This window comes from Urtica dioica, chromosome 4 (genome assembly GCF_054948205.1).
Source record: "Urtica dioica subsp. dioica isolate 48M chromosome 4, U.dioica_male_clone48M_v1_H2, whole genome shotgun sequence".
Lineage (NCBI taxonomy): Eukaryota > Viridiplantae > Streptophyta > Magnoliopsida > Rosales > Urticaceae > Urtica > Urtica dioica.
Window position 1 is genome coordinate 6,501,472 of NC_142759.1, and position 101,951 is coordinate 6,603,422.

At 36.3% G+C, this 101,951-nt stretch overlaps 13 protein-coding genes and 1 pseudogene across 20 annotated transcripts; 9 read left to right on the forward strand and 5 right to left on the reverse strand.

Annotated features, from left to right (window-relative positions):
- The first annotated feature begins 10,114 nt into the window (after nt 1-10,114).
- Nucleotides 10,115-16,983, forward strand: LOC149399780 (aconitase 1). The gene is made up of 20 exons (XM_089610945.1): nt 10,115-10,294; nt 10,392-10,496; nt 10,696-10,856; nt 10,940-11,032; nt 11,261-11,446; nt 11,632-11,793; nt 12,013-12,157; nt 12,279-12,421; nt 12,504-12,560; nt 12,659-12,738; nt 12,837-12,912; nt 12,983-13,168; nt 13,376-13,443; nt 13,520-13,638; nt 14,476-14,597; nt 15,069-15,167; nt 15,306-15,785; nt 15,958-16,056; nt 16,167-16,409; nt 16,502-16,983. Exons 1-20 carry the CDS (start codon nt 10,291-10,293, stop codon nt 16,574-16,576), a joined length of 2,703 nt encoding a protein of 900 aa, XP_089467071.1. The 5' UTR covers nt 10,115-10,290; the 3' UTR covers nt 16,577-16,983.
- A 1,960-nt stretch (nt 16,984-18,943) lies between these two features.
- Nucleotides 18,944-22,082, reverse strand: LOC149399781 (putative prolyl 4-hydroxylase 10). Of its 2 annotated transcripts, none has more exons than XM_089612247.1 (8): nt 21,637-22,082; nt 21,109-21,190; nt 20,637-20,734; nt 20,413-20,510; nt 20,155-20,284; nt 19,867-20,054; nt 19,610-19,692; nt 18,944-19,325 (listed from the first exon to the last, which is right to left on the reverse strand). In XM_089612247.1, exons 1-7 carry the CDS (start codon nt 21,843-21,845, stop codon nt 19,619-19,621), a joined length of 879 nt encoding a protein of 292 aa, XP_089468373.1. In that variant the 5' UTR covers nt 21,846-22,082; the 3' UTR covers nt 18,944-19,325; nt 19,610-19,618. The 2 variants fall into 2 exon arrangements, with proteins under 2 accessions (XP_089468373.1, XP_089468372.1); XM_089612246.1 differs by having other exon boundaries at nt 21,109-21,193; nt 21,637-22,075.
- Nucleotides 22,083-26,053: 3,971 nt separating this feature from the next.
- LOC149399782 (Big1) lies at nt 26,054-27,632 on the reverse strand. Its single transcript, XM_089610919.1, has 3 exons — nt 27,230-27,632; nt 26,743-26,870; nt 26,054-26,331 (listed from the first exon to the last, which is right to left on the reverse strand). The coding sequence occupies exons 1-3, from the start codon at nt 27,443-27,445 to the stop codon at nt 26,184-26,186; spliced, it is 492 nt and encodes a 163-aa protein (XP_089467045.1). The 5' UTR covers nt 27,446-27,632; the 3' UTR covers nt 26,054-26,183.
- Nucleotides 27,633-27,987: 355 nt separating this feature from the next.
- Nucleotides 27,988-28,718, reverse strand: LOC149399783 (methionine-S-oxide reductase). The gene has a single exon (XM_089610920.1). The coding sequence runs from the start codon at nt 28,592-28,594 to the stop codon at nt 28,175-28,177; it is 420 nt and encodes a 139-aa protein (XP_089467046.1). The 5' UTR covers nt 28,595-28,718; the 3' UTR covers nt 27,988-28,174.
- An 853-nt stretch (nt 28,719-29,571) lies between these two features.
- Nucleotides 29,572-37,985, forward strand: LOC149399784 (Tetratricopeptide repeat (TPR)-like superfamily protein). Its single transcript, XM_089611314.1, has 19 exons — nt 29,572-29,829; nt 29,946-30,020; nt 30,324-30,443; nt 30,515-30,555; nt 30,674-30,885; nt 30,978-32,788; nt 32,985-33,179; nt 33,288-33,881; nt 34,042-34,277; nt 34,385-34,595; nt 34,728-34,883; nt 34,957-35,114; nt 35,185-35,377; nt 35,496-35,872; nt 36,071-36,251; nt 36,343-36,554; nt 36,627-37,284; nt 37,366-37,444; nt 37,521-37,985. The coding sequence occupies exons 1-19, from the start codon at nt 29,827-29,829 to the stop codon at nt 37,691-37,693; spliced, it is 5,685 nt and encodes a 1,894-aa protein (XP_089467440.1). The 5' UTR covers nt 29,572-29,826; the 3' UTR covers nt 37,694-37,985.
- A 1,812-nt stretch (nt 37,986-39,797) lies between these two features.
- NRPB1 (RNA polymerase II large subunit) lies at nt 39,798-48,305 on the forward strand. Its single transcript, XM_089612081.1, has 14 exons — nt 39,798-40,122; nt 40,606-40,869; nt 41,077-41,376; nt 41,466-41,624; nt 41,820-41,981; nt 42,089-42,309; nt 42,687-42,828; nt 42,913-43,248; nt 43,338-43,624; nt 43,944-44,202; nt 44,293-47,312; nt 47,388-47,459; nt 47,546-47,599; nt 47,682-48,305. Exons 1-14 carry the CDS (start codon nt 40,039-40,041, stop codon nt 47,791-47,793), a joined length of 5,472 nt encoding a protein of 1,823 aa, XP_089468207.1. The 5' UTR covers nt 39,798-40,038; the 3' UTR covers nt 47,794-48,305.
- A 455-nt stretch (nt 48,306-48,760) lies between these two features.
- Nucleotides 48,761-51,790, reverse strand: EMB2001 (P-loop containing nucleoside triphosphate hydrolases superfamily protein). Of its 3 annotated transcripts, none has more exons than XM_089612083.1 (5): nt 51,230-51,790; nt 51,067-51,136; nt 50,582-50,744; nt 49,935-50,158; nt 48,761-49,304 (listed from the first exon to the last, which is right to left on the reverse strand). In XM_089612083.1, the coding sequence occupies exons 1-4, from the start codon at nt 51,687-51,689 to the stop codon at nt 49,949-49,951; spliced, it is 903 nt and encodes a 300-aa protein (XP_089468209.1). In that variant the 5' UTR covers nt 51,690-51,790; the 3' UTR covers nt 48,761-49,304; nt 49,935-49,948. The 3 variants fall into 3 exon arrangements, with proteins under 3 accessions (XP_089468209.1, XP_089468210.1, XP_089468208.1); XM_089612084.1 differs by lacking the exon at nt 48,761-49,304 and adding an exon at nt 49,465-49,631; XM_089612082.1 differs by lacking the exon at nt 48,761-49,304 and having other exon boundaries at nt 49,764-50,158.
- Nucleotides 51,791-57,508: 5,718 nt separating this feature from the next.
- PLDDELTA (phospholipase D delta) lies at nt 57,509-63,401 on the forward strand. The gene is made up of 10 exons (XM_089613784.1): nt 57,509-58,898; nt 59,501-59,617; nt 59,857-60,051; nt 60,144-60,473; nt 60,626-60,694; nt 61,061-61,208; nt 61,290-61,438; nt 62,181-62,333; nt 62,447-62,647; nt 62,901-63,401. Exons 1-10 carry the CDS (start codon nt 57,948-57,950, stop codon nt 63,195-63,197), a joined length of 2,610 nt encoding a protein of 869 aa, XP_089469910.1. The 5' UTR covers nt 57,509-57,947; the 3' UTR covers nt 63,198-63,401.
- Nucleotides 63,402-63,460: 59 nt separating this feature from the next.
- On the reverse strand, nt 63,461-64,976 carry LOC149399788 (pentatricopeptide repeat-containing protein At1g50270-like). Its single transcript, XM_089613785.1, has one exon. It carries the CDS (start codon nt 64,949-64,951, stop codon nt 63,485-63,487), a length of 1,467 nt encoding a protein of 488 aa, XP_089469911.1. The 5' UTR covers nt 64,952-64,976; the 3' UTR covers nt 63,461-63,484.
- Nucleotides 64,977-68,059: 3,083 nt separating this feature from the next.
- LOC149399789 (RNA-binding (RRM/RBD/RNP motifs) family protein) lies at nt 68,060-71,461 on the forward strand. Of its 3 annotated transcripts, none has more exons than XM_089613543.1 (8): nt 68,061-68,205; nt 68,308-68,327; nt 69,093-69,257; nt 69,400-69,423; nt 69,551-69,650; nt 69,996-70,145; nt 70,708-70,777; nt 70,860-71,461. In XM_089613543.1, the coding sequence occupies exons 1-8, from the start codon at nt 68,203-68,205 to the stop codon at nt 71,078-71,080; spliced, it is 753 nt and encodes a 250-aa protein (XP_089469669.1). In that variant the 5' UTR covers nt 68,061-68,202; the 3' UTR covers nt 71,081-71,461. The 3 variants fall into 3 exon arrangements, with proteins under 3 accessions (XP_089469671.1, XP_089469669.1, XP_089469670.1); XM_089613544.1 differs by having other exon boundaries at nt 70,863-71,461; XM_089613545.1 differs by lacking the exons at nt 70,708-70,777; nt 70,860-71,461 and adding an exon at nt 70,254-70,471 and having other exon boundaries at nt 68,060-68,205.
- Nucleotides 71,462-76,266: 4,805 nt separating this feature from the next.
- AKRP (ankyrin repeat protein) lies at nt 76,267-79,149 on the forward strand. The gene is made up of 7 exons (XM_089610754.1): nt 76,267-77,051; nt 77,359-77,435; nt 77,591-77,689; nt 77,778-77,876; nt 78,223-78,321; nt 78,408-78,506; nt 78,688-79,149. The coding sequence occupies exons 1-7, from the start codon at nt 76,328-76,330 to the stop codon at nt 78,784-78,786; spliced, it is 1,296 nt and encodes a 431-aa protein (XP_089466880.1). The 5' UTR covers nt 76,267-76,327; the 3' UTR covers nt 78,787-79,149.
- Nucleotides 79,150-79,162: 13 nt separating this feature from the next.
- LOC149399791 (uncharacterized) lies at nt 79,163-81,180 on the forward strand. Its single transcript, XM_089610348.1, has 3 exons — nt 79,163-79,221; nt 80,706-81,027; nt 81,109-81,180. Exons 1-3 carry the CDS (start codon nt 79,163-79,165, stop codon nt 81,178-81,180), a joined length of 453 nt encoding a protein of 150 aa, XP_089466474.1.
- Nucleotides 81,181-83,062: 1,882 nt separating this feature from the next.
- LOC149399792 (Wound-responsive family protein) lies at nt 83,063-86,052 on the forward strand. 3 transcript variants are annotated; one of them, XM_089613841.1, is made up of 9 exons: nt 83,067-83,607; nt 83,706-83,915; nt 84,147-84,199; nt 84,329-84,385; nt 84,827-84,892; nt 84,996-85,067; nt 85,160-85,269; nt 85,350-85,441; nt 85,531-86,051. In XM_089613841.1, exons 1-9 carry the CDS (start codon nt 83,310-83,312, stop codon nt 85,581-85,583), a joined length of 1,011 nt encoding a protein of 336 aa, XP_089469967.1. In that variant the 5' UTR covers nt 83,067-83,309; the 3' UTR covers nt 85,584-86,051. The 3 variants fall into 3 exon arrangements, with proteins under 3 accessions (XP_089469970.1, XP_089469968.1, XP_089469967.1); XM_089613842.1 differs by lacking the exon at nt 84,996-85,067 and having other exon boundaries at nt 83,065-83,607; nt 85,531-86,052; XM_089613844.1 differs by lacking the exons at nt 84,827-84,892; nt 84,996-85,067 and having other exon boundaries at nt 83,063-83,607; nt 85,531-86,052.
- A 10,521-nt stretch (nt 86,053-96,573) lies between these two features.
- On the forward strand, nt 96,574-97,642 carry LOC149399793 (uncharacterized; annotated as a pseudogene).
- Nucleotides 97,643-101,951: the final 4,309 nt, after the last annotated feature.

Genomic DNA, 101,951 nt, shown 5'->3' on the forward strand with positions numbered 1-101,951 from the left:
AACGGTGTTTAACTTGTAGTAAACAATTAGCTAGAATTAACGATAATTATAAATAAATAAAAATTTAAATATTGTTGGCGAGATAAAAATGACATTAAATATTACATGAATTGGTGTACAAATATGACATCGAAACACTTTGTTGGAAAATCAATGATCCCACGACAGTGTCCACGACCAAAATATTAACACAACATAATTGACTAGTATGTATAAACTAGATACAAAAGGGTAGATCAGATATTCCCTTCTCTATGTATCTGTGTACATGGGTTAAAAAATTATTTACGCAGGTATTTGTGGTTTTTTTTTACTTCGACTTTGTTAATTTACAAACCTTAGCTACACAGGGACGGAGTTGTGTAGGGCCCAAAGAGTCCAATATCTCCCCTCAACTTTTGAAAATTGCAATCTTTATTCTATAATTTTAGCCCAAATTTATATAATATTTTTAAATTTATCCCCTCTCCCCAATTTTTTTTTTCAAATTTGCTCTCTCTTATTGAAATTTCTAGCTCTGCCACTGGGTTAACAAAAGGGCCGGAAAAAAAATAACTATCATGTGAGCTAGTTTTTGCTATTTTTTTCAAAATAGTTTCGCCATTAAATTGAACTTATTCTAATGTTTGAAAATGTACTTAGTTGAGCTAGGCACATAAAAAACGGTCTTATCCTCTCATTTGAGAGACCATTGTTTCAATTCGTACAATCTCTCTTCCCATCTCTAGTCGCTTTTATTTCTCTCGCTATTTGGTAATAGTTTTTGGCCAGTTGTTCTAGTTCGTTGGAATTTGAATTGGTGAGTCATTATTTGTCTCATCCTCGTTACATCCTATGAGGTTATTGCTCTTCGATTCCAGCGCGACATCGAAAGCAATATATTTTTAAGAAAATTGTCAAACGAGTCATGCCATTCCCATGAACAAAGAATTATGTTGTTAATTTAGTTTTCCATTGTAATTTTCAGATTTGTTTATTATTTCTTTTATCTATTGCTTTTATATCAGTCGCCATTGGTTGATGCTTCAAACTGAAGCTCGAGTTCATTATGTATTCATAGCTAATTTTTTTGCAACATGTGTCATATTTCATACGACCTATTTTGCCATGCTGAAAATCAGAAGATTCAAGCATATATACAAGTTATAAGACTTTTCTTTATTCTTGGAATATGAATCGTTGACAATTACATTTATCCTCCAAATATCATCTTTTTACATATATTTCTTTCTTGCTCATAACAATTTTAAACATATTGTTACAATTTTAAACATATTGTTACAAACTAATTTTCTCATTAATTATTGTAACTCATAACAATTCTTTCAAATGCCGGGCACACATAAAAGTTTTATGAGTTTCATCTCGTTTAACAATCTTATTTTTCTCAAAGCATCAAAATAATCTTTAAGATCGATAGATGAATGAATATTAAAATAAGTTCTATAATTATAAAATTTCTGTGAGTATTTTTATGGGCCGCTTGCTCTTATGTGAAATGAACTGAAAAATTGTTTTTGGTAAGAGTAAAAAAAAGTCAATGAATTTTTTTGGATTTTTTTTTTTAAAAGGTCAACAATAAGACTTAAGTAGGAGAGCGGATTTTTTTTTCAAATCTACCATTAAATCCAAGAAAATGAAGAGAGAGAGAAAGTAGGAAAAAAAACCCAAAATTGGAAAAGCTCACAACTCTTGATTCCGACCTCCGTATTTTTTAAAAAATGGGTATCAATGCGAAGCCTTCGGAGAGTAGTTTTTTTTAAGATCGGTTTTGACCATGTTTTCTTTTAAGCCTAAATTTCGTGATCATGTTGTCATTTATCACGAAATGACTAATTTTCCAATTTCAGCTCAACAAATAATCGAAAGGAGCATGTTTATGATATTCTTAATGAATGTAAATGTCACGAAATCTTATGCATCGACAAAAAAAAAAGTATTTATCTATTTATATAAGCGGTTTTATAAAAAAAAAAAATGAAGTATATAACTTGACCAAGTTAAATATGGCCAGGTGCATCGTCTAGTACTCAAATGTGGACCACTAGAAGCTTCAAATAGAAAGGAATGTATATGTGTGAGAAATATTTAATTTCGGGCAAATGTGTAATATTGGTGTAAAACTCACTCTATCCAACAAGATGAACGTTGTTTAAGTTGTCAAATAGCGCTCTCTATTTATTTTATTTATCGATACTTTTGACCAATTTAAGTTTATATATTTGATTTTTGTAAAGAAATTTTAACGGAAATAGTTCCCAACTTTTTATGATAGTGACATTTTGATCTCTTAACTTTTTTTTAAGTATTTTGATCATTAACCTATTGATTTTGAAGCATTTTGACCCTTTTTTTTTAAATGATAACTTTTTTATTAAATTCAACACCAAATCAACTTAAAACATATATACAAACTAAAATAACGTGTTTATAATTTTAAAAAGTTTAAAAAGTAAAATATACAATGCTATAAAAATCTAATAATGTATAATTTTTTTTAGTGTCTTTAGGATCAAAATACGATGTAATAAATTAGTTTGTAAAATTAAAAATTTAATTTAGTATATAAACATGTTTTAAGTTTATAAAGTATATAATTTCATAAAATAAAATATATATTTAAAAAAAACCTAAATGTTACAAAATCAATAAGTTAGGGACCAAAATGCTTTTAAAAAGAGTTTACGGACTAAAATGCCACTATCATAAAAGGTTATGGACTATTTGAGCCAAAAATTCTTTTTTAAATACATATATAGTTTTGTTTTTTTCCCAAATTAAATTAAAATTTATCTGTGTAATACTGAAACAGCCAAGAGAAGTCCAAATCTATCAATCCATGCATAGTTGGTACGTACACTATTTCATTTAATTGAACTTACTAGAGAGTTCTTCAAATAATTGATTATACCATTAGAAGCCAAAAAGGCAAAAACTCTAGATATTTCTGTTCGAGACAAGGCATTGGTGATTATAGGTGATTCCACACACATTTAATTTCCTTAATCCATAAGTTCTTGTCTTCTCAGATTCAACCAAACGACTCACAGATTATAATTCAGTATCCTCCAAGATCTTACTACAGAAATTTCTCGATTATTTTCTTCGAGTTATTATTGAACATACAATCGCGTGACTATTACAATGGTTCTTTATGATGAAACGTCTGTAAGCGGGTATAAGATATATATTATTGAATGAACCTAAAGAGAAAAAGACAGAATCTAATAAGCCCAACGACCAAAGATCTCGTAATCTGTGATTAGGTTATATGATAAATGATAATTAGAGCAAGTGGTTAAGAGTACGAGTGAGGTGGTTATTCCCTATTAATTACTTACAAATTAGTCTAACAAGAAATCACGTGTGTGAAGTAGTATTTTACAGAGTGGTTTAGCTAAACTATGACCAGAAAGTTTATTTGTTGGATAAAAATTAAATATAAGCCAATTACTGATTATCGTTAATTTAACTTCCTAGTATTTAATGAAGAACTAACATATAACAAAATTTGGCCACTAACCGTAGGTATGTTTATTTGAAGATTGTATGGATGAAGGATGTGGTATAGATATATCATATATCCAAATCATATGATTCGACTGTGCTGGGAAAAATTGGCACAATTAATTTTTTGAAAGTTTGTCGATAAATAGCCATAGCTTTGAAACTAAAAGCAATGAATGAATTTGGTAGTGGTCATAATTTTATAATTATATTATTTTTTATGCTCATTTTAAAAACGGCCGACTTCTAAAACTTTTACAAATATCGGCTTTTTTAAATTAATAAAACTGTAAACACCCTTATTATAAATAAAATTGTGGTTTATAAAACGGTTGAATATCATTGGGCTGTTGGACATTCTAATATGTGACGTCATTATGGTGATCAGACTTCTGGAGCGGCTTCTCTCGGCGGAGGTCTCGGCACCGGCTTTGGTCTCATTCTCACTGATTATCTAAGCCTCACGACCAAGGGGAAGAATTTGTACTTCGCTTTTATTCTCGTGACTGGTAAATTTGAATTTGCTTCATTCACTCTCCTTTTGTTCGACCGGCGTTAATGTTCTTCAAGATTTTGATTTTTTTTTTAATATACAGAAAATTAGGAAAATAGTCAATTTAAATGTTTGACATTACTAAATAGTTAACGTTTGATAAATCTTAGATAAATAGTCATTTTTATGTATTTACAACGTAAATCTTAGATAAATAATCACCTTCATATATTAGGCCACGTCATTATTATATTAAGTAATGTCATTATTTACGGTTATTTATCTAAGATTTATCAAACGTTAGCTATTTAACAATATCAAATATTTAAGTTGGTTATTTTCCTAACGGATGTCTCCAATCCTAATCCTGGTTCTTCCGCTGAAATCTACTTTCTTCGGTCGTCTATTATTTTTCTTTTGATGATTATAACTCTTCGGTTTTTTTTTTTTGTGTAGTTTTCTATCTGAAAGTTGATTTTGTTCTATTAAAAATTGAAAATCCTTTTTGTTGTCTTTTTTTTTACATGCCTTTAAGCACAGTACGATGAAAGTTGTAAGAGCATCTTTAATGGTAACATTAGCTTAATATGCTACCTAGGTTTTTCAAACTACAACTCATTCAAGCAACAACCATCTCCAATGGTTAAGCCAATCTCTTTCTCTTTGCTCTATGTATCACACATATAAATAACATTTCATTAAATTTTTACTTAATTCTCATTGGTTCAAATGAATGTGGGGTCCATTGCTTTTGCTAGAGCTAATTTGCTAATTAGAGCTACTTTGCTCTACTAAGTCAATAGTCAAATCATGCTCCAATGGTGAAGCTATTAGCTCCAATCTTTTATAATTTACTAGCAAGTCCTTATGCTAAACCATTGGAGTTGCTCTAAGCTGTGTTCGGAACTTTTTAAAATATTTTGTGTCCACTGTCCGAAGATTTTTCAATGGTCGGGAACGAGGTTTATAATCTCACTGAATGGATGATTTTTCAATTGAAACGAATTGATGTGTGTAGATGGAGAGACAGCAGTGTTGTACTATGATTCTTCACATTCAAGATTATTTTATTGCGATCTTTTTTATTTAATTTTTTTTTTAGGGATCTTTTTTTTTCTTTTTCTGCTGAGCGGGTTTGTGATCCTTTCAATTTTTTTTTTCCTTCACTAAGGCTCCGTTTAGAACCCGAAAAATAAGAGAGAAAGTGAAAATAATAGAGAAAATGAAAATGTGAGAGAAAATAATAGAAAAAGTTAAAATTCTAATTGTGTTTGGAAGTCATGGAAAATATGAGAGAAAATTGACGGGAAAGTAACGAAGAGACTAGTTTATTTACATTTTTTGCCCATTTTAGAAAATTACATTTTTAACCTAAAAAATTTACACTTTTAACCATTTTTTTAAAAAAAATTTCATTTTTACCCTGAATTTTTTTCATTTAGACCCCCTAAATTTTTTTTATTTACATTTTTTGCCCATTTTTAAAAAGTTTTACATTTTTACCCTAAAATTTTTTCACTTTTGACCCATTTTTTTTAAAAAAAATTCATTTTTACCCCTGAATTTTTTTTAATTAGACCCCCTAATTTTTTCTTTTTTACATTTTTTGCCCATTTTAAAAAAGTTTTACATTTTTACCCTAGACAAATGTGATCCTCTCATAGACAAATGTGGAGAGATTCTCATTTTCCATTTGATTTTCGAAGGAAAATGAAATCCTCATTTTAGTTATACACTTTCCCTCGCATTTTTCATCATATTTTTTTTCTACCATATTTTCATCAATCCAAACAACCTAAGTAAAATAAGAGGGATTTTCATTTTCCTCTCCTTCCTATTTTCCGGGTTCCAAACGGAGCCTAATTGTTATGTGATGTTCATGTTTCGCTAGTGGTACGTACTGGACATAGATTTTTGCATGTCTTCTTAATTTTAATCTTATGAATGAACATCTAGATTGAACCTTCATATATTTGGTAACGATGTGTTCTTGTTATGCATTTAATTTTAGCTCTTGATAAAATCTAATTAATCGAGATGAAAATGCAACTATCAAAACAACTATAAGACTATAAATAAATAACATAGTAAATTTGCATAATATGCCACTATTTGATTTTCCACGCCAGTTGACAGTCTTCGTGTTTTTCGGATTGGATCAACACCAATTTTTTTACTTTTAATTTTGTCATTTTTGTGTTAACTGTTTATTTGATAAAAAAATAATTAATGAAAATATTTGGTTCTAATTATACATAAACTCTCTCTCTCTCTCTCTCTCTCTCTCTCTCTCTCTCTCTCTCTCTCTCTCTCTCTCTCTCTCTCTCTCTCTCTCTCTCTCTCTCTCTCTCCCTCCTGTTGGAAATTGACTTTTTTCATGTTTTTTAGGATTGTACAAACATTTGCTCAAAATGGAGCCGCCGGAATCTCTCTCTGTTGCGACCACCGACTCCTCCCTACGATATTTATGTAAATTTGTGTTAATTTTGGCATATTTGTGTTTATTTTGTGTTAATATCGGCATATTTGTGTTTACAGAAACACAACTTTGCCACAGTGAAGAATAAAAATAAGAGAGACAAACTAATCGTTTGAGAGAGAGACGGAGATCATTAATGAATGTATGGTTGTTAAATCTGACTATGGTCAACTCATTTAACAACTCATTTTTTTTTAATTCTAAAATATCATTAAGGAATGTATGATCGTTAACTCTTGCTATGGTCAACTTATGTAACAACTCATTTTTTATTTTGAATTCTAAAATATTTAATGAATAGTATTTTAGATATTTGATCATCGTGAATTTATCTTAATGACTATTTTACAAAATTAATAAAATATTAACTATTTAACAAAACTTAAGTTTGTTATTAGCTATAAATTATAGGGCAGCGTAGCAAAATAGCCAGTTTGAAACTATAGAATTTGTTTTTAGCTTATGTTTCATAACTTTTAGGGAAATAGTCAACATGCTTAGGTGTCAATAATTAATAGACTAATTTGCCCGTTTACTTAATCAAATGGAAATAATGAATATAATTATATTAAATAATGGGCAATAACGATATAAAATAACAGACAATTTCAAAATTGATACACGTAGCCTTAAACCTATAACAAATCTCAACAAAATATTTAACAAAGATATCATTAATCACGCGGCGCGCTAATCTAGAACGGCTTCACCAATTTTCAACGCCAACAAATCTCCTGGAGTGGACGCGATATTATGGGGAAGCTCATAAACGCTAAATAGCCAGAAGCTAAAAAAAACAATCTTCAACGCCATAACCAAACCCATCGAAGCTCTGAAAGCAGTCGAAAGTCCACCGAAATCAGTCAGGTAATACATGCAGAGGAAGAAGAAAACGATTAAAAGATAAAAAAAAAAGCTCATAGGAAGCTCAGGTAATACATACAGAAGCCTCCATTGCCAGGAAAATAATATTGGAAATTTTCATGTGCATCAGTTTCCGTTACAGTGTAAGAACCTGTCAACACAGATAATAAACGTAAATTACTGGAAATTATCTCATTGTCCACATTTAAGTAACCTGAATGGAAATAACTGTAAATAAATAATCTGTACGTCTACATTTTTTCAAAGATTGATGTTTGAAAATCTTCACTGTTAAAAAAATATATTAACAGTGAGAGTCGGACCACCTCTAGCCAAGTTAGCATTTAAAAAAAAAAATACCAGAATCCACCAACGACCAAGACGTAGAAGCCATATTTTTAATCGGAAACAAATTATTTCTTCCAGGCGCAGTTTTTTTTTTCTTCTGCGAAATAGTTTCAACGTTGGTGAGAGTCAAGAAGGTCTCGCTAACGATGAGGTTGGCGGTCCAGTTGGAGACGGTGGCGATTCCTCCGCCGGTGCCTCGGTACTTGAGAGTGTATATCTCCGACGAGCCTTCACCGACCTCCTCCGCCGCCTCCGGCTGATCTGCGTCATCGGCGACAACTTCTTCGGCTGGACGGCCCCCGTGGCCCGCGACCTCGGCGTCTTCCTTGTCATCTTGACACGTTGAAGGTAAAAAAAAAGAAGCTCGGATTTGGTTGTGGGGTGGCTGGAGAGAGAGAGAGAGAGAGAGAGAGAGAGAGAGAGAGAGAGAGAGAGAGAGAGAGAGAGAGCGTGATACTAAGAATTCAAAATCTGATACCTACCTACTACAAAATAGGAACTTAACACGCACAAAAAAGGAAAAAAAAATACGATAATTAAAAAACTGCCTTAGTTATTGAATGACAAAAGAGTAAAATATTAATACGTTTGACTATTTCCCTAAAAATCTTCAAATATCGGCTAGATCTCAAACCTAACGTTTTAGGTGGTCTAGTTACAAAACTCTAAATTATAAGCAATGAATTCAATGTACTAGCGATATATCATCAATATCATCGATAGTCGGTATAAATATTTTTTTTTAGGAAATCAATCGAGTTAATTAAAATTGGTATCAATATTTTAATGGGTGAGCTTGTAAAGGTTTTACTATCCTTGGGGATTAAGTAATATTGTCCAAAACATTCATGGATTGCACCGATAACATATGGCATCGAATATTTTTGTATTCGTTTCCTCGATCTAAATTTAATCTCTTAAATTTTATATTATTTTGAAAAAAAAAATGCGACATACAAGGAAAACTTTTTTTTTTTTTTTTTGAGTTGTTTCGTCAATACGTCATGTAGTTTTCTTTTTCTGAATATTCTTAAAAAAAAATTATTCGATCAACTTATCCAAATTTAATGGAATATCTCCTCCTTAGTACACGTCTATTTCACAGGTCACGTCGGTTTGTATTTTCATCAGCTAAAAAACCAGTGGCTAAAAATAGGATACTTTATCCTTTTTTTATATAAATATTTTTATGGAATATTTTATCTTGTTCGCGCATCCATTTTATGAATATCTGTCTTGATAAATAGCAAGAGATTGTATTGTTAAAAAGTCTATCCAATAATTTAGGCACGCATTTCTATATATCATGAAATACAAATACGAGAAAGTTACATATATCTATTTTCATTCATATGATCAAATTCTCTGAGTATTAATAAGAAAATATCGTTCGTACTAGATAATGGTTTAGGTGGGAATTATTGATATGCTAAAAGTGATAAAGCTATTACGAATATCCATAAAACATTAATTATTAAGGAGTGAAAATTAAATATATGATATAATTATATGATTATATAAAATTAAATTAACATTTTTTTATTTACCATTTGAATAATAGTTGTCATAGTTATAGAATATATATGCATAAACAATTAATGTCATGCTGTATTAATATATTTAATATTTGATTTTGAGTCATTCAGAATTAAAATGCATATGATATAGTCTTTTTTTTTTCTCTTAATATATTTTTTTAATTTTTATTCTTACTTTAAAGTGTTCCGACTTTCGAAAGGAAAAAAAAAAAAAAAAAGCGACAAACAATCACTGAGAAAAGCCATTTTCAACCCAACCCACTCGGATTAATATGTGCAGTATTCTGTCTTAGTTGTGTTGACGCTTGACACTAAACTAAAGTTACTAAACTAAAGTTACTAAACTACCCTCCTCCACTTTTATAAAATCATCATGAAATATTTATAATCACTCCCGTCGATGGAATGGAGAGAGACCATCAAGTATTACCAAATAAAATATTTGTAACATAATAATTATTTGAAATAATGTATGGTTCTCTCTTTTCATATAGTCTTCCACTAAACGGCAAACATTTACATGTCTGCGAATTTCATCATTGCTATATAATTATTAGGATATTGTTGATCTTTTCTACTTTCCAATTACGCCCAAGACGGTCCTATAATCTATATATAAGATTTATGATTCTTTTGATTGAAATGTGGCATTTCCGACTCGGATGTTCATGTTACACATGTATATTTAGCCTATGAAAGAATCACTTTTTAAAAAAAAAATAAAAAAATGCACGAAAATTCATTTTTTTAACAGTCAAAATTGGAAGTTTCAAAGTTCGGGGGGCTACAAGTGTAAATTAATTTTCTCATAAACCAAAATAAAATAATTAAAAAGAAAATAATAAATAACAAAAGGTAACAAAATACATGAACAAATTAAATACTACAAGAACGAGAATAGTCTCTCTCTCTAAGACGTGAACTATTTTGCCTCAAATCATTTCCAATACTCACCTTCTTCATTCCTTAATTTCCTCTCTCTCGCTCTCTCTCTCTCTCTCTCTGCAAAACATTACCAACTCTCCTTCTCGTGCTCTAGATCTCTACCTGGCTCGAACATCATGGGTAATTCGGCCTCAACTGATCTATTTTTTTCGTTCTTTGATCTCGTTTTCGGTTGTTCGTATTGATGATTTGGTTTGTGCTGCGTTTGTTTTTTCAGCGAGCGGAAATCCGTTCAACAGCATTTTGAAGACGCTCGAGAAGCCTGATGGCGGAGAATTCGGAAAATACTACAGCTTGCCAGCTCTTGGCGATCCCAGAATCGGTCTGTTGATTTCGATTTAATGCAACTTTGTTTTAATACCAAGAAAGCCTTTTTTGTTTTCACGTGTTTTGTGGGCTGGAATAGAGTATCATCTTGATATTTAGACTTTTTTTGTTTACCTGAAATTAAATTGTTTTGTCTCAGCTTAACTTTTGTGTACGGTTTGTGAGTTATGATTGACATTGGTGTTTGGTGGCAGAGAGGTTACCGTACTCGATTAGAATTCTTCTCGAGTCAGCCATTCGCAACTGCGATGAGTTTCAAGTGAAGAGCAAGGATGTTGAGAAGATCATCGACTGGGAAAACACCAGCCCCAAAATGGTCGAGATCCCATTCAAACCTGCCAGGGTTCTTCTTCAGGTGAGCTTACTTGTAGATGTCCATGGTGACTGTAAATTTGAACTTTTCTATGGATTATTGACGCGTGTGTGATTTATTTTTAGGATTTCACTGGGGTTCCTGCTGTTGTTGATCTTGCTTGCATGAGGGATGCCATGAACAAGCTGGGCGGTGATTCCAACAAGATTAACCCATTGGTGAGCTGAATTATGTGTTCACAGAGTTGGTACTGCTCTAGTTTTTTTTTGTTTTGTTTTTGTTTTGTTTTTTTTGTGACGAAGGCAATCCAAACAAAAAGTAAAATTTTCTTATAGAAATTTTATTTATGAAAACACAATCCAAAGCACGCACAATATCTTCATATATTTATTGTATCCCTTTTCACTCCAAAAGGAATAATTTTAATGCCCGACCCCATAATGCAGGTTCCGGTAGATCTTGTCATTGATCACTCCGTCCAAGTGGATGTGGCAAGGTCAGAGAATGCTGTGCAGCAAAATATGGAACTCGAGTTCAGCCGAAACAAGGAGCGATTTGGTTTCCTCAAGTGGGGGTCAAATGCATTCGATAACATGCTTGTTGTTCCTCCTGGATCTGGGATTGTCCACCAGGTAATTGCACCGCAACAAGTCTCCCTTTTTCATTAAGAGAGAAAATTATCACTCGCCTCTCTTTCTTTCTTTATTGTGTCTGTCATGTTGATCTTAGCTTTGCTATGATATATTGCGTTAGAGCTCTAAAATTTTGCAGTCTCTGTACTTCATCTCTGAGAATAGATTCTATTGTTCACCTACAGGTGAATCTCGAGTACCTCGGAAGAGTTGTGTTTAACAGAGGTGGTCTGCTTTACCCCGACAGTGTTGTTGGAACAGATTCTCATACGACTATGATTGATGGTTTGGGTGTTGCTGGATGGGGAGTTGGTGGGATAGAAGCAGAAGCTACAATGCTTGGACAGGTAAAAGTGTTTGCTTATATATCCCAAAGTTGCATTACTTGTCATGGTCATCATGCATACATATTTTTTTTATTGTTCAAATGTTTCCATGCACGAGATCCTTGCTTAATAAGCTGTTACGTGGCGTTGAATGTTGCATCGATGGAATTGTATCTCGCTACCACTATTACTACAACATTTTATCATAAATATTAATATTCTATTACTATGTGCATCCAGCCGATGAGCATGGTGTTGCCTGGTGTCGTCGGATTTAAATTATTAGGAAAGTTGAGAAGTGGAGTGACGGCTACTGACTTGGTTCTGACAGTAACTCAAATGCTAAGGAAGCACGGAGTTGTTGGCAAGTTTGTGGAGTTTTATGGTAAATCTATGACTACAATCATATATGTTTAGTGGTGTTGGCAATGTTTTTCAGTTGGTTCAGTTGTTACTACCTCTCTCAGTTATTCATCTCCATTGTAATTATTTTATACATTTTTCAGGGGACGGCATGAGTGAATTGTCTTTAGCAGATCGTGCGACCATTGCTAACATGTCTCCCGAGTATGGCGCAACTATGGGCTTCTTTCCAGTGGATCATGTTACTTTGCAATATCTGAAACTCACTGGCAGAAGTGATGAGACCGTATGTATTTTTTAAATGTGTATAATTTTTTTCTTTGGGATATTCAATTTTCTTCACTTTCTTGTAAAATTGTTCTGTGTAGGTTACAATGATAGAGTCGTTCTTGCGGGCCAATAAGATGTTTGTGGACTACAGCGAAGTAAGAAATTCTGCCGTCTTTTACTCTATAAAACCCCTCATTACTGTTCAAAATATTTAGTTATAGGTCTACGACTGAGTGTTGTTTTTTGGATCCAGCCCCAGGTTGAGAGAGTGTATTCCTCTTATCTAGAGTTAACTCTGGAAGATGTTGAACCCTGTATTTCGGGGCCCAAGCGGTAGGTATCATTTGTACTTTTTATGATGTGCACTGCACTCAAGATAAGGGATGATTTTCTCGTCTTTCACCTGACTTTGTAGTACTTTTTTTTTGCAGGCCTCATGATCGTGTTACTTTGAGAGAAATGAAAGCTGATTGGCACTCGTGCCTCAACAATAGGGTTGGATTCAAGGTGACTTAATAGGCCTTGTCATAATAACTAGTTGTATTTCTCTTTGTACTAAGCTTCCTTGCTGTTGCAGGGTTTTGCTGTACCGAAGGAGTCTCAGGGTAAGGTTGTGGACTTCACATTTCATGGGAAGACAGCACAACTTAGGCATGGAGATGTTGTCATAGCAGCTATTACAAGTTGCACTAATACCTCAAATCCCAGTGTTATGCTTGGAGCTGCTTTGGTTGCAAAGAAAGCTTGTGAGCTGGGATTGGAGGTCAGATATTTCCTTTTTACCGTTGAAATATATTATAATTGTTATTGACTCTTTTTCACTGTTGCTATAATATATTTATTTATTTATAGTAATTTCAAGTATTGAGCCTTTTTGGTATGGTCTGGAGTGTGCTTACCAGAGAGCTGGCGTCTCTTGTCATTCGATGGATTTTTTTCTAGATAACAAAACTTTCTTTATTTTGTTCAGGTTAAGCCATGGATCAAGACAAGTCTTGCTCCAGGTTCCGGTGTTGTAACCAAATACCTGCAGAAAAGGTATATTCATCTTCTACGGTGCATGCAAAAGAAACTTGGACCAATTCGTTACTGATACCTTGGTTGTATTTAACAGTGGATTGCAGAAGTATTTGAATCAGCTTGGATTTAATATTGTGGGGTATGGATGTACCACATGCATCGGGAATTCAGGAGATCTTGATGAAGCAGTCGGAGCAGCTATCACCGAAAACGGTAAAGATCTTCTTCTTTTTTTTTTTTTTTTTTTTTTTGGGAAAATAACACATTTATACCCTGTGTTTTAGTGAAATGTCGAGTTTAACCCTTGGTTTTCAAAAATGTCGAGTTCATACCCTCTGTTTAACTAAAATGACGAAATTATACCCTCTGTTTAACTAAAATGACGAAATTATACCATGAAATAGACAACAATGTCACAAATATTCTTTTTATTGACTTCTCATTGACGTTGACTATAATATTTATAATATAAACACCAATTATATTTATTCATTCGCGCCATATATGTAATTTATTTAAAAACTAAAAAATAAACAACAGTCTCTTAATCGTGAAGAACACAGAAAGAGGCAAATGGGTAAACATCGATAGTTGATAGTCATCAAAATCGCATATTCGAACAGAGAATCCAAGATTTAGAGTTACAATTCGAACACGGAATGAAGTCATTTCTTAGGCGGTATGAGTTTTATTATTTAATTTCAATTTAAGTTTATTTTTATTTCAAAATTGAGAATTTGGAAATTAGGGTACTGATTTAGATTTGATTCGGTTTTTCTTATATAAGAGTTAATATCAATGAAAGGGAGATTTGTGACGCTGTTATTCATTTCAGGGTATAATTTCGTCATTTTAGTTAAACAGAGGGTATGAACTCAACATTTTTGAAAACTCAGGGTTAAACTCGACATTTCACTAAAACACAGGGTATACATGTGTTATTTTCCCTTTTTTTTTTTTATGGTTTCTGGCTATTCCTGACATGCTTGTTGACCTTACGTGGTCGTGCTAAGGATTTTATTTTGATAATTTTTTTTTTGCCGTATGCAGATCTTGTCGCGTCTGCTGTGCTGTCCGGGAATAGGAATTTTGAGGGCCGTGTGCATCCTCTGACAAGGGCTAACTACCTTGCTTCTCCTCCCCTTGTGGTTGCCTATGCTCTTGCCGGCACGGTATGCTTTAGTTTTTTTTTTTTTTTTTTTTCACATACACACTTGCATAATCAAATACATATATCTGTTTTCAAAAGCTATGGCTCTGTTTGGCAGACTCGTTTAATCAAACAGAAATTCAAAAAGATTATTTGAATAAAATATTTAAAGGGGTCATTTAGAACAGAATATTTGAATTGGAGTTTTTAAGATTAGAGGAAATGAGATTAAATGAGCTTCAAGTGGGGAATTTTTCCTTTAATGACTTGTAAAAAAGGGCTATGATACATTTAAAAGAATTGAAGTTTTCCAATTAAGACTAATTTGATCTTTGAGAATAATGGTTCAATTTTTAAAACCAAACACTTATTAAATTACCTTATTCTCAAATGTTGTTTAATGGGTGGGAATTACTCTTTCAAACATGGCTGTAAATCCCTTCTCTTCGGTTTGCATGTCGATATAGTTTTTTCACTGTTGGCAATGCTGCAGGTAAATATTGATTTCGAAACAGAACCGCTCGGTCTGGGCAAGGATGGAAAAGAGATATTTTTCAGAGACATTTGGCCATCCACCGAAGAAGTAGCTAATGTGAGAGACTTCATATATATATATATATATATATATATGTATATATATATATATATATATATATAATAATTATAATGCATATACGCCGATATATAGATTTCAGAACTGGAAAACTCACCGTGTTACTCCCATCTCCAGGTCGTGCAATCTAATGTGCTTCCTGATATGTTCAAGGCTACATATAAATCTATAACCAAAGGGAACCCCATGTGGAATGAGCTATCAGTACCTTCGGGGACACTATACGAGTGGGACTCGAACTCAACCTATATTCACGACCCGCCCTATTTCAAAGAAATGACCATGTCTCCTCCGGGCGCTCACGGTGTGAAGAACGCCTTCTGCTTGCTCAACTTCGGGGACAGCATCACGACCGATCACATCTCGCCAGCTGGCAGCATCCACAGAGACAGCCCTGCGGCCAAGTACCTGATGGAGCGCGGGGTCGACAGAAGGGACTTCAACTCCTATGGAAGTCGCCGTGGCAACGACGAGATCATGGCTCGCGGAACTTTTGCGAATATCCGCATTGTCAACAAGTTGCTGAAAGGAGAAGTGGGTCCCAAGACGATTCACATCCCCACCGGCGATAAACTGTCTGTGTTCGACACTGCCATGGTAAATTTTCCTATTACATCTTTAGGATGGTTAGGGTGATTAATTGTCTCTCTCATACACTCAAATGACTTGTGATACATTACACACCTAGAAGAAACCAACCAAGCTGTAAAGTTTAAAAATTTGGTGGGTCTGGCAATATTTTGATATTGAAATAATTTGATTACTCCAGAGGTACAAGAGCGAAGGACACGACACTATTATTTTGGCCGGAGCAGAGTACGGAAGTGGAAGTTCTCGTGATTGGGCTGCCAAGGGTCCTATGCTGCTGGTACTATTTTTTTACTTATTTATTTTTAAATTTAACTGTGGTTTTAAAGAATGCCGGTCATGTATTTTAAACAAGATCCCACTTCTAATATATAATTCCCTTATCCTCAGGGTGTGAAAGCAGTCATAGCGAAGAGCTTTGAACGGATTCACCGGAGCAATTTGGTGGGCATGGGCGTCATTCCCTTGTGCTTCAAATCCGGCGAAGATGCCGAAACTCTTGGCCTCACCGGCCACGAGCGATTCACCATCGATCTGCCGAGCAGCGTGAGTGAAATCAGACCCGGTCAAGACGTCACTGTCGCCACCGACAACGGGAAGTCCTTCACGTGCACTTTACGGTTCGACACCGAGGTAATTATATAAACCAACCCGTCTATACATCATTCGTGACTTCTTATCAGAGTTTGGTTTTACATTTTTCTGACATCCACTGATATGTATAGGTTGAACTTGCGTACTTCGATCATGGAGGCATTTTACCATATGTCATCAGGAATTTGATCGACTCAAAGCAATGAATTCAGATTTGATTTTCACTTGGCAATGGGAAGGGACGGGTTGCCAGTTTTTACAGCTTGACTCCAACTATTTGTTTTCATAGAATAAAATTGCTTTGATGCTCTAGCAAAAAGAAATAAACAGAACGAAGGAAATCTGCATTGGATGGTTTTGACTATTTTGGCTGTATTATTGGTTCAAGGATTTTCAATGTCAAGCCTGGATTATTGATGTTTTCAAGTGGTTTGAGTTTTGGGTTTATTTTAGGTCCAAAGGAAAGGCACTTGGGTTAGAGATTATATGGTGAGTTAATATCTGACCTCCTGAAATCATCATGTTAGCATATATAAGTTTCAACAGGAAAATTTAACTGAAATAATTATCTGGAAATATGAAGGGTGTTTCTGCTCTTGTTGATTCTCATGTTTCTTCTGCCTCTCCAATTTGGATCAATTATTTGACTTTATGGCAGCGCAAAATTTCTTTTCTGAGTTTTGTTTTTTGTGAAAACCTTTTCCTTTTGACCCTCTTTTCTTATTGCCTTATTTTACGACTCAGGCAATACTTTTGTGGATAGACATCTGAACAATTGATGATTTTTATTTTTTATCGCCTCCGATTCGGTGAAGTTCTCGTACGGTAGGGTGATGAGGTATCTAAACCAATTGGTGCGGCGAGCAATATTTCTCGAAGATGGATTAGACGACGATAATATATTGACTGAAGCAGTTTGAGATAACATTAAATACTTCTCTTTGAATGTTTCATTCAATACTTTTCTTTTGAATAACGTCAATATGTCATGTGTCCTTAAAAAACAATTACACAAGAGGTTAGATAGGGAAAATTCTATCAATGCCTCGTTTGAAGATGGTAATTCCTTGACTGCTTTAAATTTTATAATATTCTATAAATGTCTCATATGTTTTTATTTTTAAATAATTTTGCCAATATTTTAATAAAACTATAAACTATTAATAAAAATTTAAATAAAAATTTAAACAAAAATTTAAACAAAGAAACAAATATAATAAAATGGATAATTATCAATATGGAAAAAATGAACTGGCCCCATTTTTTTTAGTGGTAAGCATTTATATTTCATTCTACATTTGTTTTCAAATCAATGCATTTTTTTAATGTAAAATTTTATGCAAATGTGAGACATTTTCACTAAAAAAATATGGAAGGGGAATATAAGCATACCAATCTCAAAGTAGGAGCAACAAATGTCATTTGAGGACGTTCTCGATGAAAAACGACAAAAAAAAAAAAAAAAAAAACAACTTTTTCTCGAAAATGAGCGCTGCTGTCAAGGGTGTATATCTTTTGTAAGTCTCTTTGATTGATTTGTAGGATCACAAGCAAACTCTCTTTATTTACTTTTTATTTTATAAGTATGAAGTTGACATGTATTGTTCTTCGAAGTATTATGTTTTCTGCTCAGCGTGAATGATATAAACAAAGCTTAAGCTAATTTTTTTTTTCCTTTCACATTCAAACAACACATTCGAGTGACTAGAGAATGTGAAATCTTGACCAATTTTCGAAAAGGATTTAGTCCCATTAACTATATTCTAGGGACTAAATTCTAATACCAGGAAACAAAGGATGGCCAAAAGGAAAAGAGACGAGGCTTCTTTGACAGATATGAGTGAAGATAAGCCTGTTTAGTTTTGTCCGACCTACAAACTTCTATGAGAGAGAACTTAAACAAGAAGCCGCAGCGATCGGAATAAACTTTTGACTAGGCTCTGAGGACCATGAGTGGCAGCCCTTCTCGACGAGGTTGAGGAGTTTTTCCAAGTTTGCGGACCAAGAGTTTAAACAAATTGAAACACCTAACAAACTTCAAACCACAGTTATAAACGTATATAATTTGTTTATAATTCTAAACAGCATCGTAAAAGAAAATATGACTCAACATTGTTTCAACTTTTATTTAGTTTTTATTTTTATTTTTTATGATATAATTCAATAAATTCTTTATAAAATTAAGAGATTGCTTATTTTGGCAAATGTATTTAGTTTCTTGTGTGATAGATCAAGACTATTTGCGCTAAAAAGCCTAGACTAAAATGGCTAGCTGGCTAAAAACTATGAAACGTTGACTAAAATGAAAAACTGATAATAATTAACAGCCATAATTCAGCATCCGATGGCATAAAAAAATTCCGAAATGAATAATCATGCCCAAAAAATTACTAATACCGCTACCACCCCCAAATATACGGTAAATCAAGGCAGTGATATAAATAAATAAATAAAAGCCGTTCATATACATACATCATATATGTATCTAAGAGGCGGTGATGCCGGGGTTACCGAAGCGGAGCCCCCGAATGCCAAAAAAACAGGTAACCATTCAGTGGTTTATAACGCAAAGGTGAACAAAAGAAAAGACATTAAAATTGGTCCAAAAAAAGAACAGTACAGCTTACCTTTCAAATACAAGCTCTTCTCAAGGAAAATATCCTATCATCAGGTTCGATACCTAAAGGCCTATTGGAAGCTCAGGAACTTTAAACAGAGGATGTATCTAAGGTATTCCTTATTATATTATGCGGTGGTTTCGTAACGATATGCAAGTAAATGTGAGAGTTAGCAGAGCCACAATATACACCAAATTTAGAGGCACGTATATGCTATATTGCAATCCCTATCCAGTAAAATAAATAAGAATCGATGATGTGAAGGTCAATTGGCTACCGCTCTTGCTCTTGCTTTGACTCGGACAAAACTGTAACAATTGTAACTCCTCGTAACGACCTGAAAGAGATGATCAAGCTGGGATTTAAGGATAGTTGAAAGTGTGAACATCGTCAGGATTGTAACTATATTCACACACAAGTTATTGAGTTCCACATGAAGGGAAAAAAATAACTAAAAGGAAAGACATAAAATCTCATCTAAATACTCAACTGCATATATCTCTGATAAAGAAATCGAATCAAGCATAACATAATTGCAGGTAAAATTATCATGGCCTAAAAACTCGGACACTAGTGATGCCATTTAATCCCCAATTCTGTAGATCTGTATATGCCTCTTACCCTTATCAATTATGCTTTGTATTCACCGACGCGCATCCATTTCGTACTCGACCACTTATTGCCTACGATCACAGGGCATCCCCCTGAAATTTAATTCAATGTCAGAATTAAAGTCTGCCAATCAAAACATTTTGTTCAAGAATTGCCGATAGGCTCACTTCTTCCATATTAAAAAAAACATAAAAACAAATCTTATAAAATAAAAATTAGAGGATTGAGAATCTTGAAGCATAAAATGCCAAGGAAAACTGACTAACCATGTAAACTGGAGGAGTCGAGAGACGCATCGGGCTTCATGCTCCAGAAAAGCAATGCGTCGCCCATCTTGGGTTTGACAGAAAGACCTTTTTTGCCACACTCAGATAATTCATTCCACCAGGGCACAGAGCTAAAGTTTCCTTTTGCAGCAGGGAACACTGTCTCACCTCCTTCTTCGACATCTGACCTGTACGACCAAAGAGCCAACATTAAAAAAAATGGCTTTAAATTTATCCACCAAGTTGTAACACAAAACCCAACTTGCTGAAGACTTGCGAATCACTTACAGGTACATAAGAATTGTAGCCATGCGTTGACCTCCGTTCACAGTGTTGAAGTCATCAAGAAAGTAGTCATAGTGCGGCTCGTATTTCTGTCCAACTTCGTAGTGAAGAATTTGAAGTCCTTCTCCGTGTTCTACGTAGTGATGAATAGTGATAAAATTGAAGAGTTAGGAAAAGGTTACAACCATGGCTTCATACTGTGAAGTTTAAATAATTTTTTTTATAGGGGGGAAAATTCAGAGGAGAAGCGCAATTACTAACCTACGGGAATAAAGGTGAAATCAGCAATTCTTTTCTCAATAGTCCTTATTATTTTATCACGTCCTCTGGGTAGGAATGTTCCAGAGCTTGTACGTACCCTATTTACATATGCGTATGATAATTAGAAAATGGAATAGAAACCAGAAAGATTAGGGATGCTATACTCATTTCTGTGGGTAAATCAACATCTTTAAGGACAATAGGAATAAAGCCAAGAAACCCACCTGCTATCCCTGCTCTTCCCAGTTTCACTATCAACAACAGTTGATTTTGTCATATGAGGCTTGGCAAGACTAATCAGATACTCACATTCCTCTTTGGTCTGCCAAAATTAGTCAACTATCAGCATTGAGAATTTAAACTAAACAAACCCTGAACACACAAATGACTGCCGACCGGCTTAAACACAAAACTAATAAAAACGCATCATTCAGAACAAAGTTATTTGTGATGCAATATTCTCAATCATAGCACACAACACAAAATCGGCGAAAAATTTCTGAGAGACATGTAACATAAGCATAAGGCATCAGGTCTCAAAGAAAACCAACACAATTCTCGAAGACCTAAAAACCTAAAGGGTGTTGTAAATCAATTTGAACAAAATTCATGACAGTCTTGTCATCTCGTAAAATTAAGATAAAAAATAAAATAAAATAAAATTCTATACAAGAAATTAGATCTTGAGAGGCTGACCAAGAAATTGTGATAAACAAAAGCTCTAGGCTCCCAAGAGATGACCTCGACCCACCGCTCACCATTTCCCTCGTCTCCATCACTTCTGTCAACGAAGTGAAAGAAAAATATTCTTCAATCACCAAATCAATATCCAATTCAACCAAAAACGAGGTATTTATTGTTTCTTAGGCTTGAAAGTCCAACCAAAGACCTCACACTTTTAACGTAAACAACCATCAAAACTAAATATCAATTGGAACAACGAAAGATTTCACTGTCTAATTTAAAACATGTTATAATCATCAAATCAGCATTGAATTGTACCAAAAATAAACAACCAGAACTATAAACTAAAACCAGACCTCCAAATCGATTTTCAACCATTGCTTATCATAAGGATGTATATTCCTAGAACATATAGAAACGTATTTACAATTGACCACGCAATAAACTGACTACAATCACATTAGTCAACGTAATTCTAAACGATTCGATATCAATATGGCGATCACATAATCTCCAACCGAATTTGGTCAAATCACTTACCTATCGGAGTTCTTGCGCACAATGGAGCTGAGATCGTTGGCCTTGCGAGAGTCGCCGGAGCTGCTCGGAACCGAGAGAATTCCGAGAGAAACGAGGACGAGAGCGACGACGCTGCAGAGAATGAGCATCGCGAAGATCATCGTCGACGGAGACATCGACGACGACGACGATTTTCGGCCAGGGAGACGAGACTGCCTCAGCTTCGCCATTGTTGACCAGCCGAGAGATCTCCGAATTAGCAACCCTCGTGATTTCGATCCACAATGAAGATCCGGAAGCAGGAAAAATGAAAACGCAGCGAAACAATTACGCTTTTGTTTATCCAAAATACGCGATTACAGCTTTGTTTTTTTATAAGAAAGTCTGTGTCGTGTGAGACTGCAACTCTCTCTCTCTCTCTCTCTAATAATTTTTAATTTTGTGAATAATTGAAAATCTGGGATTGTCTCTTACCTTACCTTACGGGAAGGCTTCTCAATCAATTTCCTAGTTCGGACGTTAAAAAAGGTGAAAATCTTCCATAAAAATTTAGAAAGAGATATAATTATATTTGAGATTAAAATTTCTTACAATATTGATTTTGAGATTTTATGTCATGCTACATTTGTTGTGATTTTTATTGTTTATGCTCTATCTCGCTTTGTAATGGACGTTTTTATGAGATAATGGGTGTTTTAATAAGCATGATTTTGGTGTATGAAAATATTTAAATTACCATTAATGAAAATTTTAATGTATCTATTATGTGATAACAACTAAAAACTACTTAAACGGTTTAATATTTGAATTAAATGTGTAGTATTCTTTTTTTTTTTTTTATATACTTGTACTAGGAAGTAGGAACACGTGTAGAAACAGTCTATTGCATCCGAGTTTGAGATCTCTCATCGGCGGTTGCTGGACTAACCGAGATTCAAGATCATTGAGCTAGATCAATAAGCGACAGTGAAATGTGGTAGAAATCGAAATTAATTACTTACAAGTTCTTTAATCTATTCGGCACCTTAACAATTTTGGTGTCTTGTTTTGGTCAATAATTATAAGATTTATTATTGAAATTGGTTGATGCTTCCTTACGGATTGTAAAGCGATATGTGAACTTTTTTACTCGTGTGTTAGTAAGAGTGTCAAGTTCTTATTTCATCAACATGTTTAAAAATAAGAGTTTGTTATAAGACTATGCACGATCCAAATTGGTCAAAAAATCAGATAGGATCGATCTAGCAGTTTTAAAAAAATCAAATGGGATCGGACCAAATAAGTGAAAACACTGGACTGATTGGTTAAAACGGTTTAGTCTTGTTTAGATCATTTTAGACTACACTTTTTTGGGTTGTTTTAGACCGACTTTTAAAAAAATAAAAAATTAGAAAAATAGCTAATTTAAACGTTTGATATTGCTAAATAGTCAACGTTTTGTAAATCTTAGGTAAATAGTCATTAATAATGACGTAACTTAATATATGACAGTGACTATTTACTTAAGACTTATATTTGTAAATATACGAAATTGGCTATGTATCTAATATTTACCAAACGTTGGCTATTTAGCAATATCAAACGTTTAAGTTGATTATTTTCCTAATGAACCCATATAAATAGTAATCGGTCACATATTTTTTATTTTCTATTTTTTTTAATATTGATCAGTGTAGTCCGATTTAGACGCAGTTTAAAAAATTTAGACTTTATCAAATCGTTTTAAAATACAAATTGGACAAGATTAGCAAAATTTCAAATCATTTAAAACCGGGTCTTTGGTCTAAATATTAATAATCGTTATCCGATTTATGGTTTTTCCGCCTTAATTTGTTCCTCTTAGACTTTAGATTTTCATGTTAGAAAACTTTACTTATTAATGAAGTTTCTTCTTTTGCTAAGAACAAAATTATTTAATTTGTAAAAGTTGAATAAAATGAGCTTGCACCCTTAAAAAAAGTGAAACATATCGGTAACAAATTATTCATTTAATTATTTTATCGTTAATTTGATCTTATTTTAGCAAATATATTAAGATTTTGTGATTTGTATACGGATCCATTGCTCTGATATGCAAAATTTACATTTTTCCTCTTGAATTGTCTTTCTGAAACAATCATATTTTGCCAATCTAACCGTAGATAATGACCCAAGGTCAATGCTCTTAACAAATTTTTTTTTTTTTTTATTTATTATTTATTTACGTGAGGTTAGGTAAATATGTACTAAGTACTAACCATTGATAGATTAGGGGTTGCAGTTTAGCTCCGTTTGTAGACTAAATTGAATGTATACCAATATGTATTTGACAAATTATCTTACAAGTAAAACAAAGTAATGACGCGTTGGTGAATTTTAGGTTGACTTTAAAAAATTATAAATAAGAATCTCGATTAAGAGTTTCAGTTAGACATAACCCTATTTAGATCCGTATTTATATATTTAATTATTACAAAATACAGGACACATGCGACTATGGGAAAGTTAGCTATAAGATAAGTTATACTACATATTTAATATATAAAATTTGGGTTATAATTTTAATCGAAAGTAATCATTAAACTTTGGGTGCTCTAGTTAACTAGCTTTTTTGAAGCACATAATTGTGAAATTCCAAAATTTTGGTAATATTTGGTAAATAACCAGCCCAACACATTCCCTGATGCAATAAGACAATATTGCTCTCATTTTTAATTGCCCCCTCATTCTTTGCCGAAAATAATTTAAACAATAAAAGATTACCATTTATCCCTAAATACATGGTTACGGTTACATTTAACAATTAATAGTTATTACCGATTTTTTATACATTGTTAAAAGAAAAAACCATAAACCATATACTAAGAAAATCTTTTTGCAGTTATTACCGATTATTATTATTTGTGCTCTTGTTGTTTTTAACATATGTTCATGACTAAAATTGTGGAGAGAGAGAGAGAGAGAGAGAGAGAGAGAGAGAGAGAGAGAGAGGAAACAATAGATTAAAAAAAATCATTCTAATAACTAAATAATAAGACTAAAGTTTGTATGATAAAAAGAATGAGACAATGGTCGAATCATCAAAATGGCTAGTTAGTAATGAAAAAAAATTGAAATGTGACTAGAAGCTTAGAATGAAATTTTGATGTTTCACTAGCCTTAGTTTATTTCAATTTTCTTAAACTATTTTAAACAGTTTATTCTTTTTCAAAAACGATAAATAATTTTTTTTTTGTTAATTTTTAATAATTGAAAATTTTACATAAAAAATATTTAATCCGCTAATTTTAACTAAAAAATATAGTTACAGACTAATTGAGATAAATTTATTCTACTAAAAAAATTAAGATATAATCAAAAGGTGATCATGAACAAAACCACATATTAACATGCTACTAACTAAAAAATGTATTACCACAGAAGAAATATGACTAAACGTGGGCAAAAATAGAAGAGACCAGCGTATTAAAATCAAAACTAAAACATAATAGAAGAGAACCAAAATTCTCTTCCGTTCTATTTGAAAGACTAGAACTATAGTATAAACAAAAAATTTTATGTTTCTCAGAACAGCGGATTAAAATCAATAGTATCAACTTTATTATTCCACGACATAATTTTTTAAAAAAAATCTTAATGTGCATTCTAAAAAATTATCAATTATACAAACATCCAAATATTGATAATATACTATTAACCATACGACCAATAGTGTAATACCATACCAGTGGTACCTAGGATAGTCTAGTGGTAATTCCACATCACCTTCTGTGTGAAAGTCGTGGGTTCAATCCCCACTGCAGCAAAGCTGCCTTAAAAAAAAAAAAATAGTGTAATACCATACCAACGAAGTTCGAACAACATATATACCAATATCACCGGTATAATTTTATGTAGACCGAAGTCACCCCAAAATTTGAAAGTATTCATACTTTAATAGCCAACTTAAAAAAGATGACGAATTTCAAATAATTGATTTTTTTTCTTAAAAAAAATAATAATAGCAATAATTACTTTGATAGATCATGTAATCAAAAGTTGATCATAAGGATTGCGTTAGTGTTATAACTTTTTGTTTTCATACATAATAAACTCTACTTTTTAATATTATTTTACAACTAAAGAACATTCAATACTTCAAGACAAATTGAAAGAAGTTAGTCTTTAAATTTTAATCAATTTCTTATATATATACGTAAATGAGGATTTAACCATCAACCGGTCAAACATAGTATAAATGATCAACCTGAAGAAATTGTCTCCGAAAGTAGTTAGAGATAAAGTAGATAATTTAAAAACTAAAAACACTGGTAGATAAAGAGCGAGTTTTTAATTAAACTTTGAATCTAATTAGTAGTTTACTTTTTGCTTTAAATACTTAGCCTTGCGTACCATCATCATCGTTGATCTTATCCTTACTATTATCTGCAAATAAATAATTTGTGACAATCATAAACTCAAAACAATAATATGTGACAATCACAACCTTGGTCAATTTGGAATAAAAATTGTGACACAAGCAATCAAGGAACAACCATAAACAAAGTGCGTGGACAATAAATTGATGTGTGGTTCGGGTTTATTTTCTTCTAAAAGACGCCGAGAGAGGTCGGATAGAGAGGAGCGCTCGGCTTGAAGGAGAAACGATTTGGTACGAAATTTGAAGCTCGTCGATTCGGAAGATTGTTGGACCCAATAGCTGGTTGGTTCAAGTACGCGTACTTGCTTTTTGTCCACCTTCATATTTATTTCTCCATATATTTCATTAAATACATACATTATGTATGAATTTTGTAAGAGTCCATTAGTTAAATAATTGTGCGAAAGTGTCAGAGTTGCCACAATTTGAAAAATAACTTGCAAAAAGTCCAAACTATCTAAAAAAATACCCTTACAGTTAACTGATTGAGAAATTAGAAAATAAAGGCGACACTTCTTTTGTCCTTAATATATTCACAAAACATTTTTTTTTTCTTTCAAATCAGTAATTAAGATAATACACTAAAAACAAGTAAAATGATAATCAAAACTAAACAAATGAAAAAAAAACTCCAGCTATTTTGCAAATCAATAAAGTAATATTTTCAGTATATAATATGCCATGTAAATGAAAATATATATAGATAGATATGTTTGTGTTACACTTACCAATCCTTTATTCCTACGCGGACCTCTTTGTCACGCTCGTCCTTGTCGTCGTTCTTCTTCTCATCGTCCTCCTTGGCATGTCCTTCAATGTTATCCAATGACTCTATAAAGCATTTGTAATCTTCTTCCTATATATATACACACCGTTGCTAAAATGTGAAGAAGGTCTTGTTCGTTCTTTTGTAGAGCACAAGTTGGGAATGTCTTATTCTTTAACATGTTATTCACTCCCAAATACACCATGATCGTCATAAAACCAATGTCAATCAAGTGAAAAGTGTTCCTGATGAGTTGGTCTATTCACTGACAATTTCGTAGTTTAATAACTAGTCTTATTAAATCATCAATTTAACTTTCTATTGTTAATTAACTTTAAATCTTGCTCAACCCTTTCCGAGTCAACATCATGACTATGCATTATTTTTCGATCTGAATGAATTATTTTGAATACTTGACAAAACTTGCGATTTTTATCCTCAAAACTTACCGAAAGATTCCGAGCTCTAATACGCGCAGCAGCTTTGATGGCAGCCAGAAGATGGTCCTCTTCATCGACACGCTTTTGCCTCCAAAACTCGGAAATCTCTCGCTTCGTCACACTCTCCGTCACTGTTTTCTTAGCCCAAATCCTTGGAAGCGGCGGCGGTGGCGGAGATTTCAGAGTTTCGACGCAGATTCCGATACTGTCCTGTGTCTTCTTCATGGTGTATCTCTGTCTGCTTGAGTTTTAGACTTTAGATCTCACAAGCTTTAACAGAGATATAAATAAACATCCAAGAGAGACAATCCCATGATATGAGCTAGAGCTGAGATTTGACTACCATTTACCTACCCACAAGAGCTACTAATCCAGTCCAACCTAACTTTCAAGTTAGGACTCACAATAGAAATGAAGAAAACAAAATCACTGCATTATAAAAACTTAATTTAAAGGTACATAAATACAAACGTAAAGTTGACTAGTAGTTGCTTGCAACTTGACAGCCCAAAGAAGGGATGCTAAGCAGATATGATAATTAGAGCATGGTATTGAAGATCGGCTTGCTTTTCTATTAAAAAAACATGAGAAGCAAACCCAACTCAAGAACTCCATAAGCAAGTTATCTTCATTTCAATTCAAGTCCGTATATTAACACCATGAATTATGTATCTCCAACGTGAAAATCTTTGGATTGTAATTGCTTTCTGCAGATGAATTAACGAGTTCAGGTCAAGAAAAAACAAGCAAACACATGAATTGCAGAGTCAGAGTTAGAACCGAGTAAATATTCAATAATAATATTCAGTATTCTCTAATATTGATCGACAAAGCAAACAAATCCAATACAAACCTCGTTAAACTGTATAGAAGAGAAACATTACTACTGTATGTCAGATTTCATATATTTACATAACTTTTAAACAGAAACCCTAAATCTCTGGTCAACTCAATTCACTTCAGCTGATCGGTGAGCTCCGAATCGGAAATCCTAAGAGCCTTGATCTTGAATCTATATCTTGGAGCCCGAGGGATAACCTGACTCGGACCGAAGTGAAACTGACCCGGACCTTCCATCATCGGAGGACCGTCGTCGTAGACGTGACCGACGAGGTATCCACAGTTACCGCACTTGATCTTCGTTCTATTCCTATGGATTCCCCAGTAATCCAGTGTCTCGAAGAAAGGCATGATCTTGTCCTCCTTCTCGAACCGGAGCTTGTTCTCCTCAGAGGCAGGGACGGCGGAGAAAGAGAGAGTTCCTTTGTTGCCGGCGTCGAATTGGAATCCCGCGGGAAAGAGGTTGGCGGCGCGGAGACCGAGATCCGTATCGCACTCTCGGCAGGTGTAGGTCGGAGAAATATGAGACGCCATTGATGATCTTGATTCTAAGCTTTTGAGCGATAGTTAGGGTTTTCAATCGATGCAATCGACAAATTTCATTAACTAATTGGTTTTTACTTAATGAAGTTGTCAGAATTTAATCAGATTAATATTGTTTCCCCATTTTGCCCTTAGAAAAACGCGCTAAACGCTCTACGACGCTCTAATTATATATATATATATATATTTTTTTTTTTTTTTGGTGTCGTATGAAAGGTATCAGGTATCACCTTTCTTTTCTTGTAAAAATTTCATTCGTTTGCCCCCTAGCCCCTACTTGGAAATTAGCCCCTACTCTAAATAATGTCCTTTATTTATGTAATTTTATATTATCTGTAGTGTATTATATTTATATAATAGGAAAACTAAAACAGTCTTGAAAAAAAAAAGGAAAAAAATTGGCATATAAAAATGTGAATAAATAAAATTGAATAATTAATTGAAACATAAAACGAATTTTATTTTATCCGCAAAACAAATAGAAACAAACTTGAGAAGAGAGAACTTGACGTAATTTCTGAAAACGAATCATAAAAAATAAAATAAAATTAAAAATCTGCCATTATAAAAAAAAAAACGAGTTATAAAATAGAAGATCAAATCAAATTAATAAAACTGCTTAATAAAATGAAAATAGCTAGTTATTTAAGAATAATGAAAGATTCATTATTTTTCACAACCGCTTTAAATAGTGATTTTTCTATAAACTGTAATATTTGTCATAATATACATAATTTTATGATAATTCCATAATAAAGTCTACGAAACCCATTTTTATATGAAGATTTATTGAAGAGAAATCCTAGTTTAAAAACTATCTGACGAACTTTCGTCAAAAAAAAAAAAAAAAAAAAAACTATCTGACGAACTCTATCATAAAAAAAAAAAACTATTTTTTTTAAGCAAAAAAAAAAAAAACTAATTTTTTAAACCTAATATGAATTTCATAACTGGTCACCTAGTTCACTGGTAGGTTTGTCAGGTTTCTCTTTTTTTTCCGAAAATTAAAGAATCACTGGGGAAGAAAATCAATGACATGAAACATAACGACGTCGTCTAAGTCTTCTCTGCCAAGCGTCTTCATCGGAATTCATGTCTTCTTTCTCGTTCGCGGTTCACAATCACGAACTTGGCCCTAATTTACTTCACCAATTCTTGATTCGAAAATCACTATAACACTGAAGCCCGAATCCGCAACCACGAAACCAATCAAAGCTACCGCAATGGTAATGTTTTTTTTTATCTTTTTTTTTTCGCGCTTCTTTCCTTTTCTTTTTTCGTCAATTGAAAACTTCCTTCTTCTTGGCTTTCATTGTCTCACAAACTTTGTTTGCTTTGTAAGTTTTCGATCTCGGCCATCAACGACACCGATTCCAAAGGCAACTGGGAACCCTTAGCTCCGACCAAAGAAGCTCAGGCATCTCTCTCTCTCTCTCTCTCTCTCTCTCTCTCTCAGCTTAATTTTGTTCCATTCAGAAGTGGATCTTTTTTTTTCTTCTTTTTTTTTTAACATTGTAAAAAGAGTGGTATATCAATTTTTATAGCCACTAGTACATGTGAGTTCTTAAGGTAACTTGATTTCCCAATATATAGACAATGCAGAAAATTTCACCAATATATGAGTATTTGGATTTGCCTGGTTGAATTTTGGTTAATCTTTTTAAGTTGTAAAAACTAATTTGAATTGTGAACACTGTTTTGTGTTTGGTAAAAACGCCAGGAATTTCGTCTGTCTCAAACTTATCATGAAGGACTCCTAAAGTTTCAAGATAAAGAATACGAAAAGGCCCGCGAGCTCTTAGAGTCTGTCTTAAAAGATCCTCTAATGGAAAATGCCCAGGTGATACTTCGTTTCGCACTTATTTTTTTAATATATATTTTTCTTTTATTAATATTCGCGTTGATATGCAGGTTGATGGAAGTGCCAGTGATGGGCATCTTCTGCAACTCAGGTTTGTATATATCCTATGCTTATTGTTTGCGAATTTCGAAAAAAAATTTCCGTAGGAAGAAAAGACAAAAACAGTTGTTATAATGTGCTTGCCTAATCACTGATGTTGGTCACTACAGATTTTTAGCATTGAAGAACCTTGCCTCTGTTTTTCTTCAACAAGGTTCCTCGCAGCATGAGAATGCTCTGCAGTGTTATCTCCAAGCCGTGGAGATTGATGAAAAAGATTCAGTCATATGGAACCAGCTTGGAACGTTATCGTGCTCTATGGGCGTACTGAGTATTTCGCGTTGGGCATTCGAGCAAGGGCTCATATGTAGCCCTAATAATTGTGAGCGAGATTCTTTTATCATCTAAATGTGTTACGCTTGCACATGCTTTTTATTTATCGACAAACTTGCGAAATTTTGTCTTGTTGTTTAGGGAACTGTATGGAGAAGTTATTAGAGGTCCTAATTGCCATTGGAGACGAAGTTTCTTGTCTCTCTGTTGCCGAGCTGATTTTGAGGCACTGGCCATCGCATTCTCGTGCCTTGCACGTCAAGAAAACCATTGAAGATCCAGAGCCAGTTCCGTTTGCTCCTAAAGGCATAGATAAGTTGGAGCCCAGACATGTCCGCCTCAAATTCCGCGATAAGAGAAAATCAACCGACGAGGGCATTGCGCATAAAAAGCCGAACCGGAACTTAGAGCTACACCTGAAAGAAGCTTCCTGGGTAAGTCTTGCTGAATCACTCTTGGATGTCTTACTTCAAGCATCCGGATCCGAGGATGTCAGGCTAGTTATTAGGCTACCGTCTGGTTCGGAAAACACTGCTGGAGGAAAAGGGACTAACGTAACTTCTTATGATGACTCTAATATGGAAATATCGAATGTTGGAAAAGAGAAAGACTTGAATATTTTCGAAGAACAACCGCAAGAACGGAGAAGTAGTCGTCTTGAAAGACTGAGGAACCGGAAGCCAGAAAAAGAGGATCTAGATTGTGCTAGTGAAAACAATAGTAGTAATATGAATGACAACAAAAACCAATCTAAGCTTGTGAGGAAGTACCTAGAACCCTTTGTTACTGATGAAACTGCAAAGTGCAGTGAAAATGGTTCAGGTGATTGGTCTACTTCACGTCGTGATCCGTGTGATACCGAAGTTTGTGAGTTTGTTACGAAGAATACAAATAATTTTGGGGCTTATCACATGAGTTACTTATTATTGGAAGCTGTGGCAGTTAGAGGCCTCGTGTATCGGGATGGGTTCATTAAATTCTTGGACTTGGAGAAAATGACACGGCATTGGGCGAAGGAAAGGACCCCCGAGTGTAATCTTTTTCTCTCTGAGCTCTACCATGACCTTGGGTCTTCTTCCTTGGATGCTTCTAGAGTAACCGAAATGATGTCAGAGGCGTCGTATCATGTTTGCAAAATTATAGAGTCGGTCGCTTTAAATTATCCTCATCAGTTGAGCTCTAGAGGAAGTGATGAAGGTTTAGCCAGTGACTCTAATCACCAACATTCCCTGGAAGATAGCTTGTCTTTGGTCCACAACAACTCCTTCTGGGTCAGATTCTTTTGGTTGAGAGGAAGATTGTCTTTATTGGATGGCAACAAGGAAAAAGCCCACGACCAATTTACTATTTCTTTGTCACTTTTAGCGAATAAGAAAACTGCCAATGACGACTCTCAGTGTGTAATACACCTCCCCCACATGAAGATCTTCAAAGAGATAACAATGGATAGGGTTCTCCACCAAATTAATATTTTGAAGGTAGATTTTTTAATGGAGAATAAGACTTTGTCCGAGATGATGGAGAAAGAAATGTATATGGAGTGCACGACCTTGCTTGCTCCGCTCGTATTGTTGCCCAAAGATGTCTTTCTTGAGGCATTATACTTACCCAGTGCGGATATAGAAGGCGATGGAATTACTTCTCTTGAACTATCGGCTCTTGACATGTTACTAAAAGCTTGTGAAAAATTAAGGCCAATGGACATTGAGTTGTACTTGAAGTGTCATCGAAGAAAGCTACAAGTACTTGTGGCCATGGCTGAAAATGATGAATGTAATGCTTCTTGTAAATCCCTGCATCTGAAGTCAGGACCAAAGGCAGTTTCTGTATCCGATACAGAAATAAAAGATAGTCCCGGAAAGAAATGGAATATTTTGGTGTTTGAGGAAGTAAAGTCTATATCTAAATGTGCCTCACAAATTAAGAAATACATTGATTCATCCGGAGATTCTGTAAGTGCTCTCTCTCTCTCTCTCTCTCTCTCTCTCCGCTGCTACTTCCTTTTGCTATGATCATTAAAATGCTATAGCTTATCTTGTAACATCGTGTAATGAACATTGTTTGTGATTGATCTAAGCTAAGTTGGTGCTATCACTTGCATTCTATATTTTTTGCTTGTTTTTTATTCGTACTAATTTATGGTTATAGGAGAGCATTGTTGTTCCCACAAGCAGCATAAGTGATGTTCAGTCGTTACTGTTATCGGTCATGTGCTCTGTTGCTGGCAAGAAATCTTCTGGGTTTATAATTGCGGACAAAACCGAAAGAAATTGTTTTATCGTGGCATCAGCTGCACTATGCAAGCTTCAACATCTCAACCTTATAACACCTGTTCAAACTCAAGTAAGCGAGTCTATAAATAATTTGTCTGCGGATAGCTATATATGGTAAACTATTGGATTCGTTATTAATATTGTTTTCAACTGTGATTTCCCCGATTTGGTATCTCAGGTTGACTTCATTGTTGCGACGCACGACATGCTAGCCGAGTTCGGGCTCTGCTGCGCTGGAGAAGACGGTTCAGGGGAAGAGGGGTTATTTCTCAAATTTTCTATAAAGCATCTTTTAGCATTGAGTATGAAGCTTAAATCCAACTCCAGCTCCTTAAACGAGGAAACAACTGAGAGCAGTGATGAGCCTCTAAGCTCAAAGATGCCTCTGGATGATGCAAAGTCAGAGACGCGTGTGGAAACCAGTGCCACGGAGGAGGCTTCTAAAACACTAGATAAGGACTCCGTGAAAGGTAGTGAGGCAGAGAACAGTAATACTTCCGGTGAGAAACTCAAAACGGGTGGAAAAGAATGTGAACAATCGAGTGAAGGTTCGCCTGAACTCACTGAGGACGAAAAGGAGGAACTTGAGTTGAGAATTGATACCGCCTTAGATCAGTGTTTTTTCTGCTTATATGGGCTCAACATTAGATCTGATTCATCCTATGAAGATGATCTAGCTACACACAGAAACACTTGCCGAGGAGATTATCAAACAAAGGAACAATGTGCTGATGTCTTTCAGTATATACTCCCGTGTGCAAAAGCTTCCTCGGTGAGCTCTCTATGTCTATCCATTGCATTCTTTCGCAGATCTTGCGGCTTCTATTTATGGTCTTATTTAATGTATATTATTTTCTTGTATTGAAAGGTGTCGCTTTAGGAATTGCATTCCGGCATTACTGATATTTTTGTTTTCAATTTTACTTTGCCAGAAAACTGGATTGGTAAAACTTCGCAGGGTACTAAGAGCGATACGCAAACATTTTCCAGAACCTCCTGAAGATGTTTTAGCTGGAAACCCAGTGGAGAAGTTCTTAGATGATCCCGATTTGTGCGAAGATAAACTTTCAGAGGAGGCTGGCTCTGATGGGTTTCTTGAAACAATAACAAAGGTGTTACTTCCCAAGTCGGGAAGTTTTAAACAGCACAAGATGTCGTTAGTGGGGAGGTTTTCAATTTCGCCACTTCCAATACTTTTTCAACTGTAGTAGCGACGACAGGTTATTTCATACCCAAGTCAACATTTGACGTTTTTTTTTTTTTTTTTTTTTGCAGCTCTGAGCCATACATGGAGATCTACAGAAACTTGTATTATTTTCTTGCCCTGTCTGAAGAAATGAGCGCAACTGATAAATGGCCCGGATTTGTACTCACCAAGGAAGGGGAAGAGTTTGTGCAACATAACGCAAAACTTTTTAAATATGATTTATTGTACAACCCTCGACGGTTTGAAAGTTGGCAACGTCTTGGTAATACATATGACGAGGTGAGCTTTGTTAACGCCTTGTTATCTTCGAGTTTTGTAATCGGAAAAGTCCAGTATCTTTTTTAAATTTTTGTTGATTTTGTTGCCTAATAATCCATGTAAAACTTCCTTCCTTTGTCATTGTGGAAATAGGAGGTGGACTTGTTGCTGAACGACGGAAGCAAACACATCAATGTGGCGGGATGGAGAAAGAGTGACACACTTCCGCAGAGAGTCGAGACAAGTCGAAAGAGAAGCCGACGATGTTTGCTTATGAGTCTCGCTTTGGCAAAGACATCAACTCAACAGGTGTTTTTTGTCGGACATGTGCTGTATTGTTTCTTAAGTACAGGCAATAACACGAGCAAATTTTATTTTGTAGTGTGAGATCCACGAGTTATTGGCGTTGGTTTACTATGACAGCCTACAGAACGTGGTGCCGTTTTTCGATCAACGGTCTGCTGTACCTGTGAGAGACGCTGCTTGGGTTATGTGCTGTGAGAACTCAATGAGACATTTCAAAAAAGCATCTGCCCACACGTACGCTTTTCTTTCCTTGGTCCTTCAAAATTGTGAGTTATTTTTTATTTTATTTATTTTTATGGTACAGGCAAGATTGGTCTCATGCATACTATATCGGGAAACTCTGTGAAAAGCTTGGATTTTCTATCGAGGTTTCGCTGTCGTATTACGAGAAAGCTATTGCTTTGAATCCCGCAGCAGTGGATCCTGTTTACAGAATGCATGCTTCGCGCTTGAAGAAGCTTTTTACATGCGGAAAACAGAATCTAGAGGCTTTCAAGGTTTTCTCTCACTTCTTTAGTCCCAACTAACATTTATTTCCTTTAATTTTTTTTTTTTCCAAGCTGGCTCAATTAATATATGAATATGTAATATATATATATATATATGGGTATCCAGGTGCTTTCACAATACTCATTCAGCCAATCAAAAAGGGATGCGGTGAGGGCTATTGTAGATAAGATTGACGCCGAGAATTCCCTGAAGGAGAAAACTGCAGAAGAAGACTCAGGGGAGATAAAGCATGAGGATTTACTGAAACTAGAGGTGTGGCGTATTCTTTACGGTGATTGTCTCGCAGCCTTGGAAGCCTGCGTTGAAGGAGATCTCAAACATTTTCATAAAGCTAGATATATGCTTGCTCAAGGTCTATACAAAAGGGGTGATAGTGGTGACTTGGATAGGGCTAAAGATGAACTCTCGTTTTGCTTCAAATCATCCCGATCGTCTTTTACGATAAACATGTGGGAGATTGATAGTATGGTTAAGAAGGGAAGGTAAAAAAAAAAAAAAAGACTCTTACTCTGAATTCCTGCTTCCATACTCTTGTACAGGAAATGCGAACAAAAAAATCGTATAAAGTGCTTTGGTTTGTATGAGTAGGCACACAATCTCTTGGCAGATTTGTTTGTATTGTCCTTAATCCCTTGGGTGCTTTTTCAGTTTCTATTTTGATGAGCTGTTTCTTTTTACAGACGCAAAACCCCTGGCATTACTGGGAGCAAAAAGATTCTCGAAGTCAACTTACCTGAAAGTTCCAGAAAGTTTATCACCTGTATTCGGAAGTACCTATTATTCTATTTAAAACTGCTGGAGGAGACTGGAGAAATCTCTACTCTTGAACGTGCCTATGTTTCTCTTCGAGCAGATAGAAGGGTAAACAATCCCCACTATATTTTTTTTGTAGTATTTTGATTAAAGTTAAACTCATATTTAAAACATCGTTATTTATTTATATTGTGTTCAGTTCTCATTATGCATTGAAGATCTTGTTCCAGTAGCACTTGGAAGATATGTCAAGGCCCTTGTTTCGTGTGTTCATCAACCTGAGAAGGTTAGCTCTGAGCAAATACTAGAGAAACTGTTCGCTTTGTTCATTGAACAAGGTAACATGTGGCCTGATATATGTGGCTTGCCAGAGATTAAGAGCCCAGAAACATCGGACACGACCTTATACGGGTACGTCTACTTTTTTCTGGACATGTTTCTGATTATTCATAGATGATTTGACATCGTTTCTAAAACTTGCAGATATCTCCATGAGCACATCACATCGTTGGAGAGAAACGGAAAACTGGAAGCACTCGAAGCGATAAACGAGAAGCTCCGTAAGCGTTTCAAGAATCCGAAGCTGTCGAATAGCAACTGCGCCAAAGTTTGCAGACACGCCTCGGTTGCTTGGTGTCGGGCTCTCGTGATCAGCCTCGGACAGATCACTCCGGCCCAGCCCAGCCTTGAGCCCCAACCAGACAGCGGTTCGGACACGAATCTATTGCTTTGCGTGGACCTGCAAACGGACGAGCTGTGGAGCTCCGCGTTCGAGGACCCGGCCCAGTTGAAAGCTCTCGAGACGAAGTGGAGACCGGTGCTGTCTAAACTCAAACGCTCGGTGGTTAAGAAAGCTTCAAACGAGAATTCGGAGACCGCATCGGCGTTGCTCAAATCGGCTTATAACTTTTATCGGGAGAGCTCTTGCGTTATGCCACCGTCTGGGGTGAACCTCTATCTCGTTCCGTCTTGGTTGGCCATGGAGAGCCAAGTCGAGCCGATTATGAACACAAACGCAAATGGTGTTGAGGTTCTCGATCTCAGCGTTCCGAGGAAGCTCATCTTGTGGGCATATACGCTGCTGCATGGTCGCCATGCAAACATCTCCCTGGTTGTCAAGCACTGCGAAGAAAGTTTGAAGGTTTAAAAAAAAAAAAAAAAATCAGAATAGTTTTTTATTTTATTTATTTTTTTAAAATGAAATTGATCTCGGGTTTTGCAGTCGAAGATGAGAAAAGGAGCTGGAACACCATCTACTCCGTCGTACTCGAGTGTACCCGGTTCCACAACTCCACAGACAGGTTTGAAAAACTGTCGTCTAAAAAAGACTGGTTTTTTGTCGAAATCGAGTGTTGACTTGTGGTGATGGGGTTTTAGGTGGAGCGAGAGATAGCGATGCGGAGGCTATGACGACGACGACGACACCACGGACGGGAGAGAGTCAAAAGGGTCTGTTTGTTGCTCCACAGCTTCATCACTGTAATAGTTTTGCAGAGAGGAGTAGTGCTGCTACGCCACATGAAGGGCCTGCTGATCAAGACAGAACCTGATTTTATCTTGATTTTTATCCTAATTAATTGTCAACCTTTCTCTACATAATTTGTCGTGATAGATATTGTATTATCACGCCTAAATTATGGTGAGCGGAAATCAGTTCAGGGTTCGTGTCTACCACGCTTTGTAACCACCGCCATTTGGCGTCTCTTCAATCAATTGTTTTCAACTTTAGGCTTTTTTGGAACCCAGAAAATACACTAGAGAGATTGAAAAGATGTGGGAAAAGGAAAGAAGGGGAAAAAAAAAAATCAAAATTCATTGTTTTGTAAGGAAGTCATCGAAAATGGGAGGGAAAAAAGATGAGTAATTGAGAAAATAGACAAAAAAAGTAGTTCCCGCATGTGTAAATTTGGATGTATTTCATTTTTCAATATATATTTATGAAAAATTGAATCCTCTCTTTATTTATACACTTTTTCTCCTAATTTTTCTCCTATTTTTATTTCCTTTTGTTAACATGAGGAAAATAAAAGGCATTCCATATCTTATTCGCTCATATTTTTTGGGTTCCTAACAGACCCTATTTGATACGAATTAGACAAATACAAAATTGCAATGGCAACATTTGAAGAAAAAAAAAATTAAATTAGCCAAATTATGTGATGCGGTAATGAAAATAAATTTTTAATCTTTGTCCGGTATTTATTTCAAAAAAAAAATTCTCGTAATTATCACTCTCTCCACTCAAAAAACTTTCTTTTACAACTTTTTTTTAGTTATTTTCGTAATCTCGTTTTCTAGTATTTTATTATAAGTTTTCATAATAAGATTTTTACAAAAAATACGCACATACAATAATAATAATAATAATAATAATAATAATAAATTTGTACAAAATAGCTAATTCTAAGTGTTTAATAAAATAGCCAAAGTTTCATATATTAGTTCATTCTAGCCACCTATAATATTGTAAAAATACTAATATACTCTTAATTATTTTCAAAATAATTAATCTAAGTGTTCAAAATTTTAATCAACTACACTTTTTGTATATACCAAATATTGTGCTTTCAAAAATATTTAATCCCCATCTAAACTGGCAACAATCTGTTTGAAGTAAAGTCATATGCAACGAGAAAGCAACGAAGTATAAAAAATTTTAATCATGCTTTCAAAATATTTAATCCCCATCTAAACTGGCAACAATTTGTTTGACGTATAGTCATATGCAACGAGAAAGCAACGACGTATCAAATATTTTAATCATGCTTTCAAAATATTCAATCCACTCTTCGATGAACCATAAAAGAAGAAGAAGAAGAAGAAGAAGAAGAAGACACTGATGACGGTGGTGATGCCAACCTTCGATCTCCAACGGCGATCTAGAGACCGCCAAGCCCCAACGCTAGGAATCCTTCTCTCCGACCTCAATTCCTTTTCGAACGTCGACATCGCCATCGACGGCGCCGACGAGGTCGAGCCCGCCTTGAACCTAGTCAAAGGTCGCGACGGCGATGCTCGAATCGGTTTGCCGAGATTCATTGTCATCGTCGACGATTATAAGCTGCGGAGGGTTCCTCTCTCTTATTCTTCTCTCCGCGACGATTCCGACAAAGACTGCAGTGGCAAAGAAGCGCGAGGTCGGAGCCAGAGCCGTGTCTCACGGAGGCGATGTCATGAGTTTCGGAGGAATGATCGGTCCGCCTCACTGGTTCTCTCCACTTGAATCAGCATTTTGATTCTCTAATACTCATTTTTTTTTTCTATATTTGCCTGGTCTCTCTCTTGGTTTGCTAATTCGTTTTGAGAAAAGCGATGGTGTCACAAGGATAATAATTTTGGGGTTTTTAAAATTTGGCTACTTTATCTTAATTTTGAAAAGTTTGACTATTTTGTCAAACCCAAAATTAAAAATAGCTAGATAGGCGGGTCGCCCCTAAAAAAAATCCCTTTTTGAAAGCCGAAAGGAAAAATTTAGCCTTTTACAAGCGGCTCAAGCCCAGTAAACAACTAGATCACTGACCCAAAAGCGACGAGGTCATTAGCGGTATTATAGAACCAAACTAGGGGTAGTTTCGTCCCTTAGAGAATTTACTACCCCTGGATTACTCGTCTTCGTCTATAAATATCCCCTTAGGGCTTACCAATTTCATTTGTTTGGAGACTCTTCGAAAGAGAGCTCTCAGCTTTACGCAGTCGATTCTCTCTGTGCCGACTACGAAAAAAAAGAAAAAAAAAAAATTAAAGACGAAAATCCAAAAAGAAACAAATACTTCGGAAAAAGAAAAAAACGGAAACCTATTAGCGCGCGAAGCAAATATTCAATCTTTCTGAGTTCTTTGAAACCCTAGAGTTTGGTAAAGTTTGAGCCTTCACTTGGTGTCGGAATCAGATCGCCATGGATATTCGATTCCCCTTCTCTCCGGCGGAGGTGGCGAAAGTCCGTACGGTTCAGTTCGGAATTCTCAGCCCCGACGAGATTGTAAGTCTCTGCTAAATTCTTTTTTTTTTTTTGGTTATGGTGTTTTCTGATACGTGAAAGTTCAATGGACCTGGGAATGGATGGGAGATTATTTTTTTTTCTTGCAGTTTCTTGAGTTTGAAAATTGTTTTCGGTTCAAAGTCTATACAGGCTCTATGGCTTTGATTGTACCTATTTCGAGTTCAAAGACCGTTTAGGTTTCACTGTCTTGAGTTCTGTTTTCCTGTGATGCATATTTATTGAGTGAAATTATTGAAAAAAAAATTGAGTGAAATTATTGGGTACAATTAGAAATGAGTGACCTTTTCGATTTAGGTGCTGGTTCTGGGCTTTGGTTAAGCGATGGGGGCTTCTTGATTAAAGGATGCTGTGTTCTTGGATGGTTTTGCATAAGAATTTATTTAAAATGTCAATTGTACTAGGATTTGAGTTAAGTAGTTTGTAGTTTTTTCACCCTGATGTGGGTTTTTGTTGGTTCTGCAGAGACAAATGTCAGTTGTGCAGATTGAGCATGGTGAGACGATGGTGGCTGGGAAGCCGAAGATAGGCGGTCTGAGTGACCCTCGGCTCGGTACAATTGATAGGAAGATGAAGTGTGAAACTTGCACAGCAAGTATGGCCGAGTGCCCGGGCCACTTTGGCCATCTCGAGCTTGCTAAGCCAATGTTCCACATTGGCTTTATGAAGACGGTGCTCAGTATAATGCGCTGTGTTTGTTTCAATTGCTCCAAGATTTTAGTAGATGAGGTATTACTAGCTTCTGTTACCTTGTTCAGTGAAATTGTATATTGTTTCAGCTACTCAAACTGATCATAGAATCATTATTCCTATTGAGATTGAGATTGAGATTTGTTATTGGTAAGCGGGTCATGCTTTATTTTTCTTGAGTGGAAACTAAGGGTCAAGCTGTATATAACTAATTTTGCTTTTTTACACCGGATTACCTCAACGTAGGACGATCACAAGTTTAAGCAAGCTCTTAAAATAAAGAACCCAAAAAACAGACTTCGGAAGATTTTGGATGCCTGCAAGAATAAGACCAAATGTGACGGTGGTGACGAAATCAACGTCCAAAGTCAAGACACTGAAGAACCTGTGAAAAAAAGCCGTGGTGGCTGTGGTGCTCAGCAGCCAAAGATCTCCATCGATGGAATGAAGATGGTTGCCGAGTACAAGAGTCAAAGGAAGAAAGGTGATGAGCAGGAACAACTTCCTGAGCCTGCAGAACGAAAACAGACTCTCACCGCAGAGAGGGTGGGCTATACGATTCATTTTCAACATGAATTTTTTGGAGTTCATTTATGACAAAATGCAATGCTTATACTCTATTTATAACAATATAGGTTCTTAGTGTCTTGAAGAGGATAAGCGATGAGGATTGTCAACTTTTAGGGTTGAATCCGAAGTATGCTCGTCCGGATTGGATGATTCTGCAAGTCCTCCCAATTCCTCCACCACCAGTGAGACCTTCTGTGATGATGGACACATCTTCTAGGAGTGAGGCAAGCATTTCCTGTTTTTGCTTTGCTTTGCTTTTCAAGAAGACTGTTCTCTTTGTGTATTATTAGAATAGTTATGTCCTAGAATCTATACCATAATGGAAGCTGTGGTTTTTTTTTTTTTTACAAAAGCTGACTGTTTCAATTGCTCAAAATCACAGTAATGTAACTTTCCATCACTGTTGCTGGTGATTGCAGGACGATTTAACTCATCAGCTGGCCATGATCATACGACACAATGAGAATCTCAGGAGGCAAGAAAGAAATGGTTCTCCTGCTCACATTATATCAGAGTTCGCACAACTGTTGCAGTTTCATATCGCCACGTACTTCGACAACGAGTTACCTGGTTTGCCAAGGGTATGGTTGTTCGAACCATGGAATTGATAATTTGTCTAAAGCACAGTAATGTGAATATTTGTGTTTGGAAATATGGAATCATTATTTCCAATACCTTTATTTCACAGGCTACACAAAGATCGGGGAGGCCAATAAAATCCATATGCAGTAGGCTTAAGGCTAAGGAAGGCCGGATTAGAGGGAATTTGATGGGAAAGCGTGTGGACTTTTCTGCACGAACAGTTATCACCCCAGATCCTACCATCAACATTGACGAGTTAGGAGTCCCATGGAGTATTGCATTAAACCTTACATATCCAGAGACTGTGACTCCTTACAACATCGAAAGGTTGACCTCCATGTGTATGTTTAAGTTTACGACATACTATTATCTCTTTAATTTATGGAAAAATGGTATGAAGTGGCCAATTCAAACTATGACTTTTGCAGAATAGCCATAGTTTCATTAGGTATAGCAAAATAGCCAATTGAGAGTACTATGACTTTTCCTGTCTCGATTAATTTTAATCCAGTCTTCATAAAGCTTACATTCTGTCTTTATAGTTCGTTGGGATTAAATTTAATCAAGCCTAGATTAATCTTACTTGGGCTAGTTTGCTTATAGTTGGCAAACTATGGCTATTTTGCAAAAGCGTAAGTTCTATTTGACTATATAGCCGCTTGACCCTTAATTTATTAACAGGATTTGACTTATTGAAATACTAGGTTAAAGGAGCTCGTGGAGTATGGACCCCATCCTCCACCTGGGAAGACCGGTGCCAAGTACATCATAAGAGATGATGGACAGAGGCTTGATCTTCGTTACTTGAAGAAAAGTAGCGATCATCATTTGGAGCTTGGATACAAGGCAATAATTCGTACGCTTATAGGGTTTTATTTGGACCTTTTAACTTTAGTTCCAACATGTCAGCTTCTTGTTTTATGATTACAGGTGGAGCGCCACTTAAATGATGGAGATTTTATCCTTTTCAATCGTCAACCCAGTCTCCATAAGATGTCTATCATGGGGCACAGGATCAAGATTATGCCGTACTCAACATTCCGGCTTAATTTATCTGTTACTTCACCGTACAATGCTGATTTTGATGGTGATGAAATGAACATGCATGTTCCTCAGTCATTTGAGACCAGGGCAGAAGTGTTGGAGCTTATGATGGTGCCCAAGTGCATTGTCTCTCCTCAGGCAAATAGGCCTGTAATGGGAATTGTACAGGACACGCTGTTGGGCTGTCGTAAAATTACTAAGAGAGATACCTTTATAGAGAAGGTAAGCGATGGAGTGATTGTGATCACGACTGATTCTCAACTCTCTGTCATGTGCTTGATACTGATCCCTAATTATACAATATTCTGCAGGATGTTTTCATGAACATTTTGATGTGGTGGGAGGACTTTGATGGAAAAGTTCCTGCTCCCGCCATTTTGAAACCACGGCCTCTCTGGACTGGGAAACAAGTCTTTAATCTCATTATTCCAAAACAGATAAATCTGAACAGAACTTCGGCTTGGCACTCGGAGAGCGAAAGCGGAAATATAACCCCAGGGGATACAATAGTTAGAATAGAGAAGGGAGAGTTACTATCTGGAACTCTTTGCAAGAAAACACTTGGGACATCTAACGGAAGTCTTATACATGTTATATGGTATACGATTCTTCTTTTCGAGACGCTTTTCCTCCCGTGCCAAAATAAAATTGGAATGTTGAGATCATAGTTGAATAGTACAATGGTTTGGATCCCAAGAAATGTTTAAGTGTTGGAGCTCTAGAATTTGAATTCTTGTGTTCAGAGTACCTGTTCCTAGAGAGGCAGTGAAACAAAGTTTTTTCATAATATAAACCCAATCTAATTTCGTGGGTATGCCTAATATTCAAAGGTGTAGCAGCATCCACTTAACACTGTTTTTAGCTTTGAGATTATAATGTTTTATTTCGATTGTTGTCTAAAACATTGTTTTACACAGGGAAGAAGTCGGTCCAGATTCAGCCCGCAAATTTCTTGGTCACACACAATGGCTTGTGAACTACTGGCTTCTGCAGCAGGCTTTTAGTATCGGTATTGGAGATACAATTGCTGATGCAGCAACAATGGAAAAGATTAATGAGACCATTTCAAAGGCAAAGAACGACGTGAAAGATCTTATCAGAAAAGCCCAGGCAAAGGAGCTAGAGGCTGAGCCTGGGCGGACAATGAATGAGTCGTTTGAAAATAAAGTCAATCAGGTACCGTTATTATTTTTTTGTTGTCCTGATTTTATTATGTCGTCTTGTCTGCATTTTTTTGTTGGATGCTAACATGTTTGATGTCTATAGGTCCTGAACAAGGCTCGTGACGATGCTGGAAGTAGTGCCCAAAATAGTTTAGACGAGACCAACAATCTCAAGGCTATGGTGACTGCTGGTTCAAAGGGCAGTTTCATCAACATCTCGCAGATGACTGCTTGTGTGGGGCAGCAAAACGTTGAGGGCAAGCGAATTCCTTACGGTTTTATAGGCCGAACTCTGCCTCACTTCACCATAGGCGATGACGGGCCTGAAAGTCGTGGCTTTGTCGAGAACTCGTATCTCCGAGGACTGACCCCGCAGGAGTTCTTCTTTCACGCTATGGGTGGTAGAGAAGGTCTCATAGATACTGCGGTGAAAACTTCTGAGACTGGATATATCCAGAGGAGGCTTGTGAAGGCTATGGAGGACATTATGGTCAAATATGATGGGACGGTCAGGAATTCTTTAGGGGATGTTATTCAATTTCTGTACGGTGAAGACGGAATGGATTCTGTCTGGATAGAATCTCAGAAGCTAGATTCTCTAAAAATGAAGAAGAAAGAATTCGATAGGGTTTTCAAGTACGAGTTTGATGACGACAATTGGAACCCGACGTACATGCTGCCAGAACATGTTGAAGATCTCAAAACCATCAGGGAGTTCCGCAATGTGTTTGATGCTGAAGTTCAGAAGCTTGAAACGGATAGGTTCCAACTCGGAACTGAGATTGCAACCACTGGCGACAATACTTGGCCTTTGCCTGTTAACCTGAAGAGGCTTATTCAGAATGCTCAGAAGACCTTCAAGATTGACTTCCGTAGGACTTCAGATATGCACCCGATGGAAATTGTTGAAGCCATTGACAAGCTCCAGGAGCGCCTGAAGGTTGTACCTGGTGACGACGCGTTGAGTGTTGAAGCGCAGAAGAATGCAACGCTCTTCTTCAACATCTTACTTCGAAGTAGCTTTGCAAGTAAAAGGGTGTTGGAAGAGTACAGGCTCACTCGGGAAGCATTTGAGTGGGTTATCGGAGAAATCGAGTCTCGATTCTTGCAATCACTTGTAGCGCCTGGGGAAATGATTGGCTGTGTCGCTGCACAATCCATCGGTGAGCCTGCCACACAGATGACTCTCAATACCTTTCACTATGCTGGTGTGAGTGCGAAGAATGTTACTCTCGGTGTCCCCAGGCTTAGGGAAATTATTAACGTGGCCAAGAGAATCAAAACCCCGTCTCTCTCTGTCTTCTTGAAGCCTGAAGCAAGCAAAACCAAGGAGAGGGCAAAAACCGTTCAGTGTGCTTTGGAGTACACCACACTCCGCAGTGTGACTCAAGCAACGGAAGTGTGGTATGATCCGGACCCCATGAGCACGCTTATCGATGAGGATATTGATTTTGTCAAGTCCTATTACGAAATGCCGGATGAAGAGGTGAACCCTGATAAAATCTCCCCTTGGTTGCTTCGTATCGAGTTGAATCGTGAAATGATGGTGGACAAGAAATTAAGCATGGCCGATATCGCTGAGAAAATCAACCTCGAGTTTGATGATGATCTGACATGTATATTCAACGATGATAACGCGGAGAAGTTGATACTTCGGATTCGTATCATGAATGACGAAGCTCCAAAAGGAGACATGACTGACGAATCTGCTGAGGACGATGTTTTCTTAAAAAAGATCGAGAGTAACATGTTGACAGAAATGTCGCTTCGTGGAATCCCAGATATCAACAAGGTGTTTATCAAGCACGGTAAAGTCAACAGGTTCGACGAGAGTGAAGGGTTTAAGCCCGAGAATGAGTGGATGCTCGATACTGAAGGCGTTAATCTATTGGCTGTTATCTGCCACGAAGATGTCGATGCAAAGAGAACAACAAGCAATCACTTGATTGAAGTCATCGAAGTTCTAGGCATTGAGGCGGTCAGACGGTCCCTCTTGGACGAACTGCGTGTCGTTATATCCTTCGATGGGTCTTACGTGAACTACCGGCATCTCGCTATTCTCTGCGATACGATGACCTATCGCGGTCACTTGATGGCCATCACTCGCCACGGAATCAACCGAAACGACACTGGGCCGATGATGCGGTGCTCCTTCGAGGAGACGGTGGACATTCTCCTCGACGCCGCTGTGTACGCCGAGACCGATTACCTGAGGGGCGTAACAGAGAATATAATGTTGGGTCAGCTCGCTCCGATCGGCACCGGAGGCTGTTCTCTGTACCTCAACGACGACATGTTGAAGAACGCTATCGAGCTCCAACTTCCTAGTTACATGGACGGCCTCGATTTCGGCATGACGCCGTCCCGATCTCCGGCGACCGGGACTCCGTACCACGACGGAATGATGTCACCGAGCTATATGCTGAGCCCGAATCTCCGCCTGTCTCCGATCAGCGACGCTCAGTTCTCGCCTTATGTCGGAGGCATGGCTTTCTCTCCCACTTCGTCTCCTGGGTATAGCCCGTCATCTCCGGGATATAGCCCATCATCACCGGGCTACAGCCCAACTTCGCCGGGTTACAGCCCAACATCCCCAGGGTACAGCCCAACCTCGCCGGGTTACAGCCCAACATCTCCGACATACAGTCCAAGCTCTCCGGGTTATAGTCCAACAAGCCCAGCTTACTCTCCCACAAGCCCGTCTTACTCGCCCACCTCACCGAGCTACAGTCCTACTTCACCGAGCTACAGCCCAACGTCTCCGAGCTATAGCCCGACTTCGCCGAGCTACAGCCCGACTTCACCGGCTTACAGCCCGACTTCCCCGGCTTATAGCCCGACATCACCGGCTTACAGCCCGACATCACCGTCTTACAGCCCGACTTCACCATCGTACAGCCCGACATCTCCTTCTTACAGCCCGACATCTCCTTCTTACAGCCCGACTTCACCGTCGTACAGCCCGACTTCACCGGCCTATAGTCCCACCTCTCCGGGTTATAGCCCGACTTCACCGAGTTACAATCCTCAGTCGGCAAAATACAGCCCGTCCCTCGCTTACTCGCCGAGCAGCCCGAGGCTATCTCCGTCCAGCCCGTACAGCCCTACCTCCCCGAGCTACAGGTAAAGTAGATTGCTTTTGTCCAGATTATGTCCCGAGGATCCTAGTTAAGTTGAACTTCTCATTTTTGTTCGCAGCCCAACATCTCCTTCATACTCGCCCACATCTCCGTCATATTCTCCTTCAAGTCCCACCTATAGTCCCAGCAGGTAAGAACAGTCATTCGGATTCTCGATGTTTTGGATGACTTTGTTCTTGCATATTAATCTTTCCTTTTTCTGATTTTAACAAATAGCCCATATAACGCTGGAGCTAGCCCCGACTACAGCCCTAGCTCCCCACAATACAGGTAACTAAGGAGGAGCTTCACAACAAAATATATTTGGGTTTTAAGGCTTATCATTGTCTTTACCCTGTTTCCTCTATCGCAGCCCTAGTGCAGGGTATTCCCCAAGTCAACCGGGTTACTCACCGGCTTCGACAAGCCAATACACTTCGCAAACAAGCGATAAAGATGCAGAGGAGAAGCAACGCAAACGCTAGGGCCAAGTGGTTCCGATTAAATTTGGGGTTATTACCCAAAAAAGGTCAGTTTTCGAATCAGGGAAGCAAAAAAAAGTCACTGGTCGGTGAAATATTTGTAACCCGCCAATCTGAATATTTCAACTTGCAAATGAGTGCAAATTGATTCCATTGTGGATATATACAACTTGCAGCTTAATGTGCAAGAGTCTGACCCTCGGATCGGCCTACTAACTGTTGTCGAAACGGGTCTCCACTGCGAGAATTTTAGGCGATATGCTTGAGGACAGTCTTTTCTAGATGTGTCACGAGTTCATTTATCTGTACCTTTTTTTTTCATCTGAGAGAGAAGTTTCTATTTAAATGGACTATAGGAGCGAACGTGAAAAGCCATATATTATGTTCTAGTGCAACTTTTTGTTCTTTTTGTTTTGGGTTCTCATGGAAGCCCAATAAATACTCTGAGGATGTGCGTGTACGATAATGGACTTTAAACAATTGTCCTGTTCAGGAAGTAAATTATACTATTTTTATATCTTCGGTGGCGTAGTAAAATGCATACATAATTCTACTTTCGATCATAATCTTTCAATTATTTTGGTTTCATTTTAATCGTCGAGCAGTGTATTTGAATATTAAGGGTAGAGACTTCATTGACCATTGACCATGAAGTCTCTACCCATAAATATTCAGAGCCCTGACCAGATTCAAGCATTTCTTAAAGAACCAACCTAATTCTAGTTCATATTCAAACTAAAGAGGCTTCCAAACAGGGGGAGTACTAATGGTGAAGATTAAACAGTGATGATGAAACTTGTTTTATGACAAGTCCATGAATATACATTGAGAAAATGTTAGTAAGTATATCAAGGCAACATTTCAAAAAAAAAAATAATAATAATAATAATAAGATTTAAGAATATCCTTTCTTTTTTGTTGGTGCCAAACTTTTTTTTTTTTTTTTTGAAACATGAATCTTATATTAACAGGCTGAAAACGCTAATTTACAAAAAGGGCGAGCAAAGTTGGTACCAAACTTATTATTTCTAGTATATGTCAAATCAACTGACAAGTACTGATTCGTTGAGTGAATCTCAGTCTTTTGAAGTCAACGAGTCACACTAACGAGAGAGAAACGCCCATTGGCCGGCAAACAGCGACTACAAAAGAATAGTCGTTTGGGGCAGGCAATATAACTTTATTTTATTTTTAAGCGTTTGTGTATAAATATACAAGCAGCAAATCATATCCCATTGCAAGAAATCTAAGATGGAGAGAGCGTCAAAGCTGAGAATCAAGATGTCAATGCTTCCCAAGCTACAAATTTCAATGAAGTGAACTTTGTGAGCCAATTCCGAGGCCAGAAGTAATATACTTTGACAATAGTGGAAACCACCCCAAGTTACCAACGTATTCCGAGAAGAAGAGAAGATTTGGACGAACTCCATAATTTGTCGAACAGGTTTCGATTGGAGAACCTCCAACGTCCCTGAATTTGTGCCTCGAGATAATTTCTCACGACCTTGGAATTACTGTGCACGAAAATGTGGTTAATTACTTTGTTGCAGTCTAGGCCGTGATGGTGGTGTGTGTGTGTGTATATATATATATATATATATATATATATATATATAATTAGAGAAAGCCATCGTGTTTGGGTTACATAGCTAGTTAGCTATGACCATAAGAACTCTGTTATGAGAACTGTTTTCAATACCAAAACTCAATATGAATTATCTTTTTACCCCATATTAAGTGAAATGTAGAATATGCACACAAGAGAGACACGACAAGATCAGCATATGTTTCAACTTTGGAGACTTCACTCTTTGAAAGGGTCGTGGCTGGGACTTCTGATTCTGTATTTATAATTACTATGATCAATTGTTACCTACATGCAAATGATTGCATAAAAAGTCCCAATGAACTAAGGTAATAATAGAAAAAGTAAACATGCATTCTATCAAAACTCAACTTCAAACATCTCACACTGCCCAAAAATCCCACCAATTTGCTTCATAATTTACATATAAAGATTTTACATCTCATTGACTGAGAGGTTATATGAGCAAAGTTTAAATTTAGCCAGGGAGAGTAATGGCAATTAGTTTCAAGCTACAACTAGTTTACTACAACAACAAAACAAAACAAACAAAAAATACCTCTTCATGTGTCATTACTGATCCCAGTAGTTTCTGAGCTGAGACAAGTGACGAAGAAGATCGTCTCTGCCCATTCCGGTGACACTGCTGGTCATGATCCACGGTGGATGCTTCGGATAGAACTCGGCTATCAACTCTTGAAAATTCCTGATGTTTTCGTCCGGTCTTTTACCTTTTGACGCTTTCCCTTTGTCGCACTTTGTGAAAACAAACGTCAGCGGTATCTGAAAACATAAATGGATGAATAAATATGGGCAAGGGAAAACTTCCCACTCATGGGCTCATAAGTACATGGATAAATTGTTTATTTGGCCTGTGAATTATCAGGGTTGGGTCATCACTTTGTCAATAAATTTATAAAAAAAATAAAATTCTAAATTGGTCCTGTACATTATAAATTATCAATTTGGCCTTTCTGTTAGTTCTTTATTGGCTGAGAATCATATCAATTTATGGGTTTTGACTGAAATTTTACGGTCGACTTTGAAATGTAGCCGAATGAAATCCTTTAATCTTAAGCCAAAAAAAAAAAAAAAAAATTAACAGAATAACTAAACTCATAGGATTTATAAGACATTTTGATTCAGGTGAGAAATACAGTATTTTATCACGATTAACTATCGCTACAAAGGAGAAAGAAAGGTTACGTTGTTGCGTCCGAGCCAATTGGCACAGTCGAGATCAATCTTCTGGGGCGGAACGCTCGCATCTATGAGGAGGAGAACAGAGACGAGAGTGTCTCGGTTCAGAAAATAACCTTTGGTGAACGCGGTCCAGTCTGTCCGAGCCGCTTCTGATGCCTTTGCAAACCTGAACACACACACACAACACAAGCTAAGGATTCAATCATCAACATTGTCTTTCATGAGGCATTAGGATATTCAGTTTTTTTTTTTTTTTTTAGTAGAAACAAAGACTAGGAAACATGAACAAAACCATCTTATTATCATATTCATGATTGTTGGAATCTTTCACACCATTTCAATCCCAATCCTAATTTCAAATCCATTTCTGCTAACAGAAGAATCTAAACCACCTTGTTCTTATCACGACCATGATAACTTTACTAGTAAGTTCATATCTACCAAGAAAAAAAAAACCAAAAACAATGCTCCTTTATCTTAATTCTCACCCATAACCAGGCAAATCCACAATATACCAACTTTTGTTCACCAAGAAATGATTGATCAGCTGAGTTTTACCTACACATGAAAAAAAAAACACATTTTTAAACATAAAAAACACCACAAAATAACAAAAACCCAACGAAAGCATAGTTGTTTTCGGTGACTGACCTGGCTTTTTAGAAGTGAGAGCGATTTCTTTCTTGCGAGCCAAGGCGTTGATGAGCGACGACTTTCCAACGTTGGAACGTCCGAGAATGGCGAACTCAGGCTTTCCGTCGCTGGGACAGTCCTTGGCTCTGACACTACTCTTCACATACATGACGTCCTTTATCTTCGAATCGCCGGCGTACGGACCGAGGACGATGTTGGAGCCGGGGAGGACCATGGTCTCGGAGACCTCGCCGGGATCGATTCCTGGAGGGACGAAGAGGAAGGTCTTGACCAACTTGGTGGTGTCGGAACTTGAAGAGGCATTGGGGCTCGTCGATGGAGTTCGATTGGCTGAGACAGCGAGGGTTTGGGTTTTAGGGTACGACACAGAAGAATAAGAAGAAGATAAGGATGAAAGTTTGGGTTTCAGAGAAGAAGCGAATTGAAGGCTCAACGCCCGATTTTTCAGCACTAACATTGCTCTGTCACTCTCTGTGAATCACTTCTTTCCTCTCTCAAATATCCTCCAAACCAAAGCCAAGAATTGATGGAAAGAGAGGCAGGGGAAATACTTTTTTTTTTTTTTTTTTAATAATTTTGTTTAAGCTTGCTGTACTATAAATTACAGCTTCAATATAAACATTACAAATTATGCCTCAATAATATTTTTTGTTTAGGAGTGACATTATTAATCAAAATTATATAATATATTAACAACATGCGTATGTTAACACTAAAATTACATGATTTATTAAAAAGACGTTAAACTGAACGATGATAAATTATCTACCCCTAAAAACTAGGGACATGATTTTACTACAAAGACATTAAACTTAATGAAGATAAATTATCTACTTGTAAAAATTAGGAACATGACTTAGTATGATTTAGTATAAAGACATTAATGCAATAATATATGATTATTACTTCATGTATCAATTTAATTTCAATGCAATTTTAATTCAATTTCATATTTCAATAAATTTCAATTTAATTTTTTTTTTAGGAAATTTTCAATTTAATTTTTAATTTTCAATAATTTATCATTAAATAAATATGAACTTAATTTTAATATAATGAGTATTTGCTATTTAACCGCGCATCAGCGGCAATGTAAATCTGACACGTATTAAAAAGATGTGAGGTTCATGAAAATGCATTAATGAATACAACTCAGACACGTTATCGTTGATAGCGTAATATAATAAGTTCAAATCTATATTAAATTCGTAGTTTGCTACTTGGTTTGATAATCCCCCATTTGTATTGCGGATACATTGTTAGCCGATTTGGTTCCAATTTTTTGAGTGCTAGTATTTTCCCTAAAAAACTATATTAAATTATTCCCAAAAATATAGAGGATGGTTGGAAGTCTACAACTTTTTTTTTTTTAAGTTGTAACTTGGATGTTGTAGAACCATATCAAAGACTTTTGATAGAAAAAAAAATTTGAAGATTTTCCTTAAAAAGAAAAAAAGAATAATCAAGACAAACAATTAAAGAAGAAATTTGTAACTCAATATGTCATTCCAAATATCACGTTTGACATACAACTAACGTTTGGAAACTTATTAAAAAATAACCAAACAGATGAGGTGTCACTTGAATAAGTCATTTAAATTTTTCATTTTGTCATTTCAGCCGTTTTTTTTTTTGTATGGTGATTTATCATTCTTTCTCTTTCATACAGTTTTTTTTCACCAAAACTTCAAAAATTCATCATATCTTCCTCATATGAACTCGAAGTTGAGTGATTTCAAATCCTACGGATTCGCGGCGAGGAGAGCTTAAAAAATAGACTCATGGTGTTGGATGAAAAATCCTGTCTACTACTGTAAAATTCCGCCAGAGTTCAATAATTGGTACATTAATTATCGAATTTTTTAAATTATTGACATTTTTTTGCTAATTATAAAACTTTCAATATAAAGATATTTAAGTCAAATATAATTATCATTGACTATTTTTCTAAATGTTTGCAAACATTAACTACATCACAATTTTATAATTTAGTATTGGTTACAAATTTACGATGCCCATTAAAGAATGAAGTTTTTTTTTTTTTTACAATAAATTAAGAAAATATATAAAGACAGCAAAATAACTGCAAAATCATCCTAAAGGTAAAAAATGAGATTCTTTGATGGGCCCACATAAGCATTTAGATCAGATTCTTTGATGGGCCCTCTTCATCCAGACCTAAAAGCAGAGACTTAACGCTGCTCTTAAAGGTAGGGTCATGCATTGTTAGTGTCAGCCCATATTTTCTAGGGGAAATTCTACAAATAGCTTATTTGAAGAAGATAGTGATCCCTGAATATATCACATTTTCAAATATTTAATAAGTATCTCATATTATTTTAAATAAAACTGTAAACAACTAAAAAAATTTAAATCAAATTATAAACGGTAAAAATAATTTAAATAAAAACAAGAGGGAAAAGTTGTAAGAAATAGGTATTTTCAAAATAAAATGAGATATTTTTTATAATAAAAATGAGAAATGAAATATTTTTAGAAACAACAAAATATTTGATTTTCAAACTAAATGCAAATACGTGCTAGTGGGTCTTGAATACAAGCGTCATTCAAATTTAAGAGCTATCCATGGGACATTTGAAAGTTCATAGACTAATCTAATAAATGAATAAAAAGGTCTAGGAACTTTATGATAGGTGTTAAACCATTGAATTACAATAATAATGTCCGGCAAATTTTGATTTTTTTTTTCTATTTTGTCTAATTACAGCAAAAGCGAAACATGACAAATAAAACATTTTAATTATATATGATAGAATTCATGTCTGTCTGCTTGTAGTCTTGTACTTTTGCTTATTCCATGCAACAAAAAGTAAGAAAATAAAATTAGGAAATATTTTGCACGTTCTAATCTTTCATCCTGAGAAGAAAAATGAGTCTTTTATTCCTTTTCCATGGCTTAAAGAAACAGTTGAAAAGGAAGGGGAAAAAATACCAAACCAAGCCCTGTACACAAAGAAACAGAAGTTGAAACTCAAATACAAGCAAAACACCACACCGCACCTTTAATTCAGACTTTTTGGATTGAGAAAGTCAAGAATATTAATACTCTTGACTCACTCAATCAAGCTTATTGCTATCATGAGCTTTATTTTAATTATTATAAAAAATAGTTTGGTTGGTTATTTATTTATATATATATAGTTTATAAGATACGGGTGTGACAACATGTAAAGACAAGTAAGCTATTTAAAAAATAAGTGTTAAAGTGCAAATGGTACAAGTCTTTATAGGTGTCTCGACAAAGCAGTTTAACTTCTTAATTAGATTGCATTGTGTTATTATATGATTATGACAATGCAATACTAATACCTAAACTGCTTAAACAAAGTACATATATATATATATACACATACATATATTAGATATTATATTATTAACGGATCCTTATTAGTTATTAGCGTTGCGTTTTTAAGTATACTTGTGTCCTACAGGAACAAAAGCTATTAAAAATAGAGAGATCATATTTTTCAAGTCTAAGCTGGCTATATGAGTTCCCCAAAAATCTCATTTTCCGTAATATTGATAATTTTGTACCATGTGTAAAATAAAACAATATCATATTTTAAAAAATAGTACCTGAATTTTTATCCTAGCAGGGTCTGCAAAGTGATACAAAATTTGAATCCCTGTTTACTTATGTATAGTACTATTTTAGAATTTTTTTTAATTTTTATTTATTTTTGTTCATGTTAGTTACTTTAAATTGAAGCAATTAAAATTATATATATATGACTCACGAAAGTGTAAATATGGTTCTGGTGGAAATTGATTTTAGGATTTTCCAATATCGTTTTTGACAATTTCAAGTCTTATTTCGTATCGAATATAAGACGAGATCAATCGACCCCATTTCTCGTAAAAAATACACTCAGTTTTACTTTCAAGGAGGAGTGACATTTTTTACTATGACATAAAAAATAAAAACTGCACAAATTTATAGGTCGAAATTTGTCGAAGCAATTTGCTCCAACCTGCTTTTAGTATCAACGCCGGGCATAAATAAAGATCTTAAAAAACTTGCCGTTGTTAAAGAATTCTTGCACAAAGTCCACAAACGACTCAGCGCCACATATCAATTCTCAATACACATACGAGAGACTTTATCTTACGTTTTGTCCTATTGCAATGACTACTAAGCCCAACGACAGCTCTAGCTCATCAACTATGTCCCCACACTCCACACCAACTTTTATATTAATTATTCACGTTTTTTTTTTTTAATTTTTTTTTTTTATAGCAACTTTATTGGCAGATGATTTGAAAAATAGATTCCAATAACACGTATGAAGTCAAATTCTAAAATGATTTCAAACCTGAATGCGGATACATTATTCTTTTAGTGACATATATATTGTTTGTGGATACCACTACTAAATGGTTTTTAACATAAAATAATCCATTCGGATATACAATAAAGGATCTGTTAGAAGTATTTGAGATTTCATAGTAATTAGTTATTTATTTATCTTCAAATTCAATTACTTTATATATATATATATATATATATATATATATATATTTTTCTCCAAATGGTTATTGGTCTAATTGATTCCAATCTAGATTAATTAACTAGTCTGTTTAAACAATTTTGATTCTTACCTTTAATTACCATTTTGCTTTGAATAATTTTTAAGATTTGTTTTTCCTTTACTTCGCTCAAAACATTTATCAATCTTTGGGGGATGTCACTGTAAATGAAGATAAAGAATATTGTAATTTTTTTTGTAAATTTTAATTTTGTTTATTCGGGAGGGATAAAATATGTCAATTTTGGAAAAAAAAAATTGTATGATAAATATTATTAACGGCCAAGCGAAAAGCGATAATTTTATTTTGAAATGAGAGTTGAAATTTTCTAACGCAATGAAAGTCAAAGACATATGAAAACTAGATCGTCACTTGTTAAAAGACTCAATCTGTGGCTCCATTATGGCAAGAGGCAACAAAACTATGAGCGTTGCGTCCGTGTAATTAAGAGATTTTGTTATTTGCAACAATGACAAGTAGACTCAGTTCCATATGGATCGATCGGAGCATCTTCGAGATGATGATCGAGGCAAATATGAAGGAAGACGGCGGTGAGGAATCTCTATCAAGCAAAGTGGCGTACTAGTTTTAGTTTTTGGAAACAACAATGATATAGGACGACTCTCCGATGAGAGTTTGGAGAGGAAATGACAGTGAAGAAGATGAATGTCTACTAATGGAAATTATCGAATCAACACTCGAGGAGCACGTTGCGACGTAAGAGACGAACTCAAGATGCAAAGTTCGTAAAGTGAATTCTACCAGGGTGCAAAGAGATTTTCCTTGACGTACACTCTGATGTTCACCACTAGTTTAAGTAAAAATCTGAGGTGAAAACTTAAGTTCTTATCTTAAATTTTAGAGAGTTGTGAGAATAAAAATAAAGATTTTTAGTTTGAGTGGTAATTTTAGTAGCGTTTTATCGTGGTAAAAAGTTACTTATCTCAAAACGATGTTTTTCGAGAATACTTTATTAAGCCTTAAAGTTGTAGTACGAACGTGAAGATTTATCTCAGGCGAGGATCTCAAGCTAATAGATGTTGGCTTAAGGACATCAGGGAAGGCAAAGCAATGCTCGGACATCGCTTTTTGTCGGGATTGGCGAGGTAGGCGCCTCGCTCACACAATATGGTCAAAGCTATCACCTTGTTTGGGCGACGCGGGGCTCTTTGGCCGGGATGGGTGAGGCATGCGCTTAACTCTGGCAAGGTGGGGCGATGCTCGAGCGTGACTCCTACTCGGATGAGGTGGTTGAGGTTGGTTCTTCGTTCGGGCAAGACGAGAACCATGACTATACTCTTATGTTGTTTTTGTTACGGGATTGTCGTTTTATTAGGTATGAAAACGACACTATAACCATGACTAAAATCAAATTTTACCCATAGGCCATATAAAGATATCTAAGTTGCCACTAGACATATCATTTAAGGAAGAAGGACTGATTGTGCCAATTATAATTAGGGATGACAATTTCGTGTCCGTGTCGTAATCGTATCGTGTTAATCATGTTTATTAAAATAATTGTTAGAACAAAATCCGATCGTTTATTAATTGTATTTGGAATTTAGATTTAAAACTGACCGTTTATTTTTTTTTCTACGGATCCATGATTTAAGATATCAGACAATAATCACCTAATCCCATTCAGTAAAATTCAAAGAGATAACGCCTTTGCTGTATGGTGGCCCAGTGAAGCATCACATCATATAGCAATACAAAAAGTAAAGCTTAAACTTAAATAATTTTTCCCTCACCACCACACCACCTTCCTCTTCGTCATCTTCCATACATCTCTCACAGCTTTTTTTGTATAGAGTTTCCGGAATAAAAGCAAGAAAATTTCCCAAAATAGACCGAGAAAACAGTTTATTGAAGAATAAAGAATCCTAAATTGTCGTGTTAGTTATTTAATTTAATACAAGCAAACCCGAAACCTCCAAAAAAAAATAAAAAAACGTAATTCTCTTTCTCACTCTCCGGTTACTCCAGTGATATATTCCACGGCCGTTTCGTGAATTCCATTTCCTCTCTCTCTCTCTCTCTCTTCTCTCCGGTTCGTTGTGCACTGTAACTCACCGCTGATACATTTCCATGGCATTTTCGTAAATCTCACTCCCTCTCTCATCTTCGTACAGCGACCAAGCGAGACCTAGCTCTACAAGCTCCCATGGCGGACACGGCGGCGGCGGAGACTCCGCGTCAGGTATACCTCCACGGAGACCTCGACCTCACGATCGTCGAGGCTCGCCATCTCCCAAACATGGACGTTGTCTCCAACCACCTCCGACGCTGCTTCACCGCCTGCGGAACCATCAAATGCGGCGGCAAAACCAACCACCCGGACTCCGACGCCGAGTCCGCCAACTCGGAACGGAACACTCGCCGGTCTCACCGGAAGATCATCACCAGCGACCCCTACGTCACCGTCAGCGTCCCTCAGGCCACCGTGGCCCGAACCAGAGTAATCCGAAACGCACGCGATCCGGTCTGGAAAGAGCGCTTCCAAGTCCCGCTCGCCCACCCCGTGGTTAACCTCGAGTTCAAAATCAAAGACAACGACGTCTTCGGCGCAGACATAATCGGAACCTTAAATATCCCCGCCGAAGAGATCGGCACCGGGAAACCGATATCCGGCTGGTTCCCGCTCTCCGGCTACTACACGAAGCCGGAGTCCGCGCTCCGGATCGAGATGAAGTTCACGCCCTGCGAGAAGAATCCGATCTACCGGAGCGGAATCGCCGGCGATCCAGAGGAGCGGGGGATTAGGGATGCGTACTTTCCGGTGAGGAAAGGAAGCTCGGTGAGGCTGTACCAGGACGCTCACGTCCTGGCCGACACTTTGCCGGCGATTCAGCTCGACGGAGGCAAGGTTTTCAGGCAGGACCAGTGCTGGGAGGATATTTGCCACGCCGTGACTGAGGCTCATCACATGATCTATATCACGGGGTGGTCGGTGTTCCACAAGGTGAAGCTGGTGAGAGAGCCCACTCGGCCGCTGCCACGTGGCGGAGACATGACGCTCGGCGAGCTCTTGAAGTATAAGTCGGAGGAAGGGGTTCGGGTCTTGCTCTTGGTTTGGGATGATAAGACCTCCCACGATACCTTCATCCTCAAGACGGTTTGTGCTTTTTTTTTTTTTTTTTTTTCCCTAAAGATCTCAATTGTTAGAATGTGCTGATTGTAATGTGTTTAGTTTCGATGCTCACTTGGTTTTTGAAATCTTTGTTTTGCTGAGCCTTTTTTCCTTGTTTGTCTAGTTACTTCATCGATTGGTTGGTTTTCTATTTTTTTTTTCCCCTAATCTCTGATGGTTGAATTGTGTGCCTCTTTGCTCCAGTTACGTTTGTCTTATTTATTTATTTATTTTTCACTTTCTTTTCTTTTTCAGATCCCAAGTTTTTGGAATCTGCTGGTTGTAATTGTTTAGTTTTGATCCTCATTTGCGCTGGTAGTTCTTTCTTTTAAGAATTTTGTGCCCCCTTTTTGCTTGTTTGTCTAGTTACTCATTGATTGTTTTATTTTAATATAATATTTTTCTATTTTTATGTTCATTTGGAGAGTGGTAGTTATGTGGATTGGTTCTTGATGTCTTTGTCTTGTTGATTCTGTGTCTTTTTGCTTGTTTATGAACTCTTTGTTTGGTTTGTGAATGGTGTGATTTTGGAGAATTGAACTAGTATGATTTATGGGTTTGTGTGTGGGATTTGAATTTGGTTGCAGGACGGAGTGATGGCTACACATGACGAAGAAACCAAAAAGTTCTTCAAGCATTCCTCAGTCATTTGTGTCTTGGCTCCGAGATATCCCAGCAGTAAGCTTAGTATTATAAAACAGAAGGCAAGTTCTTTTCTTTCTCCTTTTTGATGATCTCGATCATACTGGTTATGGTTTTCTAAATACGAAGATTTGCTTAAACTTCCTGGTGAAGATGTGTTCTTAGTTGGCCTTTGATTAAATATCAGCATTTGTGCTATATCGGCGCTTGTACTTCATCTGAAATATTTTCCTTTTGTTTTGTTTGAGTAATTTCCTCTGTATCATTGAGCTGATCTTCTTGCTTTTATGGGCTTCTACAGATTGTTGGGGGTATCTTCACTCACCATCAGAAATGTGTCCTTGTCGACACACAGTCATATGGAAACAATCGGAAGATTACTGCATTTATAGGTGGGCTTGATCTTTGCGATGGCCGTTACGACACGCCTGAGCATAGACTATTTCGCGATCTTGAAACTGTGTTCAAGGATGACTTTCATAATCCAACATTTCCCGTAAGCAGTTATCCAGTCTGATTGCGCGGTTTAACGGTGTTATTTTCTGTGATTATACCACATTTGTACTAATTTTTTTTCCCTGGTTTCAGACTGCCCAGAAAGCTCCAAGGCAGCCATGGCATGATCTACATTGTAAAATCGAAGGGCCCGCCGCATATGATGTTCTCATAAACTTTGAGCAGCGTTGGAAGAGAGCGACAAAATGGACAGAGAGATTGCTTTTAAAAAACGTTTCTCACTGGAGCGACGACGCTTTACTGAAAGTCGATCGTATATCATGGATACTTAGCCCTTACCTGCCAGTACCAGAAGATGCAAAGGCTGGCTCGCATTCTCGTTCAAAAGACTCTGTGACAGTTGTTCCCCAAGAAGATTCCAAGTTATGGGTTGCGACTGATGATGAAAGTTGGCATGTTCAGGTTTGATACCGCCAAGTTTTTTTTAATTTGTGGGATATGTACTGAATTTGGTTCCCTCTTTTGAAGAATAAGAAAAGGAAAAGATATGGACTTTCTTTTTGTTATGGTATTTTAAAAAGCAAGTATAAATGGGAGTCATCTTCTTTCTGCAGATTTTGCGGTCCATTGATTCAGGCTCAGTAAAAGGATTCCCAAAAAAAGTTCAACTCGCTAATTCAATGGTATGTATCATTTTTGTTATATAGGTTTATTTTTTTTTCTTGTTGCTTTTATCATTTCATTTCCAAAAAAGTATGGTCCAAATGCTAATATGGATGACGTACTGGTATATTGTATTATAAGAATATCAAAGTAAGAATTACAGTTGATAGACTTCGGACATTTTGAGATGTCCGTGCTCTCTCATACGGCGTGAGGCGTCTATTCCTTTCCAGTCACTCTTACACTAATTTCATAAAACTCTTCTCTACCAATACCTCTCATTATGAGCTAGTATTATATATCATATTCAACCCTTGCTTATATTTATAATCATGATTCCCTGATGTCTAAGGTCCTAACAATCGATTCTTTGGTCTCAACCACAGAACCTTATAACCGCAAAGGATTTGGTGGTAGATAAAAGTATTCAAAATGGATACATACACGCAATAAGATCAGCTCAACACTTTATATATATCGAGAATCAATATTTTCTTGGTTCATCCTATGCATGGCCAGGGTACAAAGACGCAGGTAAGAACTCAAATTACACTGTTCTCTCTCTCTCTCTCTCTCAACAAACTATAAAATTATCTCATTTGATGGTATGAGCAGGAGCTGATAATCTTATCCCAATGGAATTGGCCTTAAAGATTGCAAGTAAAATTAGAGCTAATGAGAGGTTTGCAGTGTATGTTGTCATACCAATGTGGCCCGAAGGTGATCCTAAAACCGCCACCGTGCAAGAAATCCTCTTCTGGCAGGTAGCTACATAATTCTTATAATGTCTTTAACTTCTTTTTTTTTTTTTTAAACAATTCATCAAATTAAGAAATGAAAACTGTACTTTTGTTGTTCATTAATTCACAATGACCGTTTGCATGGAAGCTAGTTACTCAGCATATTTTTGTGATAAAAATGGACCTAATTTCCCTGTTAATGTTTTATGAAACCTAACTAAGTAAGCATGTATCATAGTGATGCTCTTTTAAAGTCTGCTTTGTATTTAAGTTGATGATTAGAATGGATGGTATTTAGTAGTTGTCAATAACTTAGAATCAGAATGCTTACCAACAAAGGAAAATAAGGCAATGATGGATCTCAAGTCTATTTAACGTATGTCGGGCGGAATAAGGACTCGATTGTCGAGGCCAGGACGTAGTTTTTCCATAAATAGCTGAGTCAAATTTCAGTTAGCTGGGAAAAGGCTAGCCTGGCAAGTTGTGTCGGGTGAAAAACAAGCGTACTCTAACAGGGTAGGGAGTGTCTCGATTGTAATTTGCTGAATATAGACGAGCCTTCTCGAATGCTTGATATCCCACTTTTGTAACTATGTCTGCGATTTTTAAATACATTCCATTCCATCAATGCTCAGACTACCCAGGTCTGAGGAGTTCTCTGAATTTTTTTTATTACAAGTTTTATTACATTTTGTTGCTGTTTGATTGTGTTAGAGTGGAACAACATGGTTTTATTCTCTCTTACGTGTTTGGGTTGCTTTTGCAGGCTCAGACCATTGAAATGATGTATGACGTCGTTGGGCAAGAACTAAAAGCAATGAATATTACAGAGTATGAACCTCAGGATTACCTTAATTTCTATTGCCTTGGTAATCGAGAAGAGTTCGAAGAAAAGGAAAATGGGGACGCTGCTGCTGTGGTGATTTTTCTAGCCTTTCCTTTAATGTTGCCAAATCCTGTAGCTCAAATACCGTTTTTTTTTTGGACAAGAAAAAACTCATCAAATTCTGTTATGTTTTTTACTTGGTTCAGGTCACCGATTCACAAAAGTTCCGTCGATTTATGATTTATGTTCATGCGAAGGGTATGGTTGTAGACGATGAGTATGTTATAATTGGTTCCGCCAATATAAACCAAAGATCTATGGCTGGTACAAAAGATACTGAGATAGCCATGGGTTCATATCAACCTTATCACTCGTGGGCGAAGCGGAAAAAGCATCCCCGTGGACAGGTTAGTTTCTTCAAGACTCGTCGTTCCAGGATTTTTCGTTCCTTTTATTTTCTTTAAAGAAAGCTTCGATATAAAGCGACAAGAACTACAAGACAAATTGGTATTCTTGAGATATTGAACTCTTCCAGGGAATCTAATTTTCACTCAAAATCTGCTTACCTTCTCCGATTCACTGTTCTCTTATCTAACATATTAAATGAAGCTCATGTAATCATTTGTTCTGATTCGAATTCCATTCCTCCGATACCCACAGATCTATGGATACAGAATGTCACTTTGGGCTGAGCATCTTGGCGGTCTAGACTCGGTGTACGAAGAACCTGAGAATGTAGAGTGCGTGAGAACGGTGAACCAGGTTGCGAAAAATAATTGGAAGAACTACACGTCCGATGAGTTCTCATCGCTGCAGGGACACCTTCTGAAGTACCCTATCGAGGTCGATCGTGAAGGTAAGGTCGGTCCTCTGCCCGGGTTCGAGAACTTTCCAGACACTGGTGGTAAAGTACTAGGAGCTCACAGCTTGAAGCTCCCTGATATGTTAACAACCTAATTGTATCTCAAATCAACCCACGATCGTGACTGATATTGCTTTAACATTGTCTTTCTTTTCATTTTTTAATCCCCTTCATTTCTTTGTTGCCTGTAAATTAGTGTAAAAACATTGCTATCTGTTCTTTTTCCATAGCCTGTCATTTTGAAAGATTGGTCCATTGTGTAAGTAATTCTAGTGAAGATTCTTTTTTTTTTTTTTTTTTTTTTGTACATTCTATGCTATTGCTTGATTTGTTTGTCTTTCATCGTTGTGAATCATAAATCTAAGCCGCCGATTTTGGCAACTCACCCCGCTTGAATCGAACTAATACCAACGAGCTTCCGAGCCGTTGTACTCTTTCGTAGCTTGTTTCTCATCGTAGCCGCATCTTCCCACCGCCCCATCCTTTCGTACATGTTCGTCAGCGTGACAAACGGCATATGGCTACACGGGTTCACAACCGATAGCTTCCGAGCAACGTCTCTGGCGAATTCTACGTCGCCTTTTGCCTTGCAAGCTCCGAGCAAAACATCGTAAACGTCTTTACCAGGACTCACCGTCATGTTTCCGACGAACTCGATCGCCTGCTCTGTCAGGCCGGCCCGGACCAAGAGGTCCACCACGCGAGCGTAATGCTTATCCTGTTTCTCCACGCCGAAATCATCCATTCTCGCGAAGATTTCGCAGCCTTCCTTCACCATGCCCGCGTGGCTGCACGCGGACAACAGACACAGAAAGACGACGCCGTCTGGGCGTAACCCTAGATCAAGCATCTCCGAGAATGCTCTAAGCGCTTCGTCTGCCAGGCCGTTCATCCCGAAACAGCCGATCATCGCGCTCCACACTTCTAGGGTTTTGACTCCGCACCGGGCAAAGACTTCCCTTGCGTTACTCACCCGGCCCCAGTGTCCGTACATGGAGACGAGCCCGCTTCCCAATTCCCCGCCCACTTTGATGCCCGACTTCACAATGTAAGAGTGGATCCAAAACCCGGCTTGGATCGACGACGCTTGGACACTGGCGGAGAGAGCACTGGTTAGGGTTGTGTGGTTAGGGAAAAACCCGGCTCGGCCACTGACCACTGCCTTGAAAAGCAAGAGAGCCTCGGCGTTGTAGCCATTCGCGAGATTTCCCGATATTAGAGAGTTCCAACTGATAAGATCTTTCCGGGGCATTTCGTCAAAAACCCTCCTCGACGCCACAATATCACCGCACTTCGAGTAGAAGGCTATGAGAGCGTTACCGGTGAACAGATCAAAGTCTAGGCCGAACTTGACAGCGTGTCCGTGGACAACTTGACCGTTCTTTCGATCCCCGATCGCAGCCCAAGCCTTCAACACGAAAGTGTACGTGTAAAGATTCGCCGACATCCCGGTCCTTCGCATTTGGAGATAAACATCCATGGCTTTAAAGAAAGGACCCGAATTCGCGTACCCTTGAATCACCACGTTCCAAAGCATAACATCTCTGTGAGTCAAACCGTCGAACACCTTCCGGGCAGTCTCTGTGTCACTGCACCCAAAGTACTTGGCAATTAGCTTGGAAGCAACAAATGGGTTTTGCTCAAGACCAGTGAAGATTATCTGGGCGTGAAGTTTTTTAATGGATTCGGTGCATTTGCATTCCTTTAAGAGTGACACGTAAGAGGCATAGGACTCTCCGCATAGAGCTCTTGTTGCGTTAAAGTACAGTCCTGAGAATAGGATCACGCTTTCTCTTCTTGTTTTTAGAAGCAAATCTTGCAGACTAAGCAGTTTCTGTATCAACATCATTGAAGCTTCTCTGTACGAGTCTGCAATTCTCTCTCGCTCGCTCTCTCTCTCTTTCTCTCTGAAAATTGCAATGTATAACGTGGGCTTTATATTGTAGTAGTGTAGTAGTGATTTCTTCAAAAGAGTTGAGCTAGCCATGTATTCAAAAAAACATGATCAACTTATTACAAAAATAAGAAGAAAAAAAAAACAAAAAATTGGCCAGATAAGCCTTAAAAACAGTGGCAATTGTGTTTTAGCCAACGTTTGGTTAATTTTTTGTAAATGGCCATTGCGCCTACGTGGCAGGAAATTAACTTCTTTTTTGTTACTGAATTGCCCTTATTAATTGCGCATTCATTTTTAAATTGAGGCAGTTTTAATTTGAAATTTGAAATGTATTAAATGGTTTTTATTTTCGGAATAAACTTTTTTTGGAAAGCAGTTATTGCATTTTAGTTATGTTGGACGTGTGTTTTGGTCTGTGTATATCGGCATTAATGGTAATGATTCCCTGAAATTCTGGACGTGTAAATGGAAATTTTCACGTTAATTGATTTGGCAGCTTATTTACAATACAAATAACCTGTAAATAAATTTTATATTTATTGTCCATTAACATTAAATTACATCTACAGAATCAGTTTACAATTTCCCTGTCGCATCTCTTTCTCTGCAACAACAATCGCTTACGAATACACCATTTGTAACTTAGCCAAACACACCTGGGAACTATGTGAGTCACCGATTCAAAAATTATCATCGGGGATCGAATAGCGATGTAATATTATGGATAACATAGCAATGCGACAGAGAAATTCAACAAAATATAAACAGTTCTATCTCATTTTCGCCAACGGTTTTCCGACAGAAGAGGCCGATTTTTTTGAACGAAAAGTCGGGCATTGGAGAAAAGAGAACGAGATATGAAACACACAGAGTCTGAGACACACGAGATCTGAAAGACACAGAGTCTGAAACACACGAGATCTGAAACACACAGTCTGTCTCCGATGACGCGGTTGCAGCGATTCCACACGAACTCCAGATCGGGGAAACCAGCGATTCCACACGAACTCCAGATCGGGGCGACCACGGGCAAACCAGCGATTCCAACCAACCAACACGAACTCCAGATCGGGGCGATCCACGGGCATGGGGCTGGGGAAAGGCCGAGTCACGTCCCTGGACTCGCAGAAGAAGTGCTTGCCGTCGATCTCCATCTCCGTCAACTCCAACGCGTTCTTGCCCTCCGCCTTCCCCACCGCCGCGCCGCTCTGCAGCGACACCTCCCGCCGATCACGTTTGGGGATGAAACCAGAGCTCTTTTTTTTTTTTTTGGTATTTCATCGGTGACGTGGACCACCGCGGCGGCTTTGGCGTTGTGGGTCCAGACCTCGGCGTTGGCCACGTTGCAGCGAAGGTCGGCCAGCACAGCGCAGACCTCAGAGAGGAGGCCCGGCCGGTCCGTGCCTGACAGCTCCACCATCGTGTGCTCCTCCCACGGCTTCACGTCCACCGTCTCCCGAACGCCGCCCCTTAGTTTCGGTGAGGAAGAAGGTTTGGCTGTGTAGATTCAGAGATCGCTTATATTTTGGGTTTCAATTTGGGGATTTCTTATTCAGTGTATCTTTGGTATTAATTGTAAAGCGTAATGATGGCCTCGATAACCGCAGAAGTTATCATACGCAATATTGCGTTAATGAATTAATTCGCAGGATGTATGGGCGGGAACGGTTTACAGGGTATTTTGGTACTTTTTTACGTGTTAATAAATTGGGTTGGCCATTTACCCGAAATTAACAAAATGTTGGCTAAATCCAAAACTCTATATTTATAAGAGGCTATTTAGCTATATTACCCAAAAAAAAATGACATGCCGTTTTACAGAAGGGAAAATAACACATTTATACCCTGTGTTTTAGTGAAATGTCGAGTTTAACCCTCGGTTTTCAAAAATGTCGAGTTCATACCATCTGTTTTACTAAAATGACGAAATTATACCATCTGTTTAACTAAAATGACAAAATTATAACCTGAAATACACAACAGTGTCACGAATATTTTTTTTATTGACTTTTCATTGACGTTGACTATAATATTTATATATAAACACCAATTATCTTTATTCATTCGCGTCATATATGTAATTTATTTAAAAACTAAAAAATAAACAACAATTTCTTAATCGTGAAGAACACAGAAAGAGGCAAAAGGGTAAACATCGATAGTTGATAGTCATCAAAATCGCATATTCGAACAGAGAATCCATGATTTAGAGTTACAATTCAAACACGGAATGAAGTCATTTCTTAAGAGGTATGAGTTTTATTATTTAATTTCAATTTAAGGCTATTTTTATTTCAAAATTGAGAATTTGGAAGTTAGGGTACTGATTTGGTTTTTCTTATATAAGAGTTAATATCAATGAAAGAGAGATTTATGACGTGTTATTCATTTCAGGGTATAATTTCGTCATTTTAGTTAAACAGAGGGTATGAACTCGACATTTTTGAAAACCGAGGGTTAAACTCGACATTTCACTAAAATACAGGGTATAAATGTGTTATTAATGTTAATTTTGATTATAGCTTTAAATAATACAAAAATATATATTTACGGGTTAAACTTAGATTGAATAGATTAGTTGGATAATAGTCAACAAATAGATGAGATATTAATAATCTTGCGTCAAAACTTAAAACCAATTATTGAAATATCAAATTAAATTTTGGTTTCCGGCAAACCAATGATAAACTGAAACAATATTCTCATTGAAATTATGTATTTCGTTCAATATTTTCTTCGAAAATTGATCTTGTCATTGAAAAAAAAAAGTAATATTTCAAATTTCTTAATATTTTTTTTTTAAATATTCATTTTTTGTAAATTGTAAATTCGAAGCAACATTTTATACATTATGTCAACATATGTATATTTTTTTCTTCAGAATATTAAACACATATTTCTTTATTGCAATAAAACTAATATTAGAATTAAGAAGTTAGAAGATTTATTTTAAAAGATGTCTCAAGTAAACGGAGGTTAAAGAATATGTGATGCATTTGTAAAATATTCCATTTGAACGACATGACGTATTTTGGATATTCCGTCACAGACAAGACAACAGTTAAAACGAGATCCTTGCATCAACGAAAAGGAAAATTGCGTGAAGCCATTTTTTTATTTCTAAGTTCTGAAACACTCTTTTCAATCCCGAAACCCTAATTTTTCGACTCACTTCTTCTCTTCGCATTTGTGTCCGGAGAAAAATGGTAAGCTTTTCCCTCTTAGACTCGTCTCTTTCTATAAGTTTTTCCATATGTTTATATTAGGGTTTCGTTTGACCTGATTAGAAATAATTTTTTTATTTGCAGGCTGATTCTCCTCGCAAAAGGTAAGCTTTGAACCTCGTATATGAAAATTTACTTTAATTTTTGTGTGTGTGTTGAGAATTCATAGGGCTAATTAGTTTATAGTTGTTTCTCATTTGGTATATGTAGTGTATTTTGAGCTTCGTCTAGCTTTTCCGTTCCTAGATCATGATGTATCTACTGCCCTCCGATAGAGAAATGAAAAGCTAGAAAGTTTTGAGATTTTCTTTCGATGTTTTTCCTAGTGAATACTAAAATGGATTTGAGAATTTAGTGTTCTTAAAGATAAATATGAGTTTTTTTTTCTGCTTTTCTTATTGATGATTTAGACTCCGCAGGGGATTTGAGTGTGGATTTTATGATTTGGTTGAATATGAATATAGCATTGATAAGTTAGATGGAAGAGTAAGCATGTTCTTAAAGATTATTTGGTATAATCTTTCATGCCTGCTTAATATCATTCTTTACCATTTTAAAAAGATGTACCAAGCCCAAATACTCCATATTTTAAAATATCTCGTATATTTTCCCTGTGCTTATTAGTAGTTTATTTTTTGCTAGTGAGTCACTTAATGTAGAAACAGGATTTCAACTATAGGTTATGATTGGAATTTATTAGATGTTTTGTTCCTTTCACAGTATCCTCTCAATTATGAAATATTCAACATATTCTCTGCCTCTTTAATCTTTCTCAATTTTCTTTTTACTTGATTTATAAGTGTATGGAATGGTTATCTTGTTGGTTTTCACTGATTACGTGTTGCTCTGTACGTTTTTTGATAAAACAGGAGTTCACAGTCTCCTTCACCATGGAGAGCTCAGTCCAGGTCGAGGTCCCGATCCAGATCTAGGTCCAGGTCTAGGTCTGGATCTTGGTCAAGGCCTAAGTCTAGGTCAAGATCTCGATCCTGGTCAAGGCCAAGAGCTAGGTCTCAGTCCAGAAGCCGAGGCAGGTTGGTTTCAGAACTTTATGCATACTTTTTTGAATGCTTAACTGTTTGGATTGTGAAGTAAACTTGGTCAACCTTTGGATCTGATGCCCACTTTAATCCATGTCTTGATGAAAACTTTTTTTTTTTTTGCTACTGGTCGCAGATCAAGATCAAGAAGCCCAAACAGGTTAGTGCCAACATTTTGACGTACCTATCTAGGCTTCCTCAGCAATCTTAGTCAACCAATGCTTTGTGGGCGTGCATGGATTTTTGGTGATTTAGACAGCCTTACGGATTTTACTTTTGTGTTGCAGAGTTGAAGCTGTAAATGAGGGCAATACACTTTATGTAACTGGCCTATCAACGAGAGTCACCGAAAGGGATCTTGAAGACCACTTCTCAAAAGAGGGAAAGGTTAGTTTCACCATAGTCCCAAGAAAAAGGGGTCATATGAACCACCATTTTTTATCTTGGAAATTACGCGTGATAGTGCTTTTCAAGTTGTAAACAATCATTTTTCTTTTTGTTTATATATATTTTTCTAAAAATTTGGTTACTGTTGTGGGCTCTATTTACTCTTTACTGTTTCATTAATAAGGAAAATAATCTCAAAATAACTTTTTACAGTTGTTAAAAACACTATTTATGAATAGATTTAAAACAGCCACTATATTGGAAATGTTGCACTTTAAAAACACAATTCTTGTAATTTTCCCTTTTTCCCCTCATCATTTCTGAGGCTTCTTTATTCTATGCTAGGTGGCTTCATGTTTTCTTGTGGTGGAGCCTCGTACACGTGTCTCCCGTGGCTTTGCGTTCGTTACAATGGACAATCTTGAAGGTGCCGATCGCTGCATTAAGCATCTCAACCAATCAGTCTTAGAAGGCCGATACATAACTGTAGAGCGGGTAATTTGCTTTCACAGTCATTGGTACTTGGCTCAGTAACATGAATATCGAGTAGCCTTTTTTTTTTCTTGTTTCTTCTTAACTATAAGGTTTTCTGGCTATATTCAGAACACATTGCGTCAGCTATGTTTGGCAGCAATCAAAGATGATGAGTTCATCCATGACCAACTTTAGTGAAACAGCATGATCATTGGCAAAGCATAAACAGCTTTTCAAATGCGTGTGATCAACTAAACATAGCACAACTATATTGCCCAACAACTATACAACCTCAGCATTCACTTTCAACTCTCTCAACTAATCAACGGACATTATCAACAACTTTCTAATCAGCCTTTTTATGGTATCTCATCATAGATATTCATTCACTGCATAGGCATTAGTAATATTCATGTTTTAAAGCTCTTCATTGGCCTCTCACCTTTGTAAATTGCTTAAATCTGTTATAATCTAATGTTTGATTTTGCAATTGCTGACTAAATATGTTTTGTTTGGTTTGTAAGCTTCGAAGCTGGGTTGAATTAAACTTCAAGGTTTGAGTTTTGCTGTTTTCTTTTTCCAGTCTCGGAGGAAGCGAGCAAGGACTCCAACACCTGGTCACTATCTGGGCTTGAAAAACACGAGAGAATATGGCAAGTTTTGGACATACATATATGTGTATATATATTTTCTTCTGCGTTTTGACTTACAAAATCTATCATTTGCATTGGTTAGAAGGTCATCGCGGGGATCGAGATCGAGATCGGGATCAAGATCGCGGTGGTAGATACCGTGGAGGAGGCTCGAGCCGCGATGACTATGGATATCGCAGATCTCCGAGGCGGTCGTCACCGTATCGTGGGGGCCGGGAAAGGGATTATTCTCCGAGGCGTTCACGTTCTCCTTATGGTGGAAGATCAAGGAGGGATCGTTCCAGGTCGCCTTATGGACGGTAAGGAAGGTTCTAAACAGCTTTACCTGAGAACAAAGCTTATTGCTATATACACCAGGATTGAATGAATGATTTAAATGTTGTTCTCTGTTTTTTGAGTTTGAAAAAAAAAAAAATCAGATACTGTTAGTTTTGTAATCCATGATTATCTTGTAATCTGTCTTTTTTATTTTATTTATTTTATTTTTTTTCGCATGCTTGCTTGTAGTAATAGACTGGATTGTGTGTTTTTTTTTCTTCGCGTAGAAAGAGTTTAGCTTTTTTTCTGCTGGACATCACTCATGCTTATTAACGAAGTCATGTCATGACTGGTTGTGCATATCGCTGACGAAAATCATTTCTTACATATAATAAATAGGGCTCTATATCATATAGATATGCTCTTTACATCCTGTGTAGTAGATATGTTTTTTTTTTCTATATGCTCTTACATCCTGCGTTTCCTGTCTATATATCATATAGATATAAAAAAAAGTGATACAAGTATTAGGCAAATCCACGAGTAATACAATGTCTATATCAATGTCGGTGCTACAGTAATTATTTCTTCAACATAGTTGTTAAAAAAAGACATAAATATTGATTTTGAAGATCGGAATTTCAAATATACCGGCTAATGGCTGTGTTTGGCATGGCTTCGCTTTAAAAAAAAGTGATTTTAGAATAGTACGAAAAAACGGTAGTTTTAAAAAACAGATAAGTGTTTGGTAAACTATTGTAAAATAGTTGTAGCTGTTAACAAAAGCTGATTTAGTGTTTGGTAAAATATATATTAATATTTATAAGTAATAATTATTTATATAAAATATAATTAATAATAATAATAAGATATTTTTTGGTACATTAAAAAAAGAAATCAAAGTGGGTGTCTATGTACAAAATAAATTATAAATTTTGGTGATGTCAAAAAAATTATTTGATAAAAGCATATAAAGATAATTAGAAGTAAAAGTTAGTGTAAGAGAAAAAAAAGTTAAAGAGACAAACTACAAATCAAAAACTATAACGACGTATAAAAGCTACAAATTGTAGTTTTTAATTTTTTAGTTAAAATATTCAAAAACACTTTTTAGCTTTTAGAAAAATTAATTTTATCAAACACTTAAATATGATTTAACTTTTAGAAAAAAATTAAAATCAAGCTTAATAAGCTGAGTCAAACATAACCAATATATATATATTACAAAATTATCACCTTCACTCATATTTCGAATGATTTGGTTCTTTATTTGTTTTAAAAAAAATTCTCATAGATGTTTAAAATACAAAAGAAAAAAAAAACCCCAACATTAAAAATTAAAATTCTAGCCTTAATTGAAAATATAAACTAAGACAAGATACATGAGCTATATAATTTATTGTAATAATGGTACTAATTCTCTATTTTAGGAACGATACACTTTTACGACCTTTACATGTTCTTTTTCTGTAATTTTTTAAATATTTTTTAAATATTTTTTGATTTTTTTTTTTATAAAAAATCTTTTTAGATTTGTTTAATTGAAAAAACAACATTTCAAAGAATTTATGGTTTAAATTAAAACAAAAAATAAGAAAAAATGAATATTTTTGGAATATTAAAAAAGGCCATACTTTACCGGAAATAGCCACAACTAGTAGTGATTTGGAAAGTTTGGACCAAAATGTTGTGGTACATGTTTTTTGACAATTATACTACCAATCTGAGGAGAGATAAATCTTTGTTACCCTCTTTGCCCTTTAATTTTTAATTTTGTTCATTTTAATCCAAAACTTGCTCATAAAGCCAAAAAAGCTCTCACCTCTCACAGCTCTCTCTCTCCTCTGTTTTTCTCTCTCGTTCATTTTGACATACAAAAAAAGCTTACCTTTTTATGTTGGTCGTCCTCGCTCACCACCGACGAGCTCGAGCGCGTGAGCACATGAGGATGAACATTGTTGAGATTCAGCACATGGCTTTGTTTCTAAATCACGACGCTGTTCATGGCGGCGATCCGGCGATCCGGCGGTGATCCGGCGACCGATCTCGAACCAAGAGCTTCAGCGATTTCAACCAATCGGAGAATCCTTCTCGAGTTTGTGTCGTTCTGGGTTTGTTGGTGCCATTACCCGCCGTCTCTGTGTTGTTTGTTGCTGGGTTTGTTTGTGTGTTGTTCTTCATGTTTTTGGACATTTGAGTTTTTTTCGCGTTCTTGAATTGTAGATATACATGTCTACAATCTCTGAAATTGTAGACTGTCCCCGTCATACGTCGTTATTGTAATTGTAGATATACATGTCTACAATTCTTGTAATTGTAGACATATAGGTCTACACCTTCAGCTATTGTAGACTTATTAGTCTACAACTGTTGAAAGTGTAGACCTATATGTCTACAATTACAAGAATTGTAGACATGTATATCTACAATTGGTGTAATTGTAGATATACATATATACAAATAGTCTCATTGTAGATATTATAAGTCTACAGTTACTACAACTCTGGACGTCGATATCTACAATTGTTGTTAACTGTAGACTTATAAGTTTACAATTTATGACAGTTTTTATTACAATTATACATATCAATCTAAAGTTATTCTGATTTTTGAATTTTCTTATTCAGGTATGAGAGTGAACATATTTTTTGTATAAATGAGAGACAAGCCTCCGACACACAGATCACGTGCCGTCGGTAGACCGAAGAAGAGACGGATACATTATCAAGGGGAATAGCCTATTCTTAGGAAGTGTTCGCGATGTGGAGAAGTTGGTCACAATCGGACTACATGTAACAGTCCAGTTCCTTTGTCCGAGAGGAATGGATGAATTATTATAGTTGTATGTGTTTTTGGAACTAATTTAAGTTATTATAGTTTAATGACTAATTATATGTCTTTTTGAAACTTGGAGTGTATTTCAATAATGGATGAATGACTAATTATATGTTACAATTTCAGTAATTTATGTCTTTTTTACGTCTTTAATTCCTAAACATAAATGACAATAGTTGAAATCTCATACGTCCCATACAAAAATATAACTAACAGAAACCCGAGCCCGAACGAAATATCAAATCTCGATTAAAATATCAACTCCCAAATCCATTTTCCAAATCAATCATCAAATCAAACTGAGCGATTCATCAACTAAAACACAAAGAACTCCCGAGGCTCAGATTTTCTATCACAAGACACTAAACAACAACAACAACAACAACACATTTCAGAATTCCCAGCCAAAAGAACCACACGGCCAAAACGTAAAACACGGCAAAAAACAAGCAAACCAAGCTCACGGCCAACCTTAGCTCACAGCCAAAAACACACAAGCAAACCAAGTTCACGGCCAAGACTCAATCCAAAACAACACTCGTCCAAAACCAAGAACAGACCCATAACCAGAAGAATCATCACCGAAGGCAATTCAAATCTTCAACTAAAATCATCAAAACACGTTCACAATCAAAACCCCCAAATCAAAACCTAACCCTAATCAACATGTATTCCAATCTGAAGAAATCTCATCACCTCTCTATGTTCCTGAAATCCAGCCTCCTCCACAAGCTCTCTCTCCCTCCCGGCGTTTCTCCTAGCTCGCGGTGGCGCACACTTCACGGCGATCGAGCGCTCGAGGAGACTCGGTGGTCGCGCGCCTGGGCTCGTTCCTTGGCAGCGATCCACGCGAGAGAGCTAAGCAAGGAGAAGATGATCGGAGTGGTCGAGGTGCGCGTCCAAGCTGGGCCTCGGCGGCATCAGCGTTCTCCCTTCTCTCGGTCGACGCGCGCGGTGGAGGATCGGTGGCTGTGAGTCGCGCGATGGAGGAGACTCGGTGGTGGCGCGCGGGAATAGGAAAAGAAGAAGGAAGGCGAGGAAAGGTGGCGGTGATGATTTTGGGTGGCCGGCCGGGAAGAGAGCTTGGATGATGTGGTCTGGAAATTTTTTTTCCCTTGCTCTGTTTGCTCTCCAATGTCGCGCGGGTGAGGAGAGAAGAAGAAGAAGATAATGTGAAGAATGAAGAAAAATGGCAAATATGTACTTGCTCACTTAAGCAACTACTAAAAGTGTCCAAAACAAGAAACTCTATATTTTGGTCCAAACTACTGAAATGAGTAGTAGATCCGGCCATTTCCCCTTTGGTAATCTTCATGTTCAAAGTCGTCATTTTCTCAAAAGGGGAGCCAAGCCCAAGCCCAAGCCCAATACTTGTTCCGATAAGCTGAGCCCGGAAAGCTTTGCCTTCTCTTCTCTTCTCTTGGCGCGAGAAAATCTCTCTCTCTCTCTCAATCCTAACACACAGATACAACAATGGTGTTTCCTTCGACTCTCCTTCTAAACCCTCACTCCTCTTTCTCTCTCGTACTTTCTCACTTAAGCAACTACTAAAAGTGTCCAAAACAAGAAACTCTATATTTTGGTCCAAACTACTGAAATGAGTAGTAGATCCGGCCATTTCCCCTTTGGTAATCTTCATGTTCAAAGTCGTCATTTTCTCAAAAGGGGGGCCAAGCCCAAGCCCAAGCCCAATACTTGTTCCGATAAGCTGAGCCCGGAAAGCTTTGCCTTCTCTTCTCTTCTCTTGGCGCGAGAAAATCTCTCTCTCTCTCTAAATCCTAACACACAGATACAACAATGGTGTTTCCTTCGACTCTCCTTCTAAACCCTCACTCCTCTTTCTCTCTCGTACTTGCTCACTTAAGCAACTACTAAAAGTGTCCAAAACAAGAAACTCTATATTTTGGTCCAAACTACTGAAATGAAATGAGTAGTAGATCCGGCCATTTCCCCTTTGGTAATCTTCATGTTCAAAGTCGTCATTTTCTCAAAAGGGGGGCCAAGCCCAAGCCCAAGCCCAATACTTGTTCCGATAAGCTGAGCCCGGAAAGCTTTGCCTTCTCTTCTCTTCTCTTGGCGCGAGAAAATCTCTCTCTGTCTCTAAATCCTAACACACAGATACAACAATGGTGTTTCCTTCGACTCTCCTTCTAAACCCTCACTCCTCTTTCTCTCTCGTACTTGCTCACTTAAGCAACTACTAAAAGTGTCCAAAACAAGAAACTCTATATTTTGGTCCAAACTACTGAAATGAAATGAGTAGTAGATCCGGCCATTTCCCCTTTGGTAATCTTCATGTTCAAAGTCGTCATTTTCTCAAAAGGGGGGCCAAGCCCAAGCCCAAGCCCAATACTTGTTCCGATAAGCTGAGCCCGGAAAGCTTTGCCTTCTCTTCTCTTCTCTTGGCGCGAGAAAATCTCTCTCTCTCTCTCTAAATCCTAACACACAGATACAACAATGGTGTTTCCTTCGACTCTCCTTCTAAACCCTCACTCCTCTTTCTCTCTCTTCCCAACCACCACTCCTCTTTCTCTCACCATCCCTTCTTCTTCCTTCTCTCACCTCGGATACCACTCCAAATTCATTCCTACAGTGACTCTCTCAGCCTCTCTCGATTCCTCGCTCTCTCCTCTCGACGACGAGGACGACGATTTCGTCATCGGAGACTGCGTCGTGTTCGACGACAACGCCTTCGAAGATCCTTTCCTCCTCGAATCCGCCGGAAACAGCGGCGGAAGCGAGGGCCGAGCCTCTCGGGCCGCTCCGGCAGCGGCAGAGGAGAATCTGGTGCCGGAGAAATGGCGGGAAGCTCAGGCGGAGATAAACGTGACGAAGAAGGACAGGCGAAAGATCGCTCAGGAGATGGAGTTCGGGTGCAGAGTCGAGAAGAGACGCCAGGGCTTGGCTCCCGTGAGGAATGTGAATATGGATGACTACGTGGCGTTCCGCGATGCGAAGCTGGCTCAGCTCAATCCTGTCGTGCTCGATAATCCGGCGAGCTTCGGAGGAGGAAATGTCGGCTTGGGAGAGAGAGAGGTAGGAGGAAAGGACGGTGGATTGGCTGAGAGAGCGAGTGCGAGGAATCCGAGGTGGGCTGTTTATGGCAAGAATTTGGACAATGTCACTGAGTTCTTCAATTCTGGGGATTATGATCCCTCTGATAGTGATAAGAACTCTGAAGGTATGTTCAATTTATGTCGTAAATATTTCCATGTTGTTTTTGTGCTTGTTTCTTGATTGTGCTATAGGCTGTGTATTAATTAGTGTGAATGCGATGATTGGTTCACGAAATTGGAGATACGTGCAAATTTATAAGCTATGATTTGATATGATTCCTCGCTGTTGTGTAATTTTGGTCTCTCTTGAGAGCATTTCTATGCCAGATTGGACTAGACCTAGCTGCGAATAATCCTGTGTACTTTCTTTCTTGATATAGTTTATTGAGCCGTATTTAAATCCTGAATTATGTTTCTATAACCAATGAACAGGACGCCGGAAATTGTTCTCGAAGGAAGAGAAAGCTCTTCTCAATAAACGAACACCCGACCTCGAAGTTGCTACCTCTGTAAGATTCACCAATTTCACAATTTCGGCACTTGAGAATATCGATTGTTCTCACTTATGCTACATGATTCAAAAGTTGTAGGCGTTAGCCTGAACTTTTTGCGTGCTTCTTAAAGTTCCCAAAAAGTTGATATTTTTTTCCTTCTTTCTCTGCAGGAAAAATGGGTGCCTCTTCATAGTCTTGCTGCGTCGGGAGCGTTTTACCTTCTCGATACATTGTTAAAGCATGATACTGATGTTAATGCCCAAGATAAGGTACATAGATACAGTGTCTGGCTCGACATGGATTGTCTGTTCAGTTTTTTGCAGAACTGTTCCAAAGTTACTGCCCATGATTTTCCAGGATGGTTGGACTGCTATGCACAAAGCAATTCTTGGCAAGAAGCAAGCTGTTATGAACTATCTTTTGAGGGAGTCAGCAAATCCATTTGTTCGCGACAAAGTGAGTAAAATCTGGTTCGCTGTAGTGTTAAGTTTGATGGATTAAGCGTTTTTTCACGTAGTAAAACCAACAGAAATGAATGGTTCTAGTAGTTGGCCATTAAGCTTTTTGTACTCTTTAATTCTTGGTTATGCAATTGTTTGATTTTAATCCGATTTTATTTTTAGCTCACAAGAACAAAGGAACAAATATTTTCTCTAGTTCTTTTAAAAAAAACCAATCGCCGCCGTGGAGAGCATATAAATAGTTTGCATCGTGTTTTATCACTATTTAGATTCCGTTTATATATATATATATATATATATATATTTAAATATCTGTATAATATTCTGTTTAATGAAAACAGGACGGAGCGACCTTGATGCATTACGCTGTCCGTGCAGCTTCCAGTCAAGCAATTAAAATTCTCCTCTTGTATAATGTTGATATAAATCTTCAGGATAATGTAAGTTTGGTCGAGTCCTCTTTTTTTCTTTCTTATTCTTTTTCCGATATTTTTTTGTTCCATTGACATTATATACCGTATACCAGGATGGCTGGACACCATTACATCTCGCTGTTCAAGCACGAAGATTAGACATTGTCAAACTTTTGTTGATCAAAGGAGCCGATAAGACCATAAAAAACAAGGTAACACGGGTTATCATTGCCCTTAATAATTTATTTTTTTCATTTTTAATAACAAGAGCTCGTTTTCCTTATAATGATGTTCCAAGATAAGGGAACAAGCCAAATTTCAGTTTTAGGGGTGTTATTTAAAATGGGCAGGTATTAGATTATTTATTTATCTTGCTATTACTTAATGTTTCAGGATGGGTTAACCCCGCTCGGGTTGTGCCTGTTATCCGGTCATGAAACTCGGACATACGAGCTGATCAAAATGCTGAAGCTGGTTCCAGGCCGACGATGATCGCGAACCCATCGATAATATAGGGAAAGACCGGCCATTGCCATATGAAATTGTCCAAGTTTTGATTGCTGAAGAAGAGTCTCGGCGGTTAGTATTTGCCATAGGCCTGACATATGTCTGTGGATAAATAATTGTGCTCAACGTCTATGGCAGAAAGAAAAAAAGGGAAAAGAGACCACTGTGTCTGTGTGTGTTGTAATTAATACTCGCATTTAGTGTTAGATTAGAATTAAGATCCACTTTTCAGGTCCTTCAAAACTTTTGTTTGGTTTTGTGCTTTTTCCAAGCGGTGTATTGAAGTCCTCGTTATAAAAAAATAATAAATCCTTTCGTGTAAACCGCAATTTAGTGGTTGCTTCTTTCTCTGACTGTATCGATGCCACAACTTGAGAAACAAGAACGCCTTGAATGTCACGCTGCTTCATTAAGATTACGGTAAAATGAAATCTATCAATAATTAAGTAAAACCTATGTACGTCATAGCTAGGACACGTAAGCAATCTTGCTTCAGCAGGGCTAAATAGTAAATACTCAAAATTCATTGAACGCGTAGAACAACGAAGTGAGTAATTGGCAAGGTGATCTCACTCTTTTTCTTCTGATTACCAAAAAAAAAAAAAAAACTCACTCTTTTTCTTGCTCATTTATGATAATTTTTTTATGCAATTAACTTTAATTAATTTTGAATTAATATATAAATATAGTCGAATGCAATGCGTCAGAACTTTTTTAGTCCATTTGAAAAGTCTGCGTTGACATAGTCAGTCGAATCAACGCGTCAATTACTGTTTGATTTTTGTTTTTTCCTGATATTTTCGACGATTTCAACAACATAATAAAATATTGCACATTCGATCGCCAGTGTCCAGAAAAATTCAGTAAATGGGAAATGAATAGCCGATTTTTCTCATTGTTTTAAGATTGCTTGAGTGAGACATCTATTAATCTGCATTACTAATGCAAAAATCTATTAAACTACCCACATTATCTGAAAGCCCATATTCTTGTTGTTGCCAAAATGGCAAGCAAAAAACAAAGGTGGTATATATCCCCTTTCGTTTTCCTACATGTAAATTAAAGTATACAAAGATAAGTTTTAAGCTCAAAATCATAATCAAGAAACGCATCCAAATGTATCTGAAAGTTATTTTTCAATGTAGATGGTGAGAATTCTTATTTATCACAAAACATGTGCAGGAATCCTGTATTCTTCTGATATTGGTTTTCTTAGCATTTCTAAATGTTAATTTTACAACTATTTATTTATTATTTTTTCTATATATAGTTTACAAATAGTTTCATTGAGATTTAAACACAAGTTATAAATAAATCATTTAAACACTACAATTTCTTGAAAAAAAGGACATATAGGTACTTAGGTTTTAATACATCAAACGTGCCTTTTCTCTTTCCAACGTCCAACGACTTGGATACCGGTAACCACAGAACACGGTTTAACCTTTTTTTTTTTCTTTATTATTTTTTTGTTTTTTTGGTAAGCCCCAAAGCAAGTGATTATTAATTGTTTATTTGTACACAATTGGTTTTCAATCATGACTATGAACTTAGGCACAATGGTATGAACAAGAATAAAAAATAGGGTAATATAGCTAAATAGCCTCCTATAAATATGGAGTTTTGGATATGGCCAACATTTTGTTAATTTCGGGTAAATGGCCAGCCCAATTTATTTACACACACAAATGTACCATAATGTCCTCACTGCAGCAGTTTCTCTATATAAACCGATCCCGCCCAAAAAGCCTACAAAATATATTAATTAATTAAATATTAAGGCTAATAACTACCTCATTTATTGAGGCCATTTAACGCTCTGTAATTAATACCGAAGATAAACGTAATCTTCTCTGATACAAACGTGAATGGCAACACGAAATCCCCAACCGATGCAAAAGCAGGAGGCAGAGGTCGGCCGTCGCGAGGGAAAAGGTGTTTTGGACACAACCGGTTCGCTCTTGCAAATTCATTTGCACAATATTGACATTCATTTTTTTTGTTTTTTTCTCTTTGAATCTGAGTGCGCAGAATAAAAGCCAGACGTACAGGGACAGAGCGGCCGAGAGGAGAGCCTTGCACGGCGCTTTCAGCGTTGCTCCGGGACAAGACGGTGACAGTGAAAGTGGTCTCCGATCGGAGGAAGCCGCGGCTCAGGCTTTGGACATGTCGTTCGGGGCCGGAAGTTACGCCAGAAAACTTTTGGAAGGCATGGGATGGAAGCAGGTAAATAATGAATCGCTAACTGTGGTTTACTTCAACAAAGTCTGATCAGTGTCTCTGTTTTTTTTTTTCTTTTTCCCTTAGGGTGAGGCATTTGGAAAGAGTATGAAAGGTTTGGTTGAACCGATTCAAGCCGAAGGAAATATTGGAGAGTGAATGATTTTACTTTCTTTTTTTTTTTTTTCAGGGGGAAGACCGTGTGGACCCAGAGAGGAAATCAATTAACATCAGAAATCAATTAACAGACAATAAGCTGTCAAAATCAATTAACAGACAATAAGCTGTCAAAATCAATTAACAGACAATAAGCTGTGAAACTAGTCATGTTAATGGACAATAAAACAAAATTCATTTACAGGTTATTTGTATTGTAAATAAGCTGACAAATCAATTAACAACAGATAACGTGAAAATTACCATTATCGTGAAATATTGATAATACAAAAACTGGACGTTTACAGTGCTGTTTATAGCATCATGGTATACTAAATTCAAAAATAAATTGCCACCAGATTGAATGAAATATTTTCGCTCATTATGAATCAAATAAACTCTATAACTGCTAATAAGATATGGACTAAAATTATCCCGCCAGAATTATAGAAAGTAAGTCTCAATAACTTCTCGCACATTTTTCTCAAACCAAATCCAAAAAAATCGGGATTAGAATAACTACTATTTATTCAGTTAATAATCACGTCAATTAATAAGGGCTGAATAACTACTTCCCTATTTTATTTATTTTTAAAAATAAAAAACTGCTGAATAACTAATAAGTCACGTCAATTAATAAGGGCAATTTAGTAACAAAAAAGCAGTTAATTTCCTGCCATGTACGCGCAATGGCCATTTACAAAAATTAACCAAACGTTGGCTAAAACTCAATTGCCACTGTTTTTAAGGCTTATCTAGCCAATTTTTTGTAAAAAATATCTATATCCTCTACATGAAGAACATGAAACGGACCCCAAACATCACAATATATAATATTTAACAAGTAATCACTCATATTATTGTGAGCAAGAAAAGAGAGTCTTCGTTATATAGCGGACAAATGCAACAAGGTTGAGTTTTATTCAAAGAACGAAAATGTAACACATTTTACAAAGATTCTAATCTCTTGTAAGATAAATGGCCTAATCTACTATGTCAAATTTCATATGAAACCTGGTTGGCATTAATGGCGCAGCCAAATTTTCATTCCTGAGCACGAAGTACAGTATGAATTTAAAAAAATATATTTATTCACTATATTTTTTTAGGTAAATACGGTATTTGACGGTATTCTTCGACGGTAGCGATATTCTCAACGGTAAATTTTTTTCTTTTTCTTTTTTTGAATTTCACGATATTCCTCTGACTTACCTTCGGATAACGGTATTTCGATCATTGCTTAGGGACGCACAATATCTCCCAGGCAAGTGTAGGTACTTCGACTTAATTTTTTTTTATTGTGAAGAAAAGGTATGAAATGGTTATTTTAATTAAAATTATAATTTGATGATATAAATATTAAAAATATGACTCAATTCATACCTAAGTCTCTCGTAATATTCATATATCTCTTCACTTAGTTTAAATAATTTTCTTAATTATTATATAATAAGACAAAAAAAATTAACGAAAAAAGTTCAAATAAACTTAACTCTCTCAATTTTTTTTACTCAATATTTTTTTTCAACTTGTGATTTCAGTGATTGAAACTCTTGATGATATATGTTTTTTATTTACAAAATATAATTTAGTTTTAAAATGAAAAATTAATAGCTCGATGACTACTCTTAATTAAAATTTCAGCTCAAATTATATAAATATTAAGAATATAATTCTAAATTATATGCAGTTCTCTCATACTATCATTATGATGTATCTCTTATCTTAATTTGATTTTTTTTCATTATTAGATAATTATCTACATAGGATCAGATTCATATGCTTGAGTCAATAAAGGGAAGAAAAAAAATTAGCTACTAGGAACGTAACAATCAAAATGAAATTCAGTTGCGAGTTGAGGGATAGAATATAGATAGAAAAAAAAATCCCCGTCAAATATGACACGAGTCACATGAGAAACAAAATTAGAAACAATTCTTTTGTTCATCTCATATCTCCTCTAATCTAAAAAAATTATTTTAATCTCATAAAACTGAAAGCAACTTTCTCTCCTTCTCAACAAACAACAAGTAACCGTCTTTCCCTTTCCCCGTCTCGCAAAAGTCTCCATCTTCACTTCTCTCTTTCATTTCGTCTCTCTCTCAACAAAAAGTTAGATCACAGTAGTGACAATGCTCGGACTCGGAACCCAATCAATCGTCCGTACAGTCTCCGGCGCCGGAAAACTCTCCGACCAAACCAATCTCTCCCTCGGCTCGTTCTCCGACCACTCTTCGATCCGGTGCTGTTTCCTGGTCCGATCGCCGCCGAGGCGGTTTCGCCTCCATCTCCGCCTCGTAAACTCCGCCGTAGTTCGTTGCGACTCTTCTCGCGGCAGATCCGGCAATGGCGGCCGTGATCGTGACAACAGAGGTAGCGAGGCCAATAGCAGAAGCAACGACTATCTCGAAGCTTCTTTGCTTCTCTCAGGTCTTGGCCTTCTCTCTCTCTCTCTCCAGCGAACTCGTTCTTTCTCTCTCAGTTTCTGAAGTTTTTTTGTTGTTCTGGTTTGGTTTTGCTAAGTGCAGAAACTGTATCGCACTATCGGATGAGAAGGCGAGGGTTTCGTGAAGATTTGAGAGGAGGGAAATCGTTACCGTTTCCTTTCCAGAGAAATGAGTTTCAGTCCAGAGGCGATGTCAATTTCGTTGGTCAAGCTTTTCTTCAGAGGTTTCAAAATCCAACCATTTTTCTCAAGATTTCTTGTGATGGTGACTTCTTGCTTCCAATTGTTGTAGGTACGTTCTCAATATTCTCTCTTTAGAAGAAATAGAAAGCTCATGCTTTCTTTTTACATAATTGGTAAAGCTAAAGAACCACGTAGTTAAATCATCATAGCGTAGTTTTTCTTCTTCTGAATACAAAGTGTGAGATCCTATCTCTTATTCACGGAGAAGAAAAAATAAATCTTTGGTCGTTATTGTAGAATTCCATGGTCACAGTGTTTGAAGTATTTGCTATCTTTGCAGGTGAGATTGCTGTAGAGAAACTAATAGATGCTCATTGGGGAGATGAAAACGAGGTGATTTTAGTGCGGCTTAAACTATTTTTCATATGATTTGGAATTTAAGGTGTTGAATTTGATATCTTTTTGTTCTATCTGATAGTAGAGATGTTCCTATTATCCCACGATTTGAACTTCTGGTTGCAGGATTCGCCGGACCAGTTTCAGCTCCTGATAAATATTGTGGAAAAGCTTGGTTATCAAGTATGAACTATTTTTCTTTCATGTCTATTTTTTTCGTTGGTTAGTTTCTAATGCATTGCAGAGTTAAAAAAACGTAATAAAATGATTATTTGAACTTGTAAATATATATATATATATATATATATATATATATATATATATATATATATATATATATATATATGGAAAAGTTCAGTTTAAATCTTGGAAAAGCTCCTCGTCGACTTCAAGTACTCAATTTTTTTTAGAAAAAAACGTTAAGAATGGCGCTTGAAAAAACTTTCCAAGAGCTAAAGTGAATTTAATTATGTCTCATCTGGGTTCTTTTCAATCATGTCTGGGCTTCTCTTTTCAACTTTATCATTTTTATTCTTCCTAGTTGTATGTGACCAGAGTTAGAAAAACATTTCGGCAGAGATAGTGAAATTTTGCTTGGCCTTATTCCTTTGAGTTCTATTTCAGGTTAGTATGGTTCAAATTACAGAAAGAGTGGTAAATACTTACGTCGCCAGATTATATTTTAGCAAGGTAGAAGAAGGGTTTTTCTTGAACATTATATTATAATGTTCTTCAAAATTAAAGCTTCTTGTCAATTCCCTTGTCATATAATATCAAATTTTTTACTCTGCAGCCAGGGGAAAAAGAAATTCTTTTTGTCGATGCACGTCCCTCCGATGCCATAAATGTGGCAAATAGATGCAACGTGTGTTAAGACCACTGATAATTCAATGTCTTACAAGAAAAGAAAAAAAGAAAAATATGAATCTTATTCTAACCATGGTCTGCTTTGTGTAGGCTCCGATATATGTGAATAAACAAATTGTTCTGATGGATGCCATTAGAATCACTTACGGGGTGGGTAGAATTCGTGATACAAAAGCTACGTATGATGTAATACTAGACAGGTATTGATGATTTCCTTTGAGAGCTGTCTTTTCTACTCTTTCTCTGCTTACCTATGGTACGGGTACTATGTATCGTGTAGTGCCACAGAGGGTCCTGATTTTCTGTCCCAGGAACTAAGTTTGGTTAAGAATATTGGCTTGGCTGTCAAAGAAGAAAGATACAAAGACGCAGGTGATTTAGTTTGCACTCACCTATATCATGTTACGAGCTTGGATCAGATTGTGTAATGTGTTTTCTTTCGGGGGTTGATTTCGCTACAGCTATGTGGAAAGACAAATTAGAGCAGCTTCGCAAATCGACTCGTGAGCTCTAGCCAAAGGCCGGTGCTTTATCTGCGATTGACGTGTTTGGTGTACCTGGGTTTTGATTTGTATGCCATCTGCGTCTAGCCTGATGTCATTGAATTTCATTGGTAAAACTCGAGTAGAAGAAAGCCTTCAAAGATTATTAAACAGCGAAAGAATTTCAATATGTACAGTTACTAAGATGTATTGCTCTGTGTGTAAATAAATTATATAGCATAGATCAGGCCGGTTGTAATCTTCTCTTTTTCCATGTACATTCTCATCTGATCAGAAAAAAAAAAACATTACCTTTTTTTTTTCCTCTGTCTTGCTTCAGCTAGATCTTTCTGTAGCTTATAATTTAAGATGTAAATATATTTGTATCAAATGCTCGGTGAAAGGTAGCTAGTAGGACAAAGTTAGTGTATGGATGTACCATCCGGAGAACGATCATGTCGCTTAGTCAGCCCCTCGGAAAGTTAGTGTTTTAATTAAGTACTCGGTTATTCGAATTTTTCTTATCTTCTCTCGTATGCACAAAGATATTCACGATTTCTTGTTTAGTTTTCAATTTTCGCACGACTTGGCGAAATCTGAATGCAAGTGATCCCACAACGGATTCGTGGCAGTGCAAATAACACCACAAGGAAAGAATTCCTATACACGATTAACTGACGGATATGGTCTACACGAAATTTCAGACAATCTTATAGTGTCATTTGCACCAAGACCGAGAGGTCCACTCGAAGATCAAAGTTATGAAGCTTGACACTTTGATAGTTAAATTTCCTTCTCATGATCTCGAAGTGAAGTTGGAGGAACTCAAAGTGGGCTAAGAGAAGAGAAAATATAATGAACTCGTATATTGTGGCCACACCGTCAGTAATCTCATGACGATATCTACATCGAGACTTATCGGCGAAGGAGATTTGGAACGCCTCTTAAGTTCAAATTCAAGGTCGAGGTTGAAGGTACAATTGTACAAAGAAGTTTCTCATCTCCAAATATTTGATTTGATTGATTGTCAACGAGTTGGTGCAATTATTGTAAAATTACCTCCATCTTGGAGAAGTTGCTGAACTTCTTCACATTTTCTGGATTAGTCTCTCTGGAAGAAATCCAAATGCACAATAGAATCGAAGATTAGTAGAATGAGAGAAAGAAATAAATCAGAGAAGACCAACATATCTAAGGACAACACAATGGACATGGAAGGCAAAGAATAAGAACGATGAAGGCGAGTAATTTATGAATTATTGTTTAATTTTCGAAATTATATATTATCTGTAAAAGAATGTACTATACTACATAACCAAAATATTATTGCGTTTGCAAAATAGTACTATGGAACAATCGATCCCTTCCGAGAGCGTGTATTGAGGGACAAGTGACACAGAAATAAAAACTAAAACTGAAATTCTGAATCTTGAGATGGAAATGTATGGGCATTGAAGTACAGATCATACCCTAATTTAATATAACTTTTCATAATGCATGGGCTCATATACATTGTTGATTTGATTGACCCTTTGGCAGATAAATAGACATCTTTTACAATCACGTTCCATATATATATATATATAAATATATATCTGTGTGTGTGTAATGTGTTTCATGTGTGTAAGTGTGAGAAAACTCTCATGTATATAACCTGAATAATGTTCTCTGCTTTCTCGCTTGAGAAACTTAATCAAAACACCTCCTTCATGTCATTATTTATAATTTTCTCATTGAAAATTCTTTGCTGATTGTTATTAGTTGGATTATTCAGTTTCATGATGATCGATAATCAAAATGTTGAAAGAAAAAAGTACATGGTTAATTTATTCAAAAAAAGAAAAAAGAAAACCGAAGTACAATTTATTATTATATAATATAAAAAGCTAAAAAAGTGATTGATTAAAGTACTGCACGAAAATTAAATATGTTTAAGAGATAGAGAACTGAACAGCGAATATAAACGGTGGAGAGAAATTAATTACACATAAAAAGTACAAACAGAAGAGAAAATAAATAATAATTCTCTTTTCATTGAATCTCATTACCTGTAGAGAAATAAATTCAAATTGTGGACGTTACTGACAAGTCTCTCCAGGTCCAGGCATATTAAAGACGAATAGGAAGGGCAAAGAATAGAGGCCCACACACACTCATCTGTTCTATACACACACACACACACACACACACACACATATATATATATATATATATATATATATATATATATATATATATCTATGCGCACACTAATTGATTTACAAATGAGATAAAAAATATGGGAAACTACGTAGAATATCAATGAAAATATTTTACTGTAATTGTGCCAACAACATAGAAGCGTGAGAAAGAAGTTGTGTTTTGAATAAAAACTGTTGTTGAGAACTTGAGATTGAGAATATATATATATATATATATAGATTGAAGGCTTATATATATATATATATATATATATAATAAAAATAAAAATTGGATCAATTTCGGCTTTAAAGGTTCTAGAATTAATCAAAGGGCACTATCTTAAATAGCGACTCACATGTAAACATAAATGGTTGGCGAAAACGCTCTTTCTCTCCCAAATTTCAACCGTCGCGCTCTCTTTCCAAAAAAAAATTGGACTTTCAATCTTCGATGTCGTCGCTTTCTTTGAAATATGAAGACTCCGAAAGGGAATGTACTTTTTATTTTTATTTTATTAAACCGGTTAATGACAAATAGTTTGAACTTGATACTAGTTGAAAGAGCCCGTCTATTTGGATAAATTTACATTCATGACTAATTTAGTCAAATTATTGGTCTAAAAATCTAAAATCCAAAATTTATTTAATTTCCTTTTTTGAGAATGATCATAGCCAAACCAAACTGTTCCAAGCACACCCCTTCTTTTACCCTCCCTAAACATCAAATATATCTACCATTCAAACATAATTCCATTTTTTTTATACATCGGTGGAATTTAAACTCACACCCTAAGAACTCAACAAGATGGAATTGTATACATTGGTGGAATGAAAATGATATATCTCAGAAATGTAATTTTAAAAAAAATGTACTATCCCATTTAATCGCAGAAATGTACAAAGTTCACCTTTTGACTGTATAAGTTCATGACCTCATAATGAAATTTGACCTAACAAGTCAAGTTGCTGAATTGTATCCTTTCTATATCGCTGATCTCAGTCACAGATATTACGTGAGTTAAGCGAAAAATCAAAAAGATACAGAGCGCAATAATATTTCTTCAACAGCCATCATGGTAACCAATAAATGTGCTTTCTACATGTATAAAGAAATAATAACTTGTTCAAATTTAGACATATAGTTGAGAAAGAAGAGAAAAATCTCAACTTTTTAGACTGTTCAATTTTAATTGAAGAGTTTCAGTACCAAGTCGTTGTGTGGTAGTGGCTCTGACCAAATTTCACTCGATCTTAGTAGGTTTTGCCTCTAACAAACTGACCGAATAAGGCCCTACCATAAACTATATACCTTTGTTAAAATATAAAAAAAAAAAATTAAATATCTAAAAGTGATTTTTTGTCTCAAAATAAACAAAATACCCTTGAGACCAAATAAATATTCTTTTTTTTTTTTCCTCTCATTTTCACTCTCCCTCTCTCTCCATCATCCAATTTCATGAAGTTTTCCGACGAATTTGATGTTCTCGGGTGGATTTCAGCTCGTCCCCTTAAAATGCCGAAAATATATGAATTTCTTATTTATTTCGTGTTCTATTGCTTATAGATGATTTGTATCGAATTCGTTAAAGTTAAGATTTTGAATTTAGGAAAAATTACGATGGAATACGACATTGTACGATGGTATACGATGAAAATCATACAAGTTTACGATATTGATGGTGTACGATGGCTTACGATGGTGTACGATAAGAATTATACATAATATAGAAAATGAAAAAAATAGACTGAAAATGTATTTTTGTCCGGTTTTCAGTTAAAAATTTAATTTTAGATAATTTGAAAGTAAGGGATCTACTAACCTTGATATTTTGACTCATTTGAAGTACGCTTTATGAAATTTCTCAAAGTATTCTTGGTCTTATACTATTGTCAAAATTTTACATCATCTCTTCATTTCTCTCCTTTTTTTATTCCTTGGTAATTTTATATAATATGAAAGTGGATATGTACGTGTAAACGTTAATTACAGCGCAATGTTGTACTATAGACTTACTCGTTATAGCTACTGTTTTTGGTTGGTATTACTACGTATTGCTTCTGTTGACTTTTGGTCCAATGTGTAAATATATAGTTCGGTTTGTATGATGAATAACTATAAAACCAATAGTATTCACTGTTGAAGTTAATTGAGCTCGTTTATATAATAAAATGTGTCTGAGATTCTTTATTTAATAACTACGACCAAAATGTTTGTGTATTCTTTGAAAGTCTCATATATATATATATATATATATATATATATATATATATGTACATACGTTACATCTAGACATGTAAATGAATTTTTTTCACTGTACTCTTTGCCTAACATATAGACTATATATAGTACTGAGTGGTCAAAAGCATAAGCATAGTAGTGAGAGAGTGTTGGCATTGCTATCTTGATTGAGAGAATCACTAAAACTGTTGGCAATGGGCAAAGTAAAATGTTTCACCCCATACGGTGGTTATGTTTGCACCAAAGTCAATATAGGCAACGTTTTAGGGGTGTGAAGATGTCGCCTTGTGGCCAAAACAAGAGAGAGAGAGAGAGAGAGAGAGAGAGAGAGAGAGAGAGAGAGAGAGAGAGAGAGAGAGAGAGAGAGAGAGAGAATTTGAACTGGATTAGCTAGGAAGTTGCAACAACATATGAATGAAGTTTCATTGAGAGAGGGATCAGAGATATAGAAAAAGCAAATGGGGGTATTAATGTTGAGGCCTGTCCATCGCACAGAGAGAGATTCCCTTATTTATTGCTCTTCCTGGTTCTCTACCACAGTGAGTATCAACATCATTGCCCATCTCTCTTTTTTTTCACATTAATCATATATGTACGTAAATATATACAAATACTCTTGTATTGTCACATGACGATTCTGCCCATAGGGCATGCTTGCAAAGTACTATTTGATATATTCACTAACATAATTAATCGCGATAAATCATGTTTATATGTCGCATTTACAAACAGCGCGACAAGTCGCGTCTGTTTCTTTTTAGACACGGATCAACAGACGTGACTTGAGTCAATTCAGTCGAATCGACTCGTCACCTTGCTCAACCTTCATTGTCTCACAAAGGATTCTATTGCTCCCGAGGCGAGATGCGATAATGAGTGAAAGCCTTGTTGTCACACCCAGCCTATTGGAGTTGATGCGGCCCTTAGCGGCTAAGTTTTATTAGTAAGGCTTAAAAAAAATAGAAGAATAGAGAGAGTTAGTAAGGGTTTCCAAAAGTTAAACAAAGAAAAATAAAATAAAATTGTTAATTACATGAAATTCGCTTAAATTACCATGAAACAAATCACATATATTTTTACTCATTCAAATTGTATATTAACCAAGGTTAAAATATAGGCGGTATCTAGCCATGTCGATACCTAACTTTTTGAAAAGTATTGGTATGATATTTGTAATACATCTTATAGTTTTAAAAAATTGTCCAATTTGTTTTTACAAATTTTTGATTTGAAGAGTTAAAGTTCGATAAAATTTCGTTCAATTTTTATGAATCTTACTTTTTTAATAAATAAAATTTAAATTATTGCAAAATATGTCTACTAATTTTTTTTTTTTTTTTTTTACTTTTAATATTGAATTAGTATTGACAAATAGCATTTATAATACACATGTCATTACACATAATATTTTCATATCAAGTCTCATCCTCATAAAGAAAAAAAAATAGAAATTGTAGGAACACAAATATAAATAACATTGATATCATTTGAAAAAAAATAGACTTAATATATGTTAAAAATTTTATTTTGAAAGATTATCATTTTATAAGATATCCGCCGGTATCTTCGTCGATAACCGATATTCGTAAATTTTGTATCGGTAATATCAATAGTAGTATTTGAAATATATATAAAATCTCTGTCGATATCTTCATCGGTAACCAGTGGCGGACCCACAGCCAAGCCTCAAGAAGCCTGCCCCCCCACCCCCCCCCCAAGCCCTAATTTTCGGCTAAATTGTTTTTTGGCCCCCCTCCTCCCCAAATCTGGATCCGCCACTGTCGGTAACCGATATTTCAATAAAAACCAACCCATCGATTTATGATCGGTAACGAGAATCTTTGATATTAACATAGTAATCAACGTATCAATCTCTACACGTACATGACGTAGAAGCTAGAAGGGGCATTTTTGGATTTTGGCGAGATGACTTTTTTTTTTTTTTTTTAACATTGAAGAGGTGCATTTAAAAGGGCACTTTTGGTTAGGAGACCAAATTTATTGGTGGCGAGGGAGAGAGAGGAAAAAGAATAATAAGTGTAAATGCAATGGCCCAGCTTTCTGCTTTGGTAGTCGCGGTTTTAAATGCATATACAGAAACCCTTTTTCTTCCTTCTTCTTAAATCCCAACCCTTCAGACATTCTATTTCTCACACACTCTCTCTATTCTCACATCATCTCTCTCGCGTCCTTTCTTTTCTGCTCTCTCTTTGCCTATAAGTGTGTCTTTCCTCATATCTAAAGCTTGTGTGCGTGTTATGTGAAATAGTCACTTTGATATTGGCCTGGTTCACTCAGACGACAATATATATGAAACTAGTAACTATAACAACTCTAGTGCTAAGTCATTTTGATTGAGCCGTGCCAATATCTCAGTGCTTTTTCATTACTGCTACATATATATATATATATATATATATATATATATATATATATATATATATATCAACACGGCAAGGTCAAGATTTAAACCCAAACATTCAGGTCTGAATAGTATGATGTATATATATATATATATATATATATATATATATATATATGTATATGTATATATTAACATCTGAATCTATTGAGTCTTTAACATGTTCTTTTTTTATCACCAGACTTTTCTGTAGAAACTTTCTGGTATATGGATTTCAAATTTGAATTTTGCTTTTTGAAAGAAGATTAATACACACAGAAAGCATCTATGGAGTGACTCACAATTTTACTGCTGTTTTTCATATATATTCTCTTGAAGTGTTTTTTACATGTTTATAGAAAATGATCCATATATGTTCAGTAGGTTTGTTTTTTTCTTTCAACAGACAGCGAACAATTAGTATAATAAACACATTTGAATAGTAACATGTATGTGTACTGATCCATATTTTACATTTTGTTTTGGCTGTGAAGACTGGTCTATGTAACATATAATCATTTTTCAGAGGGATAAAAGGGAAGGATTGTTGCCATATTTATGTTTCTGGTGTGTGTTGTGTACTTTTCTGTTGGATCATTGTAAAGGAAATTTCATCGCATCTCATCCGTAATCAAAGCACTCGAATTAATAAACGTTTTCACTGTCTTTGTCCTCACATTTTTATTACACTATATTTAATATTTGGCAGATGTACATGTATATATATATATATATATACACACACAATGTAAAGAATAAAAAACTTTAGAATCGTAGCTTATACGGAGCAGATAACTGAATTAAGCGCGAGAGAAAATGTAACATTCCGTTTCTTTATTTGATGATTCTAATTACCATATTCAATGCTCATCACGTATTATTGGAGGATGTTTGACTGTTCTCTCTGTACTTTTTGCTTTGTGAATAATTATTGATAAAGATCTTTATTCATTTTATTTGCCTTCATCATTGTTAAAGGGGTTATAATTTATCTTCCGTCACACAATTTTTTACAAACTTTCAAAAGTTGTATCATAATATCTCCTACATTTGATTTGAGAAATTTCATAAAATGAGCTTAATAATTAATAAAATATCATGGTTAAACCCGCTAGTTTAAAAATATCTAAAATTGAACTTTTGTCTAAAATATCTAAAATTGAACTTTTGTCTAAAAAATGAACAAAAATACCCTTCAACCAAATAATCGATCTTTTTTTTTTCCTATCATTTTCACTCTCCCTCCCTCTCACTCACCCAATTCATGAAGATTTTTGATGGCTAATTATGGATGATTTGGAATGAGTTTGATTGAATTCCGTAAAGTTAGTGTTTTGAATTTGGGAAAGCTGGATATGATAATGTACGATGAGATAATTCATATAATGTCTGATGGTGTACGATGATATTCAAAGGCTGAGATTTTTTTTAATTTTTTGAATTACGATGGTATACGATGATGTACGATGGTCTACGATAGTGTACAATGAAATAGAAAGGATTCAAAGGCTACAAGGGTATTTTTAGTCTCTTTTTTTTTTTTTTTTTTTTTTCAAAAGTCTAATTTTAAATATTTTAAAAGTAAGAGATTTAAGTTTGATATTTTGACCTATTTGAGATCCATATGAAATTTCTCTTGATTTCTAATGCTAACATTTGATGGAGCAAAAGTTGCCCTAAAAATAAAATAGTTACTTAGTGAGTACCTCTCTGCACTAGTTTGAGGTGGTTTATTCGAGTCACACAACATGAGCTAAATTTCTTTAAAATAAAAAACAGCCACTAATAAATATGACCACTTATGCCCATGCCATATAAGATCCCGAACTAATAATTTTTTTTTTTTTGAATAGAAATGGATTTCCATTAAGAAATAGGTAAAAAACCCAGAAATACAGGAGAATTACATCTTAGTACAAGGAACACAACAAACCTAAGTCGAAGTGAATCTAACACTAAGTTCAGATAATCGCGCAATTTTGTGCATACTTCCGACAAAAGGAAGAACAACGAGCACATGAGAAATCGAGCACATATATGGCTCTTTCAAAATATCCATAACGGATGATGGAGAAATCCAATCAACCTTGATCCGGTGACCAAGAAGAAGATGGTTCTTCTGCCTGCATAGAGAAAACTCTAACAGGAAATCCAAAACGACAACGGAGACAACGGCTAATCCGCCTCCATAATAAGCCAAATCAAGCAAATCACAACAATAAATTAAAAGTTTCACGCACAAACTGAGACTGAAAAGAAAATCTAAAATCGGAACCGGAGTCCGACACACGAGAGTCAACACCGATACGATGGGAGGAAGATGGCCAGGAAGAGCCACGTCACGCTGTTGTTGCCGATGAACCACGCTGCCCCACTGTCGCCGAAGAGCCGAGCCCCTCCGTTGTCGTTGAGGCACAGAGACGCGCTGCCGTCGCCGAGAGACGAGCCGCACCACCGTCGCCGAGGCTCCGAGGCGCACCGCCGACGCAGAGGAGACGAGCCGCACCGCCGTCGCCGAGGCTCCGAGCCGCACCGCCGTCGCCGAGGCTCCGAGCCGCACCGCCGACGCAGAGGAGACGAGCCGCACCGCCGACGCAGAGGAGACGAGCCGCACCGCCGTCGCCGAGGCTCCGAGCCGCACCGCCGACGCAGAGGAGACGAGCCGCACCGCCGTCGCCGAGGCTCCGAGCCGCACCGCCGTCGCCGAGGCTCCGAGGCGCACCGCCGACGCAGAGGCTCCGAGGCGCACCGCCGGCGCAGAGGAGACGAGCCGCACCGCCGTCGCCGAGGAGACGAGCCTACCTCCATCACCACACAGCTCTTGACTCCTTTTGTCGGTGTAGATCCGCCGTACTTCCTCCCCCGGAGCCGAGAGAAACCCAATCGGTGACCGAAGTCTCCGCCGGATTTGGCCCCAGGGGAGAGATCTGGATGTTCTGGTGTTTGGGTTTTTTTTTTGCAGAGAGGGTTAGGGCCGGCTGCGATAAGTAAAAATTATTCTTTTAGATCCCGAACTAATAATTTATAAGCTCTTTAATTTACTAACCAAAAGTGCAAGCATCAATATATACATTTTCTTTTTATATAGTCTATATTGAGACACGCTTTAAACTGCATTTTGTTGTAAATAAATTGGTATGCTCATAGGTCAAAAATATAGGGTAAATTAAAGTAAAAAATATGGGGTAAATAATTAATTACCCTACACCTAACTTTTGACTAATATACACAAATTTTTACTATAAATACATGATGATGGTGAAGGGAAAGATCATCCCCAAAAGTTCCCACAAATAATACTCTCTCATTTTACTCTCCATAATCTTCTCCTCTAAATTCTCATTTCATTAGTGTTTAAAGAGTATTCAATTCAAGTTATTCCTTTGGTTTTATAACACGTTATCAGCACGATCACTCTCGTCAAGATCAATTCGGATGTATAATACTCTAAACACTAAAACTCGTATAATTATTATTTATTGTATAGCACCAGGTTACTATACACAGGAGGCTCTGCCACCTTATGGTAATATGATGTGATTTACAATATTTTTAACTTCGTTAATGTATAACATCATAATACTATATACATGGAAGGCTCTGCCTCCTTATAGTAAAGTGATGTGAACTACATCTTTCTTGTAATTAATATCAATTTTCTATATACAGGAGGCTCTGCCACCTTATAGTAAATGCTATTAATTGCAAATTTATTTTAACTGCTCTTATTAATATTTTACTTGATTGGCTATATCATTTCAATACTCGTACATATACATATTGTTTATTACACATTGTTATACTTAAATACAATAATTTTTACCACAAAATTAATAAATACCAACGGTAATATAACGGCTATAAACGGCTATATTTTACCTTATAAATACATATCTATTCAACTCATTTTTAACCACACAAAAATCTCAAATTTTTCTACCTCATACATATTTTTTTTCTCTTCTCCTACAGTTTTTCGGTACAAGCTCAAAATGTCTCGCTTACTACTAGTCTTTATTGCCATATTTTATTGTAATGTTTAATGCTTATATTTTTACCATAGATATTCCACCGAAAGAATTTTATTTCATTTTAGTAATGTTTGGATTCATGTATTTATTTTTATTCCTTACAATTCTTGTAGACTTATATGTCTTTAATTATTAATCTAAGAAATTTTATATTTCATAATAGTTATCATCATGGCAAATCTCGTCAAGCTCGATTTCAGTCTTCTAGACATCACAGGCCAAAACTACATGCCCTGGAAGGTAGATGTAGAGATGCATATGGAATCTTTGGGTTTACTGGAAACACTTTCTGAAGAAAATACCTCGTCAAATATAGACAAAGCAAAATCTTTAATTTTCCTTCGTCGACATCTTGACGAGGGATTGAAAAGTGAATACCTCACCACCAGAGATCCAAGTTTACTCTGGAAGGAGTTGAGGGACAGATATATATTTTCACCAAAAGGAGATCATGCTTCCAGTATACCGTGATCAATGGAACGCTTTACGGTTCCAAGATTTCAAAAAAGTCAGCGAATATAACTCTGCGATGTTCCGAATAGTATCTCATCTGAGATTTTGTGGAGACCAACTGACAGATCATGACATGCTGGAAAAGACGTTCACCACTTTCCATGCATCGAACGTAACCTTGCAACAACAATATCGTGTTCGAGGATTTACGAAATATTCTGAACTAATTACTTGTCTTCTAATCGCAGAGAAGAATAATGAATTGCTGATAAAGAATCACCAATCCCGTCCGACAGGTTCAAAAGCGTTACCTGAAGTAAACGCTGTCAACTCCGAAGAACCTGAACAACGGAACTATATTCCGGGTCGAGGACGAGGTCGAGGTCATGGTCGTGGTCGTGGTCATGGTCGCGGACGTGGATACGGACGTGGTCGTAGTGGTTATAATCATAATCATTCTTACAATACCACGAAAGATTATCATAAGAAGCAGCAAGATGAAAAGAATCACGATTATCCACACAAAAATGGGAAATACCCAAGTACTTCCAAGGGTAGTGAAGATGTTTGTCATAGATGTGACACAAAAGGACACCGGTCTAGACTTTGCCGTGTTCCTCAACATTTGTGCAATCTATATAAAGCATCCTTGAAGGGGAAAGAAAGAGAGGTCAACTTTATTGACCAAGAACCTTTAGATGACTCCACTCATCTTAATGCTTCCGACTTCGATGGTGATCTTGCGCACACTGTTGCTGATTCTGCTGTTTTCACAGAAGACTTCTAGATTAATGATGCATGTATGTTTTTTCCATGCTTGGGAATGAAGCAAAGTCTAATATTTTACCTAGCTACTTAAATATAAATATGTATAATATGTGTAATATTTTTCAAGACTATGTAACACATTAGTATTATATAATATAAGTACGTCTTTCTCATTAACTTTATTTTTTGTTTTAATCTGAAGTTATCATATGAAAAAAGCAAATTGTGAGGCGAACCAAATGGTTGGTACTGGAGAAATTTGCATACCGGATAGTGGAACAACGCATACTATTTTGAATGATAAAAAGTTTTTCTCAATGATAAAGCCAACGAAAACTTTTGTAAATACAATATCATGTCCTGTAGATATGATTAAAGGTATTGGTAAGGCAAATTTCACACTGCCAAATGGAACAGAATTCAATATAAATAATGCTTTATTTTCACCGAGATCCAAACGAAACTTGTTGAGTTTTAATGATATATATTCTCATGGATTTAATACTCAGTCTATAACTGAAGGTACCAAGAAATATAAGTATCTTACAACATCCAAATTCGGAAAGAAACAAATTTTAGAAAAAGTACCTATGCTCCCTACTGGATTGCACTACACATATATAAATGCGATAGAATCAAATTCGGTAGTCATTGAGTCTTCAATTTTAACGACATGACATAATCGTTTGGGTCATCCTGGTTCTATCATGATGCGAAGAATTATTGAAAATACACATGGGCATCCATTGAAAGACCAGAAGATCCCTCAAGGTAATATTTTTCCATGTAAAGCTTGTTCTCTTGGAAAGCTTATCATAAGGCCTTCACCGGGAAAAGTTGAAACAGAACCACCTGCGTTCCTTGAACGTATTCAAGGTGACATATGTGGGCCTATTCACCCCCCATCTGGTCCATTTCGATACTTCATGGTATTGATAGATGCCTCTAGCAAATGGTCGCATGTTTGTCTGTTATCAACTCGCAATATGGCATTTGCGAAATTACTTGCTCAAATAATTAAATTACGAGCTCAATTTCCTGATCATACAATTAAGAAAATCAGGCTTGATAATGCCGGTGAATTTACATCCCAAACATTCGATGATTATTGTATGTCAGTTGGGATTGATGTTGAACATCCTGTTGCTCATGTACATACACAAAATGGTCTAGCTGAATCGCTAATCAAGCGCATCCATCTTATTGCTAGACCATTGATAATGAGAACAAAGCTCCCTGCTTCAATATGGGGTCATGCAATATTACATGTTGCTGCATTAATTCGCATCCGACCGAGTGCATATCATAAATACTCCCCTCTGCAACTTGCATTTGGCCAAGTACCAAATATATCTCATCTGAGAATTCTTGGATGTGCTCTTTATGTGCCTATAGCACCACCTCAAAGAACAAAGATGGGACCTCAAAGGAGGCTTGGAATTTATGTAGGCTATGAAAGTCCATCTATTGTTAGGTATCTAGAACCTCAAACTGGTGATGTTTTTATAGCACGATTTGCTGATTGCCATTTTGATGAAGAAAATTTCCCAGTATTAGGGGGAGAAAGAAACCAGCTGGAAAGGGAAATTACTTGGTCTGTACCAACATTATTGCACCTTGACCCTTACACAAAAGATTGTGAAGGGGAAGTGGAAAGGATTGTACATTTGCAAAGTATTGCAAATCAACTTCCTGATGCGTTTACAAACACTAAAATAGTGACTAAATCATACATTCCAGCTGCAAATGCTCCTGCGCAAATTGATATCCCAAAAGGACAAGTTGAAAATAAAGTCACTCATGAAGTCACAACACGCTTGAAGCGTGGAAGACCATTCGGTTCCAAAGATAAAAATCCTCGGAAAAGAAAAGGAGCAGAGAGACAAAATGACCCCAAGATGGAGGAATGTATTCCAGAAATACAAAACGAGGAAAATCGAGAAATTTCAACTAATTATGCCAATACAGGTATACAATGGAACCGAAATGATGAAATCGATGATGCATTCTCATATAGTCTGGCATGCGATGTCATGGATGAAAATGATGGAGATCCCGAACCAAGGTCTGTTACTGAATGTAAAAATAGACACGATTGGGGTGAATGGAAAAATGCAATTCAAGTCGAACTTGACTCGCTTAACAAGCGCAAGGTCTTTGGACCTATAGTACTCACACCTGTAGATGTGAGACATGTTGGATACAAATGGGTATTCGTACGAAAAAGAAATGAAAAAAACGAGATTGTGAGATACAAAGCTCGACTTGTTGCCCAAGGTTTTTCTCAAAGGCCCGGAATTGATTTTGAAGAAACATATTCCCCTGTAATGGATGGAATTACATTCAGATACTTGATCAGCCTAGCAGTGCATGAGAAACTAAATATGCATCTCATGGATGTTGTCACAGCTTATTTATACGGATCGCTAGATACTCAAATATATATGAAGATCCCTGAAGGATTCAAGATGCCTGAAGCATCTAGTTCGAAGCCTAGAGAAAAATATTCCATTAAATTACAAAGATCTTTATATGGGTTAAAGCAATCCGAACGAATGTGGTTTAATCGCTTAGGTGAATATTTAATACATAAAGGTTATGTCAATAACTCTCTTTGTCCATGCGTATTCATTAAGAAAACAACATCCGGATGTGTGATCATCGCTGTTTATGTTGATGATTTAAACATCATTGGGACTGATGAAGAGATCAAAGAAGTAATCTCTTACTTAAAGCAAGAATTTGAAATGAAAGATCTTGGGAAGACAAAATATTGTCTTGGCTTACAGATTGAGCACGTGAAAAATGGAATATTTGTGCATCAGTCAAATTACACGAAAAAGGTGATAAAACGCTTCCGTATGGATAAGTCAAATCCTTTAAGTACTCCAATGGTTGTCAGATCCCTAGATGTGGTAAAAGACCCATTTCGTCCATGTGAGGAATCTGAACAGATTCTTGGTCCCGAAGTACCATATTTCAGTGCGATTTGAGCCCTTATGTACCTTGCTAATTGCACTCGACCAGATATAGCTTTTACAGTTAATCTATTAGCAAGATTCAGCTCAGCTCCTACAAAGAGACACTGGAATGGTGTCAAACATGTGCTTCGTTATCTTCAAGGAACGATTGATTTAGGATTATTTTATCCTAACAAGACAAAACCAGTTTTGATTGGTTATGCAGATGCAGGTTACTTATCAGATCCACACAAAGGGAGATCTCAGACTGGATATGTGTTTACGTATGGAGGGACTGCAATTTCTTGGCGTTCTCTAAAGTAAACGCTCGTTGCTACATCATCAAATCATGCGGAGATTATAGCACTACATGAAGCTAGTCGTGAATGTGTATGGCTGAGATCAATGACGCAACATATCAGAGCCACCAGTGGCCTTCCAACAATCGAAGACCCCATCACACTTTATGAAGATAATGCCGCATGTGTTGCTCAAATGAAGGAAGGATTCATCAAGAGCGACAGAACAAAGCATATCCCTCCGAAGTTCTTTTCGTTCACCCAAGAGCTAGAGAAGAACAATGTTATCAACATCCAGTATATTCGTTCTTGTGATAACTCATTTGATCTCCTCACAAAGGCGCTCCCCACTTCAACTTTCAGAAAGCATGTTCATGACATTGGAATGCGTAAATTGCAAGATTTGTAGAAAGACCGCACCAACGTCTGCATCAGGGGGAGCTTTGCATAGCTGTACTCTTTTTTCCTTACTGGTTTTTATCCCACTGGGTTTTTCCTAGTAAGGTTTTTAACGAGGCAGCATGAATATGTAAATGTATCAATGAGCATCCCAAAGGGGGAGTGTTGTAAATAAATTGGTATGCTCATAGGTCAAAAATATAAGGTAAATTAAAGTAAAAAATATGGGGTAAATAATTAATTATCCTACACCTAACTTTTGACTAATGTACACAAATTTTTACTATAAATACATGATGATGGTGAAGGGAAAGATCATCCCCAAAAATTCCCACAAATAATACTCTCTCATTTTACTCTCCATAATCTTCTCCTCTAAATTCTCATTTCATTAGTGTTTAAAGAGTATTCAATTCAAGTTATTCCTTTGGTTTTATAACACATATATATATATATATATATATATATATATATATATATATATGCAGTTTAAAGCGTGTCTCAATATAGACTATATAAAAAGAAAATGTATGTTTAGTAATTTCTCCTGTGTTGATTTTTATTTATTTACACAAGACAAATATTAATTCCCTCTTGTGTAGTATTTAAAAAATTAAAAGGGGAAATATATTTGATAAAAATTCAAAACCATTTCAACCAAAAAAAATTA

Bases quoted from the DNA above. Each gene is read 5' to 3' on its own strand.
- LOC149399780 (XM_089610945.1), top strand. The intron at 10,497-10,695 runs GTCTGTTGATTT...GTTTGGTGGCAG, and splicing joins TCTTGGCGATCCCAGAATCG to AGAGGTTACCGTACTCGATT. The intron at 12,913-12,982 runs GTGACTTAATAG...TTGCTGTTGCAG, and splicing joins ACAATAGGGTTGGATTCAAG to GGTTTTGCTGTACCGAAGGA.
- LOC149399781 (XM_089612246.1), bottom strand. From the start codon at position 21,845: ATGGCGAAGCTGAGGCAGTCTCGTCTCCCTGGCCGAAAATCGTCGTCG. The intron at 20,735-21,108 runs GTCAGCCTCTCA...TAATTTTGGCAG, and splicing joins TTGTTTATCACAATTTCTTG to ACCAAAGAGGAATGTGAGTA. The intron at 19,693-19,866 runs GTTAGTCAGTTT...ATTAAATTTCAG, and splicing joins CGACTCCTCCAGTTTACATG to GGGGATGCCCTGTGATCGTA.
- LOC149399782 (XM_089610919.1), bottom strand. From the start codon at position 27,445: ATGAAGAAGACACAGGACAGTATCGGAATCTGCGTCGAAACTCTGAAA. The intron at 26,871-27,229 runs GTAAGTTTTGAG...GTATATATATAG, and splicing joins TTAGAGCTCGGAATCTTTCG to GAAGAAGATTACAAATGCTT. The intron at 26,332-26,742 runs GTAAGTGTAACA...ATAAATATGAAG, and splicing joins CGCGTAGGAATAAAGGATTG to GTGGACAAAAAGCAAGTACG.
- LOC149399783 (XM_089610920.1), bottom strand. From the start codon at position 28,594: ATGGCGTCTCATATTTCTCCGACCTACACCTGCCGAGAGTGCGATACG.
- LOC149399784 (XM_089611314.1), top strand. The intron at 33,180-33,287 runs GTAAGCGAGTCT...TTGGTATCTCAG, and splicing joins TAACACCTGTTCAAACTCAA to GTTGACTTCATTGTTGCGAC. The intron at 35,378-35,495 runs GTTTTCTCTCAC...ATGGGTATCCAG, and splicing joins AGAATCTAGAGGCTTTCAAG to GTGCTTTCACAATACTCATT.
- NRPB1 (XM_089612081.1), top strand. From the start codon at position 40,039: ATGGATATTCGATTCCCCTTCTCTCCGGCGGAGGTGGCGAAAGTCCGT. The intron at 41,625-41,819 runs GCAAGCATTTCC...TGGTGATTGCAG, and splicing joins ACACATCTTCTAGGAGTGAG to GACGATTTAACTCATCAGCT. The intron at 47,600-47,681 runs GTAACTAAGGAG...CCTCTATCGCAG, and splicing joins CCTAGCTCCCCACAATACAG to CCCTAGTGCAGGGTATTCCC.
- EMB2001 (XM_089612083.1), bottom strand. From the start codon at position 51,689: ATGTTAGTGCTGAAAAATCGGGCGTTGAGCCTTCAATTCGCTTCTTCT. The intron at 50,745-51,066 runs GTGAGAATTAAG...GTGTGTGTTCAG, and splicing joins GTGGATTTGCCTGGTTATGG to GTTTGCAAAGGCATCAGAAG. The intron at 50,159-50,581 runs GTAACCTTTCTT...TTATGTTTTCAG, and splicing joins ATTGGCTCGGACGCAACAAC to ATACCGCTGACGTTTGTTTT.
- PLDDELTA (XM_089613784.1), top strand. From the start codon at position 57,948: ATGGCGGACACGGCGGCGGCGGAGACTCCGCGTCAGGTATACCTCCAC. The intron at 60,695-61,060 runs GTATGTATCATT...TCTCAACCACAG, and splicing joins TTCAACTCGCTAATTCAATG to AACCTTATAACCGCAAAGGA. The intron at 61,439-62,180 runs GTAGCTACATAA...TTGCTTTTGCAG, and splicing joins AAGAAATCCTCTTCTGGCAG to GCTCAGACCATTGAAATGAT.
- LOC149399788 (XM_089613785.1), bottom strand. From the start codon at position 64,951: ATGATGTTGATACAGAAACTGCTTAGTCTGCAAGATTTGCTTCTAAAA.
- LOC149399789 (XM_089613543.1), top strand. The intron at 68,328-69,092 runs GTAAGCTTTGAA...TTGATAAAACAG, and splicing joins GCTGATTCTCCTCGCAAAAG to GAGTTCACAGTCTCCTTCAC. The intron at 70,146-70,707 runs GTAATTTGCTTT...TTCTTTTTCCAG, and splicing joins GATACATAACTGTAGAGCGG to TCTCGGAGGAAGCGAGCAAG.
- AKRP (XM_089610754.1), top strand. From the start codon at position 76,328: ATGGTGTTTCCTTCGACTCTCCTTCTAAACCCTCACTCCTCTTTCTCT. The intron at 77,690-77,777 runs GTACATAGATAC...ATGATTTTCCAG, and splicing joins ATGTTAATGCCCAAGATAAG to GATGGTTGGACTGCTATGCA. The intron at 78,507-78,687 runs GTAACACGGGTT...TTAATGTTTCAG, and splicing joins ATAAGACCATAAAAAACAAG to GATGGGTTAACCCCGCTCGG.
- LOC149399791 (XM_089610348.1), top strand. From the start codon at position 79,163: ATGCCACAACTTGAGAAACAAGAACGCCTTGAATGTCACGCTGCTTCA. The intron at 79,222-80,705 runs GTAAAATGAAAT...ATGCAAAAGCAG, and splicing joins GCTGCTTCATTAAGATTACG to GAGGCAGAGGTCGGCCGTCG. The intron at 81,028-81,108 runs GTAAATAATGAA...TTTTTCCCTTAG, and splicing joins AAGGCATGGGATGGAAGCAG to GGTGAGGCATTTGGAAAGAG.
- LOC149399792 (XM_089613841.1), top strand. From the start codon at position 83,310: ATGCTCGGACTCGGAACCCAATCAATCGTCCGTACAGTCTCCGGCGCC. The intron at 84,200-84,328 runs GTGATTTTAGTG...TTCTGGTTGCAG, and splicing joins ATTGGGGAGATGAAAACGAG to GATTCGCCGGACCAGTTTCA. The intron at 85,270-85,349 runs GTATTGATGATT...TGTATCGTGTAG, and splicing joins TATGATGTAATACTAGACAG to TGCCACAGAGGGTCCTGATT.